This window comes from Toxorhynchites rutilus, chromosome 3, assembly GCF_029784135.1.
Source record: "Toxorhynchites rutilus septentrionalis strain SRP chromosome 3, ASM2978413v1, whole genome shotgun sequence".
NCBI lineage: Eukaryota > Metazoa > Arthropoda > Insecta > Diptera > Culicidae > Toxorhynchites > Toxorhynchites rutilus.
In genome coordinates this window covers 183,374,180-183,518,358 of record NC_073746.1, presented here as the reverse complement: position 1 = coordinate 183,518,358, position 144,179 = coordinate 183,374,180, and the positions used below count along the sequence as shown (strand labels likewise).

At 44.9% G+C, this 144,179-nt stretch overlaps 3 protein-coding genes and 1 long non-coding RNA gene across 6 annotated transcripts; 3 read left to right on the top strand and 1 right to left on the bottom strand.

The window, feature by feature from the left end:
- The first annotated feature begins 59,173 nt into the window (after nt 1–59,173).
- Nucleotides 59,174–62,224, top strand: LOC129773714 (uncharacterized). The gene has a single exon (XM_055777358.1). It carries the CDS (start codon nt 59,174–59,176, stop codon nt 62,222–62,224), a length of 3,051 nt encoding a protein of 1,016 aa, XP_055633333.1.
- A 12,735-nt stretch (nt 62,225–74,959) lies between these two features.
- Nucleotides 74,960–80,110, bottom strand: LOC129773713 (uncharacterized). The gene has a single exon (XM_055777357.1). It carries the CDS (start codon nt 80,108–80,110, stop codon nt 74,960–74,962), a length of 5,151 nt encoding a protein of 1,716 aa, XP_055633332.1.
- A 935-nt stretch (nt 80,111–81,045) lies between these two features.
- Nucleotides 81,046–82,023, top strand: LOC129779930 (uncharacterized). Of its 2 annotated transcripts, none has more exons than XR_008743803.1 (3): nt 81,046–81,225; nt 81,286–81,404; nt 81,477–82,023. It is a non-coding gene; the product is annotated as an uncharacterized LOC129779930 (long non-coding RNA). The 2 variants fall into 2 exon arrangements; XR_008743804.1 differs by having other exon boundaries at nt 81,452–82,023.
- Nucleotides 82,024–92,195: 10,172 nt separating this feature from the next.
- LOC129776864 (ubiquitin-conjugating enzyme E2 R2) lies at nt 92,196–127,459 on the top strand. 2 transcript variants are annotated; one of them, XM_055782754.1, is made up of 6 exons: nt 92,196–92,746; nt 93,224–93,466; nt 108,450–108,536; nt 108,604–108,836; nt 108,902–109,016; nt 126,939–127,459. In XM_055782754.1, the coding sequence occupies exons 2-6, from the start codon at nt 93,290–93,292 to the stop codon at nt 127,050–127,052; spliced, it is 726 nt and encodes a 241-aa protein (XP_055638729.1). In that variant the 5' UTR covers nt 92,196–92,746; nt 93,224–93,289; the 3' UTR covers nt 127,053–127,459. The 2 variants fall into 2 exon arrangements, with proteins under 2 accessions (XP_055638729.1, XP_055638730.1); XM_055782755.1 differs by lacking the exon at nt 92,196–92,746 and having other exon boundaries at nt 93,205–93,466.
- Nucleotides 127,460–144,179: the final 16,720 nt, after the last annotated feature.

Sequence of the window (144,179 nt, the reverse complement as noted above, 5' to 3'; positions counted from 1 at the left end):
ATGGGATTGCCTCTGTTCAGTCCGGTAGCTGAAAATAAATGGGATTGCCACTGGCATTGTCCGGTGGCAGAGAAGAAATGGGATTTAGAGAGAAGATCATAGTATTTGAGGGAGCGAGTGAGAGAAACTGTTTTCTTATCACATTGCAATTGCTATTAAATTAATTTCCGAGCGGGCACCGGCTAATAAACCACTGTTCAGTCCGATGGCAGAAAAGAAATGGGATTGCCTCTGTTCAGTCCGGTTGCAGAAAATAAATGGGATTGCTAGTGTTCAGTACGGTGGCAGAAAATAAATGGGATTGCCACTGTTCTGTCCGGTGGCAGAAAATAAGTGGGATTCTCCGGTGGTCCGGTGGCAGAGAAGAAATGGGATTGAAATGCAACTAACTTAATTTCCGAGCGGGCACCGGCTAATAAACCACTGTTCAGTCCGATGGCAGAAAAGAAATGGGATTGCCTCTGTTCAGTCCGGTGGCAGAAAATAAATGGGATTCTCCGGTGGTCCGGTGGAAGAGAAGAAATGGGATTGAAAGAGAAAATATAGTTATCTAAACGACCTATCAACCCCGTTTTGATTGGCACGGTTTCCCCAACATAGCCATCAAAACCAAGCTACCTGGAGAATGCAATGCGATGCGATGCGATGCTCTGTTCAGTCCGGTGGCAGAAAATAAATGGGATTGTTCAGTCCGGTGGCAGAGAAGAAATGGGATTGAAAGAGAAAATATAGTTATCTAAACGCTCTATCAACCCCGTTTTGATTGGCACGGTTTCCCCAACATAGCCATCAAAACCAAGCTGCCTGGGGAATGCGATTTGATGCGATACGATGCGATGCGATGCGATGCGATGCGATGCGATGCGATGCGATGCGATGCGATGCGATGCGATGCGATGCGATGCGATGCGATGCGATGCGATGCGATGCGATGCGATGCGATGCGATGCGATGCGATGCTCTGTTCAGTCCGGTGGCAGAAAATAAATGGGATTGCCACTGTTCAGTACGATGCTCTGTTCAGTCCGGTGGCAGAAAATAAATGGGATTGCCACTGTTCAGTACGGTGGCAGAAAATAAATGGGATTGCCACTGTTCAGTCCGGTGGCAGAGAAGAAATGGGATTGAAAGAGAAAATATAGTTATCTAAACGCCCTATCAACCCCGTTTTGATTGGCACGGTTTCCCCAACATAGCCATCAAAACCAAGCTACCTGGAGAATCTGTTCAGTCCGGTGGCAGAAAATAAATGGGATTGTTCAGTCCGGTGGCAGAGAAGAAATGGGATTGAAAGAGAAAATATAGTTATCTAAACGCTCTATCAACCCCGTTTTGATTGGCACGGTTTCCCCAACATAGCCATCAAAACCAAGCTGCCTGGGGAATGCGATGCGATGCGATGCGATGCGATGCGATGCGATGCGAAGCGATGCGAAGCGATGCGACGCGATGCGATGCGATGCGATGCGATAGTATTTAGGGGAGCGAGTGAGAGGTCAGTGCCACTGTTCAGTACGGTGGCAGAAAATAAATGTGATTGCCACTGTTCAGTCCGGTGGCTGAGAAGAAATGGGATTGAGAGTGAAGAACATAGTATTTAGGCGAGCGAGCGAGAGAAACTATTTTCCTATCACATAGAAATGGGATTGCCTCTGTTCAGTCCGGTTGCAGAAAATAAATGGGATTGCCAGTGTTCAGTACGGTGGCAGAAAATAAATGGGATTGCCACTGTTCAGTCCGGTGGCAGAAAATAAGTGGGATTCTCCGGTGGTCCGGTGGCAGAGAAGAAATGGGATTGAAATGCAACTAACTTAATTTCCGCGATGCGATGCGATGCGATGCGATGCGATGCGATGCGATGCGATGCGATGCGATGCGATGCGATGCGATGCGATGCGATGCGATGCGATGCGATGCGATGCGATGCGATGCGATGCGATGCGATGCGATGCGATGCGATGCGATGCGATGGGATGCGATGCGATGCGATGCGATGCGATGCGATGCGATGCGATGCGATGCGATGCGATGCGATGCGATGCGATGCGATGCGATGCGATGCGATGCTCTGTTCAGTCCGGTGGCAGAAAATAAATGGGATTGCCACTGTTCAGTACGGTGGCAGAAAATAAATGGGATTGCCACTGTTCAGTCCGGTGGCAGAGAAGAAATGGGATTGAAAGAGAAAATATAGTTATCTAAACGCCCTATCAACCCCGTTTTGATTGGCACGGTTTCCCCAACATAGCCATCAAAACCAAGCTACCTGGAGAATCTGTTCAGTCCGGTGGCAGAAAATAAATGGGATTGTTCAGTCCGGTGGCAGAGAAGAAATGGGATTGAAAGAGAAAATATAGTTATCTAAACGCTCTATCAACCCCGTTTTGATTGGCACGGTTTCCCCAACATAGCCATCAAAACCAAGCTGCCTGGGGAATGCGATGCGATGCGATGCGATGCGATGCGATGCGATGCGATGCGAAGCGATGCGATGCGATGCGATGCGATGTGATGCGATGCGATGCGATGCGATGCGATGCGATGCGATGGGACGCGATGCGATGCGATGCGACGCGATGCGATGCGATGCGATGCGATAGTATTTAGGGGAGCGAGTGAGAGGTCAGTGCCACTGTTCAGTACGGTGGCAGAAAATAAATGTGATTCCCACTGTTCAGTCCGGTGGCTGAGAAGAAATGGGATTGAGAGTGAAGAACATAGTATTTAGGCGAGCGAGCGAGAGAAACTATTTTCCTATCACATAGAAATGGGATTGCCTCTGTTCAGTCCGGTAGCTGAAAATAAATGGGATTGCCACTGGCATTGTCCGGTGGCAGAGAAGAAATGGGATTTAGAGAGAAGATCATAGTATTTGAGGGAGCGAGTGAGAGAAACTGTTTTCTTATCACATTGCAATTGCTATTAAATTAATTTCCGAGCGGGCACCGGCTAATAAACCACTGTTCAGTCCGATGGCAGAAAAGAAATGGGATTGCCTCTGTTCAGTCCGGTTGCAGAAAATAAATGGGATTGCCAGTGTTCAGTACGGTGGCAGAAAATAAATGGGATTGCCACTGTTCAGTCCGGTGGCAGAAAATAAGTGGGATTCTCCGGTGGTCCGGTGGCAGAGAAGAAATGGGATTGAAATGCAACTAACTTAATTTCCGAGCGGGCACCGGCTAATAAACCACTGTTCAGTCCGATGGCAGAAAAGAAATGGGATTGCCTCTGTTCAGTCCGGTGGCAGAAAATAAATGGGATTCTCCGGTGGTCCGGTGGCAGAGAAGATATGGGATTGAAAGAGAAAATATAGTTATCTAAACGCCCTATCAACCCCGTTTTGATTGGCACGGTTTCCCCAACATAGCCATCAAAACCAAGCTGCCTGGGGAATGCGATGCGATGCGATGCGATTCGATGCGATGCGATTCGATGCGATGCGATGCGATGCGATGCGATGCGATGCGATGCGATGCGATGCGATGCGATGCGATGCGATGCGATGCGATGCGATGCGATGCTATGCGATGCTCTGTTCAGTCCGGTGGCAGAAAATGAATGGGATTGCCACTGTTCAGTCCGGTGGTAGAGAAGAAATGGGATTTCCACTGTTCAGTCCGATGGCAGAAAAGAAATGGGATTGCCTCTGTTCAGTCCGGTGGCAGAAAATAAATGGGATTGCCACTGTTCAGTCCGGTGGCAGAGAAGAAATGGGATTGAAAGAGAAAATATAGTTATCTAAACGCCCTTACAACCCCGTTTTGATTGGCACGGTTTCCCCAACATAGCCATCAAAACCAAGCTGCCTGGGGAATGCGATGCGATGCGATGCGATGCGAAGCGATGCGATGCGATGCGATGCGATGCGATGCGATGCGATGCGATGCGATGCGATGCGATGCGATGCGATGCGATGCGATGCGATGCGATGCGATGGGATGCGATGCGATGCGATGCGATGCGATGCGATGCGATGCGATGCGATGCGATGCGATGCGATGCGATGCGATGCGATGCGATGCGATGCGATGCGATGCGATGCGATGCGATGCGATGCGATGCGATGCTATGCGATGCTCTGTTCAGTCCGGTGGCAGAAAATAAATGGGATTGCCACTGTTCAGTACGGTGGCAGAAAATAAATGGGATTGCCACTGTTCAGTCCGGTGGCAGAGAAGAAATGGGATTGAAAGAGAAAATATAGTTATCTAAACGCCCTATCAACCCCGTTTTGATTGGCACGGTTTCCCCAACATAGCCATCAAAACCAAGCTGCCTGGGGAATGCGATGCGATGCGATGCGATGCGATGCGATGCGATGCGATGCGATGCGATGCGATGCGATGCGATGCGATGCGATGCGATGCGATGCGATGCGATGCGATGCGATGCGATGCGATGCGATGCGATGCGATGCGATGCGATGCGATGCGATGCGATGCGATGCGATGCGATGCGATGCTATGCGATGCTCTGTTCAGTCCGGTGGCAGAAAATGAATGGGATTGCCACTGTTCAGTCCGGTGGCAGAGAAGAAATGGGATTGAAAGAGAAAATATAGTTATCTAAACGCCCTTACAACCCCGTTTTGATTGGCACGGTTTCCCCAACATAGCCATCAAAACCAAGCTGCCTGGGGAATGCGAAGCGATGCGATGCGATGCGAAGCGATGCGATGCGATGCGATGCGATGCGATGCGATGCGATGCGACGCGATGCGATGCGATGCGATGCGATGCGATGCGATGCGATGGGATGCGATGCGATGCGATGCGATGCGATGCGATGCGATGCGATGCGATGCGATGCGATGCGATGTGATGCTCTGTTCAGTCCGGTGGCAGAAAATAAATGGGATTGCCACTGTTCAGTACGGTGGCAGAAAATAAATGGGATTGCCACTGTTCAGTCCGGTGGCAGAGAAGAAATGGGATTGAAAGAGAAAATATAGTTATCTAAACGCCCTATCAACCCCGTTTTGATTGGCACGGTTTCCCCAACATAGCCATCAAAACCAAGCTACCTGGAGAATGCAATGCGATGCGATGCGATGCTCTGTTCAGTCCGGTGGCAGAAAATAAATGGGATTGCCACTGTTCAGTCCGGTGGCAGAGAAGAAATGGGATTGAAAGAGAAAATATAGTTATCTAAACGCCCTATCAACCCCGTTTTGATTGGCACGGTTTCCCCAACATAGCCATCAAAACCAAGCTGCCTGGGGAATGCGATGCGATGCGATGCGATGCGATGCGATGCGATGCGATGCGATGCGATGCGATGCGATGCGATGCGATGCGATGCGATGCGATGCGATGCGATGCGATGCGATGCGATGCGATGCGATGCGATGCGATGCGATGCGATGCGATGGGATGCGATGCGATGCGATGCGATGCGATGCGATGCGATGCGATGCGATGCGATGCGATGCGATGCGATGCGATGCGATGCGATGCGATGCGATGCGATGCGATGCGATGCGATGCGATGCGATGCGATGCGATGCGATGCGATGCGATGCGATGCGATGCGATGCGATGCGATGCGATGCGATGCGATGCGATGCGATGCGATGCGATGCGATGCGATGCGATGCGATGCGATGCGATGCGATGCGATGCGATGCGATGCGATGCGATGCGATGCGATGCGATGCGATGCGATGCGATGCGATGCGATGCGATGCGATGCGATGCGATGCGATGGGATGCGATGCGATGCGATGCGATGCGATGTGATGCTCTGTTCAGTCCGGTGGCAGAAAATAAATGGGATTGCCACTGTTCAGTACGGTGGCAGAAAATAAATGGGATTGCCACTGTTCAGTCCGGTGGCAGAGAAGAAATGGGATTGAAAGAGAAAATATAGTTATCTAAACGCCCTATCAACCCCGTTTTGATTGGCACGGTTTCCCCAACATAGCCATCAAAACCAAGCTGCCTGGGGAATGCGATGCGATGCGATGCGATGCGATGCGATGCGATGCGATGCGATGCGATGCGATGTGATGCGATGCGATGCGATGCGATGCGATGCGATGCGATGCGATGCGATGCGATGCGATGCGATGCGATGCGATGCGATGCTATGCGATGCTCTGTTCAGTCCGGTGGCAGAAAATGAATGGGATTGCCACTGTTCAGTCCGGTGGTAGAGAAGAAATGGGATTTCCACTGTTCAGTCCGATGGCAGAAAAGAAATGGGATTGCCTCTGTTCAGTCCGGTGGCAGAAAATAAATGGGATTGCCACTGTTCAGTCCGGTGGCAGAGAAGAAATGGGATTGAAAGAGAAAATATAGTTATCTAAACGCCCTAACAACCCCGTTTTGATTGGCACGGTTTCCCCAACATAGCCATCAAAACCAAGCTGCCTGGGGAATGCGATGCGATGCGATGCGATGCGATGCGATGCGATGCGATGCGATGCGATGCGATGCGTTGCGATGCGATGCGATGCGATGCTCTGTTCAGTCCGGTGGCAGAAAATGAATGGGATTGCCACTGTTCAGTCCGGTGGTAGAGAAGAAATGGGATTTCCACTGTTCAGTCCGATGGCAGAAAAGAAATGGGATTGCCTCTGTTCAGTCCGGTGGCAGAAAATAAATGGGATTGCCACTGTTCAGTCCGGTGGCAGAGAAGAAATGGGATTGAAAGAGAAAATATAGTTATCTAAACGCCCTTACAACCCCGTTTTGATTGGCACGGTTTCCCCAACATAGCCATCAAAACCAAGCTGCCTGGGGAATGCGATGCGATGCGATGCGATGCGAAGCGATGCGATGCGATGCGATGCGATGCGATGCGATGCGATGCGATGCGATGCGATGCGATGCGATGCGATGCGATGCGATGCGATGCGATGGGATGCGATGCGATGCGATGCGATGCGATGCGATGCGATGCGATGCGATGCGATGCGATGCGATGCGATGCGATGCGATGTGATGCTCTGTTCAGTCCGGTGGCAGAAAATAAATGGGATTGCCACTGTTCAGTACGGTGGCAGAAAATAAATGGGATTGCCACTGTTCAGTCCGGTGGCAGAGAAGAAATGGGATTGAAAGAGAAAATATAGTTATCTAAACGCCCTATCAACCCCGTTTTGATTGGCACGGTTTCCCCAACATAGCCATCAAAACCAAGCTGCCTGGGGAATGCGATGCGATGCGATGCGATGCGATGCGATGCGATGCGATGCGATGCGTTGCGATGCGATGCGATGCGATGCGATGCGATGCGATGCGATGCGATGCGATGCGATGCGATGCGATGCGATGCGTTGTGATGCGATGCGATGCGATGCGATGCGATGCGATGCGATGCGATGCGATGCGATGCGATGCGATGCGATGCGATGCGATGCGATGCGATGCGATGCGATGCGATGCGATGCGATGCGATGCGATGCGATGCTATGCGATGCTCTGTTCAGTCCGGTGGGATTCTCCGGTGGTCCGGTGGCAGAGAAGAAATGGGATTGAAATGCAACTAACTTAATTTCCGAGCGGGCACCGGCTAATAAACCACTGTTCAGTCCGATGGCAGAAAAGAAATGGGATTGCCTCTGTTCAGTCCGGTGGCAGAAAATAAATGGGATTCTCCGGTGGTCCGGTGGCAGAGAAGATATGGGATTGAAAGAGAAAATATAGTTATCTAAACGCCCTATCAACCCCGTTTTGATTGGCACGGTTTCCCCAACATAGCCATCAAAACCAAGCTGCCTGGGGAATGCGATGCGATGCGATGCGATTCGATGCGATGCGATTCGATGCGATGCGATGCGATGCGATGCGATGCGATGCGATGCGATGCGATGCGATGCGATGCGATGCGATGCGATGCGATGCGATGCGATGCTATGCGATGCTCTGTTCAGTCCGGTGGCAGAAAATGAATGGGATTGCCACTGTTCAGTCCGGTGGTAGAGAAGAAATGGGATTTCCACTGTTCAGTCCGATGGCAGAAAAGAAATGGGATTGCCTCTGTTCAGTCCGGTGGCAGAAAATAAATGGGATTGCCACTGTTCAGTCCGGTGGCAGAGAAGAAATGGGATTGAAAGAGAAAATATAGTTATCTAAACGCCCTTACAACCCCGTTTTGATTGGCACGGTTTCCCCAACATAGCCATCAAAACCAAGCTGCCTGGGGAATGCGATGCGATGCGATGCGAAGCGATGCGATGCGATGCGATGCGATGCGATGCGATGCGATGCGATGCGATGCGATGCGATGCGATGCGATGCGATGCGATGCGATGGGATGCGATGCGATGCGATGCGATGCGATGCGATGCGATGCGATGCGATGCGATGCGATGCGATGCGATGCGATGCGATGTGATGCTCTGTTCAGTCCGGTGGCAGAAAATAAATGGGATTGCCACTGTTCAGTACGGTGGCAGAAAATAAATGGGATTGCCACTGTTCAGTCCGGTGGCAGAGAAGAAATGGGATTGAAAGAGAAAATATAGTTATCTAAACGCCCTATCAACCCCGTTTTGATTGGCACGGTTTCCCCAACATAGCCATCAAAACCAAGCTGCCTGGGGAATGCGATGCGATGCGATGCGATGCGATGCGATGCGATGCGATGCGATGCGATGCGATGCGTTGCGATGCGATGCGATGCGATGCGATGCGATGCGATGCGATGCGATGCGATGCTCTGTTCAGTCCGGTGGCAGAAAATAAATGGGATTGCCACTGTTCAGTACGGTGGCAGAAAATAAATGGGATTGCCACTGTTCAGTCCGTTGGCAGAGAAGAAATGGGATTGAAAGAGAATAGCCATCAAAACCAAGCTACCTGGAGAATGCAATGCGATGCGATGCGATGCTCTGTTCAGTCCGGTGGCAGAAAATAAATGGGATTGTTCAGTCCGGTGGCAGAGAAGAAATGGGATTGAAAGAGAAAATATAGTTATCTAAACGCTCTATCAACCCCGTTTTGATTGGCACGGTTTCCCCAACATAGCCATCAAAACCAAGCTGCCTGGGGAATGCGATGCGATGCGATGCGATGCGATGCGATGCGAAGCGATGCGATGCGATGCGATGCGATGCGATGCGATGGGATGCGATGCGATGCGATGCGATGCGATGCGATGCGATGCGATGCGATGCGATGCGATGCGATGCGATGTGATGCTCTGTTCAGTCCGGTGGCAGAAAATAAATGGGATTGCCACTGTTCAGTACGGTGGCAGAAAATAAATGGGATTGCCACTGTTCAGTCCGGTGGCAGAGAAGAAATGGGATTGAAAGAGAAAATATAGTTATCTAAACGCCCTATCAACCCCGTTTTGATTGGCACGGTTTCCCCAACATAGCCATCAAAACCAAGCTGCCTGGGGAATGCGATGCGATGCGATGCGATGCGATGCGATGCGATGCGATGCGTTGCGATGCGATGCGATGCGATGCGATGCGATGCGATGCGATGCGATGCGATGCGATGTGATGCGATGCGATGCGATGCGTTGTGATGCGATGCGATGCGATGCGATGCGATGCGATGCGATGCGATGCGATGCGATGCGATGCGATGCGATGCGATGCGATGCGATGCGATGCGATGCGATGCGATGCGATGCGATGCTATGCGATGCTCTGTTCAGTCCGGTGGCAGAAAATGAATGGGATTGCCACTGTTCAGTCCGGTGGCAGAGAAGAAATGGGATTGAAAGAGAAAATATAGTTATCTAAACGCCCTTACAACCCCGTTTTGATTGGCACGGTTTCCCCAACATAGCCATCAAAACCAAGCTGCCTGGGGAATGCGATGCGATGCGATGCGATGCGATGCGATGCGATGCGATGCGTTGCGATGCGATGCGATGCGATGCGATGCGATGCGATGCGATGCGATGCGATGCGATGCGATGCGATGCGATGCTATGCGATGCTCTGTTCAGTCCGGTGGCAGAAAATGAATGGGATTGCCACTGTTCAGTCCGGTGGCAGAGAAGAAATGGGATTGAAAGAGAAAATATAGTTATCTAAACGCCCTTACAACCCCGTTTTGATTGGCACGGTTTCCCCAACATAGCCATCAAAACCAAGCTGCCTGGGGAATGCGAAGCGATGCGATGCGATGCGAAGCGATGCGATGCGATGCGATGCGATGCGATGCGATGCGATGCGATGCGATGCGATGCGATGCGATGCGATGCGATGCGATGGGATGCGATGCGATGCGATGCGATGCGATGCGATGCGATGCGATGGGATGCGATGCGATGCGATGCGATGCGATGCGATGCGATGCGATGCGATGCGATGCGATGTGATGCTCTGTTCAGTCCGGTGGCAGAAAATAAATGGGATTGCCACTGTTCAGTACGGTGGCAGAAAATAAATGGGATTGCCACTGTTCAGTCCGGTGGCAGAGAAGAAATGGGATTGAAAGAGAAAATATAGTTATCTAAACGCCCTATCAACCCCGTTTTGATTGGCACGGTTTCCCCAACATAGCCATCAAAACCAAGCTACCTGGAGAATGCAATGCGATGCGATGCGATGCTCTGTTCAGTCCGGTGGCAGAAAATAAATGGGATTGCCACTGTTCAGTCCGGTGGCAGAGAAGAAATGGGATTGAAAGAGAAAATATAGTTATCTAAACGCCCTATCAACCCCGTTTTGATTGGCACGGTTTCCCCAACATAGCCATCAAAACCAAGCTGCCTGGGGAATGCGATGCGATGCGATGCGATGCGATGCGATGCGATGCGATGCGATGCGATGCGATGCGATGCGATGCGATGCGATGCGATGCGATGCGATGCGATGCGATGCGATGCGATGCGATGCGATGCGATGCGATGCGATGCGATGCGATGCGATGCGATGCGATGCGATGCGATGCGATGCGATGCGATGCGATGCGATGCGATGCGATGCGATGCGATGCGATGCGATGCGATGCGATGCGATGCGATGCGATGCGATGCGATGCGATGCGATGCGATGCGATGCGATGCGATGCGATGCGATGCGATGCGATGCGATGCGATGGGATGCGATGCGATGCGATGCGATGCGATGCGATGCGATGCTCTGTTCAGTCCGGTGGCAGAAAATAAATGGGATTGCCACTGTTCAGTACGGTGGCAGAAAATAAATGGGATTGCCACTGTTCAGTCCGGTGGCAGAGAAGAAATGGGATTGAAAGAGAATAGCCATCAAAACCAAGCTACCTGGAGAATGCAATGCGATGCGATGCGATGCTCTGTTCAGTCCGGTGGCAGAAAATAAATGGGATTGTTCAGTCCGGTGGCAGAGAAGAAATGGGATTGAAAGAGAAAATATAGTTATCTAAACGCTCTATCAACCCCGTTTTGATTGGCACGGTTTCCCCAACATAGCCATCAAAACCAAGCTGCCTGGGGAATGCGATGCGATGCGATGCGATGCGATGCGATGCGAAGCGATGCGATGCGATGCGATGCGATGTGATGCGATGCGATGCGATGCGATGGGACGCGATGCGATGCGATGCGACGCGATGCGATGCGATAGTATTTAGGGGAGCGAGTGAGAGGTCAGTGCCACTGTTCAGTACGGTGGCAGAAAATAAATGTGATTGCCACTGTTCAGTCCGGTGGCTGAGAAGAAATGGGATTGAGAGTGAAGAACATAGTATTTAGGCGAGCGAGCGAGAGAAACTATTTTCCTATCACATAGAAATGGGATTGCCTCTGTTCAGTCCGGTAGCTGAAAATAAATGGGATTGCCACTGGCATTGTCCGGTGGCAGAGAAGAAATGGGATTTAGAGAGAAGATCATAGTATTTGAGGGAGCGAGTGAGAGAAACTGTTTTCTTATCACATTGCAATTGCTATTAAATTAATTTCCGAGCGGGCACCGGCTAATAAACCACTGTTCAGTCCGATGGCAGAAAAGAAATGGGATTGCCTCTGTTCAGTCCGGTTGCAGAAAATAAATGGGATTGCCAGTGTTCAGTACGGTGGCAGAAAATAAATGGGATTGCCACTGTTCTGTCCGGTGGCAGAAAATAAGTGGGATTCTCCGGTGGTCCGGTGGCAGAGAAGAAATGGGATTGAAATGCAACTAACTTAATTTCCGAGCGGGCACCGGCTAATAAACCACTGTTCAGTCCGATGGCAGAAAAGAAATGGGATTGCCTCTGTTCAGTCCGGTGGCAGAAAATAAATGGGATTCTCCGGTCCGGTGGTCCGGTGGAAGAGAAGAAATGGGATTGAAAGAGAAAATATAGTTATCTAAACGACCTATCAACCCCGTTTTGATTGGCACGGTTTCCCCAACATAGCCATCAAAACCAAGCTACCTGGAGAATGCAATGCGATGCGATGCGATGCTCTGTTCAGTCCGGTGGCAGAAAATAAATGGGATTGTTCAGTCCGGTGGCAGAGAAGAAATGGGATTGAAAGAGAAAATATAGTTATCTAAACGCTCTATCAACCCCGTTTTGATTGGCACGGTTTCCCCAACATAGCCATCAAAACCAAGCTGCCTGGGGAATGCGATTTGATGCGATACGATGCGATGCGATGCGATGCGATGCGATGCGATGCGATGCGATGGGATGCGATGCGATGCGATGCGATGCGATGCGATGCGATGCGATGCGATGGGATGCGATGCGATGCGATGCGATGCGATGCGATGCGATGCGATGCGATGCTCTGTTCAGTCCGGTGGCAGAAAATAAATGGGATTGCCACTGTTCAGTACGGTGGCAGAAAATAAATGGGATTGCCACTGTTCAGTCCGGTGGCAGAGAAGAAATGGGATTGAAAGAGAATAGCCATCAAAACCAAGCTACCAGGAGAATGCAATGCGATGCGATGCGATGCTCTGTTCAGTCCGGTGGCAGAAAATAAATGGGATTGTTCAGTCCGGTGGCAGAGAAGAAATGGGATTGAAAGAGAAAATATAGTTATCTAAACGCTCTATCAACCCCGTTTTGATTGGCACGGTTTCCCCAACATAGCCATCAAAACCAAGCTGCCTGGGGAATGCGATGCGATGCGATGCGATGCGATGCGAAGCGATGCGATGCGATGCGATGCGATGTGATGCGATGCGATGCGATGCGATGCGATGCGATGCGATGCGATGGGACGCGATGCGATGCGATGCGACGCGATGCGATGCGATGCGATGCGATAGTATTTAGGGGAGCGAGTGAGAGGTCAGTGCCACTGTTCAGTACGGTGGCAGAAAATAAATGTGATTGCCACTGTTCAGTCCGGTGGCTGAGAAGAAATGGGATTGAGAGTGAAGAACATAGTATTTAGGCGAGCGAGCGAGAGAAACTATTTTCCTATCACATAGAAATGGGATTGCCTCTGTTCAGTCCGGTAGCTGAAAATAAATGGGATTGCCACTGGCATTGTCCGGTGGCAGAGAAGAAATGGGATTTAGAGAGAAGATCATAGTATTTGAGGGAGCGAGTGAGAGAAACTGTTTTCTTATCACATTGCAATTGCTATTAAATTAATTTCCGAGCGGGCACCGGCTAATAAACCACTGTTCAGTCCGATGGCAGAAAAGAAATGGGATTGCCTCTGTTCAGTCCGGTTGCAGAAAATAAATGGGATTGCTAGTGTTCAGTACGGTGGCAGAAAATAAATGGGATTGCCACTGTTCTGTCCGGTGGCAGAAAATAAGTGGGATTCTCCGGTGGTCCGGTGGCAGAGAAGAAATGGGATTGAAATGCAACTAACTTAATTTCCGAGCGGGCACCGGCTAATAAACCACTGTTCAGTCCGATGGCAGAAAAGAAATGGGATTGCCTCTGTTCAGTCCGGTGGCAGAAAATAAATGGGATTCTCCGGTGGTCCGGTGGAAGAGAAGAAATGGGATTGAAAGAGAAAATATAGTTATCTAAACGACCTATCAACCCCGTTTTGATTGGCACGGTTTCCCCAACATAGCCATCAAAACCAAGCTACCTGGAGAATGCAATGCGATGCGATGCGATGCTCTGTTCAGTCCGGTGGCAGAAAATAAATGGGATTGTTCAGTCCGGTGGCAGAGAAGAAATGGGATTGAAAGAGAAAATATAGTTATCTAAACGCTCTATCAACCCCGTTTTGATTGGCACGGTTTCCCCAACATAGCCATCAAAACCAAGCTGCCTGGGGAATGCGATTTGATGCGATACGATGCGATGCGATGCGATGCGATGCGATGCGATGCGATGCGATGCGATGCGATGCGATGCGATGCGATGCGATGCGATGCGATGCGATGCGATGCGATGCGATGCGATGCGATGCGATGCGATGCGATGCGATGCGATGCGATGCGATGCGATGCGATGCGATGCGATGCGATGCGATGCGATGCGATGCGATGCGATGCGATGCGATGCGATGCGATGCGATGCGATGCGATGCGATGCGATGGGATGCGATGCGATGCGATGCGATGCGATGCGATGCGATGCGATGCGATGCGATGCGATGCGATGCGATGCGATGCGATGCGATGCGATGCGATGCGATGCGATGCGATACGATGCGATGCGATGCGATGCTCTGTTCAGTCCGGTGGCAGAAAATAAATGGGATTGCCACTGTTCAGTACGGTGGCAGAAAATAAATGGGATTGCCACTGTTCAGTCCGGTGGCAGAGAAGAAATGGGATTGAAAGAGAAAATATAGTTATCTAAACGCCCTATCAACCCCGTTTTGATTGGCACGGGGTTGATAGGGCGATGCGATGCGATGCGATGCGATGCGATGCGATGCGATGCGATGCGATGCGATGCGATGCGATGCGATGCGATGCGATGCGATGCGATGCGATGCGATGCGATGCGATGCGATGCGATGCGATGCGATGCGATGCGATGCGATGCGATGCGATGCGATGCGATGCGATGCGATGCGATGCGATGCGATGCGATGCGATGCGATGCGATGCGATGCGATGGGATGCGATGCGATGCGATGCGATGCGATGCGATGCGATGCGATGCGATGCGATGCGATGCGATGCGATGCGATGCGATGCGATGCGATGCGATGGGATGCGATGCGATGCGATGCGATGCGATACGATGCGATGCGATGCGATGCTCTGTTCAGTCCGGTGGCAGAAAATAAATGGGATTGCCTCTGTTCAGTCCGGTGGCAGAAAATAAATGGGATTCTCCGGTGGTCCGGTGGAAGAGAAGAAATGGGATTGAAAGAGAAAATATAGTTATCTAAACGACCTATCAACCCCGTTTTGATTGGCACGGTTTCCCCAACATAGCCATCAAAACCAAGCTACCTGGAGAATGCAATGCGATGCGATGCGATGCTCTGTTCAGTCCGGTGGCAGAAAATAAATGGGATTGTTCAGTCCGGTGGCAGAGAAGAAATGGGATTGAAAGAGAAAATATAGTTATCTAAACGCTCTATCAACCCCGTTTTGATTGGCACGGTTTCCCCAACATAGCCATCAAAACCAAGCTGCCTGGGGAATGCGATTTGATGCGATACGATGCGATGCGATGCGATGCGATGCGATGCGATGCGATGCGATGGGATGCGATGCGATGCGATGCGATGCGATGCGATGCGATGCGATGCGATGGGATGCGATGCGATGCGATGCGATGCGATGCGATGCGATGCGATGCGATGCTCTGTTCAGTCCGGTGGCAGAAAATAAATGGGATTGCCACTGTTCAGTACGGTGGCAGAAAATAAATGGGATTGCCACTGTTCAGTCCGGTGGCAGAGAAGAAATGGGATTGAAAGAGAATAGCCATCAAAACCAAGCTACCTGGAGAATGCAATGCGATGCGATGCGATGCTCTGTTCAGTCCGGTGGCAGAAAATAAATGGGATTGTTCAGTCCGGTGGCAGAGAAGAAATGGGATTGAAAGAGAAAATATAGTTATCTAAACGCTCTATCAACCCCGTTTTGATTGGCACGGTTTCCCCAACATAGCCATCAAAACCAAGCTGCCTGGGGAATGCGATGCGATGCGATGCGATGCGATGCGAAGCGATGCGATGCGATGCGATGCGATGTGATGCGATGCGATGCGATGCGATGCGATGCGATGCGATGCGATGGGACGCGATGCGATGCGATGCGACGCGATGCGATGCGATGCGATGCGATAGTATTTAGGGGAGCGAGTGAGAGGTCAGTGCCACTGTTCAGTACGGTGGCAGAAAATAAATGTGATTGCCACTGTTCAGTCCGGTGGCTGAGAAGAAATGGGATTGAGAGTGAAGAACATAGTATTTAGGCGAGCGAGCGACAGAAACTATTTTCCTATCACATAGAAATGGGATTGCCTCTGTTCAGTCCGGTAGCTGAAAATAAATGGGATTGCCACTGGCATTGTCCGGTGGCAGAGAAGAAATGGAATTTAGAGAGAAGATCATAGTATTTGAGGGAGCGAGTGAGAGAAACTGTTTTCTTATCACATTGCAATTGCTATTAAATTAATTTCCGAGCGGGCACCGGCTAATAAACCACTGTTCAGTCCGATGGCAGAAAAGAAATGGGATTGCCTCTGTTCAGTCCGGTTGCAGAAAATAAATGGGATTGCTAGTGTTCAGTACGGTGGCAGAAAATAAATGGGATTGCCACTGTTCTGTCCGGTGGCAGAAAATAAGTGGGATTCTCCGGTGGTCCGGTGGCAGAGAAGAAATGGGATTGAAATGCAACTAACTTAATTTCCGAGCGGGCACCGGCTAATAAACCACTGTTCAGTCCGATGGCAGAAAAGAAATGGGATTGCCTCTGTTCAGTCCGGTGGCAGAAAATAAATGGGATTCTCCGGTGGTCCGGTGGAAGAGAAGAAATGGGATTGAAAGAGAAAATATAGTTATCTAAACGACCTATCAACCCCGTTTTGATTGGCACGGTTTCCCCAACATAGCCATCAAAACCAAGCTACCTGGAGAATGCAATGCGATGCGATGCGATGCTCTGTTCAGTCCGGTGGCAGAAAATAAATGGGATTGTTCAGTCCGGTGGCAGAGAAGAAATGGGATTGAAAGAGAAAATATAGTTATCTAAACGCTCTATCAACCCCGTTTTGATTGGCACGGTTTCCCCAACATAGCCATCAAAACCAAGCTGCCTGGGGAATGCGATTTGATGCGATGCGATGCGATGCGATGCGATGCGATGCGATGCGATGCGATGCGATGCGATGCGATGCGATGCGATGCGATGCGATGCGATGCGATGCGATGCGATGCGATGCGATGCGATGCGATGCGATGCGATGCGATGCGATGCGATGCGATGCGATGCGATGCGATGCGATGCGATGCGATGCGATGCGATGCGATGCGATGCGATGCGATGCGATGCGATGCGATGCGATGCGATGCGATGCGATGGGATGCGATGCGATGCGATGCGATGCGATGCGATGCGATGCGATGCGATGCGATGCGATGCGATGCGATGCGATGCGATGCGATACGATGCGATGCGATGCGATGCTCTGTTCAGTCCGGTGGCAGAAAATAAATGGGATTGCCACTGTTCAGTACGGTGGCAGAAAATAAATGGGATTGCCACTGTTCAGTCCGGTGGCAGAGAAGAAATGGGATTGAAAGAGAAAATATAGTTATCTAAACGCCCTATCAACCCCGTTTTGATTGGCACGGGGTTGATAGGGCGATGCGATGCGATGCGATGCGATGCGATGCGATGCGATGCGATGCGATGCGATGCGATGCGATGCGATGCGATGCGATGCGATGCGATGCGATGCGATGCGATGCGATGCGATGCGATGCGATGCGATGCGATGCGATGCGATGCGATGCGATGCGATGCGATGCGATGCGATGCGATGGGATGCGATGCGATGCGATGCGATGCGATGCGATGCGATGCGATGCGATGCGATGCGATGCGATGCGATGCGATGCGATGGGATGCGATGCGATGCGATGCGATGCGATGCGATGCGATGCGATGCGATGCGATGCGATGCGATGCGATGCGATGCGATGCGATGCGATGCGATGCGATGCGATGCGATGCGATGCGATGCGATGCGATGCGATGCGATGCGATGCTCTGTTCAGTCCGGTGGCAGAAAATAAATGGGATTGCCACTGTTCAGTACGATGCTCTGTTCAGTCCGGTGGCAGAAAATAAATGGGATTGCCACTGTTCAGTACGGTGGCAGAAAATAAATGGGATTGCCACTGTTCAGTCCGGTGGCAGAGAAGAAATGGGATTGAAAGAGAAAATATAGTTATCTAAACGCCCTATCAACCCCGTTTTGATTGGCACGGTTTCCCCAACATAGCCATCAAAACCAAGCTACCTGGAGAATCTGTTCAGTCCGGTGGCAGAAAATAAATGGGATTGTTCAGTCCGGTGGCAGAGAAGAAATGGGATTGAAAGAGAAAATATAGTTATCTAAACGCTCTATCAACCCCGTTTTGATTGGCACGGTTTCCCCAACATAGCCATCAAAACCAAGCTGCCTGGGGAATGCGATGCGATGCGATGCGATGCGATGCGATGCGATGCGATGCGAAGCGATGCGATGCGATGCGATGCGATGTGATGCGATGCGATGCGATGCGATGCGATGCGATGCGATGGGACGCGATGCGATGCGATGCGACGCGATGCGATGCGATGCGATGCGATAGTATTTAGGGGAGCGAGTGAGAGGTCAGTGCCACTGTTCAGTACGGTGGCAGAAAATAAATGTGATTCCCACTGTTCAGTCCGGTGGCTGAGAAGAAATGGGATTGAGAGTGAAGAACATAGTATTTAGGCGAGCGAGCGAGAGAAACTATTTTCCTATCACATAGAAATGGGATTGCCTCTGTTCAGTCCGGTAGCTGAAAATAAATGGGATTGCCACTGGCATTGTCCGGTGGCAGAGAAGAAATGGGATTTAGAGAGAAGATCATAGTATTTGAGGGAGCGAGTGAGAGAAACTGTTTTCTTATCACATTGCAATTGCTATTAAATTAATTTCCGAGCGGGCACCGGCTAATAAACCACTGTTCAGTCCGATGGCAGAAAAGAAATGGGATTGCCTCTGTTCAGTCCGGTTGCAGAAAATAAATGGGATTGCCAGTGTTCAGTACGGTGGCAGAAAATAAATGGGATTGCCACTGTTCAGTCCGGTGGCAGAAAATAAGTGGGATTCTCCGGTGGTCCGGTGGCAGAGAAGAAATGGGATTGAAATGCAACTAACTTAATTTCCGAGCGGGCACCGGCTAATAAACCACTGTTCAGTCCGATGGCAGAAAAGAAATGGGATTGCCTCTGTTCAGTCCGGTGGCAGAAAATAAATGGGATTCTCCGGTGGTCCGGTGGCAGAGAAGATATGGGATTGAAAGAGAAAATATAGTTATCTAAACGCCCTATCAACCCCGTTTTGATTGGCACGGTTTCCCCAACATAGCCATCAAAACCAAGCTGCCTGGGGAATGCGATGCGATGCGATGCGATTCGATGCGATGCGATTCGATGCGATGCGATGCGATGCGATGCGATGCGATGCGATGCGATGCGATGCGATGCGATGCGATGCGATGCGATGCGATGCGATGCGATGCTATGCGATGCTCTGTTCAGTCCGGTGGCAGAAAATGAATGGGATTGCCACTGTTCAGTCCGGTGGTAGAGAAGAAATGGGATTTCCACTGTTCAGTCCGATGGCAGAAAAGAAATGGGATTGCCTCTGTTCAGTCCGGTGGCAGAAAATAAATGGGATTGCCACTGTTCAGTCCGGTGGCAGAGAAGAAATGGGATTGAAAGAGAAAATATAGTTATCTAAACGCCCTTACAACCCCGTTTTGATTGGCACGGTTTCCCCAACATAGCCATCAAAACCAAGCTGCCTGGGGAATGCGATGCGATGCGATGCGATGCGAAGCGATGCGATGCGATGCGATGCGATGCGATGCGATGCGATGCGATGCGATGCGATGCGATGCGATGCGATGCGATGCGATGCGATGCGATGGGATGCGATGCGATGCGATGCGATGCGATGCGATGCGATGCGATGCGATGCGATGCGATGCGATGCGATGCGATGCGATGCGATGCGATGCGATGCGATGCGATGCGATGCGATGCGATGCGATGCGATGCGATGCGATGCGATGCGATGCGATGCGATGCGATGCGATGCGATGCGATGCGATGCGATGCTATGCGATGCTCTGTTCAGTCCGGTGGCAGAAAATGAATGGGATTGCCACTGTTCAGTCCGGTGGCAGAGAAGAAATGGGATTGAAAGAGAAAATATAGTTATCTAAACGCCCTTACAACCCCGTTTTGATTGGCACGGTTTCCCCAACATAGCCATCAAAACCAAGCTGCCTGGGGAATGCGAAGCGATGCGATGCGATGCGAAGCGATGCGATGCGATGCGATGCGATGCGATGCGATGCGACGCGATGCGATGCGATGCGATGCGATGCGATGGGATGCGATGCGATGCGATGCGATGCGATGCGATGCGATGCGATGCGATGCGATGCGATGCGATGCGATGCGATGTGATGCTCTGTTCAGTCCGGTGGCAGAAAATAAATGGGATTGCCACTGTTCAGTACGGTGGCAGAAAATAAATGGGATTGCCACTGTTCAGTCCGGTGGCAGAGAAGAAATGGGATTGAAAGAGAAAATATAGTTATCTAAACGCCCTATCAACCCCGTTTTGATTGGCACGGTTTCCCCAACATAGCCATCAAAACCAAGCTACCTGGAGAATGCAATGCGATGCGATGCGATGCTCTGTTCAGTCCGGTGGCAGAAAATAAATGGGATTGCCACTGTTCAGTCCGGTGGCAGAGAAGAAATGGGATTGAAAGAGAAAATATAGTTATCTAAACGCCCTATCAACCCCGTTTTGATTGGCACGGTTTCCCCAACATAGCCATCAAAACCAAGCTGCCTGGGGAATGCGATGCGATGCGATGCGATGCGATGCGATGCGATGCGATGCGATGCGATGCGATGCGATGCGATGCGATGCGATGCGATGCGATGCGATGCGATGCGATGCGATGCGATGGGATGCGATGCGATGCGATGCGATGCGATGCGATGCGATGCGATGCGATGCGATGCGATGCGATGCGATGCGATGCGATGCGATGCGATGCGATGCGATGCGATGCGATGCGATGCGATGCGATGCGATGCGATGCGATGCGATGCGATGCGATGCGATGCGATGCGATGCGATGCGATGCGATGCGATGCGATGCGATGCGATGCGATGCGATGCGATGCGATGCGATGCGATGCGATGCGATGCGATGCGATGCGATGCGATGCGATGCGATGCGATGCGATGCGATGCGATGCGATGCGATGCGATGCGATGCGATGCGATGCGATGCGATGCGATGCGATGCGATGGGATGCGATGCGATGCGATGCGATGCGATGCGATGTGATGCTCTGTTCAGTCCGGTGGCAGAAAATAAATGGGATTGCCACTGTTCAGTACGGTGGCAGAAAATAAATGGGATTGCCACTGTTCAGTCCGGTGGCAGAGAAGAAATGGGATTGAAAGAGAAAATATAGTTATCTAAACGCCCTATCAACCCCGTTTTGATTGGCACGGTTTCCCCAACATAGCCATCAAAACCAAGCTGCCTGGGGAATGCGATGCGATGCGATGCGATGCGATGCGATGCGATGCGATGCGATGCGATGCGATGCGATGCGATGCGATGCGATGCGATGCGATGCGATGCGATGCGATGCGATGCGATGCGATGCGATGCGATGCGATGCGATGCGATGCGATGCGATGCGATGCGATGCGATGCGATGCGATGCGATGCGATGCGATGCGATGCGATGCGATGCGATGCGATGCGATGCGATGCGATGCTATGCGATGCTCTGTTCAGTCCGGTGGCAGAAAATGAATGGGATTGCCACTGTTCAGTCCGGTGGCAGAGAAGAAATGGGATTGAAAGAGAAAATATAGTTATCTAAACGCCCTTACAACCCCGTTTTGATTGGCACGGTTTCCCCAACATAGCCATCAAAACCAAGCTGCCTGGGGAATGCGAAGCGATGCGATGCGATGCGAAGCGATGCGATGCGATGCGATGCGATGCGATGCGATGCGATGCGATGCGATGCGATGCGATGCGATGGGATGCGATGCGATGCGATGCGATGCGATGCGATGCGATGCGATGCGATGCGATGCGATGCGATGCGATGTGATGCTCTGTTCAGTCCGGTGGCAGAAAATAAATGGGATTGCCACTGTTCAGTACGGTGGCAGAAAATAAATGGGATTGCCACTGTTCAGTCCGGTGGCAGAGAAGAAATGGGATTGAAAGAGAAAATATAGTTATCTAAACGCCCTATCAACCCCGTTTTGATTGGCACGGTTTCCCCAACATAGCCATCAAAACCAAGCTACCTGGAGAATGCAATGCGATGCGATGCGATGCTCTGTTCAGTCCGGTGGCAGAAAATAAATGGGATTGCCACTGTTCAGTCCGGTGGCAGAGAAGAAATGGGATTGAAAGAGAAAATATAGTTATCTAAACGCCCTATCAACCCCGTTTTGATTGGCACGGTTTCCCCAACATAGCCATCAAAACCAAGCTGCCTGGGGAATGCGATGCGATGCGATGCGATGCGATGCGATGCGATGCGATGCGAAGCGATGCGATGCGATGCGATGCGATGTGATGCGATGCGATGCGATGCGATGCGATGCGATGCGATGCGATGGGACGCGATGCGATGCGATGCGACGCGATGCGATGCGATGCGATGCGATAGTATTTAGGGGAGCGAGTGAGAGGTCAGTGCCACTGTTCAGTACGGTGGCAGAAAATAAATGTGATTCCCACTGTTCAGTCCGGTGGCTGAGAAGAAATGGGATTGAGAGTGAAGAACATAGTATTTAGGCGAGCGAGCGAGAGAAACTATTTTCCTATCACATAGAAATGGGATTGCCTCTGTTCAGTCCGGTAGCTGAAAATAAATGGGATTGCCACTGGCATTGTCCGGTGGCAGAGAAGAAATGGGATTTAGAGAGAAGATCATAGTATTTGAGGGAGCGAGTGAGAGAAACTGTTTTCTTATCACATTGCAATTGCTATTAAATTAATTTCCGAGCGGGCACCGGCTAATAAACCACTGTTCAGTCCGATGGCAGAAAAGAAATGGGATTGCCTCTGTTCAGTCCGGTTGCAGAAAATAAATGGGATTGCCAGTGTTCAGTACGGTGGCAGAAAATAAATGGGATTGCCACTGTTCAGTCCGGTGGCAGAAAATAAGTGGGATTCTCCGGTGGTCCGGTGGCAGAGAAGAAATGGGATTGAAATGCAACTAACTTAATTTCCGAGCGGGCACCGGCTAATAAACCACTGTTCAGTCCGATGGCAGAAAAGAAATGGGATTGCCTCTGTTCAGTCCGGTGGCAGAAAATAAATGGGATTCTCCGGTGGTCCGGTGGCAGAGAAGATATGGGATTGAAAGAGAAAATATAGTTATCTAAACGCCCTATCAACCCCGTTTTGATTGGCACGGTTTCCCCAACATAGCCATCAAAACCAAGCTGCCTGGGGAATGCGATGCGATGCGATGCGATTCGATGCGATGCGATTCGATGCGATGCGATGCGATGCGATGCGATGCGATGCGATGCGATGCGATGCGATGCGATGCGATGCGATGCGATGCGATGCTATGCGATGCTCTGTTCAGTCCGGTGGCAGAAAATGAATGGGATTGCCACTGTTCAGTCCGGTGGTAGAGAAGAAATGGGATTTCCACTGTTCAGTCCGATGGCAGAAAAGAAATGGGATTGCCTCTGTTCAGTCCGGTGGCAGAAAATAAATGGGATTGCCACTGTTCAGTCCGGTGGCAGAGAAGAAATGGGATTGAAAGAGAAAATATAGTTATCTAAACGCCCTTACAACCCCGTTTTGATTGGCACGGTTTCCCCAACATAGCCATCAAAACCAAGCTGCCTGGGGAATGCGATGCGATGCGATGCGAAGCGATGCGATGCGATGCGATGCGATGCGATGCGATGCGATGCGATGCGATGCGATGCGATGCGATGCGATGCGATGCGATGCGATGGGATGCGATGCGATGCGATGCGATGCGATGCGATGCGATGCGATGCGATGCGATGCGATGCGATGCGATGCGATGCGATGTGATGCTCTGTTCAGTCCGGTGGCAGAAAATAAATGGGATTGCCACTGTTCAGTACGGTGGCAGAAAATAAATGGGATTGCCACTGTTCAGTCCGGTGGCAGAGAAGAAATGGGAATGAAAGAGAAAATATAGTTATCTAAACGCCCTATCAACCCCGTTTTGATTGGCACGGTTTCCCCAACATAGCCATCAAAACCAAGCTGCCTGGGGAATGCGATGCGATGCGATGCGATGCGATGCGATGCGATGCGATGCGATGCGATGCGATGCGATGCGTTGCGATGCGATGCGATGCGATGCGATGCGATGCGATGCGATGCGATGCGATGCTCTGTTCAGTCCGGTGGCAGAAAATAAATGGGATTGCCACTGTTCAGTACGGTGGCAGAAAATAAATGGGATTGCCACTGTTCAGTCCGTTGGCAGAGAAGAAATGGGATTGAAAGAGAATAGCCATCAAAACCAAGCTACCTGGAGAATGCAATGCGATGCGATGCGATGCTCTGTTCAGTCCGGTGGCAGAAAATAAATGGGATTGTTCAGTCCGGTGGCAGAGAAGAAATGGGATTGAAAGAGAAAATATAGTTATCTAAACGCTCTATCAACCCCGTTTTGATTGGCACGGTTTCCCCAACATAGCCATCAAAACCAAGCTGCCTGGGGAATGCGATGCGATGCGATGCGATGCGATGCGATGCGAAGCGATGTGATGCGATGCGATGCGATGCGATGCGATGGGATGCGATGCGATGCGATGCGATGCGATGCGATGCGATGCGATGCGATGCGATGCGATGCGATGCGATGCGATGTGATGCTCTGTTCAGTCCGGTGGCAGAAAATAAATGGGATTGCCACTGTTCAGTACGGTGGCAGAAAATAAATGGGATTGCCACTGTTCAGTCCGGTGGCAGAGAAGAAATGGGATTGAAAGAGAAAATATAGTTATCTAAACGCCCTATCAACCCCGTTTTGATTGGCACGGTTTCCCCAACATAGCCATCAAAACCAAGCTGCCTGGGGAATGCGATGCGATGCGATGCGATGCGATGCGATGCGATGCGATGCGTTGCGATGCGATGCGATGCGATGCGATGCGATGCGATGCGATGCGATGCGATGCGATGCGATGCGATGCGATGCGATGCGATGCGATGCGATGCGATGCGTTGTGATGCGATGCGATGCGATGCGATGCGATGCGATGCGATGCGATGCGATGCGATGCGATGCGATGCGATGCGATGCGATGCGATGCGATGCGATGCGATGCGATGCGATGCGATGCGATGCTATGCGATGCTCTGTTCAGTCCGGTGGCAGAAAATGAATGGGATTGCCACTGTTCAGTCCGGTGGCAGAGAAGAAATGGGATTGAAAGAGAAAATATAGTTATCTAAACGCCCTTACAACCCCGTTTTGATTGGCACGGTTTCCCCAACATAGCCATCAAAACCAAGCTGCCTGGGGAATGCGAAGCGATGCGATGCGATGCGAAGCGATGCGATGCGATGCGATGCGATGCGATGCGATGCGATGCGATGCGATGCGATGCGATGCGATGCGATGGGATGCGATGCGATGCGATGCGATGCGATGCGATGCGATGCGATGGGATGCGATGCGATGCGATGCGATGCGATGCGATGCGATGCGATGCGATGCGATGCGATGTGATGCTCTGTTCAGTCCGGTGGCAGAAAATAAATGGGATTGCCACTGTTCAGTACGGTGGCAGAAAATAAATGGGATTGCCACTGTTCAGTCCGGTGGCAGAGAAGAAATGGGATTGAAAGAGAAAATATAGTTATCTAAACGCCCTATCAACCCCGTTTTGATTGGCACGGTTTCCCCAACATAGCCATCAAAACCAAGCTACCTGGAGAATGCAATGCGATGCGATGCGATGCTCTGTTCAGTCCGGTGGCAGAAAATAAATGGGATTGCCACTGTTCAGTCCGGTGGCAGAGAAGAAATGGGATTGAAAGAGAAAATATAGTTATCTAAACGCCCTATCAACCCCGTTTTGATTGGCACGGTTTCCCCAACATAGCCATCAAAACCAAGCTGCCTGGGGAATGCGATGCGATGCGATGCGATGCGATGCGATGCGATGCGATGCGATGGGATGCGATGCGATGCGATGCGATGCGATGCGATGCGATGCGATGCGATGCGATGCGATGCGATGCGATGCGATGCGATGCGATGCGATGCGATGCGATGCGATGCGATGCGATGCGATGCGATGCGATGCGATGCGATGCGATGCGATGCGATGCGATGCGATGCGATGCGATGCGATGCGATGCGATGCGATGCGATGCGATGCGATGCGATGCGATGCGATGCGATGCGATGCGATGCGATGCGATGCGATGCGATGCGATGCGATGCGATGCGATGCGATGCGATGCGATGCGATGCGATGCGATGCGATGCGATGGGATGCGATGCGATGCGATGCGATGCGATGCGATGCGATGCTCTGTTCAGTCCGGTGGCAGAAAATAAATGGGATTGCCACTGTTCAGTACGGTGGCAGAAAATAAATGGGATTGCCACTGTTCAGTCCGGTGGCAGAGAAGAAATGGGATTGAAAGAGAATAGCCATCAAAACCAAGCTACCTGGAGAATGCAATGCGATGCGATGCGATGCTCTGTTCAGTCCGGTGGCAGAAAATAAATGGGATTGTTCAGTCCGGTGGCAGAGAAGAAATGGGATTGAAAGAGAAAATATAGTTATCTAAACGCTCTATCAACCCCGTTTTGATTGGCACGGTTTCCCCAACATAGCCATCAAAACCAAGCTGCCTGGGGAATGCGATGCGATGCGATGCGATGCGATGCGAAGCGATGCGATGCGATGCGATGCGATGTGATGCGATGCGATGCGATGCGATGGGACGCGATGCGATGCGATGCGACGCGATGCGATGCGATAGTATTTAGGGGAGCGAGTGAGAGGTCAGTGCCACTGTTCAGTACGGTGGCAGAAAATAAATGTGATTGCCACTGTTCAGTCCGGTGGCTGAGAAGAAATGGGATTGAGAGTGAAGAACATAGTATTTAGGCGAGCGAGCGAGAGAAACTATTTTCCTATCACATAGAAATGGGATTGCCTCTGTTCAGTCCGGTAGCTGAAAATAAATGGGATTGCCACTGGCATTGTCCGGTGGCAGAGAAGAAATGGGATTTAGAGAGAAGATCATAGTATTTGAGGGAGTCCGGTGGCAGAAAATAAATGGGATTCTCCGGTGGTCCGGTGGAAGAGAAGAAATGGGATTGAAAGAGAAAATATAGTTATCTAAACGACCTATCAACCCCGTTTTGATTGGCACGGTTTCCCCAACATAGCCATCAAAACCAAGCTACCTGGAGAATGCAATGCGATGCGATGCGATGCTCTGTTCAGTCCGGTGGCAGAAAATAAATGGGATTGTTCAGTCCGGTGGCAGAGAAGAAATGGGATTGAAAGAGAAAATATAGTTATCTAAACGCTCTATCAACCCCGTTTTGATTGGCACGGTTTCCCCAACATAGCCATCAAAACCAAGCTGCCTGGGGAATGCGATGCGATGCGATGCGATGCGATGCGATGCGAAGCGATGCGATGCGATGCGATGCGATGCGATGCGATGGGATGCGATGCGATGCGATGCGATGCGATGCGATGCGATGCGATGCGATGCGATGCGATGCGATGTGATGCTCTGTTCAGTCCGGTGGCAGAAAATAAATGGGATTGCCACTGTTCAGTACGGTGGCAGAAAATAAATGGGATTGCCACTGTTCAGTCCGGTGGCAGAGAAGAAATGGGATTGAAAGAGAAAATATAGTTATCTAAACGCCCTATCAACCCCGTTTTGATTGGCACGGTTTCCCCAACATAGCCATCAAAACCAAGCTGCCTGGGGAATGCGATGCGATGCGATGCGATGCGATGCGATGCGATGCGATGCGATGCGATGCGTTGCGATGCGATGCGATGCGATGCGATGCGATGCGATGCGATGCGATGCGATGCGATGCGATGCGATGCGATGCGTTGTGATGCGATGCGATGCGATGCGATGCGATGCGATGCGATGCGATGCGATGCGATGCGATGCGATGCGATGCGATGCTATGCGATGCTCTGTTCAGTCCGGTGGCAGAAAATGAATGGGATTGCCACTGTTCAGTCCGGTGGCAGAGAAGAAATGGGATTGAAAGAGAAAATATAGTTATCTAAACGCCCTTACAACCCCGTTTTGATTGGCACGGTTTCCCCAACATAGCCATCAAAACCAAGCTGCCTGGGGAATGCGAAGCGATGCGATGCGATGCGAAGCGATGCGATGCGATGCGATGCGATGCGATGCGATGCGATGCGATGCGATGCGATGCGATGCGATGCGATGCGATGGGATGCGATGCGATGCGATGCGATGCGATGCGATGCGATGCGATGGGATGCGATGCGATGCGATGCGATGCGATGCGATGCGATGCGATGCGATGCGATGCGATGCGATGTGATGCTCTGTTCAGTCCGGTGGCAGAAAATAAATGGGATTGCCACTGTTCAGTACGGTGGCAGAAAATAAATGGGATTGCCACTGTTCAGTCCGGTGGCAGAGAAGAAATGGGATTGAAAGAGAAAATATAGTTATCTAAACGCCCTATCAACCCCGTTTTGATTGGCACGGTTTCCCCAACATAGCCATCAAAACCAAGCTACCTGGAGAATGCAATGCGATGCGATGCGATGCTCTGTTCAGTCCGGTGGCAGAAAATAAATGGGATTGCCACTGTTCAGTCCGGTGGCAGAGAAGAAATGGGATTGAAAGAGAAAATATAGTTATCTAAACGCCCTATCAACCCCGTTTTGATTGGCACGGTTTCCCCAACATAGCCATCAAAACCAAGCTGCCTGGGGAATGCGATGCGATGCGATGCGATGCGATGCGATGCGATGCGATGCGATGCGATGCGATGCGATGCGATGCGATGCGATGCGATGCGATGCGATGCGATGCGATGCGATGCGATGCGATGCGATGCGATGCGATGCGATGCGATGCGATGCGATGCGATGCGATGCGATGCGATGCGATGCGATGCGATGCGATGCGATGCGATGCGATGCGATGCGATGCGATGCGATGCGATGCGATGCGATGCGATGGGATGCGATGCGATGCGATGCGATGCGATGCGATGTGATGCTCTGTTCAGTCCGGTGGCAGAAAATAAATGGGATTGCCACTGTTCAGTACGGTGGCAGAAAATAAATGGGATTGCCACTGTTCAGTCCGGTGGCAGAGAAGAAATGGGATTGAAAGAGAAAATATAGTTATCTAAACGCCCTATCAACCCCGTTTTGATTGGCACGGTTTCCCCAACATAGCCATCAAAACCAAGCTGCCTGGGGAATGCGATGCGATGCGATGCGATGCGATGCGATGCGATGCGATGCGATGCGATGCGATGCGATGCGATGTGATGCGATGCGATGCGATGCGATGCGATGCGATGCGATGCGATGCGATGCGATGCGATGCGATGCGATGCGATGCGATGCGATGCGATGCGATGCTATGCGATGCTCTGTTCAGTCCGGTGGCAGAAAATGAATGGGATTGCCACTGTTCAGTCCGGTGGTAGAGAAGAAATGGGATTTCCACTGTTCAGTCCGATGGCAGAAAAGAAATGGGATTGCCTCTGTTCAGTCCGGTGGCAGAAAATAAATGGGATTGCCACTGTTCAGTCCGGTGGCAGAGAAGAAATGGGATTGAAAGAGAAAATATAGTTATCTAAACGCCCTAACAACCCCGTTTTGATTGGCACGGTTTCCCCAACATAGCCATCAAAACCAAGCTGCCTGGGGAATGCGATGCGATGCGATGCGATGCGATGCGATGCGATGCGATGCGATGCGATGCGATGCGTTGCGATGCGATGCGATGCGATGCTCTGTTCAGTCCGGTGGCAGAAAATGAATGGGATTGCCACTGTTCAGTCCGGTGGTAGAGAAGAAATGGGATTTCCACTGTTCAGTCCGATGGCAGAAAAGAAATGGGATTGCCTCTGTTCAGTCCGGTGGCAGAAAATAAATGGGATTGCCACTGTTCAGTCCGGTGGCAGAGAAGAAATGGGATTGAAAGAGAAAATATAGTTATCTAAACGCCCTTACAACCCCGTTTTGATTGGCACGGTTTCCCCAACATAGCCATCAAAACCAAGCTGCCTGGGGAATGCGATGCGATGCGATGCGATGCGATGCGATGCGATGCGATGCGATGCGATGCGATGCGATGCGATGCGATGCGATGCGATGCGATGCGATGCGATGCGATGCGATGCGATGCGATGCGATGGGATGCGATGCGATGCGATGCGATGCGATGCAATGCGATGCGATGCGATGCGATGCGATGCGATGTGATGCTCTGTTCAGTCCGGTGGCAGAAAATAAATGGGATTGCCACTGTTCAGTACGGTGGCAGAAAATAAATGGGATTGCCACTGTTCAGTCCGGTGGCAGAGAAGAAATGGGATTGAAAGAGAAAATATAGTTATCTAAACGCCCTATCAACCCCGTTTTGATTGGCACGGTTTCCCCAACATAGCCATCAAAACCAAGCTGCCTGGGGAATGCGATGCGATGCGATGCGATGCGATGCGATGCGATGCGATGCGATGCGATGCGTTGCGATGCGATGCGATGCGATGCGATGCGATGCGATGCGATGCGATGCGATGCGATGCGATGCGATGCGATGCGATGCGATGCGTTGTGATGCGATGCGATGCGATGCGATGCGATGCGATGCGATGCGATGCGATGCGATGCGATGCGATGCGATGCGATGCGATGCGATGCGATGCGATGCGATGCGATGCTATGCGATGCTCTGTTCAGTCCGGTGGCAGAAAATGAATGGGATTGCCACTGTTCAGTCCGGTGGCAGAGAAGAAATGGGATTGAAAGAGAAAATATAGTTATCTAAACGCCCTTACAACCCCGTTTTGATTGGCACGGTTTCCCCAACATAGCCATCAAAACCAAGCTGCCTGGGGAATGCGAAGCGATGCGATGCGATGCGAAGCGATGCGATGCGATGCGATGCGATGCGATGCGATGCGATGCGATGCGATGCGATGCGATGCGATGGGATGCGATGCGATGCGATGCGATGCGATGCGATGCGATGCGATGCGATGCGATGCGATGCGATGCGATGTGATGCTCTGTTCAGTCCGGTGGCAGAAAATAAATGGGATTGCCACTGTTCAGTACGGTGGCAGAAAATAAATGGGATTGCCACTGTTCAGTCCGGTGGCAGAGAAGAAATGGGATTGAAAGAGAAAATATAGTTATCTAAACGCCCTATCAACCCCGTTTTGATTGGCACGGTTTCCCCAACATAGCCATCAAAACCAAGCTACCTGGAGAATGCAATGCGATGCGATGCGATGCTCTGTTCAGTCCGGTGGCAGAAAATAAATGGGATTGCCACTGTTCAGTCCGGTGGCAGAGAAGAAATGGGATTGAAAGAGAAAATATAGTTATCTAAACGCCCTATCAACCCCGTTTTGATTGGCACGGTTTCCCCAACATAGCCATCAAAACCAAGCTGCCTGGGGAATGCGATGCGATGCGATGCGATGCGATGCGATGCGATGCGATGCGAAGCGATGCGATGCGATGCGATGCGATGTGATGCGATGCGATGTGATGCGATGCGATGCGATGCGATGCGATGCGATGCGATGCGATGGGACGCGATGCGATGCGATGCGACGCGATGCGATGCGATGCGATGCGATAGTATTTAGGGGAGCGAGTGAGAGGTCAGTGCCACTGTTCAGTACGGTGGCAGAAAATAAATGTGATTCCCACTGTTCAGTCCGGTGGCTGAGAAGAAATGGGATTGAGAGTGAAGAACATAGTATTTAGGCGAGCGAGCGAGAGAAACTATTTTCCTATCACATAGAAATGGGATTGCCTCTGTTCAGTCCGGTAGCTGAAAATAAATGGGATTGCCACTGGCATTGTCCGGTGGCAGAGAAGAAATGGGATTTAGAGAGAAGATCATAGTATTTGAGGGAGCGAGTGAGAGAAACTGTTTTCTTATCACATTGCAATTGCTATTAAATTAATTTCCGAGCGGGCACCGGCTAATAAACCACTGTTCAGTCCGATGGCAGAAAAGAAATGGGATTGCCTCTGTTCAGTCCGGTTGCAGAAAATAAATGGGATTGCCAGTGTTCAGTACGGTGGCAGAAAATAAATGGGATTGCCACTGTTCAGTCCGGTGGCAGAAAATAAGTGGGATTCTCCGGTGGTCCGGTGGCAGAGAAGAAATGGGATTGAAATGCAACTAACTTAATTTCCGAGCGGGCACCGGCTAATAAACCACTGTTCAGTCCGATGGCAGAAAAGAAATGGGATTGCCTCTGTTCAGTCCGGTGGCAGAAAATAAATGGGATTCTCCGGTGGTCCGGTGGCAGAGAAGATATGGGATTGAAAGAGAAAATATAGTTATCTAAACGCCCTATCAACCCCGTTTTGATTGGCACGGTTTCCCCAACATAGCCATCAAAACCAAGCTGCCTGGGGAATGCGATGCGATGCGATGCGATTCGATGCGATGCGATTCGATGCGATGCGATGCGATGCGATGCGATGCGATGCGATGCGATGCGATGCGATGCGATGCGATGCGATGCGATGCGATGCGATGCGATGCTATGCGATGCTCTGTTCAGTCCGGTGGCAGAAAATGAATGGGATTGCCACTGTTCAGTCCGGTGGTAGAGAAGAAATGGGATTTCCACTGTTCAGTCCGATGGCAGAAAAGAAATGGGATTGCCTCTGTTCAGTCCGGTGGCAGAAAATAAATGGGATTGCCACTGTTCAGTCCGGTGGCAGAGAAGAAATGGGATTGAAAGAGAAAATATAGTTATCTAAACGCCCTTACAACCCCGTTTTGATTGGCACGGTTTCCCCAACATAGCCATCAAAACCAAGCTGCCTGGGGAATGCGATGCGATGCGATGCGATGCGAAGCGATGCGATGCGATGCGATGCGATGCGATGCGATGCGATGCGATGCGATGCGATGCGATGCGATGCGATGCGATGGGATGCGATGCGATGCGATGCGATGCGATGCGATGCGATGCGATGCGATGCGATGCGATGCGATGCGATGCGATGCGATGCGATGCGATGCGATGTGATGCTCTGTTCAGTCCGGTGGCAGAAAATAAATGGGATTGCCACTGTTCAGTACGGTGGCAGAAAATAAATGGGATTGCCACTGTTCAGTCCGGTGGCAGAGAAGAAATGGGATTGAAAGAGAAAATATAGTTATCTAAACGCCCTATCAACCCCGTTTTGATTGGCACGGTTTCCCCAACATAGCCATCAAAACCAAGCTGCCTGGGGAATGCGATGCGATGCGATGCGATGCGATGCGATGCGATGCGATGCGATGCGATGCGATGCGTTGCGATGCGATGCGATGCGATGCGATGCGATGCGATGCGATGCGATGCGATGCTCTGTTCAGTCCGGTGGCAGAAAATAAATGGGATTGCCACTGTTCAGTACGGTGGCAGAAAATAAATGGGATTGCCACTGTTCAGTCCGTTGGCAGAGAAGAAATGGGATTGAAAGAGAATAGCCATCAAAACCAAGCTACCTGGAGAATGCAATGCGATGCGATGCGATGCTCTGTTCAGTCCGGTGGCAGAAAATAAATGGGATTGTTCAGTCCGGTGGCAGAGAAGAAATGGGATTGAAAGAGAAAATATAGTTATCTAAACGCTCTATCAACCCCGTTTTGATTGGCACGGTTTCCCCAACATAGCCATCAAAACCAAACTGCCTGGGGAATGCGATGCGATGCGATGCGATGCGATGCGATGCGATGCGAAGCGATGCGATGCGATGCGATGCGATGCGATGCGATGCGATGGGATGCGATGCGATGCGATGCGATGCGATGCGATGCGATGCGATGCGATGCGATGCGATGCGATGCGATGTGATGCTCTGTTCAGTCCGGTGGCAGAAAATAAATGGGATTGCCACTGTTCAGTACGGTGGCAGAAAATAAATGGGATTGCCACTGTTCAGTCCGGTGGCAGAGAAGAAATGGGATTGAAAGAGAAAATATAGTTATCTAAACGCCCTATCAACCCCGTTTTGATTGGCACGGTTTCCCCAACATAGCCATCAAAACCAAGCTGCCTGGGGAATGCGATGCGATGCGATGCGATGCGATGCGATGCGATGCGATGCGTTGCGATGCGATGCGATGCGATGCGATGCGATGCGATGCGATGCGATGCGATGCGATGCGATGCGATGCGATGCGATGCGATGCGATGCGATGCGATGCGTTGTGATGCGATGCGATGCGATGCGATGCGATGCGATGCGATGCGATGCGATGCGATGCGATGCGATGCGATGCGATGCGATGCGATGCGATGCGATGCGATGCGATGCGATGCGATGCGATGCTATGCGATGCTCTGTTCAGTCCGGTGGCAGAAAATGAATGGGATTGCCACTGTTCAGTCCGGTGGCAGAGAAGAAATGGGATTGAAAGAGAAAATATAGTTATCTAAACGCCCTTACAACCCCGTTTTGATTGGCACGGTTTCCCCAACATAGCCATCAAAACCAAGCTGCCTGGGGAATGCGAAGCGATGCGATGCGATGCGAAGCGATGCGATGCGATGCGATGCGATGCGATGCGATGCGATGCGATGCGATGCGATGCGATGCGATGCGATGGGATGCGATGCGATGCGATGCGATGCGATGCGATGCGATGCGATGGGATGCGATGCGATGCGATGCGATGCGATGCGATGCGATGCGATGCGATGCGATGCGATGCGATGTGATGCTCTGTTCAGTCCGGTGGCAGAAAATAAATGGGATTGCCACTGTTCAGTACGGTGGCAGAAAATAAATGGGATTGCCACTGTTCAGTCCGGTGGCAGAGAAGAAATGGGATTGAAAGAGAAAATATAGTTATCTAAACGCCCTATCAACCCCGTTTTGATTGGCACGGTTTCCCCAACATAGCCATCAAAACCAAGCTGCCTGGGGAATGCGATGCGATGCGATGCGATGCGATGCGATGCGATGCGATGCGATGCGATGCGATGGGATGCGATGCGATGCGATGCGATGCGATGCGATGCGATGCGATGCGATGCGATGCGATGCGATGCGATGCGATGCGATGCGATGCGATGCGATGCGATGCGATGCGATGCGATGCGATGCGATGCGATGCGATGCGATGCGATGCGATGCGATGCGATGCGATGCGATGCGATGCGATGCGATGCGATGCGATGCGATGCGATGCGATGCGATGCGATGCGATGCGATGCGATGCGATGCGATGCGATGCGATGCGATGCGATGCGATGCGATGCGATGCGATGCGATGCGATGCGATGCGATGCGATGGGATGCGATGCGATGCGATGCGATGCGATGCGATGCGATGCTCTGTTCAGTCCGGTGGCAGAAAATAAATGGGATTGCCACTGTTCAGTACGGTGGCAGAAAATAAATGGGATTGCCACTGTTCAGTCCGGTGGCAGAGAAGAAATGGGATTGAAAGAGAATAGCCATCAAAACCAAGCTACCTGGAGAATGCAATGCGATGCGATGCGATGCTCTGTTCAGTCCGGTGGCAGAAAATAAATGGGATTGTTCAGTCCGGTGGCAGAGAAGAAATGGGATTGAAAGAGAAAATATAGTTATCTAAACGCTCTATCAACCCCGTTTTGATTGGCACGGTTTCCCCAACATAGCCATCAAAACCAAGCTGCCTGGGGAATGCGATGCGATGCGATGCGATGCGATGCGATGCGAAGCGATGCGATGCGATGCGATGCGATGTGATGCGATGCGATGCGATGCGATGGGACGCGATGCGATGCGATGCGACGCGATGCGATGCGATAGTATTTAGGGGAGCGAGTGAGAGGTCAGTGCCACTGTTCAGTACGGTGGCAGAAAATAAATGTGATTGCCACTGTTCAGTCCGGTGGCTGAGAAGAAATGGGATTGAGAGTGAAGAACATAGTATTTAGGCGAGCGAGCGAGAGAAACTATTTTCCTATCACATAGAAATGGGATTGCCTCTGTTCAGTCCGGTAGCTGAAAATAAATGGGATTGCCACTGGCATTGTCCGGTGGCAGAGAAGAAATGGGATTTAGAGAGAAGATCATAGTATTTGAGGGAGTCCGGTGGCAGAAAATAAATGGGATTCTCCGGTGGTCCGGTGGAAGAGAAGAAATGGGATTGAAAGAGAAAATATAGTTATCTAAACGACCTATCAACCCCGTTTTGATTGGCACGGTTTCCCCAACATAGCCATCAAAACCAAGCTACCTGGAGAATGCAATGCGATGCGATGCGATGCTCTGTTCAGTCCGGTGGCAGAAAATAAATGGGATTGTTCAGTCCGGTGGCAGAGAAGAAATGGGATTGAAAGAGAAAATATAGTTATCTAAACGCTCTATCAACCCCGTTTTGATTGGCACGGTTTCCCCAACATAGCCATCAAAACCAAGCTGCCTGGGGAATGCGATGCGATGCGATGCGATGCGATGCGATGCGAAGCGATGCGATGCGATGCGATGCGATGCGATGCGATGGGATGCGATGCGATGCGATGCGATGCGATGCGATGCGATGCGATGCGATGCGATGCGATGCGATGCGATGTGATGCTCTGTTCAGTCCGGTGGCAGAAAATAAATGGGATTGCCACTGTTCAGTACGGTGGCAGAAAATAAATGGGATTGCCACTGTTCAGTCCGGTGGCAGAGAAGAAATGGGATTGAAAGAGAAAATATAGTTATCTAAACGCCCTATCAACCCCGTTTTGATTGGCACGGTTTCCCCAACATAGCCATCAAAACCAAGCTGCCTGGGGAATGCGATGCGATGCGATGCGATGCGATGCGATGCGATGCGATGCGTTGCGATGCGATGCGATGCGATGCGATGCGATGCGATGCGATGCGATGCGATGCGATGCGATGCGATGCGATGCGATGCGATGCGTTGTGATGCGATGCGATGCGATGCGATGCGATGCGATGCGATGCGATGCGATGCGATGCGATGCGATGCGATGCGATGCGATGCGATGCGATGCTATGCGATGCTCTGTTCAGTCCGGTGGCAGAAAATGAATGGGATTGCCACTGTTCAGTCCGGTGGCAGAGAAGAAATGGGATTGAAAGAGAAAATATAGTTATCTAAACGCCCTTACAACCCCGTTTTGATTGGCACGGTTTCCCCAACATAGCCATCAAAACCAAGCTGCCTGGGGAATGCGAAGCGATGCGATGCGATGCGAAGCGATGCGATGCGATGCGATGCGATGCGATGCGATGCGATGCGATGCGATGCGATGCGATGCGATGCGATGCGATGGGATGCGATGCGATGCGATGCGATGCGATGCGATGCGATGCGATGGGATGCGATAAGATGCGATGCGATGCGATGCGATGCGATGCGATGCGATGCGATGCGATGCGATGTGATGCTCTGTTCAGTCCGGTGGCAGAAAATAAATGGGATTGCCACTGTTCAGTACGGTGGCAGAAAATAAATGGGATTGCCACTGTTCAGTCCGGTGGCAGAGAAGAAATGGGATTGAAAGAGAAAATATAGTTATCTAAACGCCCTATCAACCCCGTTTTGATTGGCACGGTTTCCCCAACATAGCCATCAAAACCAAGCTACCTGGAGAATGCAATGCGATGCGATGCGATGCTCTGTTCAGTCCGGTGGCAGAAAATAAATGGGATTGCCACTGTTCAGTCCGGTGGCAGAGAAGAAATGGGATTGAAAGAGAAAATATAGTTATCTAAACGCCCTATCAACCCCGTTTTGATTGGCACGGTTTCCCCAACATAGCCATCAAAACCAAGCTGCCTGGGGAATGCGATGCGATGCGATGCGATGCGATGCGATGCGATGCGATGCGATGCGATGCGATGCGATGCGATGCGATGCGATGCGATGCGATGCGATGCGATGCGATGCGATGCGATGCGATGCGATGCGATGCGATGCGATGCGATGCGATGCGATGCGATGCGATGCGATGCGATGCGATGCGATGCGATGCGATGCGATGCGATGCGATGCGATGCGATGCGATGCGATGCGATGCGATGCGATGCGATGCGATGCGATGGGATGCGATGCGATGCGATGCGATGCGATGCGATGCTCTGTTCAGTCCGGTGGCAGAAAATAAATGGGATTGCCACTGTTCAGTACGGTGGCAGAAAATAAATGGGATTGCCACTGTTCAGTCCGGTGGCAGAGAAGAAATGGGATTGAAAGAGAATAGCCATCAAAACCAAGCTACCTGGAGAATGCAATGCGATGCGATGCGATGCTCTGTTCAGTCCGGTGGCAGAAAATAAATGGGATTGTTCAGTCCGGTGGCAGAGAAGAAATGGGATTGAAAGAGAAAATATAGTTATCTAAACGCTCTATCAACCCCGTTTTGATTGGCACGGTTTCCCCAACATAGCCATCAAAACCAAGCTGCCTGGGGAATGCGATGCGATGCGATGCGATGCGATGCGATGCGAAGCGATGCGATGCGATGCGATGCGATGTGATGCGATGCGATGCGATGCGATGGGACGCGATGCGATGCGATGCGACGCGATGCGATGCGATAGTATTTAGGGGAGCGAGTGAGAGGTCAGTGCCACTGTTCAGTACGGTGGCAGAAAATAAATGTGATTGCCACTGTTCAGTCCGGTGGCTGAGAAGAAATGGGATTGAGAGTGAAGAACATAGTATTTAGGCGAGCGAGCGAGAGAAACTATTTTCCTATCACATAGAAATGGGATTGCCTCTGTTCAGTCCGGTAGCTGAAAATAAATGGGATTGCCACTGGCATTGTCCGGTGGCAGAGAAGAAATGGGATTTAGAGAGAAGATCATAGTATTTGAGGGAGTCCGGTGGCAGAAAATAAATGGGATTCTCCGGTGGTCCGGTGGAAGAGAAGAAATGGGATTGAAAGAGAAATTATAGTTATCTAAACGACCTATCAACCCCGTTTTGATTGGCACGGTTTCCCCAACATAGCCATCAAAACCAAGCTACCTGGAGAATGCAATGCGATGCGATGCGATGCTCTGTTCAGTCCGGTGGCAGAAAATAAATGGGATTGTTCAGTCCGGTGGCAGAGAAGAAATGGGATTGAAAGAGAAAATATAGTTATCTAAACGCTCTATCAACCCCGTTTTGATTGGCACGGTTTCCCCAACATAGCCATCAAAACCAAGCTGCCTGGGGAATGCGATTTGATGCGATACGTTGATGATGCGTTGCGATGCGATGCGATGCGATGCGATGCGATGCTCTTTTTTTTTTTTTTTTCGATGCGATGTGTTCAGTACGGTGGCAGAAAATAAATGGGATTGCCACTGTTCAGTCCGGTGGCAGAAAATAAGTGGGATTCTCCGGTGGTCCGGTGGCAGAGAAGAAATGGGATTGAAATGCAACTAACTTAATTTCCGAGCGGGCACCGGCTAATAAACCACTGTTCAGTCCGATGGCAGAAAAGAAATGGGATTGCCTCTGTTCAGTCCGGTGGCAGAAAATAAATGGGATTCTCCGGTGGTCCGGTGGCAGTGGCAATCCCATCGATGCGATGCGATGCGATGCGATGCGATGCGATGCGATGCGATGCGATGCGATGCGATGCGATGCGATGCGATGCGATGCGATGCGATGCGATGCGATGCGATGCGATGCGATGCGATGCGATGCGATGCGATGCGATGCGATGGGATGCGATGCGATGCGATGCGATGCGATGCGATGTGATGCTCTGTTCAGTCCGGTGGCAGAAAATAAATGGGATTGCCACTGTTCAGTACGGTGGCAGAAAATAAATGGGATTGCCACTGTTCAGTCCGGTGGCAGAGAAGAAATGGGATTGAAAGAGAAAATATAGTTATCTAAACGCCCTATCAACCCCGTTTTGATTGGCACGGTTTCCCCAACATAGCCATCCAAACCAAGCTGCCTGGGGAATGCGATGCGATGCGATGCGATGCGATGCGATGCGATGCGATGCGATGCGATGCGATGCGATGCGATGCGATGCGATGCGATGCGATGCGATGCGATGCGATGCGATGCGATGCGATGCGATGCGATGCGATGCGATGCGATGCGATGCGATGCGATGCGTTGCGATGCGATGCGATGCGATGCGATGCGATGCGATGCGATGCGATGCGATGCGATGCGATGCGATGCGATGCGATGCGATGCGATGCGATGCGATGCGATGCGATGGGATGCGATGCGATGCGATGCGATGCGATGCGATGTGATGCTCTGTTCAGTCCGGTGGCAGAAAATAAATGGGATTGCCACTGTTCAGTACGGTGGCAGAAAATAAATGGGATTGCCACTGTTCAGTCCGGTGGCAGAGAAGAAATGGGATTGAAAGAGAAAATATAGTTATCTAAACGCCCTATCAACCCCGTTTTGATTGGCACGGTTTCCCCAACATAGCCATCAAAACCAAGCTGCCTGGGGAATGCGATGCGATGCGATGCGATGCGATGCGATGCGATGCGATGCGATGCGATGCGATGCGATGCGATGCGATGCGATGCGATGCGATGGGATGCGATGCGATGCGATGCGATGCGATGCGATGCGATGCGATGCGATGCGATGCGATGCGATGCGATGCGATGCGATGCGATGCGATGCGATGCGATGCGATGCGATGCGATGCGATGCGATGCGATGCGATGCGATGCGATGCGATGCGATGCGATGGGATGCGATGCGATGCGATGCGATGCGATGCGATGCGATGCGATGCTCTGTTCAGTCCGGTGGCAGAAAATAAATGGGATTGCCACTGTTCAGTCCGGTGGCAGAGAAGAAATGGGATTGAAAGAGAATAGCCATCAAAACCAAGCTACCTGGAGAATGCAATGCGATGCGATGCGATGCTCTGTTCAGTCCGGTGGCAGAAAATAAATGGGATTGTTCAGTCCGGTGGCAGAGAAGAAATGGGATTGAAAGAGAAAATATAGTTATCTAAACGCTCTATCAACCCCGTTTTGATTGGCACGGTTTCCCCAACATAGCCATCAAAACCAAGCTGCCTGGGGAATGCGAGGCGATGCGATGCGATGCGATGCGATGCGAAGCGATGCGATGCGATGCGATGCGATGTGATGCGATGCGATGCGATGCGATGGGACGCGATGCGATGCGATGCGACGCGATGCGATGCGATAGTATTTAGGGGAGCGAGTGAGAGGTCAGTGCCACTGTTCAGTACGGTGGCAGAAAATAAATGTGATTGCCACTGTTCAGTCCGGTGGCTGAGAAGAAATGGGATTGAGAGTGAAGAACATAGTATTTAGGCGAGCGAGCGAGAGAAACTATTTTCCTATCACATAGAAATGGGATTGCCTCTGTTCAGTCCGGTAGCTGAAAATAAATGGGATTGCCACTGGCATTGTCCGGTGGCAGAGAAGAAATGGGATTTAGAGAGAAGATCATAGTATTTGAGGGAGCGAGTGAGAGAAACTGTTTTCTTATCACATTGCAATTGCTATTAAATTAATTTCCGAGCGGGCACCGGCTAATAAACCACTGTTCAGTCCGATGGCAGAAAAGAAATGGGATTGCCTCTGTTCAGTCCGGTTGCAGAAAATAAATGGGATTGCCAGTGTTCAGTACGGTGGCAGAAAATAAATGGGATTGCCACTGTTCTGTCCGGTGGCAGAAAATAAGTGGGATTCTCCGGTGGTCCGGTGGCAGAGAAGAAATGGGATTGAAATGCAACTAACTTAATTTCCGAGCGGGCACCGGCTAATAAACCACTGTTCAGTCCGATGGCAGAAAAGAAATGGGATTGCCTCTGTTCAGTCCGGTGGCAGAAAATAAATGGGATTCTCCGGTGGTCCGGTGGAAGAGAAGAAATGGGATTGAAAGAGAAAATATAGTTATCTAAACGACCTATCAACCCCGTTTTGATTGGCACGGTTTCCCCAACATAGCCATCAAAACCAAGCTACCTGGAGAATGCAATGCGATGCGATGCGATGCTCTGTTCAGTCCGGTGGCAGAAAATAAATGGGATTGTTCAGTCCGGTGGCAGAGAAGAAATGGGATTGAAAGAGAAAATATAGTTATCTAAACGCTCTATCAACCCCGTTTTGATTGGCACGGTTTCCCCAACATAGCCATCAAAACCAAGCTGCCTGGGGAATGCGATTTGATGCGATACGATGCGATGCGATGCGATGCGATGCGATGCGATGCGATGCGATGGGATGCGATGCGATGCGATGCGATGCGATGCGATGCGATGCGATGCGATGGGATGCGATGCGATGCGATGCGATGCGATGCGATGCGATGCTATGCGATGCTCTGTTCAGTCCGGTGGCAGAAAATAAATGGGATTGCCACTGTTCAGTACGGTGGCAGAAAATAAATGGGATTGCCACTGTTCAGTCCGGTGGCAGAGAAGAAATGGGATTGAAAGAGAATAGCCATCAAAACCAAGCTACCTGGAGAATGCAATGCGATGCGATGCGATGCTCTGTTCAGTCCGGTGGCAGAAAATAAATGGGATTGTTCAGTCCGGTGGCAGAGAAGAAATGGGATTGAAAGAGAAAATATAGTTATCTAAACGCTCTATCAACCCCGTTTTGATTGGCACGGTTTCCCCAACATAGCCATCAAAACCAAGCTGCCTGGGGAATGCGATGCGATGCGATGCGATGCGATGCGATGCGAAGCGATGCGATGCGATGCGATGCGATGTGATGCGATGCGATGCGATGCGATGGGACGCGATGCGATGCGATGCGACGCGATGCGATGCGATAGTATTTAGGGGAGCGAGTGAGAGGTCAGTGCCACTGTTCAGTACGGTGGCAGAAAATAAATGTGATTGCCACTGTTCAGTCCGGTGGCTGAGAAGAAATGGGATTGAGAGTGAAGAACATAGTATTTAGGCGAGCGAGCGAGAGAAACTATTTTCCTATCACATAGAAATGGGATTGCCTCTGTTCAGTCCGGTAGCTGAAAATAAATGGGATTGCCACTGGCATTGTCCGGTGGCAGAGAAGAAATGGGATTTAGAGAGAAGATCATAGTATTTGAGGGAGCGAGTGAGAGAAACTGTTTTCTTATCACATTGCAATTGCTATTAAATTAATTTCCGAGCGGGCACCGGCTAATAAACCACTGTTCAGTCCGATGGCAGAAAAGAAATGGGATTGCCTCTGTTCAGTCCGGTTGCAGAAAATAAATGGGATTGCTAGTGTTCAGTACGGTGGCAGAAAATAAATGGGATTGCCACTGTTCTGTCCGGTGGCAGAAAATAAGTGGGATTCTCCGGTGGTCCGGTGGCAGAGAAGAAATGGGATTGAAATGCAACTAACTTAATTTCCGAGCGGGCACCGGCTAATAAACCACTGTTCAGTCCGATGGCAGAAAAGAAATGGGATTGCCTCTGTTCAGTCCGGTGGCAGAAAATAAATGGGATTCTCCGGTGGTCCGGTGGAAGAGAAGAAATGGGATTGAAAGAGAAAATATAGTTATCTAAACGACCTATCAACCCCGTTTTGATTGGCACGGTTTCCCCAACATAGCCATCAAAACCAAGCTACCTGGAGAATGCAATGCGATGCGATGCGATGCTCTGTTCAGTCCGGTGGCAGAAAATAAATGGGATTGTTCAGTCCGGTGGCAGAGAAGAAATGGGATTGAAAGAGAAAATATAGTTATCTAAACGCTCTATCAACCCCGTTTTGATTGGCACGGTTTCCCCAACATAGCCATCAAAACCAAGCTGCCTGGGGAATGCGATTTGATGCGATACGATGCGATGCGATGCGATGCGATGCGATGCGATGCGATGCGATGGGATGTGATGCGATGCGATGCGATGCGATGCGATGCGATGCGACGCGATACGATGCGATGCGATGCGATGCGACGCGATGCGATGCGATGCGATGCGATAGTATTTAGGGGAGCGAGTGAGAGGTCAGTGCCACTGTTCAGTACGGTGGCAGAAAATAAATGTGATTGCCACTGTTCAGTCCGGTGGCTGAGAAGAAATGGGATTGAGAGCCACTGTTCAGTCCGGTGGCAGAAAATAAGTGGGATTCTCCGGTGGTCCGGTGGCAGAGAAGAAATGGGATTGAAATGCAACTAACTTAATTTCCGCGATGCGATGCGATGCGATGCGATGCGATGCGATGCGATGCGATGCGATGCGATGCGATGCGATGCGATGCGATGCGATGCGATGCGATGCGATGCGATGCAATGCGATGCGATGCGATGCGATGCGATGCGATGCGATGCGATGCGATGCGATGCGATGCGATGCGATGCGATGCGATGCGATGCGATGCGATGCGATGCGATGCGATGCGATGCGATGCGATGCGATGCGATGCGATGCGATGCGATGCTCTGTTCAGTCCGGTGGCAGAAAATAAATGGGATTGCCACTGTTCAGTACGGTGGCAGAAAATAAATGGGATTGCCACTGTTCAGTCCGGTGGCAGAGAAGAAATGGGATTGAAAGAGAAAATATAGTTATCTAAACGCCCTATCAATAAAATAAATGGGAAAAATAAATGGGATTGCCACTGGCATTGTCCGGTGGCAGAGAAGAAATGGGATTTAGAGAGAAGATCATAGTATTTGAGGGAGCGAGTGAGAGAAACTGTTTTCTTATCACATTGCAATTGCTATTAAATTAATTTCCGAGCGTGCACCGGCTAATAAACCACTGTTCAGTCCGATGGCAGAAAAGAAATGGGATTGCCTCTGTTCAGTCCGGTTGCAGAAAATAAATGGGATTGCCAGTGTTCAGTACGGTGGCAGAAAATAAATGGGATTGCCACTGTTCAGTCCGGTGGCAGAAAATAAGTGGAATTCTCCGGTGGTCCGGTGGCAGAGAAGAAATGGGATTGAAATGCAACTAACTTAATTTCCGCGTTCAGTCAACCCCGTTTTGATTGGCACGGTTTCCCCAACATAGCCATCAAAACCAAGCTACCTGGAGAATCTGTTCAGTCCGGTGGCAGAAAATAAATGGGATTGTTCAGTCCGGTGGCAGAGAAGAAATGGGATTGAAAGAGAAAATATAGTTATCTAAACGCTCTATCAACCCCGTTTTGATTGGCACGGTTTCCCCAACATAGCCATCAAAACCAAGCTGCCTGGGGAATGCGATGCGATGCGATGCGATGCGATGCGATGCGATGCGATGCGATGCGATGCGAAGCGATGCGATGCGATGCGATGCGATGTGATGCGATGCGATGCGATGCGATGCGATGCGATGCGATGGGACGCGATGCGATGCGATGCGACGCGATGCGATGCGATGCGATGCGATAGTATTTAGGGGAGCGAGTGAGAGGTCAGTGCCACTGTTCAGTACGGTGGCAGAAAATAAATGTGATTTCCACTGTTCAGTCCGGTGGCTGAGAAGAAATGGGATTGAGAGTGAAGAACATAGTATTTAGGCGAGCGAGCGAGAGAAACTATTTTCCTATCACATAGAAATGGGATTGCCTCTGTTCAGTCCGGTAGCTGAAAATAAATGGGATTGCCACTGGCATTGTCCGGTGGCAGAGAAGAAATGGGATTTAGAGAGAAGATCATAGTATTTGAGGGAGCGAGTGAGAGAAACTGTTTTCTTATCACATTGCAATTGCTATTAAATTAATTTCCGAGCGGGCACCGGCTAATAAACCACTGTTCAGTCCGATGGCAGAAAAGAAATGGGATTGCCTCTGTTCAGTCCGGTTGCAGAAAATAAATGGGATTGCCAGTGTTCAGTACGGTGGCAGAAAATAAATGGGATTGCCACTGTTCTGTCCGGTGGCAGAAAATAAGTGGGATTCTCCGGTGGTCCGGTGGCAGAGAAGAAATGGGATTGAAATGCAACTAACTTAATTTCCGAGCGGGCACCGGCTAATGCGATGCGATGCGATGCGATGCGATGCGATGCGATGCGATGCGATGCGATGCGATGCGATGCGATGCGATGCGATGCGATGCGATGCGATGCGATGCGATGCGATGCGATGCGATGCGATGCGATGCGATGCTATGCGATGCTCTGTTCAGTCCGGTGGCAGAAAATGAATGGGATTGCCACTGTTCAGTCCGGTGGTAGAGAAGAAATGGGATTTCCACTGTTCAGTCCGATGGCAGAGAAGAAATGGGATTGAAAGAGAAAATATAGTTATCTAAACGCTCTATCAACCCCGTTTTGATTGGCACGGTTTCCCCAACATAGCCATCAAAACCAAGCTGCCTGGGGAATGCGATGCGATGCGATGCGATGCGATGCGATGCGAAGCGATGCGATGCGATGCGATGCGATGTGATGCGATGCGATGCGATGCGATGCGATGCGATGCGATGCGATGTGATGCGATGGGACGCGATGCGATGCGATGCGATGCGATGCGATGCGATGCGATGCGATGCGATGCGATGCGATGCGATGCGATGCGATGCGATGCGATGCGATGCGATGCGTTGCGATGCGATGCGATGCGATGCGATGCGATGCGATGCGATGCGATGCGATGCGATGCGATGCGATGCGATGCGATGCGATGCGATGCGATGCGATGCGATGCGATGCGATGCGATGCGATGCGATGCGATGCGATGCGATGCGATGCTATGCGATGCTCTGTTCAGTCCGGTGGCAGAAAATGAATGGGATTGCCACTGTTCAGTCCGGTGGTAGAGAAGAAATGGGATTTCCACTGTTCAGTCCGATGGCAGAGAAGAAATGGGATTGAAAGAGAAAATATAGTTATCTAAACGCTCTATCAACCCCGTTTTGATTGGCACGGTTTCCCCAACATAGCCATCAAAACCAAGCTGCCTGGGGAATGCGATGCGATGCGATGCGATGCGAAGCGATGCGATGCGATGCGATGCGATGTGATGCGATGCGATGCGATGCGATGCGATGCGATGCGATGCGATGGGACGCGATGCGATGCGATGCGACGCGATGCGATGCGATGCGATGCGATAGTATTTAGGGGAGCGAGTGAGAGGTCAGTGCCACTGTTCAGTACGGTGGCAGAAAATAAATGTGATTGCCACTGTTCAGTCCGGTGGCTGAGAAGAAATGGGATTGAGAGTGAAGAACATAGTATTTAGGCGAGCGAGCGAGAGAAACTATTTTCCTATCACATAGAAATGGGATTGCCTCTGTTCAGTCCGGTAGCTGAAAATAAATGGGATTGCCACTGGCATTGTCCGGTGGCAGAGAAGAAATGGGATTTAGAGAGAAGATCATAGTATTTGAGGGAGCGAGTGAGAGAAACTGTTTTCTTATCACATTGCAATTGCTATTAAATTAATTTCCGAGCGGGCACCGGCTAATAAACCACTGTTCAGTCCGATGGCAGAAAAGAAATGGGATTGCCTCTGTTCAGTCCGGTTGCAGAAAATAAATGGGATTGCCAGTGTTCAGTACGGTGGCAGAAAATAAATGGGATTGCCACTGTTCAGTCCGGTGGCAGAAAATAAGTGGGATTCTCCGGTGGTCCGGTGGCAGAGAAGAAATGGGATTGAAATGCAACTAACTTAATTTCCGCGATGCGATGCGATGCGATGCGATGCGATGCGATGCGATGCGATGCGATGCGATGCGATGCGATGCGATGCGATGCGATGCGATGCGATGCGATGCGATGCGATGCGATGGGATGCGATGCGATGCGATGCGATGCGATGCGATGCGATGCGATGCGATGCGATGCGATGCGATGCGATGCTCTGTTCAGTCCGGTGGCAGAAAATAAATGGGATTGCCACTGTTCAGTACGGTGGCAGAAAATAAATGGGATTGCCACTGTTCAGTCCGGTGGCAGAGAAGAAATGGGATTGAAAGAGAAAATATAGTTATCTAAACGCCCTATCAACCCCGTTTTGATTGGCACGGTTTCCCCAACATAGCCATCAAAACCAAGCTACCTGGAGAATCTGTTCAGTCCGGTGGCAGAAAATAAATGGGATTGTTCAGTCCGGTGGCAGAGAAGAAATGGGATTGAAAGAGAAAATATAGTTATCTAAACGCTCTATCAACCCCGTTTTGATTGGCACGGTTTCCCCAACATAGCCATCAAAACCAAGCTGCCTGGGGAATGCGATGCGATGCGATGCGATGCGATGCGATGCGATGCGATGCGATGCGATGCGATGCGATGCGATGCGATGTGATGCGATGCGATGCGATGCGATGCGATGCGATGCGATGCGATGGGACGCGATGCGATGCGATGCGACGCGATGCGATGCGATGCGATGCGATAGTATTTAGGGGAGCGAGTGAGAGGTCAGTGCCACTGTTCAGTACGGTGGCAGAAAATAAATGTGATTGCCACTGTTCAGTCCGGTGGCTGAGAAGAAATGGGATTGAGAGTGAAGAACATAGTATTTAGGCGAGCGAGCGAGAGAAACTATTTTCCTATCACATAGAAATGGGATTGCCTCTGTTCAGTCCGGTAGCTGAAAATAAATGGGATTGCCACTGGCATTGTCCGGTGGCAGAGAAGAAATGGGATTTAGAGAGAAGATCATAGTATTTGAGGGAGCGAGTGAGAGAAACTGTTTTCTTATCACATTGCAATTGCTATTAAATTAATTTCCGAGCGGGCACCGGCTAATAAACCACTGTTCAGTCCGATGGCAGAAAAGAAATGGGATTGCCTCTGTTCAGTCCGGTTGCAGAAAATAAATGGGATTGCCAGTGTTCAGTACGGTGGCAGAAAATAAATGGGATTGCCACTGTTCAGTCCGGTGGCAGAAAATAAGTGGGATTCTCCGGTGGTCCGGTGGCAGAGAAGAAATGGGATTGAAATGCAACTAACTTAATTTCCGCGATGCGATGCGATGCGATGCGATGCGATGCGATGCGATGCGATGCGATGCGATGCGATGCGATGCGATGCGATGCGATGCGATGGGATGCGATGCGATGCGATGCGATGCGATGCGATGCGATGCGATGCGATGCGATGCGATGCGATGCGATGCGATGCTCTGTTCAGTCCGGTGGCAGAAAATAAATGGGATTGCCACTGTTCAGTACGGTGGCAGAAAATAAATGGGATTGCCACTGTTCAGTCCGGTGGCAGAGAAGAAATGGGATTGAAAGAGAAAATATAGTTATCTAAACGCCCTATCAACCCCGTTTTGATTGGCACGGTTTCCCCAACATAGCCATCAAAACCAAGCTACCTGGAGAATCTGTTCAGTCCGGTGGCAGAAAATAAATGGGATTGTTCAGTCCGGTGGCAGAGAAGAAATGGGATTGAAAGAGAAAATATAGTTATCTAAACGCTCTATCAACCCCGTTTTGATTGGCACGGTTTCCCCAACATAGCCATCAAAACCAAGCTGCCTGGGGAATGCGATGCGATGCGATGCGATGCGATGCGATGCGATGGGACGCGATGCGATGCGATGCGACGCGATGCGATGCGATAGTATTTAGGGGAGCGAGTGAGAGGTCAGTGCCACTGTTCAGTACGGTGGCAGAAAATAAATGTGATTGCCACTGTTCAGTCCGGTGGCTGAGAAGAAATGGGATTGAGAGTGAAGAACATAGTATTTAGGCGAGCGAGCGAGAGAAACTATTTTCCTATCACATAGAAATGGGATTGCCTCTGTTCAGTCCGGTAGCTGAAAATAAATGGGATTGCCACTGGCATTGTCCGGTGGCAGAGAAGAAATGGGATTTAGAGAGAAGATCATAGTATTTGAGGGAGCGAGTGAGAGAAACTGTTTTCTTATCACATTGCAATTGCTATTAAATTAATTTCCGAGCGGGCACCGGCTAATAAACCACTGTTCAGTCCGATGGCAGAAAAGAAATGGGATTGCCTCTGTTCAGTCCGGTTGCAGAAAATAAATGGGATTGCCAGTGTTCAGTACGGTGGCAGAAAATAAATGGGATTGCCACTGTTCAGTCCGGTGGCAGAAAATAAGTGGGATTCTCCGGTGGTCCGGTGGCAGAGAAGAAATGGGATTGAAATGCAACTAACTTAATTTCCGCGATGCGATGCGATGCGATGCGATGCGATGCGATGCGATGCGATGCGATGCGATGCGATGCGATGCGATGCGATGCGATGCGATGCGATGCGATGCGATGCGATGCGATGCGATGGGAAGCGATGCGATGCGATGCGATGCGATGCGATGCGATGCGATGCGATGCGATGCGATGCGATGCGATGCGATGCTCTGTTCAGTCCGGTGGCAGAAAATAAATGGGATTGCCACTGTTCAGTACGGTGGCAGAAAATAAATGGGATTGCCACTGTTCAGTCCGGTGGCAGAGAAGAAATGGGATTGAAAGAGAAAATATAGTTATCTAAACGCCCTATCAACCCCGTTTTGATTGGCACGGTTTCCCCAACATAGCCATCAAAACCAAGCTACCTGGAGAATCTGTTCAGTCCGGTGGCAGAAAATAAATGGGATTGTTCAGTCCGGTGGCAGAGAAGAAATGGGATTGAAAGAGAAAATATAGTTATCTAAACGCTCTATCAACCCCGTTTTGATTGGCACGGTTTCCCCAACATAGCCATCAAAACCAAGCTGCCTGGGGAATGCGATGCGATGCGATGCGATGCGATGCGATGCGATGCGATGCGAAGCGATGCGATGCGATGCGATGCGATGTGATGCGATGCGATGCGATGCGATGCGATGCGATGCGATGCGATGGGACGCGATGCGATGCGATGCGACGCGATGCGATGCGATGCGATGCGATAGTATTTAGGGGAGCGAGTGAGAGGTCAGTGCCACTGTTCAGTACGGTGGCAGAAAATAAATGTGATTGCCACTGTTCAGTCCGGTGGCTGAGAAGAAATGGGATTGAGAGTGAAGAACATAGTATTTAGGCGAGCGAGCGAGAGAAACTATTTTCCTATCACATAGAAATGGGATTGCCTCTGTTCAGTCCGGTAGCTGAAAATAAATGGGATTGCCACTGGCATTGTCCGGTGGCAGAGAAGAAATGGGATTTAGAGAGAAGATCATAGTATTTGAGGGAGCGAGTGAGAGAAACTGTTTTCTTATCACATTGCAATTGCTATTAAATTAATTTCCGAGCGGGCACCAGCTAATAAACCACTGTTCAGTCCGATGGCAGAAAAGAAATGGGATTGCCTCTGTTCAGTCCGGTTGCAGAAAATAAATGGGATTGCCAGTGTTCAGTACGGTGGCAGAAAATAAATGGGATTGCCACTGTTCAGTCCGGTGGCAGAAAATAAGTGGGATTCTCCGGTGGTCCGGTGGCAGAGAAGAAATGGGATTGAAATGCAACTAACTTAATTTCCGCGATGCGATGCGATGCGATGCGATGCGATGCGATGCGATGCGATGCGATGCGATGCGATGCGATGCGATGCGATGCGATGGGATGCGATGCGATGCGATGCGATGCGATGCGATGCGATGCGATGCGATGCGATGCGATGCGATGCGATGCGATGCTCTGTTCAGTCCGGTGGCAGAAAATAAATGGGATTGCCACTGTTCAGTACGGTGGCAGAAAATAAATGGGATTGCCACTGTTCAGTCCGGTGGCAGAGAAGAAATGGGATTGAAAGAGAAAATATAGTTATCTAAACGCCCTATCAACCCCGTTTTGATTGGCACGGTTTCCCCAACATAGCCATCAAAACCAAGCTACCTGGAGAATCTGTTCAGTCCGGTGGCAGAAAATAAATGGGATTGTTCAGTCCGGTGGCAGAGAAGAAATGGGATTGAAAGAGAAAATATAGTTATCTAAACGCTCTATCAACCCCGTTTTGATTGGCACGGTTTCCCCAACATAGCCATCAAAACCAAGCTGCCTGGGGAATGCGATGCGATGCGATGCGATGCGATGCGATGCGATGCGAAGCGATGCGATGCGATGCGATGCGATGTGATGCGATGCGATGCGATGCGATGCGATGCGATGCGATGCGATGCGATGCGATGCGATGCGATGGGACGCGATGCGATGCGATGCGACGCGATGCGATGCGATGCGATGCGATAGTATTTAGGGGAGCGAGTGAGAGGTCAGTGCCACTGTTCAGTACGGTGGCAGAAAATAAATGTGATTGCCACTGTTCAGTCCGGTGGCTGAGAAGAAATGGGATTGAGAGTGAAGAACATAGTATTTAGGCGAGCGAGCGATAGAAACTATTTTCCTATCACATAGAAATGGGATTGCCTCTGTTCAGAGAAGAAATGGGATTGAAAGAGAAAATATAGTTATCTAAACGCTCTATCAACCCCGTTTTGATTGGCACGGTTTCCCCAACATAGCCATCAAAACCAAGCTGCCTGGGGAATGCGATGCGATGCGATGCGATGCGATGTGATGCGATGCGATGCGATGCGATGCGATGCGATGCGATGCGATGCGATGCGATGGGACGCGATGCGATGCGATGCGACGCGATGCGATGCGATGCGATGCGATAGTATTTAGGGGAGCGAGTGAGAGGTCAGTGCCACTGTTCAGTACGGTGGCAGAAAATAAATGTGATTGCCACTGTTCAGTCCGGTGGCTGAGAAGAAATGGGATTGAGAGTGAAGAACATAGTATTTAGGCGAGCGAGCGATAGAAACTATTTTCCTATCACATAGAAATGGGATTGCCTCTGTTCAGTCCGGTAGCTGAAAATAAATGGGATTGCCACTGGCATTGTCCGGTGGCAGAGAAGAAATGGGATTTAGAGAGAAGATCATAGTATTTGAGGGAGCGAGTGAGAGAAACTGTTTTCTTATCACATTGCAATTGCTATTAAATTAATTTCCGAGCGGGCACCGGCTAATAAACCACTGTTCAGTCCGATGGCAGAAAAGAAATGGGATTGCCTCTGTTCAGTCCGGTTGCAGAAAATAAATGGGATTGCCAGTGTTCAGTACGGTGGCAGAAAATAAATGGGATTGCCACTGTTCAGTCCGGTGGCAGAAAATAAGTGGGATTCTCCGGTGGTCCGGTGGCAGAGAAGAAATGGGATTGAAATGCAACTAACTTAATTTCCGAGCGGGCACCGGCTAATAAACCACTGTTCAGTCCGATGGCAGAAAAGAAATGGGATTGCCTCTGTTCAGTCCGGTGGCAGAAAATAAATGGGATTCTCCGGTGGTCCGGTGGCAGAGAAGAAATGGGATTGAAAGAGAAAATATAGTTATCTAAACGCCCTATCAACCCCGTTTTGATTGGCACGGTTTCCCCAACATAGCCATCAAAACCAAGCTGCCTGGGGAATGCGATGCGATGCGATGCGATTCGATGCGATGCGATTCGATGCGATGCGATGCGATGCGATGCGATGCGATGCGATGCGATGCGATGCGATGCGTTGCGATGCGATGCGATGCGATGCGATGCGATGCGATGCGATGCGATGCGATGCGATGCGATGCGATGCGATGCGATGCGATGCGATGCGATGCGATGCGATGCGATGCGATGCGATGCGATGCTATGCGATGCTCTGTTCAGTCCGGTGGCAGAAAATGAATGGGATTGCCACTGTTCAGTCCGGTGGTAGAGAAGAAATGGGATTTCCACTGTTCAGTCCGATGGCAGAAAAGAAATGGGATTGCCTCTGTTCAGTCCGGTGGCAGAAAATAAATGGGATTGCCACTGTTCAGTCCGGTGGCAGAGAAGAAATGGGATTGAAAGAGAAAATATAGTTATCTAAACGCCCTTACAACCCCGTTTTGATTGGCACGGTTTCCCCAACATAGCCATCAAAACCAAGCTGCCTGGGGAATGCGATGCGATGCGATGCGATGCGATGCGAAGCGATGCGATGCGATGCGATGCGATGCGATGCGATGCGATGCGATGCGATGCGATGCGATGCGATGCGATGGGATGCGATGCGATGCGATGCGATGCGATGCGATGCGATGCGATGCGATGCGATGTGATGCTCTGTTCAGTCCGGTGGCAGAAAATAAATGGGATTGCCACTGTTCAGTACGGTGGCAGAAAATAAATGGGATTGCCACTGTTCAGTCCGGTGGCAGAGAAGAAATGGGATTGAAAGAGAAAATATAGTTATCTAAACGCCCTATCAACCCCGTTTTGATTGGCACGGTTTCCCCAACATAGCCATCAAAACCAAGCTACCTGGAGAATGCAATGCGATGCGATGCGATGCTCTGTTCAGTCCGGTGGCAGAAAATAAATGGGATTGCCACTGTTCAGTCCGGTGGCAGAGAAGAAATGGGATTGAAAGAGAAAATATAGTTATCTAAACGCTCTATCAACCCCGTTTTGATTGGCACGGTTTCCCCAACATAGCCATCAAAACCAAGCTGCCTGGGGAATGCGATGCGATGCGATGCGATGCGATGCGATGCGATGCGATGCGATGCGAAGCGATGCGATGCGATGCGATGCGATGTGATGCGATGCGATGCGATGCGATGCGATGCGATGCGATGCGATGCGATGCGATGCGATGCGATGCGATGCGATGCGAAGCGATGCGATGCGATGCGATGCGATGCGATGCGATGCGATGCGATGCGATGCGATGCGATGCGATGCGATGCGATGCGATGCGATGCGATGCGATGCGATGCGATGCGATGCGATGCGATGCGATGCGATGCGATGCGATGCGATGCGATGCGATGCGATGCGATGCGATGCGATGCGATGCGATGCGATGGGATGCGATGCGATGCGATGCGATGCGATGCGATGCGATGCGATGCGATGCGATGCGATGCGATGCGATGCGATGCGATGCTCTGTTCAGTCCGGTGGCAGAAAATAAATGGGATTGCCACTGTTCAGTACGGTGGCAGAAAATAAATGGGATTGCCACTGTTCAGTCCGGTGGGGCACTATCAACCCCGGTTTGATTGGCACGGTTTCCCCAACATAGCCATCAAAACCAAGCTGCATGGGGAATGCGATGCGATGCGATGCCTATCACATTGCAAATGCAACTAAATTAATTTCCGAGCGGGCACCGGCTAATAAACCACTGTTCAGTCCGATGACAGAAAAGAAATGGGATTGCCTCTGTTTAGTCCGGTGGCAGAAAATAAATGGGATTGCCTCTGTTCAGTCCGCTGGCAGAAAATAAATGGGATTCTCCGGTGATCCGGTGGCAGAGAAGAAATGGGATTGAAAGAGAAAATATAGTTATCTAAACGCCCTATCAACCCCGTTTTGATTGGCACGGTTTCCCCAACATAGCCATCAAACCAAGCTGCCTGGGGAATGCGATGCGATGCGATGCGATGCGATGCGATGGCTAATAAGCCACTGTTCAGTCCGATGGCAGAAAATAAATGGGATTGCCACTGTTCAGTCCGGTGGCAGAGAAGAAATGGGATTGAGAGAGAAGAACATAGTATTTAGACGAGCGAGCGAGAGAAACTATTTTCCTATCACATTGCAATGTGATAGGAAAAAAACGATGCGATGCGATGCGATGCGATGCGATGCGATGCGATGCGACGCGATGCGATGCGATGCTCTGTTCAGTCCGGTGGCAGAAAATAAATGGGATTGCCACTGTTCAGTCCGGTGGCAGAGAAGAAATGGGATTGAAAGAGAAAATATAGTTATCTAAACGCCCTATCAACCCCGTTTTGATTGGCACGGTTTCCCCAACATAGCCATCAAAACCAAACTGCCTGGGGAATGCGATGCGATGTGATGCGATGCGATGCGATGCGATGCGATGCGATGCGATGCGATGCTCTGTTCAGTCCGGTGGCAGAAAATAAATGGGATTGAGATAGAAGAACATAGTATTTAGGCAAGCGAGCGAGAGAAACTATTTTCCTATCACATTGCAAATGCAACTAAATTAATTGCCGAGCGGGCACCGGCTAATAAACCACTGTTCAGTCCGGTGGCAGAAAAGAAATGGGATTGCCACTGTTCAGTCCGGTGGCAGAGAAGAAATGGGATTGAAAGAGAAAATATAGTTATCTAAACGCCCTATCAACCCCGTTTTCATTGGTACGGTTTCCCCAACATAGCCAGCAAAACCAAGCTGCCTGGGGGATGCGATGCGATGCGATGCACTGTTCAGTCCGGTGGCAGAAAATAAATGGGATTGCCACTGTTCAGTCCGGTGGCAGAGAAGAAATGGGATTGAGAGAGAAGAACATAGTATTTAGGCGAGCGAGCGAGAGAAACTATTTTCCTATCACATTGCAAATGCAACTAAATTAATTTCCGAGCGGGCACCGGCTAATAAACCACTGTTCAGTCCGATGGCAGAAAAGAAATGGGATTGCCTCTGTTTAGTCCGGTGGCAGGAAATAAATGGAATTGCCACTGTTCAGTCCGGTGGCAGAGAAGAAATGGGATTGATAGAGAAAATATAGTTATCTACACGCCCTATCAACCCCGTTTTGATTGGCACGGTTTCTCCAACATAGCCATCAAAACCAAACTGCCTGGGGAATGCGATGCGATGTGATGCGATGCGATGCGATGCGATGCGATGCGATGCGATGCGATGCGATGCGATGCGATGCGATGCTCTGTTCAGTCCGGTGGCAGAAAATAAATGGGATTGAGATAGAAGAACATAGTATTTAGGCAAGCGAGCGAGAGAAACTATTTTCCTATCACATTGCAAATGCAACTAAATTAATTTCCGAGCGGGCACCGGCTAATAAACCACTGTTCAGTCCGGTGGCAGAAAAGAAATGGGATTGCCTCTGTTTAGTCCGGTGGCAGAAAATAAATGGGATTGCCACTGTTCAGTCCGGTGGCAGAGAAGAAATGGGATTGAAAGAGAAAATATAGTTATCTAAACGCCCTATCAACCCCGTTTTCATTGGTACGGTTTCCCCAACATAGCCAGCAAAACCAAGCTGCCTGGGGGATGCGATGCGATGCGATGCACTGTTCAGTCCGGTGGCAGAAAATAAATGGGATTGCCACTGTTCAGTCCGGTGGCAGAGAAAAAATGGGATTGAGAGAGAAGAACATAGTATTTAGGCGAGCGAGCGAGAGAAACTATTTTCCTATCACATTGCAAATGCAACTAAATTAATTTCCGAGCGGGCACCGGCTAATAAACCACTGTTCAGTCCGATGGCAGAAAAGAAATGGGATTGCCTCTGTTTAGTCCGGTGGCAGGAAATAAATGGAATTGCCACTGTTCAGTCCGGTGGCAGAGAAGAAATGGGATTGATAGAGAAAATATAGTTATCTACACGCCCTATCAACCCCGTTTTGATTGGCACGGTTTCCCCAACATAGCCATCAAAACCAAACTGCCTGGGGAATGCGATTGTTTGTTATTACTAGACGAAACTGGAAGAACCCCTCGCATCGTTGTATCGTTTTCCTGTAGGAGTCTACTGTGTACTAAATAAACAACAGCAGGCAGGCAATCAAACATGGGCGAAATGGGTGAAACAGATAGAGGGGAAGAATAGAGGTGGTATATGAGAGTGGTATTATTGCGAAGGCTTTTTGGTAGATCAGATTTGTCATATATCCCGACCACCGAAGGCAAAAGGTTGCCATTATCTATGTATTGAGTCCAAAAAATTAAGTATAGTCAAATATTGTATTTAGTTTAATAAATGTGAAATTGTAGTGTTCTTTGTTAATATAAAGTGATGTTTACAAATAGTGTGTGTTTTTCAATGAAGTTGATGGAAAACCTTGGTTGCCACTTAAACTCACCAAACTAAATTCGGAGCCAGTTCCCCCATCATATATTTTGGTCCTTCGAACCGGATCATAAGGATAGGAAGAAAACATTATCATTGATAAGGATTATTGCAACCAAGGGAACACATCTCATTGCCTTCAACTTGGAATTTCAAAGAGCAGGTCGCCATTGGAAGAATCATCGCTCATTTACTCCACTACAATACCAACAATGGTGAAAACACAAAGGCCTATTCACCTTTCCATCGCGAAGATTCATAATCGGGCGATCTGCAATGGTTTGTCCAGGTAAAACCACAGATATATGTCCAGCCGTTGTTGGGCTATCTGTTTCCTACACCCACTATTTACTTTTGCATGTTGGAACACATAATTTGGAAGTAAACAAAGACCACATCATCACTACTACAACGACATTGCTGAGGATCAACATTAGACATAGACATCATCCATATATGGACAAACTGGTTTATGAGCACTGAGAATATCTGAGCACACACACCACCAAACCTCAACATTAAACATCCCGTTTCAACACAATCCAGGCAAGGTTTCCTGGTTAGTCCAGGTAAATTACACAATAGTCTATGTCCAGCCGTTGCTGGGAAACTACACATATCTACACATTTTCTATTGTTATTCATAACCCTACCATAACGAACCTCGAGCTGAGCTGCCGGCGCATCATAGCAGACGTAAACAAAACATACTCAACGTCACTATCCCTGGAACCAAAATAAACAATCCGATAAACACACTGCAACTTATCACCTTCTTTCGTCATATCATTATTGATTACCGGAATTGTTCACCGAGCCACAACAAGAATTCATCTGCACCGTTAATATTTCTCCAGGTAAAATATTATAAACAGTATATGTCCAGTCGAAGCTGGAGTTTGTTTGGTTCTACACATTTCACCTTTTCCTCATCGAACGCTTGTAGTGGTGCAACACGCAACATTTGTTTTCATTTTGTGGTACATTGTAATACGAGGGGCCCACATATCTCGTTATTACAAACACCACTATTAAGGAGCAACAGCTTGTGAACACGAGAATTAACCGGCACACTGTTATTGGCAATTCAGTAGCATCAATTTTTTGTCAGGTCAGTTTGAACAGTATATGTCCAGCCGGAGCTGGATTCTACTTTTGGTACTACATAAGCTGTTTCATTTATATACATAACTACAAACGAGTATTCAAAATGCCACCAACAACAAGGAGTAATTCTCTGAAGGCGCTGCAAACGAGGTTGAAGTCCCTGCAAGAGATGTTCAAAGATATCTGCCGTTTTTTGGACACTCTGGATGAGGAAACGATTGCGACTCGAGTTACAGTGCGGCTGGAAAAACTTGAGGAATTGTGGGAAAAGGTTAATGAGGCCATAATAGACATCGACATGCACGACGACTATACCGCAGAAGATGATACCTATTCTAAACAACGTTCCGATTTTAGTAATAGATATTATGAGGCGAAATCCATGTTGCTAGAGAAGGTTAAGGACTTAGAGTGTGGGTCTGGTATGAATGCGACTACCCAAGGGCTGGACGTGACACAACAATCGACTATTGAACATGTTCGTCTCCCACAAATCAAATTGCAAACGTTTGACGGCAATATTGATGAGTGGTTAAGTTTCAGAGACCTATATCTGTCGTTAATACACCACAAGACCGATTTACCAGAAGTTGAGAAATTCCACTACTTGAAAGGTTGTTTAGCAGGAGAGGCAAAGGCTCTTGTAGATCCGCTCGCAATCACTAGGGGGAACTATCAGGTAGCATGGGAAACACTGATGAAAAGATACAACGATAGCAAACTGTTGAAACGGAGACAAATTCAGGCATTGTTTAGAATGCCAACTCTAGTGAAAGAATCTGGCGCAGAATTACAAGCATTACTAGAACATTTTGAGCGTGCTATTCATACCTTAGATCAATTTGTAGAACCAGCAGAGTATAAAGATTTGTTGCTGTTGGATATATTAGGTTCCAGATTGGACCCAGCTACAAGAAGAGGCTGGGAGGAATATTCTGCATCCAAAGACCAAGATACCATCAAGGACATGGTTGATTTCTTGCAGCGACGGATTCGGGTACTTGACTCATTACCACTAAAGGGAACAGGAGCCCGGGTTGAGGTAGCACAACCGCCGAGAAGAAGACAACCACTTGCGCTAACGAATTATAATGCAGTGCAAACAGCTGGGCTTCGTTGTGTAGCTTGTTCAGATATGCATCTTCTGTATCAGTGTCCGCAGTTTAGACGCATGACGATATCGACTCGTGATAGGCTTCTCCGCAGTCATTCATTGTGTCGTAACTGTTTCAAAAGAGGTCACCAGGCAGTCGATTGTTTATCCCGTTTCGTTTGTCGTATTTGTAAGGGAAAGCACCACACGTTAGTTTGTTTTCGCGAAGAGAACTCTCAATGCAATAACGCAGCTGAAGGTTCACCGGTAAAATCAAGAGAATCTTCGCGATCCTCCAGTCCCAAGGAAGTGTCGGCTGTACTCGCTGCATCGACATCCAACACAGCATCGTATTGTGCGTCCTCGGTATTATTGGCTACCGCTATCGTTTTGCTGGAAGATGATAATGGTACCGTAGTTCCAGCCAGAGCACTGCTAGATTCAGGGTCAGAGTGCAATTTTATGACTGAAGGACTGAATCAGCGTTTGAAATGCAAGCGAAGACAGGCTGACGTGGCTGTCAGTGGCATTGGTCAAGAAACCACTCAGGTAAAACACACAGTATCTGCGACAGTCCGTTCACGATTTGGGAATTACACATGCAAAATGGATTTTCTTTTGCTCCCAAGAGTTACAGCAAATCTTCCGACGAAAAATGTGGTTTTGATGACCTGGAAAATTCCGAAAGTCTTAGATTTGGCCGATCCAGCATTTACGGAATCTAAGTCAGTAGACATCATTTTGGGCATTCAACACTTCTTCACATTCTTCAAAAATGGAAATGAAATCCACTTGGGTGCAGAATTACCCTCGTTAACCCGATCAGTTTTTGGCTGGGTGGTAACGGGGACCGTTGGGAAACAGAATGCTAGTCCACGAATTACCTGTAACTCGGCTACGTCCATAGACTTAGATGCATTGATGAATCGGTTTTGGGCCTGTGAGGAAGTTGAAAATTCTACTAATTACTCCCCCGAGGAACAGCGTTGTGAGGATCTGTATAAAAAATCGGTTAAAAGGGAGAGGAATGGCAGGTATACAGTCTCTTTACCTAAAATTGAAGACGTGCTGGAAAGGATGGGCGAGTCAAGGGACATTGCATTCCGTCGGCTCCAAGGCTTGGAGCGAAGGTTACAGAATGATCCTGCTATGCGTCTACAATACAACGATTTTATGGAGAAATATTTGCGATTGGGACACATGCGGAAAATGGATATGGATAACGTTGATAAGGTTAAACTGTATTTTCTGCCCCATCATCCAGTAATCAAAGCAACTAGTACTACGACCAAGTTACGGGTAGTATTCGATGCGTCGTGTAAAACAGGAACAGGGATATCCTTGAACGATTCGCTGATGGTGGGCCCAGTTATACAGGAGGATTTGAGGAATTTAATTATACGATGCCGAACTCGTCAGATTATGCTGGTAGCAGATGTAGAGAAAATGTTCCGTCAAATTAACATGAATACCACAGACGTGCCGCTCCAAAGTATTTTATGGCGAACGGATCCATCGCAAGAGGTTGACGTTTATGAATTAACCACTGTAACTTATGGTACTAAGCCAGCTCCTTTTCTGGCCACGAGAACCCTGAAACAATTAGCTGAGGATGAAAGAAGTGAATTTTCCCTAGCAGCTGATTCGTTGATCCAAGACGTCTACATGGATGACATAATAGCAGGTGTTGACAACGTAAATATGGGAAGTGAATTGCGAAACCAGCTCGATTCCTTATTGCAGAAAGGTGGATTCAGGTTGAGGAAGTGGGCTTCCAATTGCCCACAGGTTTTAGAAGGTGTGCCTCCGGAAAACCTAGCATTATCCACTACCGAGGTTCAACTTGACCCTGATCCAGCTGTGAAAACACTGGGACTGATTTGGATACCTGGAACAGACATCCTAAAAGTCCAATTTAAAATTCCTCCAGTTGATATCAGGGAAGAACTGTCTAAACGGAAGATATTGTCCATGATCGCCAGGCTTTTCGATCCTTTAGGGTTGATTGGAGCTGTTATTACAACGGCAAAAATTTTCATGCAGCGACTATGGAAGATCTAAATGGGAACAAATACGACTGGGATGATCCGTTGCCTTCAAGATTGATAGGAGAATGGCAAGAATTTCAAAGACAGCTACCAATTCTCAATGAAATTTCGATCGACCGATGTGTTATAATACCGCAATCAATTTCGACAGAATTGCATATTTTTTCGGACGCCTCTGAAAAAGCATATGGGGCATGTGCATATGTGAGGAGTTGTGATTCATCAGGAACTGTTCGAGTGATTCTTCTAGCATCTAAATCCAAGGTGGCACCATTGAAGTGCCAATCATTGCCAAGGCTGGAATTATGTGGGGCACTGTGTGTGTGTTGCAGTGGCTTAAAACAGTGCCGACTTCATGGGTAACGTTTGTCGCCAATCGAGTAGCGAAGATACAGGCGATTACAGAAAACCGACTATGGCAACATATTCCTGGAGCTGATAACCCCGCAGATTTGATTTCCCGGGGAATAACACCAAACCAGCTGATGAACAGATTTTGGTGGGAAGGACCATCTTGGCTAAAGCAAACGCAAGGTTCCTGGCCTTATCAAACATCCTTGTTGCAGACACGAGAAGCTGAGATAGAAATTCGCCAAACTACGACACATAATGCAGTTCAACAAGGAGAGCCCTTCAGTAGCTGGTATATCAAACATTTTTCGGACTTCTGTCGTCTATTGAGAAGTACAGCATATTGGTTGCGTTTATTTGCGGTGTTACGGCATAAGGTTGATAAAAAGAATGTAGATATCCCACTTACTGCTAGGGAACTAAAGGACGCTGAGTTCATTTTGATCCGTCACATACAACGAGAGGAGTTTGAGCACGAATGGAAGGCTCTCAATAAAATGGAACCAGTTTCCCGAAGTTCACCACTTCGCTGGTATAATCCTCGAATTTCAAAAGAAAATGTAATCTGTGTTGGAGGACGATTGGAAAACTCATCGGAAAACCAAGAAACCAAACATCCCGTAGTTCTACCATCAAAACATGCATTAACTAGAATGATTTTTGAACATTTTCACAAACAATTGCTTCATGCTGGACCTCAACTGCTGTTAGCATCGGTACGTCTCAAGTATTGGCCGTTGGGAGGTCGTAATTTAGCCCGTATTGTGGTTCATCAATGTCAACGTTGTTTTCGAGTTAAACCCACTACAATACAACAGTTCATGGGAGAGCTTCCAGCGGCCAGAGTTAATATAGCACGACCATTTTTGAGAAGTGGTGTCGATTATTTTGGACCAGTTTATGTTCGTCCAGGACCTCGGCGTACAGCAGTCAAGGCTTACGTATGTCTATTTGTATGTCTCTGCACAAAGGCCGTGCACTTAGAACTTGTCACTGATCTATCCACTGATCGATTCCTGCAAGCGCTACGAAGGTTTTTCGCGAGAAGAGGTCACAGCTCAGATATTTATTCAGATAATGGAACCAATTTCATAGGAGCCCGCAATCAACTCCAAAATCTATTCAAGCTTCTGAAAAGTAAGGAGCATAACCATCAAATATCGAGGGAATGTGTCATGAAAGGAGTACGATGGCAATTTAATCCACCTAGTGCCCCTCATTTTGGAGGGCTTTGGGAGGCTGCTGTTCGTTCTGCAAAATATCACCTTTTAAGAATTCTGGGTACGAATATTGTTAGCCTCGAGGATATGAACACGTTACTGGTGCAGGTTGAAGCTTGCCTTAATTCTCGACCAATAACAGCTTTGTCAGATGACCCGAATAATTTTGAACCACTGACGCCAGGAGACTTTTTGATTGGCTCCTCACTGCAGCAACTTCCCGATCCAGATTATACAATGGTTCCTATGAATAGACTTAAACATTGGCAAGCAATTCAAAAAAATTTGCAGGATTTCTGGAAGAGATGGCGAACTGAGTACCTAGCACAATTGCAGGGAAGAAATAAGAGATGGAAACCACCAGTCCCAATAGGCATTGGACAGTTGGTAGTCATCAAAGATGAGAACATCCCTCCAATGAAATGGAAAATGGGTCGTATAGATCAGGTCCACCCAGGAGTTGATGGAGTTATTCGAGTCGTAACATTGAAGACAGCTTCAGGAATGCTGAAAAGACCTGTAGAGAAAATTTGCGTTTTGCCGTTTCTGAATAATGATGTACTTGCTCAATCCACATCAAAATAAAATTAATGTTGTAGGATGTCACCCACATGTTGTTCGCGAGGAATGTTTTTCGTTTGATTTCAGAAATTCGTAGAATTCCAGGGTGGGGGAGGATGTTTGTTATTACTAGACGAAACTGGAAGAACCCCTCGCATCGTTGTATCGTTTTCCTGTAGGAGTCTACTGTGTACTAAATAAACAACAGCAGGCAGGCAATCAAACATGGGCGAAATGGGTGAAACAGATAGAGGGGAAGAATAGAGGTGGTATATGAGAGTGGTATTATTGCGAAGGCTTTTTGGTAGATCAGATTTGTCATATATCCCGACCACCGAAGGCAAAAGGTTGCCATTATCTATGTATTGAGTCCAAAAAATAAAGTGTAGTCAAATATTGTATTTAGTTTAATAAATGTGAAATTGTAGTGTTCTTTGTTAATATAAAGTGATGTTTTCAAATAGTGTGTGTTTTTCAATGAAGTTGATGGAAAACCTTGGTTGCCACTTAAACTCACCAAACTAAATTCGGAGCCAGTTCCCCCATCATATAGCGATGACTAATAAACCACTGTTCAGTCCGATAGCAGAAAAGAAATGGGATTGCCTCTGTTCAGTCCGGTGGCAGAAAATAAATGGGATTCTCCGGTGATCCGGTAGCAGAGAAGAAATGGGATTGAAAGAGAAAATATAGTTATCTAAACACCCTATCAACCCCGTTTTGATTGGCACGGTTTCCCCAACATAGCCATCAAAACCAAGCTGCCTGGGGAATGCGATGCGATGCGATGCGATGCTATGCGATGCTCTGTTCAGTCCGGTGGCAGAAAATAAATGGGATTGCCTCTGTTCAGTCCGGTGGCAGAAAATGAATGGGATTGCCACTGTTCAGTCCGGTGGCAGAGAAGAAATGGGATTGAGAGAGAAGAACATAGTATTTAGGCGAGCGAGCGAGAGAAACTATTTTCCTATCACATTGCAAATGCAACTAAATTAATTTCCGAGCGGGCACCGGCTAATAAACCACTGTTCAGTCCGATGGCAGAAAAGAAAAGGGATTGCCTCTGTTTAGTCCGGTGGCAGAAAATAAATGGAATTGCCACTGTTCAGTCCGGTGGCAGAGAAGAAATGGGATTGAAAGAGAAAAAAATTTAGTTATCTACACGCCCTATCAACCCCGTTTTGATTGGCACGGTTTCCCCAACATAGCCATCAAAACCAAGCTGCCTGGGGAATGCGATGCGATGCGATGACTAATAAACCACTGTTCAGTCCGATGGCAGAAAAGAAAAGGGATTGCCTCTGTTTAGTCCAGTGGCAGAAAATAAATGGAATTGCCACTGTTCAGTCCGGTGGCAGAGAAGAAATGGGATTGAAAGAGAAAATATAGTTATCTAAACGCCCTATTAACCCCGTTTTGATTGGCACGGTTTCCCCAACATAGCCATCAAAACCAAGCCGCCTGGGGAATGCGATGCGATGCGATGCGATGCGATGCTCTGTTCAGTCCGGTGGCAGAAAATAAATGGGATTGCCACTGTTCAGTCCAGTGGCAGAGAAGAAATGGGATCTTTGTTTTTAAGAGGCTTTAAACTTTGCAGTTCATTCGCCTCTAGCCCAGTGAAGAGCCACAATAAGACCAGCCCAGAGGGGACTGGCGAAAAGGGAAACCAAAAACAAGATAACATCCATCAGATCTGTCCGCTCGATTTTCGAATCAAGAAGAAGGTAGGAAGGGATCCTATGCTTCATAAGATATTTAATATAAGCTGTAAAGGGAAGTAAGTATTTAATGATCCGAGGACCAAAGTGGTAACGAAGCACAAGTGACCCAGCGAAAGGCGTGTTCCAAAAACAAAAAAACAAAAAGGCCCTTCTCAGGAGGATAGGAAGGAAAGGAGTGGTAAGGATTTGGGTGGGATTCAAAGGAATGGATTAGGGAGGAGTGACATGGGTAGGAAAAGGGGAAGTAGTGGGATAGGTATGGCTTTTGAAATTGTAAATTAGTTAGTTGGCATTTGTTAGTAATTTATTCATTTTTTTATATGTATATATATTTTATTTAATTTAATTTTATTTTATACATGTATACACATACACATATTTATATGTATTTAAAAAGTATTGAGTGTCAGGAATCGCCATCAATCCCACTGAGTGAAATGGAGGACAACTCCCGGCCTTTAGAGAAAATATAATATTAGACTAGGAACCGCCACTCACCCTACCATCTCCAAAAATAAGGTGAACGTCGGTTTCCGGTCCTACGATTATGAAAGTTATTTAAAGAAATAATCCGATTAAATATAATATGAATAAGTGAAAGCCTGGAGACCGCCCTCCGTCCCATCCCTCCTTAAATAAGGCGGAAGGTGGCTCCAGGTCTTTCGATTTATGAATTATTTTATGAAAAGTATGGTAAATAGTATCAAGAGATCGAAGGCTGGAGCCGCCGTCCATCCCACCTCCTTCAAAAATAAGGTGGACGGCAACTCCGGGCCGTTCGGTTTAACTAAAATAATATTGATTGATATAAAAATGCTGCAGGTCAAAGGTTAAATTTATGTAATAGAAGGAATTATTTATTTGTTTTTATTATTACCCTTTGGAGGGCTGGAAACTTTCCTGGTGTGTGTGTTATTTGTGTTAGTGTTATTTTCATTTGGAGTGGAGTGGTATAGAGTGTTAGCATGTGATTGTTGATTGTTGTTATGTGGGTGTTTATTGTTGGTGTGTGTGTGTGTGTTGTTTCTTTCATTTATTTGATTTGTTTGTTCGTTCCTTGTCCGTTTCCGTTGAACTTCTTTGGTTTGCTTGTTTTCCTCATCAGAAGACTTATGTTCTTCAGAAGATATTCCTTTGTTCGAGAAGATATTCCACAATCCGAAGAAAGATAGCGTTTGTGACGCCACCGATCGCGCCTTTTTCTTGTAGGAGTGCAAGGGAGCACCGCTAACAGCGGTTAAAACGACGCGGATGAATGAAGATGCTCTGCTGTTTTCTCTGATGAACTGTGAATATAGGAAGAAATCGTTAGAATCGTAAAAATTAATTGTATTGAAATTTAATTTGTGGAATTAGCCTTGATACAGGCTGATTTATCGCATTTGGAAATATAGAGTATAAAAGCAAAAAACTTTATTTAAAAACAGGAAGTGGGTTATATCTATGGTATAACCGCAAGGGTGACGTAGGACTATCGTTGATTTAGAGATCATTTGTATGAAGTTGAATCTGAATTCATTCTGAATGAATGAATATTTGGAGAACTTCGAAAACGAGAGCGTTACGTTGGAGGCACAAGGTTTTATGCATCCAATATTGGATACGGAAATATCCTACTGATGGGGAAGAATAATCTTCAGAAGCTATCCTGTTGATTGCGATTGATTGAAAAATCACAAAACCTAATGTATTTGGTCACAGTGTTACATGGATAGAAAACATTAAAATAAACTCTTTCATATGAATGTAATTCTAAATTCCCAGAGGAACTGGCACATTATTTTCAGTAACGATTAGATATTTCCACATTTTCCTCGATACTGGAAGCCCACCAGTGGTTAATGCTAACTCGATAACCATCTGTTAATAGCACTTGATTGAAACATATTTGGTCACAGTGTTACATGGATAGAAAACATTCAAATAAACTCTTTCACATGAATGTATTTATAAATTCCTAGAGGAACTAGCAGATTATTTTCCGGATCTTTCTCGATGCTGAACGGCATCCAAACGGAAAGAATTCCGTGCGTGTATGTGTGTGTAGCGGCTGCTTCGATGGTCACCTTCTCTTCTCCTGAAGGATCGGCTTCTCAGTGCTCCTCACAGTTTCAAACAAGCCGTCCAGCACCCTCAGCAACGATGTTGTCTTGTCGATGTCCTCACGAAAAATGAATGCGTCTCACCACCAGAATATCGCTTAAGTATGCTTTTTGTGCGTGATTGAATCGAGAGAAGGCGTGGTTTACGATGGCAATTTGGAAGGCAAACTAAAGGGGAATGAACTCTCTGAGCTCGGAACTTTCGGCGACTGAGAAATAATCGATTGCGGGCGCATACAATATTGGATACGGAAATATCCTACTGACGGAGAAGAATAATCTTCAGAAGCTATCCTGTTAATTGCGATTGATTGAAAAATCACAAAACCAAATGTATTTGGTCAGTGTTACATGGATAGAAAACATTAAAATAAACTCTTTCAGATGAATGTAATTTTAAATTCCCAGAGGAACTGGCAGATTATTTTCAGTAACGATTGGATATTTCCACATTTTCCTCGATACTGGAAGCCCACCAGTGGTTTATGCTAACTCGATAAACATCTGTTAATAGCACTTAATTGAAACATATTTGGTCACAGTGTTACATGGATAGAAAACATTCAAATAAACTCTTTCACATGAATGTATTTTTAAAATCCCAGAGGAACTGGCAGATTATTTTCCGGATCTTTCTCGATGCTGAATGGCATCCAAACGGAAAGAATTCCGCGCGTGTATGTGTGTGTGTAGCGGCTGCTTCGAGATCTTCCCGGGAAACCGTTTGTGGCATCACTCTTCTCCTGATGGATTCCCTAAGCCTAAGAGCCTAAGGTGCACAAACAGGCTCTTGGTGACACCGTTCATCCGCGCTTTCATGATAAATGAAGAGCTTCACCACAACAGCGACAACATGCTCCAATCGCTGTTCAATAAGGAACTGAGTGGATTTCCGAGCGGCGCTCGCTTATATACCGATTGGTGATTTCAATAGCCTGTTTTGAAAGCAAATTTAAGACTATTGAAACATGTTTTTGGATCAGAAAGTAACAAGTATAGAACGCGTATACATGTTATCTTTCGAATGAAGTGTTTATAATACCATTTCGTTCAGTTGTTTAGGAGCTATTAACTCTTAAAATCTCGGTCTCCGGCGTAACGCTTTCGTTTTCGAAACTTTGATTTTACACCCCGGAATAGAGATGAAAGACGTAGTCCTACGTCCATAAATGGGATTGCCACTGTTCAGTCCGGTGGCAGAGAAGAAATGGGATTGAAAGAGAAAATATAGTTATCTAAACGCCCTATCAACCCCGTTTTGATTGGCACGGTTTCCCCAACATAGCCATCAAAACCAAGCTGCCTGGGGAATGCGATGCGATGCGATGCGATGCGATGCGATGTGATGCGATGCGATGCGATGCGATGCGATGCGATGCGATGCGATGCGATGCGATGCGATGCGATGCGATGCGATGCGATGTGATGCGATGCGATGCGATGCGATGCGATGCGATGCGATGCGATGCGATGCGATGCTCTGTTAGTCCGGTGGCAGAAAATAAATGGGATTGCCACTGTTCAGTCCGGTGGCAGAGAAGAAATGGGATTGAAAGAGAAGAACATAGTATTCAGGGTAGCGAGTGAGAGAAACTGTGCTCCTATCACATTGCAATTGCTATTAAATTACTGTTCACTGTTCAGTCCGATGGCAGAAAAGAAATGGGATTGCCTCTGTTCAGTCCGATGGCAGAAAATAAATGGGATTGCCACTGTTCAGTCCGGTGGCAGAGAAGAAATGAGATTGAGAGAGAAGAAACGCGAGCGAGCGAGAGAAACTATTTTCCTATCACATTGCAAATGCAACTAAATTAATTTCCAAGCGGGCACCGGCTAATAAACCACTGTTCAGTCCGATGGCAGAAAAGAAATGGGATTGCCTCTGTTCAGTCCGACGGCAGAAAATAAATGGGATTGCCACTGTTCAGTCCGGTGGCAGAGAAGAAATGGGATTGAAAGAGAAGAACATAGTATTCAGGGGAGCGAGTGAGAGAAACTGTGCTCTTATCACATTGCAATTGCTATTAAATTACTGTTCACTGTTCAGTCCGATGGCAGAAAAGAAATGGGATTGCCTCTGTTCAGTCCGATGGCAGAAAATAAATGGGATTGCCACTGTTCAGTCCGGCGGCAGAGAAGAAATGAGATTGAGAGAGAAGAACATAGTATTTAGGCGAGCGAGCGAGAGAAACTATTTTCCTATCACATTGCAAATGCAACTAAATTAATTTCCAAGCGGGCACCGGCTAATAAACCACTGTACAGTCCGATGGCAGAAAAGAAATGGGATTGCCTCTGTTCAGTCCGACGGCAGAAAATAAATGGGATTGCCACTGTTCAGTCCGGTGGCAGAGAAGAAATGGGATTGAAAGAGAAAATATAGTTATCTAAACGCCCTATCAACCCCGTTTTGATTGGCACGGTTTCCCCAACATAGCCATCAAAACCAAGCTGCCTGGGGAATGCGATGCGATGCGATGCGATGCGATGCGATGCGATGCGATGCGATGCGATGTTCAGTCCGGTGGCAGAAAATAAATGGGATTGCCACTGTTCAGTCCGGTGGTAGAGAAGAAATGGGATTGAGAGAGAAGAACATAGTGTTTAGGCGAGCGAGCGAGAGAAACTATTTTCCTATCACATTGCAAATGCAACTAAATTAATTTCCGAGCGGGCACCGGCTAATAAACCACTGTTCAGTCCGATGGCAAAAAAGAAATGGGATTGCCTCTGTTCAGTCCGGTGGCAGAAAATAAATGGGATTGCCACTGTTCAGTCCGGTGGCAGAAAAGAAATGGGATTGCCTCTGTTCAGTCCGGTGGCAGAAAATAAATGGGATTGCCACTGTTCAGTCCGGTGGCAGAGAAGAAATGGGATTGAAAGAGAAGAACATAGTATTCAGGGGAGCGAGTGAGAGAAACTGTGCTCCTATCACATTGCAATTGCTATTAAATTACTGTTCACTGTTCAGTCCGATGGCAGAAAAGAAATGGGATTGCCTCTGTTCAGTCCGATGGCAGAAAATAAATGGGATTGCCACTGTTCAGTCCGGTGGCAGAGAAGAAATGAGATTGAGAGAGAAGAACATAGTATTTAGGCGAGCGAGCGAGAGAAACTATTTTCCTATCACATTACAAATGCAACTAAATTAATTTCCAAGCGGGCACCGGCTAATAAACCACTGTACAGTCCGATGGCAGAAAAGAAATGGGATTGCCTCTGTTCAGTCCGACGGCAGAAAATAAATGGGATTGCCACTGTTCAGTCCGGTGGCAGAGAAGAAATGGGATTGAAAGAGAAAATATAGTTATCTAAACGCCCTATCAACCCCGTTTTGATTGGCACGGTTTCCCCAACATAGCCATCAAAACCAAGCTGCCTGGGGAATGCGATGCGATGCGATGCGATACGATGCGATGCGATGCGATGCGATGCGATGCTCTGTTCAGTCCGGTGGCAGAAAATAAATGGGATTGCCACTGTTCAGTCCGGTGGCAGAGAAGAAATGGGATTGAGAGAGAAGAACATAGTTTTTAGGCGAGCGAGCGAGAGAAACTATTTTCCTATCACATTGCAAATGCAACTAAATTAATTTCCGAGCGGGCACCGGCTAATAAACCACTGTTCAGTCCGATGGCAGAAAAGAAATGGGATTGCCTCTGTTCAGTCCGGTGGCAGAAAATAAATGGGATTGCCACTGTTCAGTCCGGTGGTAGAAAGAAATGGGATTGAAAGAGAAAATATAGTTATCTAAACGCCCTATCAACCCCGTTTTGATTGGCACAGTTTCCCCAACATAGCCATCAAAACCAAGCTGCCTGGGGAATGCGATGCGATGCGATACAAATGGGATTGCCACTGTTCAGTCCGGTGGCAGAGAAGAAATGGGATTGAAAGAGAAAATATAGTTATCTAAACGCCCTATCAACCCCGTTTTGATTGGCACGGTTTCCCCAACATAGCCATCAAAACCAAGCTGCCTGGGGAATGCGATGCGATGCGATGTGATGCGATGCGATGCGATGCGATGTGATGCGATGCGATGCGATGCGATGCGATGCTCTGTTAGTCCGGTGGCAGAAAATAAATGGGATTGCCACTGTTCAGTCCGGTGGCAGAGAAGAAATGGGATTGAGAGAGAAGAACACAGTGTTTAGGCGAGCGAGCGAGAGAAACTATTTTCCTATCACATTGCAAATGCAACTAAATTAATTTCCGAGCGGGCACCGGCTAATAAACCACTGTTCAGTCCGATGGCAGAAAAGAAATGGGATTGCCTCTGATCAGTCCGGTGGCAGAAAATAAATGGGATTGCCACTGTTCAGTCCGGTGGCAGAAAAGAAATGGAATTGCCTCTGTTCAGTCCGGTGGCAGAAAATAAATGGGATTGCCACTGTTCAGTCCGGTGGCAGAGAAGAAATGGGATTGAAAGAGAAGAACATAGTATTCAGGGGAGCGAGTGAGAGAAACTGTTCTCCTATCACATTGCAATTGCTATTAAATTACTGTTCACTGTTCAGTCCGATGGCAGAAAAGAAATGGGATTACCTCTGTTCAGTCCGATGGCAGAAAATAAATGGGATTGCCACTGTTCAGTCCGGTGGCAGAGAAGAAATGAGATTGAGAGAGAAGAACGTAGTATTTAGGCGAGCGAGCGAGAGAAACTATTTTCCTATCACATTGCAAATGCAACTAAATTAATTTCCGAGCGGGCACCGGCTAATAAACCACTGTTCAGTCCGATGGCAGAAAAGAAATGGGATTGCCTCTGTTCAGTCCGGTGGCAGAAAATAAATGGGATTCTCCGGTGGTCCGGTGGCAGAGAAGAAATGGGATTTAAAGAGAAAATATAGTTATCTAAACGCCCTATCAACCCCGTTTTGATTGGCACGGTTTCCCCAACATAGCCACCAAATCCAAGCTGCCTGGGGAATGCGATGCGATGCGATGCGATGCTCTGTTCAGTCCGGTGGCAGAAAATAACTGGGATTGCCACTGTTCAGTCCGGTGGCAGAGAATCTACTAAATTCTTTTCTTTGAAAATGTAACATTCCTTCGGTTTATGCCCAGGGAAGTATACCAAATGTGCACAAAGGTTGCATACTACCAATCCAAAACTTCAGGCTCAAGGTTCTCCGGTTTGGGTGTGGGGATGTTTCGAATATCATTCAGTAATTTACCAAGTATTGCGTCTTGTCGTCCGTACAGCATACGGAGAGATGAAATGATTTTTCCTACGTTTGATGGGTGCAATAGAAAATTGCTAACCGCTTTTCTTGCTTCTACCTTGCTTGCTAACAACTAGAGCGGTCGCAACAATAGCGAATAGAACCACCGCCGGAGAAAAAATCCTCCTTTGTTTCGGCGATAACTCGCGAGGGCGAGGCTCGCACAATACACACTGCATGCAACACTATATTTTTTTATCATGACCAGCACTTTTTGCACTCGCGTAGTGGCTTTTCTTTTTCCTCGTCGCCACTAAAATGTACAAGGTTCGGACTAAGGGCGATTACACATTATCCGGTTTCCGCCGGACCGGTTAGAATCCCAAATGGCAAATTTCGATCGTACCAACCTCTTCACGGCGCCGTGATACAGCCGTCCACTGCGACTGTAATGTCCGGTGACCGGATAAGCATTATACGCGATGACAGTAGTATTGTGTTGACGTCTGGTACAGACACCGGTTTGGGAAAGTAAATCATTCTCTATGAGAATATCAGACCTTAAGACAGTTAAATTGTTCAAATTTTTAATGAAAATTTTTACTTTATATTATGTGATCAGTTAAAACTCGTAATACTGATTCTTACTTAACCATTTTTGTATAATTTTCTTGATATTGTCATTAAAACTCATCATTGTAATATAAAATTATTGACAAACACAATTCTTGTTCAGGGGGTTTTCATCACTTACAAAAGAACGTGTAACGTGTAACTCATTAAGAACATATTTCATAAGAAAATGTTAATTTTCATTCATAATTTTAATTTTTAAATATGTGTTTAGCGATAGCAGAGCGGGAGCAGCGGAGCGGGAACAACGAAGCGGGAACAACGGAGTGGTCACCAGGTAAGTAACCCTTTTTCCACTTTCTGCGGACACCAAGGCGGCAATGGTAGGAAATAGTAGCACTACGCGATAACTATCCGGTAAGTAAATTCACTTAATTACTTTCTAATTCACTTTATTAAAAATAATCAAAATAATTCAAAGGCTGACGTCTTCAGCCGTCAGAGAGGTAAAGGAGGAGGATGAGTCGTCTCGAAGGCCTTTTTATATTGAGTTCAACGGAAGCGTTATGGTCTCCATGACGTTTAGTATGGCCTCCGTCAGACTTGTCATTTGACATGTTCATCGATTTCGATGAACAAGGGATTGTATTCGATGTGCGAGGAAAGCTAACGTACAGATGTTGCAGTTATCTTCTCCGGGCATCGAACATGCTGGCCCCTTCAGAAACGCGCTTTCTGACGGTATTCGTAGACATAAGAACGCTGGTTGGTTGCCTCGTAGTAGTTGGTAACGTAGTCGATTTTATGCTGCGGGTGTTGATAGTCATACGTCATCCGAAAAGCAATTGATGATGGCTGATCCAGACATAATATGTGTCTGGTGTAATGTTATTGCAGGTTTGTCTCGACGGTCGTACTGCTAGATGTTGTTGTATCAGTTTCCGAACATTTTTGAAAATCTCCTGCTGTCGTAGTCGCAGTTGATGGCAAAGGAAGCAGGCAAATTTTAGAAACGGGTCTCTTGTACTGCCCGTCTGAAGTTTGCACTGTCACCGTGTGATCTCATCCGCTCCAGGGTGTAGATCCGTGATTCGTGCTGTAGGCCAGTGCGTGGGTGGAGAATTTTCGTCACGAAGTATCACCAGCCTACCCTTTTCAATAACAACCGGAGGCTTTAGCCATTTTGTGCGCGGTTGCAGCGATGATAAGTACTCAGAGCTCCATCGTTTCCACACGTCCTGCACGATTTTTTGAACCTGTTGCCAACGGTGGAGTCGGTTGAACGGAATGGATGATAAATCCACGTCCGGAACTGCTTTCAAGGGCGATCCAAGTAGGAAGTGTCCCGGTGTGAGCGGCTGGAGGTCAGACGGATCGTCGCTGATAGGAATGATGGGTCTGGAGTTGAGGCAACCTTCGATTTGGATTAATAACGTCTCCATGTCGTCGTAGTCTAGCTTGTGTTGCCCCAGGACTCGAAAAAGATGCTTCTTAGCTGATGAAATGGCAGATTCCCATAAACCGCCAAAATGGGAGGCCTTCGGCGGATTAGAGTGCCATTTGATGTTGTTGCTGGTGCATTCGATGGCAAATGCTTGTTTGTAGTTGCTGCTGCGTAGGAAATTTCGCAGTTCATTGGAGGCGCCAACAAAGTTACGACCGTTGTCGCTGTATATTTCCGAACAAAATCCTCGGCGGGAAGTGAATCGTCGAAATGCTTGCATAAACTTTGCTGTAGTTAGATCCACCACTAATTCGATATGCACAGCTTTAGTGCAAAAGCACACAAAAACTGCTACATAAGCCTTCCTTGCTGCTGATCGTCGGTTAACTGGTCGAAGAAGTAATGGTCCCCAGTAGTCAACTCCTGTTACTGCGAATGGCCGGGATGCTGTTACACGAGTTCGAGGTAAATCGCCCATAAACTGTTCCAGTTTCTTTGGTTGAGCTCTGAAGCAAGCGACGCAGGTGTGGACTACCCTTCTCGCCAAGCTCCTGGCCCCTATGATCCAGTAGCGGTTGCGCAGAAGGGTGAGAAGAAGTTGTGGATGTGCATGGAGGTTTCGTTCGTGAAATTGTTTCACCAGGAGAAACGAAAACGGATGGTTTGCTGGCAACAGAATTTGATGCTTGCTGTCAAATGACTGTTGTGCATTGCTCAGTCGACCTCCAATACGAATGACGCCTTCGTCGGACATGAACGGGCTGAACCAACGGAGTCTTGATTTGGTGGAAAGTGGTCGTTTCTCACTTAGTTGTGCCCACTCGAGCGAAAAAGTTTGCTGCTGTATTAGAGCGATGAGAATGCCTTCTGATGCCTTGATCTCTTCTGCTTGGAGGAATGATTCGTTCTTGATGAATGTTTTTCTGGTTTCACGGCGACAGTTTCGAAGAAAGCGCCTACAGTAGGAAGTGATCCGTAGCATGCGTTGATAGCTGGAAAATGTTGCAACAAATTCGTCGATGAATGATGGGTTGTGATGTACGTTGAGAGCTGCTACTTGTACCCTTCTAGTTTCTCGAAGAGTGGTATGAGTTTGGGGAGTGCTGTGTTGTTCGATTGGCCACTGATCAGGTTCCATTTGTAACCAAACCGGCCCACTCCACCACAAAGTGCTACCCAGAAGTGCTTCAGCGGTGGCTCCGCGAGAAAGAATATCCGCAGGGTTTACTTGACCTGCAACATGGTTCCAGCTGCAGTTCTCGGTGGCCAATTGTATCTTCGATACTCTGTTCGCCACAAAGGTCGTCCAGGTTGATGGATTACATTTCAACCAACTGAGTACAGTGGTGGAATCGACCCAGAAAAAAGTCTGCATTTCAAGTTGCAAAGCAACGATTACCTTCTGATGAATTTCTGCTGCTATAAGCGCTCCACACAGCTCAAGTCGTGGAATGCTCTGCTGTTTGAGCGGGGCGACCTTCGACCTGGATGTGAGTAAGGCAATTTTGACCTTGCCGTCTGGATTCGTTGATCGAATGTACGCACATGCGCCATACGCTCTTTCAGATGCATCTGAAAATATATGCAATTGCACATTCCTGGGTGCTGGGCAGCAGATGTGACGATCAATGCGTAGTTCGTTCAGCAGAGGCAGCTGATGTTTATATGATCGCCAACGTTCGTGAAGGGATAATGGGAGCTCCTTGTCCCAACCCCAGGGCTTACCGTTGTCTTGAAGCATCCAAAGAGACTGCATAAACAGTTTAGCAGTTGTTACCACTGGGCCCACAAGCCCCAGCGGGTCAAATAATCGAGCGATATAGGATAAAGCAGTTCGTTTCGTAGGTGGTTCATCGTTATGTTCTTCTGGGAGTTGAACCTTGTACCGTAGACGGTCCGTTAGAGGTTCCCAGTGCAGACCAAGTGTTTTGAGGCACTGATCGCGATCAAATTCCAATGTTGGTTGCATAGCTAAATTCTCTGCGGGAACATCAGCAACTGCGTTGGGTTCGTTGGATGCCCACTTCCGTAATTGGAATCCACCTCTACTTAGTAGTGTGTCCAACTGTTTCCGGAGGTTGACGGTATCTTCTATGGAATTTGCTCCGGAGATTAAATCGTCGACGTAGAAGTCGTTAGTCAGAACCTCGGCAGCCTCGGGAAATCCATTTCGCTCGTCATCTGCCAGTTGTTTCAACACCCGTGTGGCAAGAAAGGGGGCACAGGCTGTGCCGTATGTCACGGTATTGAGTTCAAATGTCTCCAAGGGGGCATCCGGTACTTTTCTCCAAACAATACGCTGTAGGGATGTGTCGCGGGCATCAACTAAAATTTGGCGGTACATTTGCTTGGCGTCTGCAACAATCATAACGGGATGCACACGTGAGCGCATTAGTATCGCACGTAGATCCTGTTGTAGGATTGGTCCAACCATCAGGGCGTCGTTTAACGATGGTCCATTTGTCGTCCTGCAAGAGGCATCGAAGACGACGCGCACTTTCGTCGTGGTGCTTTCTTCCCTGATTATTGCATGATGTGGGAGATGGTAAACTCGTTCGAGGGGGAGATGGTAGTCCTGGATGCGTTCCATATGATGCAGTGCAAGATACTCATCCATAAATGCACAGTACTGCCCTTGCAGGTTCTCGTTGGCAGTTAGCTTACTTTTGAGCAGTCGAAATCGTCGAATGGCTGTACGACGGTTGTCACCTAGGTTGTTGAGAATTGTTTCCTTCACCGGTAAGCGAACGATATAACGGCCTTCAGTGTTCCGAGTGACCGTTTTCTGGAAATGCTCCTCACATGCGGCTTCCTCAATAGAGTGGCATGGCATCTTGGAGTCTTCCTCAATACACCAAAATCTTTCCACGAGCTGGTGTAAATCTGCGACTGTGGCGATGTTAACCACTATGGGAGATGACGATTGAGTGGGTGCGCTTCTTCCAGTGACTACCCATCCGAATACTGAACTGACGAGGGCGGGAAGGTTGTGCCCGAGGTCGATTCTGTCGCTCGTGTTGAAAAGATCGAAAAATAGCTGAGCTCCCAGAACGATATCGATGGGACTGGTTTTGTAAAAAGCAGGATCCGCTAACTGGACTTTTGGAGGAATCTTCCAGGTTGACACATCGAAAGATGATGACGGCAAATCGATGGTCACCTTTGGCATGACTAGAAGTTCTACAGAGGCACTGTAATCACTAACTCTTGAACGGATGTTGGTAAAAACTATGCTGCGCGCCCTTGCAGCAGATTGGCCAATGCCGGAGATCGGTAGATGAACTTTTCGGCGCCGTGCCTTGATCAGCTGAGAGAACGATTCTGTTACGAAAGAGCATTCGCTGCCAGGGTCGAGCAGAGCTTTGGCTGGATGTTCTCGCCCGTTGTCATCGACAACAAGTATGACTGCAGTAGCGAGCAAGACTAATTTTGGTCGCTCTTCAGCAGAAGCGTGACTGGCTATTTCCGTGATCGCTGCCGAAACCGATGGCGATGATTGTTGATCGTTTGCGGGCTGAGTAGATTTGTCCTTGGGCGGAGATGATTCCGAGCTCGCCTTGAATGAACTGGATCCTGACTGAGAGCAGAGTTGTGTGTGGTGATGACCTCTGCATTTTCGGCATGTGCTCGAAGACGAACAGTCTCTTGCATGATGGCCCTTACGCAGGCAGTTCCTACACAGCTGATGCCGGCGAACCTCCTTTTCCTTATCGTCGAGTGACATTTTGAAAAACGTAGCGCACATGTACAATGGATGATTGTCGGAGCACACTAAGCACTTTCTAACATTGGTCTGGGCTGCTCCGTGGCTGGCGACTGGCCGTGAAACCGGTTTCTTTGTATGATTTGCTGTTGAAGATTCTGGGGATTTACCGATCGTTTGCAGAACGGTAACGCGACGTTGGATAAAGACTGTGAGATCCTGAAACGTGACAACGTCCTTAGTGGAGCAATACTCTTCCCAATCTCTCCGTGTAGTCGCGTCGAGTCGAATGCTCAACATTCGAATGAGCATAAGATCCCAATATTCCGTCTTCTCACCGAGCTTCTTGAGTATTTTCACGGTGGCTTCGAAGTTTTCTACCAAAGAGTGAAGTTCAGTCGCTGATTCCCGTTTAATCGATGGAAATTCAAAGAGCGAGTCTATGTACGATTGTTTCAGCCTGGTGGTGTTCTGATAGTGGTCTAGCAGGAGATTCCAAGCTACCATGTAGTTGTTGGCCGAAATCGCGATCGTCTGTACCAATTTCAGAGCTTCCCCGGTGAGCGAAGAACGCAGATAATAAAACTTTTGTATGTTTGAAAGCTCGTGAGATGAATGAACCAGAGAGATGAACAGGTCGTGGAAATTAAGCCAGCGGTCGAGGGCACCATCAAACACAGGTAGTTTAATATCTGGCAGACGCACGTGGGACGTAGAGAAGGTTTGCAGATGTGATTGAGTACTCGGAGACGGAGGCGTAGATGCTACTTTATTCACCGATAGAAGGAACCCTTTTGCTTTGAAGTATGCGGTCTCGAAGGCGATACGGTCCTTCAGATGAGCCTCAATGTGACTATCATCCAGCGTCTCTAGCTCTCCTTGGACTGTGTTAAAATCATTCCAAATCGTTATGAGGTGTTCTAACCTCACGGGGACTTCGTGGCAATCGGTGTCTTCCTTAAATCCCTCTACAAAATGCACGGCGAGTTCGAACGATGTGATAAGGCTCTTCTGCCTTGCTTTCAGGGTCTTGATGCGACGCTCGGTGGACATTCTGACGAAAAACGACGACGATGATGATAGTAATCTGCAAAGCACAAGACCGCGTAGCCCGAGGGGGAAAGGTTATGGTGATTGGAATTATAATTACCTTGTAAAGGCAATGTAAGTGCCTTGTATTGTATAAAATTCAAGCGATGTAACGAGAAGCCGCAGAGCGATGGACTACAGTGACCAGGTTCCAGTAGGAAGTCGAGAAGCGATGACGAAGTGGTAGTTCCTTACCAGTATAGACACGTGGTTCGAATCACAGAGCAGGATACCGATGATGTCCAAACCAGATATAGATGGATAACCGGAGTTCGACGGATATCCGGTTCGAAGGACCAATAGCGATAGCAGAGCGGGAGCAGCGGAGCGGGAACAACGAAGCGGGAACAACGGAGTGGTCACCAGGTAAGTAACCCTTTTTCCACTTTCTGCGGACACCAAGGCGGCAATGGTAGGAGATAGTAGCACTACGCGATAACTATCCGGTAAGTAAATTCACTTCATTACTTTCTAATTCACTTTATTAAAAATAATCAAAATAATTCAAAGGATGACGTCTTCAGCCGTCAGAGAGGTAAAGGAGGAGGATGAGTCGTCTCGAAGGCCTTTTTATATTGAGTTCAACGGAAGCGTTATGGTCTCCATGACGTTTAGTATGGCCTCCGTCAGACTTGTCATTTGACATGTTCATCGATTTCGATGAACAAGGGATTGTATTCGATGTGCGAGGAAAGCTAACGTACAGATGTTGCAGTTATCTTCTCCGGGCATCGAACAGTGTTAACTGCACCCGAAAATCAATTATTACTATCATTTCCCAAAAGCGGAGCACGAAGCTCCACGCGAATTGACAGTTGTTTTTCATGTCTGTTAGTATTAGTACAATTCAGGCAATTTTTCGCCCCATATATTAGTATGTGTGTGTCGTTTGACGTTTGTTTGTTGATTTTGAAATCAAGCAGAATTTGCAATTGGTATGGACACTGAAATTTTTATTTCGCTTCTTTATTTAGCTGCAGTGGAAAATTTCAGTGATAAAAGTTTCTGCTCAAAGCGAAGCAATGATCACAGGCGCACGAGGTCGTCATGGAGTGTTTTGCCATGGATTGTGTTCAACGGTGTATAGTGTCTTCTGACAATTTAATCGAGCTCTTAAATTAACTTCTGTTTTTGTTTAGCTCACAGCAACTTTCCTCATTTGAAATTGCTACCGAAAGAGTTCGAGGATGTGAAACAAATGTTCAACTGATTCATCAAGGGATAGATTTTGAGTGACTTCATCCAGCTGAATGTGAAGGTGAGTTTTTGTTAATTTGAACACACCAAAATAGTTCTCTCATCTAGTGTTCCCATTTGGTATACCATACAGTTCGACCTGACCTGGAACACGATCGACGATAAGGTGGCCGCGACTCGGCTCGAAAAACTTAAACCCGAACTGTCCGATCTGTGCTCGGTGATCAAGATGTTCCCCTGCCCGACGCTGAAGCATCGGCTCTGTCAGAACGAAATCACCCAGCTGTTGGCATATCTGATTCGGTCATTCTTCGTCCAGGATCCGCGTATTAATAGCCGTGCATTGATGCTCGATGAATTGCGGCTGAGTGTGTTCTGAACAAGGATCTGCGGAAGCAGCAATGAGATAGTATTTGAAGAAAAAGTATGATGTAATTTGAATCGCAAAGATAATGCAATGGTGAAATAAAAAAAAACACTCTAGAATGATTTTTTGCAAATTTCAAGATAATTACAGGAAGAAAACACATAATACATATAAATAAGTAGTTCCCCTAGCTTGTTACGGAATGTTATTATTATTGGTTCATAAGATTGTACACTTTTATCTAACCGTGTTCTCGAGGCTGTTGAAAAAATATGTGGCAACAGAGCGTGTGGAATAAATCATACACAGTAACTGGACAAAAGTTAGTTTTTGTAATACTGTTGATGACGGCCAATTTTTTTGTCCAATAAGTTTTTCATGTTCATTGCAAATTTACATTGCCGTCGTTGTGGAAACCGTTGTAGAACCATATGCGCCTAAGATGAAAATTTGTGCTCTGCGAATTACGGAAAAGGTTTGCGAACGTATTCTGAAATGGGTCGTATGTACTTTCCAAGGGTCGCAAATTTGAGCAGGCTCGTAGTTGCCGCAGCAGCTGTGGTTCCAAGATATTCCATATGCAATCTTGTTCATAACCCATCCCAAAATCACCCTCAAAAGGCACATCATGAGAGGGTGAATGCCCTAATCAGCTGCTCATAAACAATAGTAGGAATTCAATAAACACGGGCTCGACCAGCTCGGTGCAGTTATACCACAGGCAACAAGAACAATTGGGCTGTCAAACCACTGTATAAACAAATGCATGTATGTGTATGTGAAAGATGTACGGTTTTGTGTAGCGCGAGGTCTCTTCACATTGTTATCCGGTTATCCGTCCAAACCCAGCGGCGCTTTTTGAAACCGGTCCGGCTGAAACCGGATAATGTGTAATCGCCCTAAGTTCTAAAAAAGAGTTCATTGAACGTCAAGTTGTTCGATGAATACATATAAAAGGTCGATAAATCGATTGCAAGGTGGCAGCATTTGAGGTCGATTGTTGACATTTCATCGACCCGATCTTGGCAGGCAAAACGGAATGTGGGGACGTTTGTAGTAAAGAGGGGCTTCATAGCGTTGTGCACATACCCACCCGTGTTGCTCGAAGTCCCTTCAGCACGTGCGAGTTTGCCCAATTCGTTAACTACCACTGAGTTTATACGATTGGGATGCTCAGCTTTATATGGATTCCCCGGCTGTAGGAACCTGTGATGGTATTCTTGACAACCATCAGATCCGCACACTGAGGCTTTACACGGCCATTTATCGTGTGGATACAATCATATTTTACACAAATGTGCTTTCCTTTTCAACGATCTACTAAATTATTTTCTTTGAAAATGTAACATTCCTTCGGTTTATGCCCAGGGAAGTATACCAAATGTGCATAAAGGTTGCATACTACCAATCCAAAACTTCAGGCTCAAGGTTCTCCGGTTTGGGTGTGGGGATGTTTCGAATATCATTCAGTAATTTACCAAGTATTGCGTCTTGTCGTCCGTACAGCATACGGAGAGATGAAATGATTTTTCCTACGTTTGATGGGTGCAATAGAAAATTGCTAACCGCTTTTCTTGCTTCACCCTTCAAACAACGCTTTAGTCTCAAAAGATTTTCAACGTTCGTGTATCCACACATTTGTGACGACTTCTCAAAACTACTCCAGAACAATGGCCATTCTGCCGGATTTCCCCCGAACGATCGAAGATCTTTTGGAACCACCTGACGGGCAGCTAATTGGTGAGCAGTTGTTCCTCTGAATGTCTCTGACGATTGTTGCTGCACCGTAAAGTCTATTAGGGGATTGATGGTTACTCCAGGATGGTTAATCATCGAACCCGATGATACTGGTTGCGAAACAAATACATATCCTGGAATTCTATTTTGTTCACAGTTCGCTTCCGAATATACCGCAACTGCATGTGGTGTTAACGTTGCTTGTTGTGGTTGAAACGGAATTGATGGTAGTGCTACAGTATATTATAAGTTCGATGGAACCTGGACGTTTGGTGGCAATAATGTTAACGACAGAGTGGTTGATGTCGTTGGTGCAATGAAGAACATATTGTAGGCATTCGTTGTAGTTGATGGATTCATCTCAAATGGCGTTGTTATCGGTCTACCTTGGTTCCATTGCATCACGGTTGCTAATATTGGTGGCTGACTGGAAAAATGTGGTTGTGTAGACATTTGTTGCGATGTTGCGGATGCCAAAAGCTTCACATGTGAAATCAGAGAACTGTTAGGCACACTAGCTGTAGATGTTTGTTGCACTGTGCTGCTTCTATCCGCTGGGGTAGTCATCGCTGTGGGTATATGGATACCTCCGAGCCCAGTAGAAATACATCCAGTATTGGCGCTCAGGGCGCTCATTCTTCATCCAGCTGATTGTGGAGAAGATTATACCACTCCTTGATGAATTCTTTCTCGAAAGCAATCTTCGCTGTAATAGTTTTATCCTTCCTTTCTTTATCCAAGTGTCATTTCCTGCATCTCCCTGTCCTGCTTCTCCTTTCGTCTTGCAATCGTTCCTGTAGTTGCTTTTCCCCTACCAAACGCTGCATGCCTAGCTGCAATCGGGCCTCACGAGAACTAGCGGATTTTGAATCTCCCGAGCCGGGGTGTAGAGCAGTACAAGCCTTGCACACGAAACTTCGATCATCGTTTTCGATGCCATCGTTGACACCGACACACATGAAATGGTACCAATCGCATTGGATCAATTTTCTATCGGCATTGTCCAGTAGATTACAGATAAAACATTGGTGATTAGATGAGTCAGCCAAATCTGCTGGGTTTGTTAGCGACATGGTTATGCGCTACTTCCAATGTCTATTTTCAGCGATTAAAAAATAAATTTTAAAAGTTTGTGTTTGTTACATAGACGGTGAAATCGTCCAGATTTCCTCAGTTTATAGTGAATGAGGTGGTTTATAGCGTTGTGCACAGTCGTTATTACATGGAAACTCTCACTATTTTATAAATGGGACAGTGTACCGTTTGTTACAATAATGTTGTTTTTTTTATTAAATAGGGTAAATGATCTTGGTTTGTCCGATTTGGGGTGTTTTTACGCATCTAGTAAATGCAAATCGATTTTTCTTCCATAAAGTGTTGAAATTATTCATTTTTTTATGTTCTTTAACTATTTTCCTTAAAGAGGAATTATGATCATGGTTTGACCACCTCTGATCATGGTTTGCCCAAAAAATGATCATGGTTTGTCCGGTTTTAGAAATCACCATTTTTGAATGAAAACATTCGAATTCACAAGTAGATGTTGCATTTATCATTGCTTGGGTTTACTGTCATCATATTGATCCATTCATAATTTAGGCTTTCTTCATAATATTACCTTCTCTTGGGCATTTTAAAAGTGTTACCCTCAACAGACTCAACACAGAGAAACTTTATTTCTGCTATCCGCGAAGGACACAATAAACAAACTGCAGCGCGCCAAGCGGTTGCCATAGAAATCATGTGGACAAAATAACATCATTGAATTGGACAATTCATGATCAGAATTGAGTTCATCAAACTGCGTTAACTTAATGGTTTAGCTATGTAAATCTGATACAAATGGTGTGCAAGCATGATGCTCACAATATTTGTAGGTGTTATAATCCAGAAAAGGTCTGAATACGTGCGAAATAATCATCTGGTGATCGATGAAAAGTTAGCTCGAATGAGGGGCGCATTGACACAAATAGAAGGTGTTTTTAATAATCCTTTAAAATATGTGATTCCATAAAAATATTCTATAAAACTACTGTAAATAATGGAAAAGACAATTTTATTTATATGTTTTGAAACATTCTAATACCTTATTTGACACAGGAGCGCTGAATTAGAGCATTCAAAAAAGTGGACAAACCATGATCATATTTTCGACTGGACAAACCAAAATCATTTACCTTATTATGTTTTCTTTAAATATTGTCACTTTTTTGTATAATTGTTTAATAGGGAATCATTTTTGTTAAGTAGGGTGTACTCGTGCAACCGTTTTCAATTTCGGATACTTAACAGATTTGAATTTAAACAAACGAAATTGTTGTGTGTTATATTTTGTAAATCGGGCGAAAATAGTGGCAAGTCGGAACGGCATGCAGCAAGGATTGCGAGAGAGAGTTAGCGACAGTGGATTGATAAAATGGGCGCTATACCACTAAAAATGAAATAAAAAGGCTCAAGGAAGAATCCGCCATCAGAAGCGGAGTCTTTTTGGATTCAGGCGTGGTATGTAACGGATGTTTGTCCAAGAGTACGGTCGAATAGTTCGGAGATGGTTTCCTCGACGACACACACCATTAGGCCTAGTGGACCACCACTACGCCTAACCGTAAAGGACCAGCGTGAAGGATCACCCTCTGGCCAGGTTGGCCATAACCATAAAGGAGGGCTCCTCTTGGCAGTGTCACTCCGGTATCGTCCTGGGCCTGTCGATTGCCGTCAAAGAGGAAGAATCCAGCCACGGTCAGCCAAATGTCTTCAAATTGCATTAAACGTCGAGACCTACTATCATCTCGAAAACAAATTTTTGTTCAAAATTTGGTTCTCTTTTTTCGGTATCGTCCGAACAAACATTTTGCAGGAAGTCTCATATGAAAATTTGATATGAAAATATCCATTGGCACTCTAAACCATACATTTTACCTTGTATTTCGAAAAAACGAAAATCCCAGAGAGTCGATTTTTGAACAAAAAATAAATAATTTCGAGATTACAGTAGATCTCGACGTTTCATACAATTTGAAGAGATCCAGAGAGACGATTTTTAACAACAAAAAATGGGTGGGTTATATCTAAGATATAATCGCAAGGTTGACGTGTAACTGCCGTTGGCAGCAAATGGTTATCAGCATTTTGCTTAATCATCAAACGGTATGCGTAGAAATTCAGTGAGCAGAAGATAAGAAAGCATATCTTCCAACGCAGTGTTGAATAACCGAGCCAAAGCGTTGTGTTCGTACCTGCTTTTGTAGTCCGTGTTAGAAAAATACATTCCGGAGGGCGAAAACCATGCGGGTACAGAAGTACCTCCGGCATACATGAATCAACAACTTCAACTTTTATTTTTTATGCTATAGAAGCTTTAAACTAGAAAGTTCATTCGTCTCTAGTATCTGAAATGACGATTTTCCCAGGCTCCTCAGTTTAGAAGTAGGTGTTAGGGAAATATATTCCGATCTGCACATCGACAAGCGGGTACAAAAATACTCACAGCTTGCGGCCCAATAAAAACGTGGTCGTTAGGGCGTTTAGATATCGCTTGACATTTAACAATTATTCAATTGTTTATCTCACGAAAATTAACATTTTATTCATTGTGATAGATGCGTAGAAATATTTCCAATCATTTCATGCAAACACCTTTCCGATCTATTAAGAAATGTTCGGGTTATAAGCATTCGAAAACTTTCATTTTTTCCTGCATGTTCTGTAGTTAGGTTTTCATTTGACCCCCATATATTCCGGTTAAACGTAGTCCCATGTCAAAAAAAATTACAAGTGTTCGAATTGGGGAGGATTCAGAAAAACCAGTGCGTACACGATTTCAGAGCTCTTGGTTAACTGAAACAAAGAATCAATAGATTCTTAATTAGAAAAAAAAAATGGTTAGATCGGGAAGGCGAAAAAAAGGTGTCTAGCCAAAATGCAGCAGTTTGAAAAACAACTGGTTCCAAATTTCTAGACTAGTATACCCCCTTACCATCCCCGTGATAACGCACCATATTTTATATTCCATTCTCTCGAGCAGCATAATATCAAATGCACTGGTAAAATAGATTTATGTTCCCCACTGACAGCAGTTATGGTTCGCATCGACAGCTGAGATGTGGGCTTTTTTCCAAGCACAGTAACTTAGATAGGCAGTGCCACTAGACTGTGTTTATTGTGTTTATTGTTCAATTGATAAATAAGAAGTTCTCGAAGTAGGTACACTTGAAAAAAAAAAAAAAATTGAAAAGATGTGAATGTATTAATAAAAATAATCATTTTACGTGTCTACGTGGACATTACCTATACCCCCTCTCCCCTCACCGTGGACAAGCATGGACATTTTCATATTGTATCGAATGTATGCGAAATTGTATTTTTATTATTTTGGGCCTATACTATACAATAGATTAACGTAGATCTTTCAAACGACCACTTCACAAATCGGAAATTTTCCGGTTACGATAAGTTTTATTTAATAAGTTTTATAGATATGGCTGAAATAAACAAATTGAGTTATCACAGTTCACAGTTGAGCTAGTTTGTCAAGCTAATTATCATTACCAAACTTATAAAATTTATTTCGCAGTTGCGCAATATATTCTTTGTTGATATTTTTAGAAATAAACTTCAAAACCTCAAGCTAAGTTTAATGAAATGCGCTATACACTGCGTTTCACGATTTTTTGGGTTTCCAGAGATATCTCGCGTAACTTTTGAAAAGGTCCAATGTAACATTTTCGCCAACTCGAGAAAAACGTAGTTGAAGACCCGAACATTATTTCGCGAATTGTCTTAAAAGCTATCAATCTTTACCAATGTTTTCACCACTAGCTGTCAAGAATAACTCCGTAAAACCAATCGTAACTATTGTTCCGTGATTTGAGATTAAGGTTGAAGCCTCGGAGCGAAAAATGTTACATTGGACGTTTTGACTACCCGCGTTTGCACATTGGACATATTACGTTGCACTATAAAAAATTGAAACTAACTAATAAACAACAATCCAAATATCAGCATTTCGTTCTAAAGACTGATTATTATTGTTATCACTCGTTGAATTGCACTGAAATCGATAACAACACCTGTAAGAAACAAATTCCAAAACGACCGAAGTACAACTGCGAGTTGTATTGACTGCTTTGTTACTTCGGACGTTTCGGCCGTCGGAGGAAAGTGGCGTCCGAAGTAACAGCCGGGTGCTTAAAATTCGAATCTGTACATTGGATATTTTTTGTATCGGTGACAAAAAGATGAAGAAGATAGATACCTGAACGATTGTTTTTGTAATACATTCAATGATTGAAAACTAATAGCGTGCATCCATTAACTCGATTTGTTTACATTTGTTACATAGGACCTTTTCAAAAGTTACGCGAGATATGTAAGAAGTCGGTTGAATCGAAGTATATAGTGTAGGATATAACAACTATCTTCATTTAAAAGACTGGCCATTCGAACTTTATTGTTGTGTTCAAATAATAAAAAAAATTAAATTCCAGTGATTCAGAACTATACTGAACTCTGGAAATTCAGAAAAAATAAGTGGTTCTTTAGTTGTGAAACGCAGTGTATAACAATACCAATTAGAATAAACTTTGTTCAGAAGTAAACTATGAATTTCAGTTTCCTCCGATATGGGGCTGTCCACATACCACGTGGACAGAAAAAGCGCGATTTTATACTCCCCCCTCCCCTCCGTGGACAAGCGTGGACATTTTCATACTCCTCCCCCTGTTGTCCACGTGAACATTTTTCCTTATTTTTTTGAATAATTTAAGAAATGACATGATTACGCATAAAATAAATTTTAATTCTATTTAAGTTTATTTTGTTTCAAATTTTACTAGCTGTACCCTGGCACGCTTTGTTGGGGCACATTGAAGTTTTTTTACAGAGAGATTAGTAGCAAAACAAAGCAATACTTGTAATACTTTGTTTTTCAATTATCTGCGAGGTTATAAAGCCTATCTCGTTTGCCAACACGGAAAGTACAAAAGTTGCACAATTCGCATCCGAATATAAATTACACAATTCTGAAAACATTTCTTGAGCAATACCAATCGAATAAAAATGAACGGATTTGAAATCATTATCAGATACAATTTAAGTTCACGATTTTTAAACACTGAAAATGTGTTGCTATCACGAATATTCATTATATTCACAATATTCAATGCTAGAAGGTTCACAGCTTTGTTTCAGAGGTGTACTCATTCCATCTGGAAATCATAATGCTTCCTGTGAAGTTGGCAGTAGCAACAACAATTATTGAAGTGGATTGTGTATTTCGTCATAATCCATCAGTGCCGAATTTTTCGAGTTTTTGTAGCGCACAAAAAACGAATAGAACAATTTTATATACATAGATTATTTTTTTTATCAATTAAAAAGAATTTCAAGAAAAGATAAAGCGTTTTTGGTTTGCTTTCAAATCTTCTATAGATTTTGAAAATGTATTCCCAATAACAATTCAATCAACCTGATTATTTCGCTTCCATTTGATTCAAAGAAAGTTTCAGTAAAAATATTTACTACAGAGGTATTCTCTATCGATTGAAAAATTCTCCTTTAATTTTGAGTTTAGAATATTTCATAAAATAATGAACACACAGCAAATCGATAGTCAAATCTGCCCATCGCAAGCTTGAAAATGTTTTATTCAAGGTCCAGTTGTTGCTTTGACGAATGCATTATTTTATAACAGAGTTACAACGTTTCAAAAATCACTCAAAACATTCGATGCCGCATTTTGCTCCTCCATTTTTTTGTCGAGTGTAGTTCTTTGCCCACTGCGGAATACGATCGGTCACAGGAAATGTCGGTTCATTTACACACTTTTAGTCGCCAGCGTAATACGAAACCTTTTCCGCAATAGTTCGGTGAATTTTCGGAGAGAATCAATAGCTTATTAAAAATATTTTCAATATTTATATTTTTTCGGCTGCTTATTGACCATTCTGCATTGAGTGTCTGAACAGCATTCTACGCAAATTTTTTTTATCTTTCGAATGAACAGTATAATTGTTCTAAGTAGCGTGCTTTCTAAATGAGAGTCAGTTCAAGACATAAAATTAGGCCCAAGAGTTCAACAATATCCTCTATCACCTCCTAAAACATTCCGAATCAGCTACCTAATTGCATGTATATTTTTATCAGAACACTGGCTGGATAAAGGATAATCTCATGTAAATGTAAATATTCATTCCTAGAAATTAATGAAATGAAAATACTATGGAAAAACGATTTTACACGCAATTCTGTATGAAAAATTATACAGACATTATTATCCTAAGACTAACTGTTCTCTAGATATTACAAAATGTATAGAAAATTATATTTGATTAAAAATCATTCACGTATGTCATCAAATCTCAACCATTATGGAATCGTTTAATTTTTATAGTTTTGGTCTAGAAGGATCTATACATACCCCGTAATTATAAAAGTACGATCATAGGAAATAGCTTGGTCATTCACGTGAGATACCTTTATCATACAGATTTCACTTAAGAGGATCAATGATATGATAAACAATATATGAACGTTTACCTGGGCAGCACTCTCAGGCAGCTCAATTCGTTTATTGATAAATACAGAGAAATTCTTAAATATGTGTTTTTTAATTTAATTTTGAATGTATACGTGGTTGTTTAAAAAGAAATTTTCCTGTTTACGTTGACTCAGTCTATACCCCCTCCCCCCTCTCCGTGGGCAAACGTGGACATTTTCTTACCCCCTACCCACCCTAAAGTTGTCCACGTAGTATGTGGACGGCCCCTATGATTGTGAAGACATTTGAAGAATTCACCCGGCATCCCTGGTACAATGCGATACCTAGCAAAATGTAAACGCGCCCGAACATTCGTTCCTCAATTCGCGTTGACGGCGGAATGGTGTCGACATCTCGATGCGACATTAGTTTGTATGAGGCCAACTATTCTCTATCAGATTAGTCGATCCTGAGGCAGTTTTAAATTGCTAAAATTTGTATGAAATTTTTTTCTTTGCGTTATATACCTTCTAGAATCACGTTGTTCTGACCCTAATTTAAACTATTTTCTATGAATTTTCAGATATTCTCTCCAAAACTTACCATTACAATATAAAATTATCTTTAGACACAATTTTTGTATGATATTTTTTCACTACTTGCAAGCAAAAGTGATTTTAAATTTGATTTGTAAAAAATAATATTCATTCATAATTTTATTTTTAAAAGTGTGTTCATTTCTTCTGCAAACCCATATTGTCATGCCTACTCCCCCATTTCGTAATACAAAGCTCAATGCCGTCAACACGGATCCGCGATGACAAATGTCCAGCGCCGACATCTGGTGGCAACATCCATTTGGGGACACGAATTGATCTCTATCAGATTGACAGACTTGAAAACAATTTTAAATTGTTATAACTTGAATGAAAATTTTTAATTCATGTTATTTGATTTCCTTAAACACATATTACTGAGCTTAGATTAGCTATTTTCATATACGTTTCGTGATATTTTCATTAAAACGCATAATTATTAAATGAAATAACTATCAAACCCAACATTCGAGCAGAACTTTTTCACCGCTTGCAAAAAATGTGTTACTCTATTATATAGAGTACACATTTAACAATGAAAAGGTAATTTTCATTCACAATTTTAATTTGAAAAGTGTGTTCATTCCACCTGTAAATCCATTATCATTTTCGCTTCACAAATCGAACACACGAAGCTCAATGCTGACAGCGCGGACTCATCGTCGACAAAAGATCACCTTCTGTATATTTGCCTCGTTCATAAGTATTCGTCTGTTCGAGAAGGAATGTCTTTGTTGTCAAAATAAAAAATTAAGTTTCGTCGTAGCAGCGTAACCACTCGCGTATTCTGCTCAGAGGAGATAAATTTTTCGTCAGGTTCGAAGTGATTGTGAAAGTTACAATTATCGTGTGTATACGTTACGAAAATATTTGCGAAGCTTGAAAACTGTATCGATTATATTTGTGGACAAATAAAAACGAGAAACTACGGTCAAGGATACACGGATTATTTTGTTTTGTTCGCTGTTATATGAGGCTCTCTCAGTGAGGGGAAATCTAGCCAAGTGCCAAACTATAAGCTGCTTTTGTCACAATCGTCAAACGGATGTGTTATGAGTTGTGAAAGTTTATGAAATTGTAATTTTCCAAATTTATTGAAAGAGAGAGAAAAACATTCATTGTGAAGATTATTCGTGCAAATTGCTCACAATCATCAACGACGGACGGACCTGTTAACCTGGAACTCGCTTGCATTTGTGGACTTAAATTGTTCGTAGCAGCAGCAGGTAAGATGTCCGCCATTGTTTTTGTTCCCAGCGGCGCTAAAATCGTTGAACATTTTCGTAGAAAATCGGTTTGTCATCAGCTGAAACCTCATATATAATTGGAGGTTGCAAATCATGATTGCGTTCTATAACAAGTACTTCTCTTTTTACTCTTGGAACACAATCAGCTGTTTGGTGACCAATGATCGAACGAAAACCTGTCCTAGACTTGGACCTGAAAAATCAACAATTGTTGATACCCAATGCTTATTCATTCGATACCGTCTAAACAATTATCGCGTTTTAATGCATCGTCATTGATTTATTGGCGACTACGATTGATCTTGAGGCGCAGCTAGAGCCGGTGTCAGGGCGCACATTTTGTTTTTTTTCTCAAAAATAGGTCAATATCACGCATTTCATTCACTAACAAAAATGACTAAATATTTTTTTTTGTTTTACAGTCTATTGAAGGTTGTTTTCACTTTTTTTTTTCAGACGCTTTGCATTGTTGAATCTTCGGTACCCCTACCAATCGGTTGAGTGTGGGAGGAAAAGATAAACATGTCTTCACAACCGTCCAGTTCCGCAGTTCGTGCTCTATCACTTGAGTACAAAAGCCTCCAGGAGGAACCGGTCGAAGGCTTTCGCGTCAAACTGTTAAATGAAGACAATCTGTTCGAATGGGAGGTTGCAATCTTTGGTCCGCCAGATACGCTTTACCAGGGTGGATATTTTAAGGTAAATGAATCGAATATTTGAATCGTATCGTTTGTTTTTGTAATGTATTTTTTTCCTCATATGCCTCTGCTTTTGTATAGTGTTCGTCACTTTGACGGATCTATCTGTGCACTGTAACTAAATTTTGCTTCTTCTAGCTTTCGGTAGCAAACTATAACATCGATGGCCTTGACGGTGTTGCTGTAACCATTCATGTTTCCTGTTACTTTGTCTCGTCATGGGGCTATTTTCTGTTGCGTGTTCACCTTCGCGTTTATTGTTGTCTCCTTTGTGAATGTGTTGCCAAAATGTTTAGCTTTCAAATGCCCTGTCTTCCTATTTCTGATGTTCGTCGCAAGGTTTTATAAGGGCTAATGATTTGATTTATTTATTTATAGTGGTTTTTACCATCCTGTGGTCATTCACCTCTGAAAATGTTGAATGTAAAATTTGTTTCACTAATTCGGTTAATTTAACTAATTTTAGTATTTTATCTTCCCTATTGAAACATAGTATTTCACAGATATTGTTATCTAATCTCAGTTGGTTTCTAATATTTTGGTATTCTAAACATTCCACGAGAAGGCTTTCTACAGCTAGTCATGTTCCACAGTAGTTGCGCTCTCCTTCTTATTAAGATCCCATGCGTCAACCATGTATGCCCAATTCTCAGTCTTGTCAAAACAATCTGCTTCTTTCGGTCCTTTCTGTCCCTCCATGCTGCTGTCGATGGTTTGATTTTTCGTAATTCAATATCTAGTTCTAGACACCATTTGCCTCCCAAGTTTATCCCAGCAATTTCCTGTTCGACGAAATACGATCTACAGAAGGAATCTTTGCAACGGCGATTTCACCTACTCTTCCTCTGTTAGCTAACTCGTCAGCTACGGTGTTTTCGGGAATGTTAGTGTGTCCAGCGCTTGATGCTGAACCATCAAGCGTGGCAAGAACCAGCTTAATAAGTTTTGTTGGGAAACCATGTTCCAGAATTATCTGCCATAGCTCCTTTCGTTTAACTGAATCGTACGCAGCCCTGAAGTCTACAAACAGATGGTGAGTCCGCAGGTGTACCCCCGAAATCTATCGAGAATTTGACGCAGCGTGAACTGTGGATCGTCCCTTTCGAAATTCACATTGGTATTCGCCAACAAAGGATTCCTGAAACGGCCTAAGTCTATGGAACAGGATGCGGGAGAGAATTTTATACGCTGAGTAGAGGAGAGTTATCCCTCGATAATTGCTACAGTCGAGACGGTGACCCTTTTTATAAATCGTCCTTCCAAGCAGTCCGTAGGTAGTTCTTCATCGGTCCATATCCGCTCGATAACCCGGAAAACCCTCAACTGTTTAAGAATCTTTTTATTAGATATCCTGTCGTACGCCTTGCTGACGTCAAGTGTTACCAATTCACTATGTTTACCTTTGGATTTAGCTTCGTCGATAGACAGATAGATAGAGATCCAGTCCTCTGCATTTTTTTAGGATCCTCCAAAAGTACACCATCCACATAAATAGTTGGAGAAGATCTCGATTTTTTTGCATTCAACCTGTTAACATTTCGCCAGATCCAATTAACTGGTGTTTGAGGATTGAATGTTTGAACAAAAGTGTCCCATGATTTGCGTTTTGCCTGCTGAATAATCTTCCTGGAGCGGTTACGAGCTTTTTGAAAGAATCTCATTGTTTCGGCCTTTCTTGGGTGATTGTCTTCTAGTTTTCGAACTTTTCTCAGCGTTTTCCGACGTGGTTTCACCGCTTTTTCAACTTCTGGATTCTACCAACTAACTGATTTCTTTCCTATACTGGCACTTTTTCCATGTCTGTGATTAGGTCGGTTTTTTGATACACAAAATCTTCAAAACTGTCTTAGTTCGCGAGGTTGAATAGCCACTGCCTTCTTTTGCATTGATGTGGATCCGCTTCACCTATTAACGAGATCTCGATTGGGAAATGGAAATGGTCACTAGCTGACCCGGCAAACTTCGTTCCGCCCAATATTTGTTTTTTGTTATCAATACCTTCAAACATTCACGTTTTCCTACTATGAGCAAGTCCATGGGTCCAATCGCAGAACTGTTCATTGATTGATCTTCTAATCGATCCCGTTTAATGTACCTTTTACTATAAAATTACTAGTATTTCTAACAAAATTGATTATTATAACATCAGATCATTTTCAGACACAATTCTCGTTCAAGATTTTTCAACCACTCACAAATAATATGTTTCTCCGTTACATGGAATAAATGTGTTATACAGAAAATATGATAGAATAAAGACAGCCCTAAATCGGACAATTCATTCCTCGAGTTCTGCTCTTATCACACACATTCGGCGATACTTTTTGATTGGTATATATAGAAGAAGCTATAGGAGTGCGTTTCATCACATTAAAATCCATTTCCAGTTTTGAACAAAGATCAGTTTCGCTAGCGCAAACATCAAATGGACTAACAGCACTTGTCACTATATAATTGTAGAACAGATGGGAATTTAATTTTCCGAATTTTCCCTTTTTCGTTCAGAGTTTTCCGAAAATTTTCAATTGTCATGTTTGGTTGGAATATTTTTGGTTGAAATATGTGTGATATTTTTTTGGGACCCCCTCTCCATTCCAGAGGAGGAAGGGGTGTCATACCATCATAGTAACATACCTCCCCCCGCCTCAGAAAAAGGTGGGAGGAGCGTTGAACCACTTTAGAAATGTTTCTTCCCCCTAAAACATTCGCATGACAAATTTGGCTCCATTTGTTTGATCAGTTTTCGGATTATGCAGAAATTTGTCTTTCATTTATATGGCAGCTCCCCCTTAGAGAGGTGGTTGGAGTGTCTAACCACCGTAAAAATATTTATTGCACCCTAAAACCTCTGTTGCCACAGCAGCCGAGAAAACAATAACCTTGACGAAAGATCCTTTTCGATCAGAGGAGGCCGACACAAATTTCGCAAAAGCACGTCAACTCCGAGAGCAATCTTTCAAACGGTATGCTGGGAAAAGACCTGCGAAACACTTTTGTTAATTGTTAGAACCATAACCGACATTCGATAGATGCTAATAAGATAGAGAGGAGTAATTCGGAGCATATCTACTATATCCACTGAATTGTAAGTTATTAGCAGTACTTAACATTAAACAACATTAGTATTATACAATGTTAAATTATAGTTTTGAAGCTCATCGAAAATAAAGCTGTCAGAAATCAGTGTCCTGCTCACGATTACTTCCTCGATTCGCAACATTCTTCAAAAAATTCAACATGGATAAGCGTTCGCAGTCCTCCAAAGGAATGAACTACAAAATCTCCCATTCGTGCATGTGCTGTGATCGTCAGGTTTCGGCCAATGGTTTTGTATGCTGCTCTAAGTGTAACAGGATATAGCACATCTCTTGTGCAGGTGTAAGCAGTTTAGTAGAGAACCGCGATTAGGCGTGCGCGAAATGCCTCCACAATCCCACGGAATCGGTCTCAGTGTCAACCACCTCATCCACCCGCAAGGCTAGAGTCGAGCTCCAATTACAGCGACTTACGGAGCAGCACGAGCTAGATAGAAAGGCTCTGGAATTGGAAAAGCAATATTTGGCAGCCAAATACCAGTTACTGGAGCAATCTTTGCTTGAAGAGGAAGATGAACTTCGCAGTATCCGAAGTCGAACAGCAACGAGTCGGTGGAACGAATGCAGAAAGGAGCATATAGGTCCCAAATCGATACACAATTGGAAGAGGTAGCTCCGCAAGGGACGACAACAGAAATCAAAACTGTTTCCGATGTTGTCAGTGATCAAGGTGGTGGAGGTGCAGTATGGGGAAAAAGAGTGCAGGGAGTATACTCGCCACCCAAAACTCATCCGAGGAAGTATACGAAAAAGGATTGTTTCTGTGAATCGGTGAACATGGAGGAACTTCTAAATCAGCTCCGAGAAAACCAGCTGGGATCACGGACCATTTTCAAGCAAATATCTGAATAACAAAATCTAGTGGAATTATGCAGATTACAAATCGCTACGCAGTTAGGGTCATCATCACCAGGTGTTAAGTCGGAAAGTAATCCATACCATTCCAAGGGTGCTAATTCTAAAACCGAAACAATACGGAATGAGACTGGAAACCCACCGTCTCTAAAGAACATTCCTTTGAACTTAGAGAGGAACTTTTCCATGAATCCGTTATTGCAACAACAATGCAGAACTGACGCGAAATACAGCGCACCGAGGCCGCAAAAGAATACCACACTTAATCGACGAAACAATCGCGCATTTAAGCAGCTGGAAAACTACGCAGCTCGGCAGAAGCAGAACCTCCCGCCGGTAATTGTATCCCTTCAGCCACTAAACGTTCTGACTACAGTATGTGAACGTGATCATCTTCGAAACTGGGGGGAGTCCCCTCTTAAATCGGAATTCCCGCAGAAGTGTCACGCAAGAGAAATTCAACGAATATTTCCACCCTCTGTGGAAGTTCCAATCGAAGCCTCGCAAGGTACGCATGGAAAGACATCTCGTCAACCACTCGAAGTCCATCACCATGAATCTGATGGCGAAAAAATTCGAAGAATTCCGAGTCCAGTACAACCGCCAGCTTCAGGAGGTATATTGATTCGAGAACCAACACCACAACAATTGGCAGCTAGACAAGCTCTCCCACGTGAATTGCCTACATTTTCCGGGAATCCAGCAGATTGGCCAGTATTCATCAGTAACTACAAGTACACTACCGAAGCATGTGTTTACAGTGACGGCGAAAACATGATTCGCCTTCAGCGCTGCCTAAAAGGTGCTGCATGGGAGTCAGTGCGGAGCAGATTGATTTTACCAGCGTCAGTTCCACAAGTAATCGAAGCGCTGAGAATGCGTTATGGCCGTGCGGAATTGCTAATCGAATGACTCGATAAAACCAAGTCAGCACCATCGCCACGATCTGATCGGCTGGAAACGCTAATCGAATTTGGAATGATAGTCCAAGCTCTCTGCGATCATATCATAGCTGCAGAACTTCCGGAACATTTGGCGAATCCAACATAGTTAAAAGACTTAGTCACTAAGCTTCCGACTGATTACAAAATGCAGTGGGCGAGTTACCGCAGACATCAGGATGTTGTGAACTTGAGAACGTTTGGCGATTTCATGGAGGAGATTGTACACGATGCTTGTAGTGTCTCATCAGTGCAAATTCACGAGCCAGCCACTAAGTTAGACCGTTCGAAGATGCATGATAGGCACCTAGTGCATTCCGAGATTGCAGGAAATGACCCGGTAAACGAATGCAGTCCTGCTACTTCAGAAGATGACACGACGAAACCAACCAAATGTGCTATATGCCAAAGGGAAGGTCACCGTGTAAGATATTGCAAAGTTTTTCTAACACTTTCAGTTGCTGAACGTTGGAAAAAGCTTCAAGATCTAAAATTGTGCCGAACATGTCTTTCGCGACATGGCCGTCGAGCATGCCGTAATATTCAATGGTGCGAAGTCGATGGGTGTCAAGCCATCATCGTCTTCTCCATTCATTTACGAACTAGAGACAACAATGCATGGAAAGCCTAACAACGTGCAACACCACATCCCCAAATCCATTACACTTTTCCTATTTTTCCGCATTTTCCTGTAACCCTACATTGTGGAAGCCTGTTGAAGTTTTGCGTTTTTATTAGACGAAGGCTTCGAAAAGTTTGACGGCTGAATCGGGAATTACAGGATGTGTTTAACCCCTGTGTCTGAAGTAGATTAGTAATGTCACCCCTGAAGAACCGAACTCCGAATGTGTTAAATTCGAAATCTTCGACGCAGAAAAGAGTAAACTGTTCAAGATAAGAAATGTTGGTATCATTGAATCGTTGATTTTGCCAATGCAGGAAGCATCGATAGAAAACTGATCAAGTGTCACAAGCATCTAAAGGGCCTGATGATTAGAAGTTATCGGAACGCTATTCGGTAGCTTTTAATAGGAGTAGACAACCTGATCGTTCCACTCAAGGTTTAGGAAGGAGCAGAAGGAAGTCCGACTGCGACAAAAACACGGCTAGCCTGGTGTATATAGGACGGTCAGGGAAACACAATATTAACCACAAAATTACCACGTTTGCGAATAAGGAAGAGAGTCGGAGTTCACCAAGGCAATCAAGAAATATGTTTCATACAAAGAAACTGGAGTCAAATCAGTTACCAGCCTGGCGTCAGAAGTGTATAAACGGGCTTTGTGCATCATGAAACAGACAACTGCACGCGTGAAGGATTGGTACGAATCGGGCCTATTGTGGAAGTTTGACAAATTCAAGTTTCCTGAAAGTTATCCGATGGCATATAAACGGCTGCAATGTTTGGAGAGACGTCTGGCGAAGGACCTAACATTGAGAGAGAACATCTAACGAAAAATTAAAGAGTATCAGGCTCAGAATCAGGAATACAGGCTCGTCTTACCGCATTTTGAAAACGATGGGTTTGACAATACTTACTCACCATAACGAAGACAACCAAGTGGTTTAGTTCAGTGAAAAACCTGGAAAATGGAGATCTTATTCTAATTGTTGAAGACTCAAGACGTAACGGATGGACGCGTATTAGAATTGTTGACAGCCAATGATCAAAAGGATCGGTCGACCAAGCGATTGTTCAAACCACCAACGATGTATTAGATGCTCCTGTCTCCAAGCTAGCGCTCCTAGATGTGACAGATATAGATGGAACCGAATACAAATCCGTGTTCCACCGGGGGAAGAATGTTGCCACAGCAGCCGAGAAAACAACAACCTTGACGAAAGATTCTTTTCGATCAGAGGAGGCCGACACAAATTTCGCAAAAGCACGTCAACTCCGAGAGCAATCTTTCAAACGGTATGCTGGGAAAAGACCTGCGAAACACTTTTGTTAATTGTTAGAACCATAACCGACATTCGATAGATGCTAATAAGATAGAGAGGAGTAATTCGGAGCATATCTACTATATCCACTGAATTGTAAGTTATTAGCAGTACTTAACATTAAACAACATTAGTATTATACAATGTTAAATGATAGTTTTTTTTAATTCGTTTATTTTTACAGGCTCAGTTACTTAAGTTTAAAGGAGCCGAATTCTTAAATATAATTTTAAAACTATATATATAAACAATTTTCTTACATCTATGGTTAGTAAGGTGGAAAACCGATTACTCGCGGTGTACTCGAGTTTAGGAGGGTGACATATTTTTAGGAGAAGGATGGGATATAAGGAAATTGTAACAATGTTGATGAACACTCAATTTATAAATCTATTCGTATATCTATAGTGTATTTACATTTCAACTTATTCTACTATTTATAGCAAGGGGACGAATTACCCGCAAAGGAAGGAAAGGAGGGTATAAGGATGTAGGGGCAATCACACACGAAGATCTATAGCTTTAAGGAAAACATATATATGGGACATGTAATCAAGGTCTAACCGAGCCAACACATCTCTCACCGGCACATTGGGCTGTCTTCCTCGGGCCCGAAGGGAGTTTTTTAAATTCGATCTGGCGACCAGATACACCTCGCACGACCAAACAATGTGCTCGATGTCGTGATAACCTTGGCCACAAACGCAGAGATTGCTGCTGGCAAGATTGAAACGGAAGAGTAGTGCATCTAACGAACAGTGATTGGACATGAGTCGGGAGAAGGTGTGAATAAAGTCCCGACTCAAGTCTAGACTTTTGAACCACGGTTTGAGGCTAACCTTAGGGATAATCGAGTGAAACCACCGGCCCAATTCATCTTCATTCCAACTTGCGTTGCCAGTTAGCGATGGTATTTTTGCGGACTAAAGAATAAAATTAATTGAAGGCGATTTGACGCTGATAAATATCGCCTTCAATTGCACCTACCTTTGCTAATGAGTCAGCCCTCTCATTACCCGGAATGGAGCAATGTGAAGGGACCCAGATAAAGGTAATGACATAACAGCGTCTGGATAAAGCACTCAAAATTTCTCGTATTCTCTCAAGGAAGTACGGTGAGTGCTTTTCCGGCCTCACTGAACGGATAGCTTCGACAGAGCTAAGACTATCCGTTACAATGTAATAGTGTTCAACAGGTCGTGAGGCGACGCTGTCCAGCGCCCAATGAATTGCTGCCAATTCAGCAATATACACTGAGCAAGGATTCTGAAGACTGTGTGAGGTGCTAAAAAATTCGTTGAACACTCCAAATCCTGTGGACTCGTTTATAGTGGACCCATCAGTAAAGTACATATTATCGCAATTGATACCCCCATACTTTTCATCGAAGATCGTTGGAGCGATCCTCGATCGTTGGTAATCTGAATATCCATGGATATCTTGCTTCATGGACAGATCAAAATGCACAGAGGAATTGATGTAGTCAGGGAAACAAACACGGTTGGGAATATACGAAGAAGGATCAACCTGCATGGAGATGAATTCATGATATGAACTCATGAACCCGGAGTGAAAATTTAGCTCGATCAGCTGCTCAAAATTTCCGATCACCAATGGGTTCATGACCTTACACCGGATGAAGAACCGAAGAGATAATAAATTGAAGCGATCTTTTAGTGGGAGTAGGCCTGCCAAAACCTCGAGACTCATGGTATGCGTTGAGGGCATACATCCCAACGCGATACGGAGACAAAGATACTGAATTCGCTCGAGTTGAATGAGGTGTGTTTTGGCAGCTGATTGAAAACAGAAACTGCCATACTCCATCACTGAGAGAATAGTTGTTCGATACAACATTATAAGATCTTCTGGGTGGGCTCCCCACCAGGTGCCGGTAATTGTACGGAGAAAGTTTATTCTTTGTTGGCATTTTTTACTCAGATACCTAATATGGGCCCCCCCCAAGTACATTTGGAGTCGAACCAGACCCCAAGATACTTGAATGACATAGCATGAGTGATCGGTTTACCCAAAAGTTGAAGCTTTGGTTTTGCTGGTCTATGCTTCCTAGAAAAAACCACCATCTCTGTTTTCTCCGTGGAGAATTCGATCCCTAGCCCAATGGCCCAGGTTGAAAAATTGTTCAAAATATCTTGTAAGGGTCCTTGCAGGTCGGATTCGTTTGGTCCTACGACAGACACCACTCCATCATCTGCAAGTTGTCTTAGTCTGCAATTTTGTGTAAGGCAATTGTCGATGTCGCTTACATAGAAGTTGTACAAAAGGGGGCTTAAACATGAGCCCTGGAGGAGGCCCATGTAAGAGACCCGACTTACTGCCGAATCTCCGTGAGAAAAGTTCAAATGTTTCTCACAAAGCAAGTTATATAACATATTATTCAATAGAGGCGGCAGACCCCGAGAGTGTAATTTGTCCGACAAAACCTCTATTGAAACAGAATCGAAGGCCCCCTTTATGTCCAAGAATACTGAAGCCATTTGTTTTTTTTTCGGCGTAAGCCATTTGAATTTCTGAAGAAAGCAACGCAAGACAATCATTCGTCCCCTTGCCCCTGCGGAACCCATATTGTGTATCTGAGAGTAGGCCATTCGTTTCAACCCATCGATCAAGGCGAAACAAGATCATTTTCTCCAACAATTTCCGTATACAAGACAGCATTGCTATTGGGCGGTACGAATTGAAGTCGGACGCGGGTTTTCCGGGTTTTTGAATAGCTATAACTCGTACTTGTCTCCAATCATCTGGAACAATATTATTCTCCAGAAACCGATTGAATAAATTCAACAAGCGATGTTTCGCCACATCAGGGAGGTTTTTCAGCAAGTTGAACTTAATTCTATCCGATCCCGGAGCAGAATTGTTACATGAAAGGAGAGCAAGAGAGAATTCTACCATCGAAAACTCAGAATCAAGATCGCACCTATCTTGTGGTATATCTCGAACAATTTTCTGCACGGGAGCGGAATCGGGACAAACCTTCCGTGCAAAATTAAAAATCCATCGATGTGAATATTCTTCGCTTTCATTCGTTGAAGAGCGATTTCCCATATTTCGAGCCACTTTCCATAATTTTTTCATTGACGTTTCTCGTGACAAACCTCCCACGAAATTTCGCCAATAAGCACGTTTTTTCCCTTTGATCAAGTTTTTAAATTGATTTTCAAGGTCCAAATACGTCTGAAAATTTTCAGGGGTTCCACGTTTCCGAAAAGCTTTAAATGTATTCGATTTTTCTACATAAAGCTTGGAACATTGGCTATCCCACCATAGATTGGGAGGCCTTCGGGAAATGATGGAACCTGGGATGGGTTTCGTTTGAGCGCGAACCGCGCTGTCATAGATCAAACGAGAAAGGAAGTTATACTCCTCCAATGGAGGTAAACCATCTCTGGAATTGATGGCTAGAGCAATCGCGTCCGCATATTTTTTCCAGTCAATGTGTCTTGTGAGGTCATATGCCATGTTTATAGATTCAGAAGAATTCAACCCAATGGTGATGGAAATTTTGATTGGCAAGTGATCACTACCGTTGGGGTTCTGGATTACATTCCACTTGCAATCTAACGATAGTGAATTCGAGCAAAGCGAGAGGTCAAGAGCACTTGGGTTAGCAGGAGGTTTAGGCACACGTGTTGTTTCCCCAGTGTTCAAAACGGTCATATTGAAGCTGTTACAAAGGTCATATATCAACAATGAACGATTGTCGTCGTACTGTTCCCCCCAGGCAGTTCCGTGAGAGTTGAAGTCTCCCAAGATCAATCGTGGCTCAGGAAGGAGTGAGCACATGTCATCAAGTTGTTTGCGGCTAACCGCAGCTCTCGGAGGCCAATACAAGCTGACAATACAGAGGTCTTTGCCTCTGATGTTTGCATGACAAGCAACAGCTTCGATCCCTCCAATAGGTGGAAGGTCAATTCTAAAAAATGAGTGGCACTTATTGATCCCCAAAAGCACCCCTCCGTATCTATCATCACGGTCCAAGCGTATAATATTAAAATCGTGGAAAGAGATATCATCTCGCAAAGAAAGCCAAGTTTCGGACAGAGCAAAAACATCACAATTGTAGTTATGAATTAAAATTTTGAATGTATCCAATTTAGGGGTAAGACTACGACAATTCCACTGTAAAACAGTGATATCTCCGACCTCTCTATTTGAATTAGACATCAAGAGAGATAATCATTGCAAGGAGGGGCCATGTATGCATCAATTGTTGCAAAATTGTCTTTAATACTGGAAGCATTGAGATGACAAGGGTTCTGATGGAGTCAGAAACATTAAAACACTTGAAGATTTGGTCCAAAAGGTCAGACAACTTTATAAATCCCGATTGGGAAGTTGAACTGGACGGAATAACAGGGACAGTTGGGGTTTTTGATGTCCCCTCGAGTGCTGGGACATTCGAAGGTGAATTATTCCCACGGAAACCAGGAGGAACCTGATTTTGCTTGTCCGCTGCACTCGATTTTTTAGGCATGCTAACAGGGGGTATCACCGGAGGGGCTTGTCCTTGAACTTTGGGAGTGGTCACATTTTTGCGCCGGGGATTCCCTTGGAAAATGAACGGTGTGCCCCCGTTAGCTGTGTCCGCTTCTATTTCGTCAACGGGCAACGTGGCGAAGACATTTTGTGTGTTGATTGGTTGTTGTTGTTGGGCCAGTGGAGAAGCGCCCTTTAAAATATCCGCAAAAGTGCGTTTCGAGCGTTCCTTCAAAGAGCGCTTCTGTTTCTCCCAGCGACTCTTGTAATTTTCACAAACTGAGAGCTCGTGTGGGGATCCCCCGCAATATGGACATTTATGCTCAGTCGCACTGCAGGATTTCCCCTCATGTTGCTCTCCGCAAGTGGCACAGCGCTCCTTGTTGGCACAATAATCCGAAGTGTGACCAACTGACTTGCATTTGTTGCAAGTCATGGGCTTTGGCACGAAGAGTCGCACAGGTAGTCTCAATTTGTCCACCATAACGTAGTCAGGGAGGGCGGCACCAGCAAAGGTGACTCGAAACGAGTCGGACGGCGTAAATTTAGTTTGGTCCCCATCATGGGAAAGTTTCCCGAGTTGGCGACAGTCCAAGATTTTCACTTCCATTGAGGGGAGCTTCTTGAACTTGCCTTTTCCTTCTGCTTTTATTTGTTCGCTCGTCAGACCCGTTTCAGTTATCACCCCCTCAATTTCTACGTTATGGGAGGGTATAAATGTTCGATATTCGAGAGTGAAATGTTGATCAGCAACAATCTCGTTTGCGTGTTTCCGTTCATTCACGACAACTCGCAATTTGTTCGGTCTAACCCTGCGAATTTCAGATACAGAAGTGTATCTGGCCAGATCTTTCATGATCTGAATCACGTTAAGGTTTTTTCCTTTCGGTTTTGGCCGGAGGAAAACAACCCAAGGGCCAGTTCCAGGTGCATCTTCTGGATAAACTCTGACACGTGGAGCGGAGACAACAGAGGGGGAAGACGAGGACGAGGACGAGGATGAGGATGAGGATGAGGACGAGGACGAGGATTGGGTTGGATCGGAAGCATCAGAAGGGGGAAGCGAAATCGGTGATGGGAGAGGGGGAGTGGAAGTAACAGTGGGTTGAGAAGGGAGGCTTGCAATTTTCTTAGAGGGGGGCTTGGTAGGATGAGCGGATTCGTCCCCAGAAGAATTATCTTCCTTATGAGGGACTCGTTCATGTTTTTTCCCAGATCTTATATGAGATTCATTATCGGAGATCTCCATCTCTGGAGATCCTCCACTATTCTCTATTTTACAAAAATTTCTGTCTTATTTCTAAATTATTATTGATTTTAACAATAATCTTAAAAAAAAATAGCAAAAAAAAAAAATTATGATAATATCAAACAATGAACAAATGAATTGAATAATAATATTAATAATAAATATGTGTACCTTAATATATAAGTTGTTCCAATAATGCGCTCTACTGCCCTAACCAGGGAGAGACAGAGGCTACGCGCTACGGAGACAACACAATAGCGCAAGAATAGCTTACGCAGCCACGTGATAATGAATCCCGTTTGCGACAGTCACGCGATGGCGATCCCGTTATGCCGAATCAGTTCAACAGCCGCAATCCGGCTCGCTGCAAGAGCGCTGCTTCCTTTGTTCCTTTCGTCCACTTCACTAAAGGTCAGGTCGAAAGCGGACAGCAATGACCTTCACTCGTACCAATAGCACAATAGCAAAAGTGGCAACGCACAATACCGACACTGAACTTTACTCGTCAAGAGTTGGATAGCGAATGAAATGATAGTTTTGAAGCTCATCAAAAATAAAGCTGTCAGAAATAAGTGTCCTGCTCACGATTACTTCCTCGATTCGCAACAACCTCAATGTGCTTAATTTGGTTTCATTTGCTTGATTAATTCCCGAGTAATGTAGAAATTTGTATGGCAGCCCCCCCCCCCCCTAAGAGAGGGGGAGGAGTATCTAATCACCGTAAGAACATTCATGGCCCCTGAAACCTCCACCTGCCAAATTTGGTTTCATTTGCTTGATTAATTCCCGAGAAATGCAGAAATGTACCACCCTTAGAGAGCGAGGTGGAGAGTCTAACTACCATAGAAACATTCAGTGCACCCTAAAACCTCAATATGCTTAATTTGGTTTCATTTGCTTGATGATTTCCCGAGTAATGTAGAAATTTGTGTTTAATTGGTATGGCAGCCCCCTTTAAGAGAGGGGGGAGGAGTATCTAATCACCGTAAAAACATTGATTGCACCCTAAAAACATTTGCTTGATTAATTCCCGAGTAATGTAGAAATTTGTGTTTAGTTTTAGCGAATTCGTTTTTGTTCAGTTTCAACCCTAGTGCCGCACTAACTGCTGTCAAAACGTTTTTTATTCACTCAGTTTCGCACTCAGTGTCGCACTAGTTCGCCCCAAAAGCTGTTAGTTTCGCACTGAGATGTTTCACGGGTTGGCACTCGGGTTCACCAATACAACTATACTGAACTGTCAAGTTCCGAGTATTGTTTTGGAAAATCTGAAAATAAAGACTATGAAAATGGAAAACCTGCTGCTTTTGCTGAAAATGAAAAACCTGCTGCTTTTGGAAAAAATAGAAAACCTGCTGCTTTTGCTTTTGTATTTTTGGAATCGTAATCCAATTCGGATTCTGATTTTGAAGAGTATATTCGAGTAGACAGCATTAAGCTACGTGTTCTTTCATTGGGAGGCGGAAATAATGATGGATATTCAGGTGGAATAAACCTGCTTTCAAAATCATGATCTAATGATGATTTTATATTATAATAGTAATTATTTGTGGATCAAACAGGAAATGCATTGACAAATGGTTAAGTGAGTGTTAGAACTACATGTGTTAGGGAATCAAACAATATGAAGTAAAAATTTTCATTCAATCTTTGATATTTTTACACTGCACTTGGTCCTTCTGATCTGATAGAGAATAATTTACCTCCCAAGCACGAATATCGTCACCAGATGTCGACACTGTACATTTGTCGTAGCAAATGTAAACAAATCAAACTATATAACGCACACCAACAAACCACCGCATTCGTGAAACTGAAAACGTTTTTTTATTACAGAGTCAGTTTGGCACTGACTCAGTTTTAAAAACGAATTCGCTATTTGTATGGCATTCTTGAGTCAGGAGTTCTACTGACATATTTACGGCCTCATGGCAACTCACAACGCATTTTACTATATTTTTGGTTTGATGCAATTTGACTTCTATCTGTGTTCTATCCATCATATAAACACGTTGGAAGGGAACTGGCCTTTCCTTGGAACGATCAAAAGTACGCTCAACTTTCCGCAGTTTCCTTCTATCAGGAATTCTTCTATTGTTCCTATCATTCCCCACAGGGGGCGCGGCCATGGTCATGGCCGCCGCCATGGCCCTCAGGCCAAATGACGCTTATAGTAGGTTCCTCCGGCACTACACGGTTATATTCAACAAAACGGCGAATTAATATACACGATTTTATGCGATTGTCAAAATAGTGCTACACTTGTTGCACCAAAATGAAAATCCCTTGTGTCATAAACACTAATAATTTTCCAATTAAAAAAAAATCGATCGATCGATCAAAAAAAAATCGATGAAAATTACATTGTACTAATGAAAGCAAAATCATTCAAATTTCCAGGCTCACATGAAGTTTCCTCCGGATTATCCTTATTCTCCGCCATCTATACGGTTTTTAACAAAAGTTTGGCATCCAAATGTGTATGAGGTAATTTGCAATAGTATATTGTCGAATTTACATGACAGAATTCTAATCATTATTCATTGTTTCATAGAACGGTGATCTATGTATCTCCATTCTGCACCCCCCAGTCGACGATCCACAAAGTGGTGAACTTCCCTGCGAGCGATGGAATCCCACACAAAATGTTAGGACAATACTACTCTCCGTGATTTCGCTATTGAACGAGCCGAATACCTACTCTCCGGCGAATGTGGATGCCTCGGTTATGTACAGGAGATGGCGAGACTCTCAGGGCAAAGACAATGAATACCCAAACATTATTAAGTATGCTCCCTGCAGTGCGTTCACTATGGCTCAGACTAGTTCATTTTATACTTGTGCTTCAACAGGAAACAAGCGCAAGCTGCAAAGGTGGAAGCGGAAAAGGAAGGCATCATTGTACCCACAACGCTAGAAGAATACTGCATCAAATCGAAGACGAAACCGAGTGGTCAAGAACCTCAGGTTAGTGGAATGGCTTCAACATGATCGGAATGTTGTTTATTTAAATATTGGTTATTATTTAGATTGATAAATATAGTGCTACTACGATCCTCATAGAAGAATTACTGTTAACAATGTGCCTTACAAAACACAAATGCTTCGCCTGTTCAGACCTATGGAGAAGACATTACACTTCGTCAAAATGACTCATACCGATTCTGAATTTGCTTATGGTACTTTCTCGTCACTTCATTAATTGGAAAACGATGTGAAACTAAAAGACTAAAAGAGTTTCAAAATACATCAAAAGTCTACATCAATCCCGCTAGATCGTACCAAGTTTTTGAAGATTTACAATATTCTTTATTATAGAGACTTTCAGCCGTAGGCTGGTTCATCTGGTCTTACAATAACTTTTCGTTCTTTCTGTCGGTTTATGGTCGTTTCATTCGAAACGTTTTGTACGGGACTGGAGGGAATGATTCTGTGATTATAATTCCCCAAAGAGTGAAACGCGGGAACTTGGCGTAGGAAATACGGTTTCGCGGATTAGAGCATCTCACTGTTTAGATCAGGGATTCTGAAAGTGGTCGATATTGACACCTTTTTATAAGAGGAGAGGAATGATATACCAGCCTTATATGAAAAGGGCTAACCCAGACGATGAGTGGGGCTCTCACCCACTAAAACCAAGCCCTCTGTTCGTAGCCTCATTCCCCTCGGGACCACATCTAGGCGATTTTTTTTGGGGACGGCTGTGCGTATGCACTTGTTCTATCTGCAACGCTGAATAACGTTGATTATACCCTTTTTTTCCTCTATTTATCTCACTCACTTTTCGTTGTTCTCCGCTACGCTTGTGCATTACACAAGCATACGTTAACCGTTAAAGTTGGAAGGTGCCCTCCTTGACGCTCGCTTCGTTGAAACTCCCCTCGCAGGACCCCAGCTATTCCGCGATCAGGTGTTGCTAGCGCACGCACCTTGCCAGTAACCGTTTACCCATCGAGATGTGCACTGATTAGGAATTGCCCTCCAACTTAACGCGCAATCCGTCAAAGCCACCCTCGTAGGTATTTTATTCCCAACTGTTGCAACCGCAACGGAAGAGAAACAATTTTCCGGTTTTTTAAACGTTTATTTCAATACGCAATACAATGGCGATGGCGATGACGACGACGTTAAAAAATCCCTACCGTAGGTATAAATCAATACATTAAAATGGTTCTATTGTACATAGTAGTTTTAGGAATAGAAGTAGTTTTAAATTGTACATATTAATTTTAAGGTTTTTTACACTATCATAAGTTTTTCTGTGTTGCAGCTAGATTTAGATTTAGAGAACTTACGTTTAGTGTCTCGTTTGTTTAGTTCGTTGGAGGTGGGGTTATTTTTAAGAATCTTCTCTCGATTTGCAGCTGTAAATTTAGTTTTAGCATTAGACATAGCACAATCGATTTACTAGCTTACTTACAATAATATAGGATATACAATTAAGAATAATTAGGCTTAACGCTTTTATAACAATCAATTTAGGACTTTCTTTCACTTCTGACTATTTGTTTTTGAATCATTGAATCATTGTTGTGTTTTCTTTTGATTCTCGGTGAAACACAGTAGCGCGCCGAAAGTGGGAACGTTTTATTTCTCTCAATGTGTTTGGGAGCAGGTGCGTCGCAACCGCACGTTGCGACACCAACGGTACGCCGATTAAGGTGAAGGTGGAAGCTAGCCATTGTAGTAGTATAGGTAAACCCTCGTGTAAAAATGGGGTAATAGTGTTTGTGAGAGAAGAGCAAAGCGCACGTAAATAGATCAATTCACTTATCAGACTGTGTGGCGCTTCATTGACACGAGTCTTTGAATACATTTGAAAAAAAAAACAAATAACAATTCAATACTAAAGTAAAATGTATGAACGATATGTTCCGATGAACAATTGCAAATATAAATATATATAGAAGGTGCATTTGCATATGATTCTGATTATACGCGAGCGTAACATGAGCAAATTTATAACACATGCGAATTGGGGCACTTTTGGTATTAACAAGTTCTTCCGCATAGTAACTCGATGTTTATAATTCCTTAATATTTTCCTTCGTTGATCGTATTGTTTCCACATATTCACGTTGGAAAGCCTTAACCCTTCACTTCGGTGGCCGAGGCATGTAGATTGAATTTAATACTTTTTCGTTTACTGTTTTTGAAAGCATAGGCAGCCGTGGCAGTGTTCCGAGCTCTGCAATACAATTTTCTTACCCAATGTTTAAGTTGCTAAAACTTACATTATAGACCCATTAAACGTAAAAATAATAATTGTATTGATATCAACACAATTTTATTCTATTGATTTTCATGACATGGGACGCTATGACTCCGGAATAACATTTTATTGAGTGGTTTTTATAGCTGTTTCGATGATGGCATCAGTGTCGAAAAAATAACGATGCTTCCACTAATACAAACAAAACCATTGCAGAAGATTGAAAAACAAAAATTTAACTTTCAGGGCACTTGCTCGAGTTTTCCGACGTTCTTCACTATACGGTGCGAAAGCAGATGAAAATTTTATATCTTGTGAGTAATCGATTAGAGTTTGGTTGATATTACTTGATGGGAAGTGTGCGAAAACGAACATTTTCTTCACACTGTTTCGCAAAATTATTGATTTTCGGGCGAAGGGTGAGGGAGGGAGATGAAAGAAATGAGCGCCATTGTGGCAGCCATTTATGGCTAGCTTCCACCTTCACCTTAAATAATGCCCGCCAACATGACGCGCACTCCGTAACAGGTACTCCCGTGGAGTACCAGTTGTCCATCTTCCACCGTCAGGCATTGTCTGCACGCTGGTCAGCCTTCTACTTCCGCTGTAGCTCGGACATGATGTGTACGATTACGCTGTTCACTGCATTCCAGGTGTCCTCATCGCGACACATTACCTCCACGATATTCCCAGCATGAAGGTCAGCCAGCCCCTCATGCCTTGCGGTGAATCTGGGGCATACAAAAAACGGCGTGCCTCGGAGTTCCTTCCACATCTCCACACTCCGGGAAAAGAGGCGATCTTGCGTGTCCAAACCGGTGCAGATACTGCCTAAAGCCGCCGTAACCAGACTGTGTTAAGAAGAAATTCACTCCACTTTTGCTGCCACCTAGCCGTCGACTCCGCCCTCATTAGGTTCCGGAATTCTCTGGTTCGTCTTCTCCTATAGCACTCGCTGTCCTCCGCCAAGATGATGTCGATGAGGCCAATCTGGCTATGACGCAGATCGCTTCTGATGATATGGTTCGCGACTCGCGACTCGCATCGCCATGAGCCGGTACTTACTATTCAGCCTCTTCGTGTTTCGCTGAGTTTCTAACGTCGCGATCCAGGCTGGACCCCTGTGTCGTAGTGTCGAGGAGAAGACACTAGCCAAAAGATGCCTCTTGCTGCTGCTTGAGCCAGAATTGTTGGGCATGATTCTCCTCAGTGCATTGATTGCTTTCGCTGCCTTTTTACAAGCATAGTCGACGTGACTGTTGAAGTTCAGTCGATCATCGATCTGCACCCCCAGGTATTTGAAATTTCGCTTCGAAGTTATCGAGTGCTTTCCAATGGTGATTTCTGTCCGTTGCACCGCCCTGCGGTTACTGACAACCAGCATTTCCGTCTCGTGGTGTGCTATCTGTAGTTTCACACTTTGCATCCAGCATCCGATCATGTCTGTCAACTCGGTTGCAAGCATTTCGAACCCGTCCACGGATTCTCCTGTCACGAGGAGAACGATGTCTTCCGCGAAGCCAGTGATCTCCACACCTCTAGGAAGATTCAGCTTTAGGACGCCATCATACATACTGTTCAAGAGCGTTTCATAGATTGAACTAGTTCATTGTTCGACACCAGTCTAGGTTCAATGTTATCGAATTCATCCTTTCTATATGGCGTGGGTGGCCCGGTCGTTGGGACCCTTCCAAGATGATTTTTAGTTTTTCGGGACACATTTCGGAGGGTGTCGTTGAGACAGATCATCGAAGCAAGAAATAGTGCGCGTGTTCTTTTTCTAACCCCTCTCCGTCTCCGTAATGATCGTTGTGTGCGAAGTTAAATGAAGATTTTTAGGAAGAATAGCAGATATCATACAAAGGGCACATACCTTCAGAACGCTCCGAAAGTGAAGTTGTGAAGTGCATGAATCGATTGGAAACCACACTTTTAACCCCCAGTGTGAAACATTTTTACAGGCTTCCAGATTCGAATTGATTCAATTCGCGTGTTTGTGTTTTTTTATGACATTGCAATAAAATGTGTTTGTAGTATTACTATCACTAGCAAGGGAGCTACATACAGCAGGGTAACTCGCTGTCATATGCGAAAGGTTGTTTTTTCTCTCTCTCTCTCTCTCTCTCTCTCTCTCTCTCTTGCACTCGTCATTTCTTCATTTCTTTAATTATTTCTCTAAATTTTCAATAATTTAATTCCTTAAATTTCTTCCGGCCGTTGCGCCCGGAGTTCGTTAAGAGTATGCGCTATGAATAACGACATATATTTTCCCTGTCTTATTCGTTTAACGGGAGTTCTCTAGGTTACCTTCTCAGGTTTCCCAAAGATAACTTCCCGTTGACGCGATTTTATTATTGTAAAAAGTACATGCTATAAACAATAGAATATCCAATCCAATTAAGTAGTAGTATAAGTAGCATGTCCGAAAAAGAACCTGAAATTATTGAGAACCAGAGCAGAGGGTCCAAGACCCCTAAGGAGGATGGTTGTAATAGCTGTCATCCGTGATTATTAAGCAAAAAATTAAATGGATAAACTCCTAATCACATCACTCACCACAGTGAATCTCGATTCTTACCTTTCCCACTAACAACTGTCCCTTCCATGATAATCGCAAGGGAATCACGCTATAGAGGCGACCCTTTTGGTCGCGAACATCATACTAACATTCTCTCCCTTACCCTGGACGTGACCGGCGTCGTTATTTACTATTTGAAGTTCAAATCATCGAAACTTGCACAATGAGATTGGTTTTCTACTCCTAAGCGCTATTCATATATGTTATTTTTGCAATTTCGCTGGTTCAGGTCAATCGCGGCAACTACAAAGTATACAGTTTACTCAAGTTCAAGCTGATATGCAGCGCGAAGTACTGCTTTCTCATATCAAAGAAATCATATTGATATAAATAAAAATATATAAAATTATTTGTGTTCGAATGCCGCAATCGATCGTCGTTCTCAATTGTGGGGAAGGTGTAATTACGAGGAGGAATCCATTCCTTCTTTAAGCGTTAATAATTCTGCTTCGGATCCCAATTTTATTTCGTTTGTGCAGCCGAACTGAAAGGAGAATTTAGCGAAAATCAAGATATCGATGATAATTCGATACCGAAGGGTGCCATTAACTATGGATTTTTGACAGTGAAGAATACGAAATATTTGATATGGTGTAGTGAATATTTTACCATATCAAAGAAATCATATTGATGGAAGCAGTGTTATAAAATAATGTGAATACCGCAATCAATCGTCGTTTCCAATTGTTGGGAAAGGGCATTTATTTTGCTGAGTAATTACATTTACCGTCAAATCCCTACTAACAGGATTCGAATTTACATAGTCTTAGGAATCACACAGAACAATAATCAAAAATTGTATCACTTGAGAGAAAAGTTTGTTCACACAAACTGGAAATTAATGTAAGTAAAGATAAATTTTTGACTTGACGTGACTGGAAATCCATTTAGTTGTAATTGGAAAGTGACGGGAAGATGGTCTCGCTCGCTCGCTTAAACACTATGCTCTTCTCTCTCAATTCCATTTCGTTTCTGCAGCCGAAGCATTTAGCGAAAATAGAGGAATCGATGATAGTTCGATGCCGATGTGTTCCACTGACTATGGATATGATAGTACGTTATAAAATTATTTGTTTACAAATATCGCAATCGATCGTGGTTCCTAATTGTTGGGAACGGGGTATTATTTTTGCTATGTAGTTCCGAGGAGAAATTCATTCCTTCTCAAACTTTAATAATTCTGCTTCAGATCAACGATGATTCCTAGCTTTGCGCTATCGCCACTACGAGTATCCAACGAGGTTTTATCGAGGTGCGATTATTGCTACTTGAAAAACGATGATTCCAATGGTCGCGGCTTGATGAGGGGGTTTTATTTGTGTTGGGTACTTCCGAGGATGAATCGATTCCTCCTTTGGACGTTAATAATTCTTTTCCTGCTAAACGAAGTGGTATGATCATCGCTTTATTCAAATGATGAAATGTCTCAGAGTTAAGCCAACGTTAGTCCTACGTGCACCTTGCGGTTTTATCAAAGACTAGCTGACCCGGCAAACTTCGTCCCGCCCAAAATTTGTTTTTTTGTTATTAATATCTTCAAACATTCATGTTTTCTTACTATGAGCAAGTTCACCGGTCCAATCGCAGAACTGTTCATTGATTGACCTTCTAATCAACGCCGTTGAATTTTGAGAGAGAGGGGGTGGAGGGGGTAAAACCTCCACATGCCAAACTTGGTTTCATTTGCTTGATTAATTCTCGGATTATGCAGAACTTTGTGTTTCATTTGTATGGCAGCCCCACCTAAGAGAGGGGGAGGAGTATCTAACCACCATAGAATCATTTATAGCTCCCTGAAACCTCCAAATGCAAAATTTGGTTCCATTTGCTTGATTAATTCTCGAGTAATGTAGAAATTTGAGTTTCATTTGTACGGCAGCCCCACCTAAGAGAGGGGAGGAGTATCTAACCACCATAGAATCATTTATTGCACCCTGAAACCTCCACATGCAAAATTTGGTTCCATTTACTTGATTGATTCTCGAGTAAGGCAGAAATTTGAGTTTCATTTATACGGCAGCTCCACCTAAGAGAGGGGAGGAGTATCTAACCACCATAGAATCATTTATTGCACCCTAAACCCTCCACATGCCAAATTTGGTTTAATTTCCTTGATTAATTCTCGAGTAATGCAGAAATTTGAGTTTCATTTGAAACCCCCCCACTTCTAGTTTTTCACTAGATGTTCCGTTCAGAGGGGTAGCAAAATAGAAACTGGATTGGTCAGAGAGAGCGCTGTGCTTTGACTTTCAGCGAGATCACAACTAAGTGGCTTTCCAAGCTGTCATCTGTGTTTAAATATGGATTTTTGTGATTTCAATAGTCTGTTTTCAAAACAAAACTTCAAAACTAATTCTTCGGGTCATGATGAGATCATCATACCACTTCCTTACCACCTTGCACCTCCAACGTTACGCTCTCGAAACATTGAACTAACACCTCAGTACAGAAATGTAAGAATGCATCAGAAATATCTCTGTACTCTCCAGTAGAATCCCGATTATCCGCGAGCGGATGATCCGCGGTGCGGATTATTCGCGTTTTTACATTTTTTGGCCATCTTATTAATTTTAATGATTTCTGTATTGATAGAACATAGTTTTCATGCTCAGCTATCTGCGTTGGCGTTGAGCTTGCCCGACTGTTTCGCGAAAAATCGGGTCTCTACTGTAATTATCAATAATATTAGAGAAAATTAATATTTGTTCGTCATCATTGATAAAATATGTTTTTTTCGGAACAAAACCATTTTCTGTATCATGAACTATTGAAATTGTGTCAAACTATCACGGGAGAGGTCTATATTCTTTATCCTGAACTGCGAGCGACGCGACACAGTAGAGTCACTCGCTCTATGCTCAAAACCCCGTTACGTGAAAATAGATATGCACCATATCAATCTTTCTCAGTTAAGATGATCACCGTAGAGTAATCGAAAAGTAATGTAGACACAGGAGAACCATTTTAAGACTTTCTTCTCACTGCAACGTGGCAACGTGTTTACTTCTCTTCGAGACCTTTCCAAGGCATTCACATTGTTGCGTACCTGTGGTATGTTTCAATGTTAATCAAACTCTGATGAAGTGAAACAAAACCAAACATTGCTTTGATTTAAACGTAGGACTACGTCTAACAGAACTAAATGAGGGTCGAAATAAAAATCTGAACACTTTACTTGTAGGAAATAATGAAAGATTCCGAACGCTTATAACTTGACAATTTCTCAATAGATCACAAAGATGTTTGCATCGATCGATTGGCAATATTTCTACGCGTCTGTCACTTTAAGGAAAATTATATTTTTCTCGAGATACACAATTGAATAATTTTAAAATGTCAAGCATTAAACGCGCCGTTTTGATTGGTCTAATTTGTGCCGAAATTGGCAACTAGAGTAACAGCGGAACACAACTTAAATACATCAATATTTCTGCGAAAACAAATATAGCTCTCCTCCGTGCATTTAATCCTCAATACACTGGAATCCTGGATAGAAGCGAAACATTGCATCGTAAGTCCCACCCCTTTTTGATTCTATGGCCAGTCAAATCGAATAAATATCGCAGTTCCTTTCCTTACTGATCATTTCATTTTCTAACCGCGAAGCAGAGTTCACACACTGAGACCATCGTTCCAGCAGCAACACCAATATCATCATCATCATCTGCAGCACCACGAATATTGTCAGCAGCGGGCAGTACGAGTGACCCATCGCTATCGTGACCACCGAACCTTTCATTGAAGAGTTATTACTATATAAGTTAATGCAACGGTTCAATGTATCTTGAAGTGATATCTGAATTAATAAAAAGAAAACTGATTTTTGTTTGCTGGTTGAGAGCTTGTGTGAATTTAGGAGTGTTTTTCGGCCTAATGGTGGTTTAAGATTTTCAGATCGATAATTCAATTTCCACGAATTCGTGCATTGTTTCCGGTTTAGGAGTAGTGTCAAAATACAATACATTGCAAGCTGCAATTTACCAATAGTGAGAACTATGTTCATCGGTTGAAAACTGATGGTCAATCGTGCTCCGCCAAATATGCAATTCCCCAAATTCAACATAATGTCAACGTGAAATTGTACGCCAACAATAAGACAGACCCTCGCGCACACCACGGCGACTCAATTGGTACACACACAACCAATCGAAAGCGTCACAGGCATAGAACAAGCGTCGCTCGCACCTGTCAGTGTGGTGCTACGTTACAGTGATCTATTGAGAAATTGTCAAGTTATAAGCGTTCGGAATCTTTCATTATTTCCTACAAGTAAAGTGTTCAGATTTTTATTTCGACCCTCATTTAGCTTCATACTTTCGGTTGGTTATTTATCTTCCAATCACTGCATCACTCTCTTCAATGACTCCTTTCTTGACGTTTTATCATTGATTCGTCTTCTTTACCCGATATCATTGTTTATTTTGCTTTAATAGTTCACAATTGGATTTCATTTGCCCAACACACGCTCTATTTGTCTTTTTAAAAAAATAATTGTAAGTTCGGGGTTAACATGAATGGGAAACGAATATCAAAATCTCATCACAATATGTGTGATTAGGACTAACGCTGCCATCTACTAAGTTTTTTTTTTTTATCCAAAATATATATTTTATTAAGGCTCATATGGCGTCAGCCTAACGGGGCCGGGAGTTCAATATTTTGACAATGTTTGCTTAGACTATGTTAGTAATATGTAACCGATTACTCGCGGTTGACTCGAGGTTAGTATTACAAGTGTTCTCATAATTGGTATGTCGCAGTCTTCGATGCTCTGTACGTGTGCCCGACACGGGATACTTCCTATTGGGATGCAGCTGACCATTAATCAGCAACGCCCCCCTAGTATGTACCCCATATCTAGCGTGGTGCGTCTTTCTCGACTCGAGGAATCCAGGATAGAATGGTCACTAGCCGGCGCAATCATCAGCTCGTGTAGAGTTATCATGAGCGGTACAACCTTTGGCTCTTGTTGAATCATCAGTGGACTGCACAACCTTTGGCCCGTGTATCTGTAAAGAGTGTGTGTATGTATTGCCGCGACTAAGTAAAAGTTTATAGATCGGATAGGAGGGATATGAAACAGGGACACAACGAAGGAAACATCATTAAACGTTGACATTGGCGTTTCTGAGGAACAGGTATAGATGAAGCAGAAGATCAAGATCACGGCTACCTAAGATATCCCGGACGGGGATATCCGATTGTCTGCCTTGTGCTCTCAGTGCTCTAGAGAGCTGAGAGCGAGCAGCATGGAAACGGATACACGACCAGACAACATGCTCGATGTCGTGGTAGCCATCGCCACAATCACAAAGATTGTTTGCTGCGAGCCCAATCCGATAGAGATGCGCGTTTAGGTTGTAGTGATTGGACATAAGCCGAGATATCACGCGAATGAAATCACGACCTACATTCAATCCCTTGAACCATGCACTCGTCGAGACCTTAGGGATAATCGTGTGTAACCAACGACCGAACTCATCACCACTCCACATGCGCTGCCAACTTACGAGCGTATACTGACGAGGAATGTGGAAAAATTCATTATAAGCAATTTGCCTTTCAAAAAGTGTGCCTTCTAAAGCGCCCACCTTAGCTAGCGAGTCCGCTTTCTCATTCCCCGGAATCGAGCAATGAGAGGGAACCCATGCTAAGGTAATCGTGAATAATTTTTCGACCAAAACACTCAATAGTTGTCTTATTCTTGTTGAGAAATAAGATGAGCGCTTATCAACTTTCATTGAGCGGATTGCTTCATTGAGCGGATTCTATTGAGCTGAGACTGTCTGAAAAAATAAAATAGTGGTCGATGGGCAATGTTTCAATGATCCCTAATGCGTAATATATCGCACCCAGTTCAGCGACATACACGGAACAAGGATCTTTGAGTTTGAAAGAGGCACTGGAATTTTTATTGAAGATGCCAAAGCCAGTGGACCCGTTTATGAATGAACCGTCAGTAAAGAACATTTTATCAGATCTAACTTTCCCATATTCTGCCGAAAATATCGGCGGAATAGAATCGGTAGGTGATCTGGGATTCCATGGATTTTTGTCGCATGGACAGATAAAAAATGACAGAGAAATTGCAGAAGTATGGGAAGCAAACTTGGTTGGAGATGCCTGGTGAAGGGTGCACGTCGTGTGCACCCTTCACCAGAGAATATGAATCCTGGCAGCTGATCGGAAGCAAAAACTGCCATATTCTAACACTGATAATATCGTTGTTTTGTACAACTGAATGAGGTCTCCTGGATGGGCACCCCACCATGTTCCGGTAATTGTTTGGAGAAAATTGATTCTTTGCTGGCATTTCTGTTTCAAATACGCAATGTGTCTCCCCCAAGTACACTTAGAATCAAAATATACACTCAGGTATTTGAAAAACATAGAGTGTTGGATCGTTTTGCCGGATAGGTGAAGCTGGAATTGGGCGGGTTCGTGCTTCCTAGAAAAAACGACCATTTCAGTTTCTCCGTAGAGAATTCGATACCCAGCTTGAGGGCCCACGTGAACAGATTGTTCAGGGTATCTTGCAACGACTTTTGCAGAACGACGGGATTAGTACCCGTGATGGAAATAACTCCATCGTCTGCAAGTTGTCTCAGCGTGCAGTCTCTAGTTAGACAATCATCCATATCATTGACGTAAAAACTGTACAAGAGGGGGCTTAGGCAGGAGCCTTGTGGTAGGCCCATAAAACTGTAACGAGAAGATTTCGAGCTGCCATGAGAGAAAATCATGTGCTTTTCTGACAGTAAATTGTACAGGAAATTGTTAAGAATTGGTGAAAGTCCACGATTATGAAGCTTCTCTGAGAGAATTTCCATGGAAACTGAATCTACTAAGTTGCTGCAAACACTTTGAATTTTCTGCAGCTGACATCAAACACGAAGGTTCGATTTTTCCTTTGATATATATTTATCAACATTACTAGCAAACAGCAAATTTTAAGGTAAATCATAAGCCTCTCAGATTCCTCTGGCCGTTAAATCGGTATTATCATGCTAACAATGAGAAATATTTTGCCTCTACCTCTCGTTTGCGTTTGCGCGTGGAAAATGACTCCCATGGGAATTGCAGCCGGGAAATAAGTATACAAATATGAGCAACGGAGTCCTCTCGTTAGTGGTGAAACCAAAACGACGCACAGCAGCACACGACTTGTTGGTGATCTCTAAGGAAAACTAATTGTGTGAGGAAACGTAAAACTCAGGCAAAAAAAAGTTACACAAATTGCATTTTCACGCTTCATATGTCACTGCCGGTAATCGGCCATGTGGACTTGTCTGTTGTCGCAAGGGAAACTCGATACAAGTTTACGACTTCAGCATAACATGAAACGACAGATGATATTTTTTCTCCACCAGCGTTGTCTGTGAATGGAATTGTGGGACATTTCATTAGTTATGAAGAATAAATCACGGCATAAGACAATGCGAGGTGGTAGATCAATCACGGTTTGAATTCCGTTCTTGCACTTTTAACATTCCGTTTGTCTTATTCTTGCCTATGTATGGGTTATTTCCTAGTTCGGTTCCTATAATTCCTATAATAAAAGCTACATTTAACAAGTTCAAAAATTTTATGTGTACTTATTTATAAGCGTTGAACACGTCAAAGATTTGGATACGAGTTTATTGTTCATAATAATCGCCCAGAATTTTTCTATTGGGCGAAGTTCTGGCGAGTTTGGCGAATTTGCCTCCTTTGGCACAAAAACAACATCGTTGGCTTCCTACCACTCCATTATCGGTTTCGCATAATGGCACGATGCCAGATCCGGCCAAAACAGAGAGTCACCGGAGGAAGGGCGGCAGGCGCTTCTGGAGGAATTTTTTATACATTTGCCCGTTGATGGTGTTGGTCGTTATGTACGGTTTGCTGAATTTGACATTCACAGTTCGCCTGCCACACCAAGTGCATCTTGGCAAATTGGTCGACCTTCTTCTTTCGGAACTTCCCCGGAACCTTCAGTTACTTGCCGCCGAAAAACTTCAGGCCGGGGATCTGCTTGGCATCCGCTATGAAGTACGTCTCGTCTTCTATTACGATGCGGTACGGCTTCCTGGCACGGGATTTGGCTACCGTATTCTGTTTATCGGTTCGGTTTGGCGCCTTCCTTACTTTGAAGATATGATGTTATGCCCGCTTCATTGTCTGCTGGTCAAACCAGACGGAAGAATTGATCTTCTTGGCCTCGTCCCGAATCGAAAGGTTCGGATTACAATTGAAGTAATCCCTCACCTTCCTTGCCTTCAAGGGGTCAGTCGTCTTCGCTTTTCTACCTCTGCCTGCTCACCGCTGGGTCGTCTGGGTCTCCTTGAACGAATTTACTACGCGGGACATGGTCGAATGGTCGGTTTCCAATTATTTCAACTAATCCAGCTGGACTGGCCTGGATTTTCTACGACGGTTCGCGTAATTTTTTGACGAAGCACTTCTTGCTTGGAAACCACCTCGATAATCACTTGACAGATTGTGACGAAATTTTGCATATGTAAACATTGCACTCTAAACTAGTTTTACCCAAAATTTTCATAATTTTTTACCCATACAATAAAATTCATACACGAAAGAAAATGTTGCATTTTTTCGAGTACAATCTTTATGTGGTTAACAATTGGTCTTAGTTCCGGCGTGTTAGCCGGATTCAACTCCTTGAGAACAAGTGTAACACCTTTTTCGTTGTACCACTGTATAATGACAGTGTTGGCAGCTTCCCAGGCTCGGCGAGACAATGCCCTTCATGCTGCTCCAGAACAGACCGTAGTCTCTTCCGTAGGTGCTCCTTCTGAAAAATTTGATGATCCCAAATGTTTTTTTTTTTTTTATTATCTGTATTATAGTGATTTTCAACTCATTAGGCTGGTTCGTCACTTTTACTTCCATTTTTGGAAGAATGTCGGGAGTGAGAATTGAACTCGTGACCTTTAGCGTGAGAGGCATGGATGTTACCACTACGCCAGATCGCCTCCATCCCAAATGTAACAAAAGTTATTCTTTTAATTCCACAACCACAATTCAGCATCCATATTGTTTACCAAACAAGGAAGTTTTTGGGAATTTTCGACTTCTCGATTTTGCATCCTTCCATGGCATTCTTGCGGTCAATTGATGTATAAAATTCCTGCCCAGCAATTTGATCGTAAACTGCTAGACATAGCATAATCACGCAATCATATTTTGTTAACAAATTTTCGTACAGTTTCCTGGAGCTTCCTTTTTTACCTCCAAATTCTGCTTTTTATTCTTGTCCGGCACAAACGGGGTCTTAAAACTTTTTAATCCGGCTCTCTTTTTTGGATGTAGGACTACGAGCCGGTTGTCTTTTTCGCCACTTTGTCGCTGACAGCAACTTCCGGGTCTTCAGGCGTTGGTCAGGCTTTCCCAGAATCCTTTTAGAACGTCACACAGCGTGGAATTCGGAAATGATCTTTTTCTGACAACCTATGCATAGTGTAACTCTATTCGCTTGATTCAGGGAAATTAAAAAAAACTCAAAAAATGCCTTTATGACGTTTTTAATGTGTTCGGATTTCATTGTGTTTAACCTTTGTTGATACGTTGGGCTCTGGATTATTCTTGCTGCGCTTTCCATTCCACATCAAGAGTATTTGCACAATACAAAGAGAAAATAGTCAAAATTTCAACTAAACAACATCCGTAAACAAATCATGTCAATCAAATCAATTTACCACGTGTCTACGTGGGTCTAAAATTTCTCAAAATCTGTTCACGTGAAGTGAAGTAGGTATTTCTAGTTCCGATTGGATATGCTGTTCGTTCAGTCAGCTCGAATGCCAGTTCCTTGACATCTCGCATTGTGGTGGCATAGAATCGATTCTCCAGCTGCAGCAAATGCTCCTCCAGTTCTTGTTTCTGAGTAGTGGTAAAAACTGGATCAATGGATCCGAGCTTCATCGTCGTTGGTTTATTACCTTTGATTTGTTGGTGGTTCTAGGAATTTCGAAAGTGACTGATGCTGTCCTGATGGACATGCCGCTATCCACTGCTGCTTTAGCCATATACAGCTTATCCAACGTCCATTGCATCCGCGACTATTTCCTTAGGAACTTTCGTGGCATTTGTTTGTAAAGAGACGAGCAAAAAGATGGTATTTTATTTGATATGAAAATCATTCAATATCACAGCGTGTGGCGCTTTTACCCCGTTGAAAATGGTCCGTCTTCCCCCCAGAGCACCTTTTGCATTATTGTGCACTTTACACGCATTTTATATGATATTTTACATACCTTTTCACGCAGGCAGAGCCGGAACAATCTACTGAAGGACTGGGTTACTGGCCCGTTAACAGCGATCGATTCGTTGGACCCAATTTTCCACTAAAGGGTGCCCCACGCTGTAGAAAATTACTCATTGGGTATTTTCTCTTGAAAAAATTTGGGTAGAAATAGTTTAGAGTGTATTGTTACACTGTATCTACCTCAAGGAGTGTCTACAAAGGCGTCTGCTTCCTCTGTTGAAGCAACACGAGGGCCCTAAGATTATCTGGCCTTACTTAGCTTTCATTTCGGAAGAATGTTGGGAGTGAGCATTGAACTCGTGACCTTTAGCGTGAGAGGTACGGATGTTACTACTACTCCAGATCGTCTCCGCGGATTGGACGATTACTACGGCCGAAAATTGGAGCCCGCGTTCTTAAAGTTGCAACCACCGATTCCGGTAGTAATTTTTAATGATTTTTAGGCGTTGCTCGTTCGTGTACTTCACAACGATGAAAATGTTTAGTTTAACTAACGTTTTGACATTCACAGATCATTAAAATGTTTTAATGGTTCGTTCACACGAAGACACAGAACTGTCAAGTCGCTAATGGATGACCCTTTACAAAAGACTGAAAATTTAGAAGTGGGTTTTATCTGTGATATGACCGCAGGGTACACGTAGGACTACCGATGGCTTAGCAATCAATAAGTAACATGCATATAGCTCTTAGACATTTCAACTTTAGAATAAAGTGATTATCATATCACTTCGTTTGGCCGGAAAAGAATTATTAACAGGCGGAATCGATTCCACCTCGGAAATACCCAGCGCAAACAATACCTCCTCTCCAAGCCCCGACAGTTGGAATCATTGATTGACAGCGCCGCTTGGGTAGACTGTACACTTCGTAATTGTTTTCCGTGATTCACATGAACTAGCGAAATTGCACAAAGAATACACCGAACGACGCTTGGGAGTAGCAAATCATTCACATTTTGCATGTTTCGATGAATCGAGCTTCAAATAGTCAATAACGCCGGCCACGTCCTTACAGTCACCAGGGGAAGGGAAGGAATGTTAGTGTGATATCCGCCGCCCGAAGGCCAGAAAGGTCGCCTCTATAGCGTGGTTCCCTAGCGAATATCATGGAAGGGATTTTTTTAGTGGGGAGAGATAACAATCAGGATTCCCTGTGGTGAGGGATATGATTAGGAGTTTATCCATTTCTTTCTTTGCATAATAACCATGGATAACAGCTATTACAACCATCCTGGTTTGCGGCTTTGGACCCTCTGCTCTTGTACTCAATAGCAGGCAGAGTGCGATAATAGAAATTCTGCTTTCACCGAAACATGCGACTCCGTTCAGTCCGACAGTAGAAATGAAATGGGATTTGAAGAGAAGAACATAGTGTTTGGCGAGCTAGCGAGACTAAAGGGTGTGTCACATCAAATTGCATCACGGAAAAAACGCTGTAGAAATTTAATTTTTAGGAATTATATCTTCAGCTTTCGCTTATAATCAGATAAGAGTGTATAGATCACGTTGGCCATGCTTCACTGTCAATTTTTCGTAAATTTGGAAAAATGTCGTCGAACGAAAAAGAGCGCCGTGAATTAATCCTGCGCACTCATTTCGAGAATCCGGAGTTGTCACATCGGGACATCGGTAAGATGCTGGGAATCGTCCAATCCACGTTCAGCAGAGTACTAAAACGATACTTCGAGAACCTAACCATCGACCGGAAGGTGAAGAACGGCAAAAATGGATGCTCCGTCAGTGAAAAAGATCAAAGGCGCGTAGTTAAGCAGTTTATACGTGATCCGAGAAGTTCGGTCCGGGATGTCGCCAACAAGCTGAATTTGTTAAGTTCATTCGTCCAGCGGACCAAGCAGCGGGAGGGCCTGCGTACATACAAGGTTCAGAAGGCTCCTAACCGCGACGAAAGGCAAAACATGGTGGGGAAGACGCGAGCCCGGAAGCTGTACACCGAAATGCTGACGAAGCCGCATTGCCGAAATGCATTTCGGAGCGGGCACCAGTTTATATACAGATTTGTGATTTCATTAGCCTGTTTTCAAAGCAATGTTTAAGCTATTGAAACAAGTTTTCGAGTCAATTAATAAACATAAAACTCTTAGCCATTTTATGGAAAGGAAAAAAGGAATCGATTTCTCCTCGAAAATACCCAGCACAAAAACACCTCCCTCCCCTCCAATTAGAATCATCGATCGACTGTGGCATTCGTCAACAAATGATATCAAAACTCCTGCTTTCATCAAACAATATGGTTTCTTTGATATGGTGGAATATTCTCTACACCATATCAAAATTTTTATTTCCTCCTCTATCGAATTCATAGCCAATGTCACCATTTGTAAACAATCTGTATCGAACTGTCACCTACACTCCGTTTTTCGGTAAACGCTCCGTTCGGTCGGTCTGCAGAAAATAAATGGAATTGGGAGAGAAGAGCATAGTGTTTAAGCGACTGAACGAGTCCATGTTCCCGTCTCTTTCCAATCACAATTCAATGAATTTCCGGGCGGGCGCCAGTTTATATAAGGATTTATGTGATTTCAATAGCCTATATAGCTGTTTTCAGAGCATTTTTCAAGCTATTGAACCAATTTTTCGAGTCTATAATAAACAATCATATAAATACTAGACATTTAATCTTCCGAATGAAGTGATTTTTATACCAGTGCAGTTCATAAACTTTTAAAACCTGTCACGCTTTCGTTTTCGAAACATACACCCCGGTACAGAAATAAAAGACGTAGTTTGTTTTTATGGTTAACTATAATGATTCCCTTGTCAATCTTAGACTATATTCGTCAGGAAGAGTAATTTTTTTTTCTTGTTACAGCTCGACATGACAGACTTCTACGACGATGATTACGATTTGGACACCGAAGATGACGATCAAGGGTCGATAGATTCTTTCGCCGATGGTGACGATAGCGGCAACGGTGAGTCTTAACAGACCAACTGAAGAGTAGTGTAATTGCATAATATATTTGTAAACGACTATTATCACTAATTGGCGAAGGTAAACAGGAGAATGAAAAAAAACACACAATAAAAAATACGAAACGCGAAAGTAAGCTGTCAGAAAAAAAAAGTTTCAACTAGTTATGCCCGCATATGATCATTGAAACAATATACCTATAACATTTGACACGATCGACGTTTAAGAAATGAAACAGTAAAATGAATGTATGTGAGTCGCTCCAGAGAACGAATTGAAGGAATTCGTCATAAACAGAGGTAGTCCAGAAAATCATACAGAAGCAAAGTTGAACTGTTCCAGTAGCGTTACTCTGTCTCCTTTTCCGCGTTTCGAAAGCGATAAACATTTTACTGTAAATAAACGTAGTTGAGATTGAATGAACGAGTGATTCCCTCCCGGGGAAACATAAGCATATGTGTATTGTATATTTAAATTTGGTTTTGGCTTTCAGAGAAACTTTCACGAAAGGTAAGTTTCCACTGGAACTCTGATCACAACTATAGTCGATGTAAGAAGAAAATAGTGCTCATGAGAACATGATATACACCAACAGTTTTAAACCAGAAATTCAAAAATAAATAAAGCAACCGCATGCGGTTGCCATTGTTGGTGGCATCAATGACCATCTATAATCAATAAGACGAAATCTTCGAATCGCGTACTGTTTAAGATGCTCCTACTCCTATCTCTACTCTTTGTCTATTTGTTCCAGAATCTTTTTTTTTTTAGTATTCTGTAAATTATATCTTTTAAGTGCATTGTATATCATGTTTTGTTTTCATACTCATTTTGTTTACCTTCTTGAATATAGCAGCGAATTTTCGAAGCAATATAGTAGTAATAGCATGTTCATGGAAACTATGGAAGGATTAGTTTCTGGCTAGAAAGATATCTACGAAATTGAAGTAACTGATTATCTCGATTTTTTGTCTCATAGAAAGTAATGCTAAAGTAAGAAATCGTAGAGTTATTAAGAGAAACATATTCAAGCGGTACTTCAATTCGTTTAAGATTTAGTTTGTTTTTGTAAGCAATGCAGCTTAGAATATTGTCTTATATAAATTGAAAATACAAGGAATTATTTTATTTTTGCATACAAAATAGCAAGCATTTAGATTGTTTCAATCCGAACATCCGCATAAAATGGGACTGGTGAAGAGAATTTTTCGAGGATATCATTAAATGTGTAAGCTGGGGATATTTCGTATAATACCGGTTCGAACATTACAGAGGGTCATAGCGGGTTAGGTGGAATCCGTGACTGAGGATTGTTCCTGATCACGTAATTTACACATCGGAGTCGAAAGAATTTACACAAAAGTTTCATTCATACACATAAATACGAGAAAAAAAATAAAAATTATATTCCAAGACCTCGACCGCATTATTGACGTAGGACTACGGAATTATTTCATTCAGTGTGAAATTTTTAGTGAATTTTATGCAGTGAATTACTCACAAATACGACGAATACTTACCGACAGTATACTACGCGTCCATGAATCCCGAAACCGCCCGTTGAAATATTATTTTTAGGCATTTGAATATATAGATTGAATAGGGTGATCATGAATCCCAGTACATGCTTGGTTGTGTCATTTCCAGGGAAAGGGATTTCTGTCTCCTTCGACTATCAGCCGGCCGGAGCGAGACTCGCATGATAATCGCTGTTCAAATCTCTGTTACACTTGCGCCTCTTCTGCTTTGCATCTGCGCTCCAGTGCAAGCTCTGCACAAAGCATGCTTTAGCATATTCTTCTGAGAATACATTCTGAAGCAAACGATTTTGCTCGTGTCCTAACTGCACGGTAGCAGAGCAGTAACTAACTGGCTGCCATAGCAAAATCACAATTTCATCTGTCCTCAAAGCCATCCATCCCGGACTGACAGATCCACGACGTCAGCTAAGTCTTCGATTTTCGGCTACTTCCACTTGGTACGGCCTTGGTACGGGAGATGTATCGTAGCCAGCTGCTCCAAAACAAATTCACCAGGTTCGTCGTCAGCCTCCAGTTGGTTCGAAAAGATTCAGGACATTCTGAGATATGTTTCTGAGGTTGAGCAAATGCTCGCAAGCTCAATAGAAAACAAAAATGATTCGGCGTGAAAGCTTCTTGAGTTTCTGCCTCCAGCGGTTCGAATGACAACGATCTAGAGTTGATTATCCCTTCCGCCGCGATCATCAAGGTGAGAAGAGTTACGTGGTCCGGGTTTCTGCTGACATTCAGAGACAAGGAGGCGACCTACCGGTTCTTCAAACACCTCGCACAGAGGCTTTGTGCCGCGGGTCGCTATGTGCAGGAACAAGGAAGGAGGCATCTTGACGAACGAACGCGAGGTGATCGAATGGTGGAGGCAGCACTACGATGAACACCTAAACAGCGCGCAGACAGGGACCAAAACGGCGTTGAGGAGGACTACACCGGTGCAGTGAACAACGACGATGTACCACCCCTGACGATAGGTGATATTAAGGATCGTCTGCGAAGAATAATTTTCTCGATGACAGACGGTGGGCGAGATCGTTTACATATAGAATAAAGATGAGAGACCCGAGTACGCTTCCTTGAGGAACTCCAGATGTAACATCGAACGGTGCAGAGACTTCGTGATCCACTTGTACGAAAGCTAACCGCCCAGTAAGATAGGACCTTAACCAATCATCTATCCAACTTGGGAAGCCCAGAACTAAAAGTTTGTCGACTACAAGGGTATGCGGAACCACGGCAAAAGCCTTCGAGAAGTCACGTAGATTGAATCTACTTGACAACGGGATTCTACTGCAGGGAATAGTATGTTACAATATTCCATCAGGTTGGTCGTTGTTGAACGACGCTCGACGAAACCATGCTGAAACTCGCTGATTAGAGGTTTAGCAGCATTGTTCAGAAAACGATGGACGACTGTTTCGAAAACTTTGCCCAGACAACAAAGTATCGATATTCCACGGTAGTCAACGAGATTTATGCTTCCTGCTTTGTGGATTGGGACCACCTTGCACTTTTCCACATCGACGGAAACGTACACTCGGCTAATGAGCGATTTAAAAATTAACACTATAGGTGCAACCTGCACACCTCTTGACAATGAACGGCGCCAATCCATCCACACCGGGTCCTTTGGAGGCGTCAAGATCGTTCAGCGCTTCAAAAACGTCTCTGGCAGAAAAACGAAAATGTGGTAGGTGCACATCATGTAAAGCTGTAAGACGACTTGTTTTCGAGTTGGATACAGGAGAGGTGATGCTGAAAACACTTGAAGAATTCAGCAAACAGAATTGCAGCTTCCTTGGCTGTGCTTGCTCTGCGTCCTTCGTATTCTACATTGCATAGAATGCGTTTCGATGATTTTTGAGATCTAACAAAAGCCCAAAATGATGACGGGTTCCGCTTCAAACCTGTTTAAAGTCTATCTACGTACGCTGCATATGTTGTCCTCAGGAGAACATTTTTTTTTTTTATCCCTTTTTGTTTATTATTTTAGGCTCATTAGTATTTTAACTGTAACAGAGCCGAATTTGAATCGTGTACATGTCACATATTTATCATATCTATAATTAGCACATTACACAATTGCCATTTTTCGGCGTTAGAGTTTTTCTCTTCTATACCATTGCATATGGTACACATTCACACAGTAGCCATTTAGGCGTAAGAGTTTTCTATCTGTTCTTCCATTATCCAGTTAGACCGGACAGCGGAGACAGTTGATTGATCATTGTTGAGTTATTTATAGAACAGCAGTCCGATGTTTCTTGCAAAGCAGAGCAGTTGTATGGATGAATCGATCTTATTTCGACCGTGGATCGATTTCCATCACTGATGATTGTTGCGTGGACGTAGTTATTCTGTAACAACACAAAGATGGTCAATGAGGGCCCTGAGTTTTGAACTCATGATCGATCGCTTACTAAACGAACGCGCAACCAATGTGGCTACGGAGACCCCCTAAGGAGAACATTATATTCACTTTCGATTAGTCGTACGGCGTTGCTATTTTCTTCAGATCTGGCTCTAAAGAATCGGTTGCGGGACTTACGAAGCTTGTTGCGGAAGTAACGGAGCTCTGGCGTCCACCAAGGTTTACGAGTAACAATGGAAGTATATTTTTTGCGGCGTGGCACAAGTTTAGCGAAAATGTTATGTAGCGTAGCATAAAAAGCAGCCACAGTTTCATCCACTGAAGTACAGCTCAAGCGTTGTGCCCAGTCAATTGTCGAAAGTTCATTTCTCAGTAAGCTGACGTCGCATCTCCTAAAGTCAAAGTCCGTGGCTTCCGCCAGAGCGTCACTGTAACTTTGCACAGTAAACTGAGTGTCGAGTCTTAGAATGAACGGCTTGTGGTGCTCATCTAATCTTAAGAGTGGAAGTGAGAGGCTAAAATTCTCGACATAATCAGGAATGTTGACGTACGCTAAGTCGAACATTCTTCCATTCACGTTTCGTAGTCCATTCGTCTGAACAAGACCAATAGCGGATATTGATTCGATCAGCAAAATCTCTTGCTCTGTTGATGCGTTCACGGGTAGATATCCGTTTATATCATCGTCAAATTTCCAATGAAGGTCTGGTAAGTTGTAGTCGCCTAATGCTAGAACAATATCAGCGTTTGTTGCGTTGTCGTATACGTCCTGGATTGCATTTGTGTGCAAAATATATTCGTCTGCACATGACGATGGCCTGAGGTATATTCCGACAACATAGAGTGAGCGGTTTGCTAACTTGATACGGATAATTGTTTGTTCGAGCTGATCACAATTGTCCGCAGGGATTGCGCTGCATTGATGGATCATCTTGACGGCAAAAAGCACTCCGCCACCTCTTGATAATTCGTTTGTAGAATCACTTCGATCGCATCTGAAAATATGGTAGTCTGATGACGCTATCAACGCTATCAACGATGTCAGGTCCAAGCCATGTTTCTGTCAGCACAAGAATGTCGTAATCGCAGCTGGAAAGCATTAGTCGAAGCTCGTTCGTTTTGGTGCGCAGTCCCCTGACATTTTTATAATACACCAACAGAAAGCGATTGGTTGACGTATTATTTGTGTTGAAAATTAGAGCTGATTCAATAGGCAATGCGCCATTCGTTTCAACATGTCCAGGGCAACTGGAATCCGAAAAAACTTCAGGCCGGAGAGTGGAAGAACAATTCAAGTACTTGCCTGCGAGTGGATCTAGGAAAACCCTTTCCCTTTCCACGAAAACAGGGCTGGGATGACTCTGATGACATCGTACGACTGGGTTACGTGTTGTGCGATTGCTATCGGTGGGTGGCGCGATTGTTTCGGGTGGGTGGGGTCTTCCTTACGGCTTTTGTACGGCTTTCGCAGGTGCATAAAAGTAACGAACCAGCCAAAATTTGTTGAAAGTCACTATAATAGAGAGAAGAAAAAGAAAGAAGATGAGCCCAGCAAGCCCGGTGGTTGAACCAGGACTTGGTAAGAATCGGTGCAGTCAGGGGTTGGAGAACTGTAACCATGGATCGGGTTTATTGGCGAAAAGTTGTGAATCAGATCTAATCTCTGAATTGTAAATAAATAAATAAATAAATAAATAAGGCGACCTACATGAACCTGACGAGTCTTTGCCATGAAACACCCATGTGGAGAGCCGAAGCTGGATTGAATATCCACTTAAGAACAGCGTTGGTGAACACGGCGGATAGCTGTTGATTTATATCCAAAATCTGCTGCTGTAGTCTACGATTGGCGTCGAGAAAGTTGGTCACTTCTCTGATCCCCACGAGTGATCCTCGCTGTACTTAGAATAGTCGTTTCACCATCTTACATGCTTTGATGGACAGGGAGCCTCTAAATGGCCGGCTCGTACGGTGAGGCATGTAAATAGCGCCACCCATCGTTTGGTGACCAATCTAGCTGAACGTTCGAATGTACGGACTGAATCTCGCATCAGATAGTGATGCTTCAAGTCGGCACAGCTGTTCCGCATTACACACTCTGCACTGCAGGTTCGCTACAGATTTCGTACCAGTGTTCGAAGACAGGGAACGTGGAATCACTGACGGACCTCGTTAATGCCAGTTTCATTGTTCGCGTGCAGCTAGTATCGATTGTACCACTCTATGACCAACTTGGTGAGGCGATGTTCTTTCGGGAGGATGATTGGAACTATAGTATCGTACGGAATGAAGATTGTCCCAATGAACAATGAGCTCCACATGCTTCGATGATCGACGATAGCATGAAGAGACAACTGCCCTACAGTTTGAACAGTCGGACGAGACGCCACTGAGAGACAGTTGCTCCGGTTGAGTTTTGATTCGCCTTCTGGAGTTGAATAATCTCTGCCGGAAAATCAGCTAACTGCACCGATTGCCAGAGTGTTCAGTTTTGCAGATTTCTCAAAAATCGTTTCCAATAGATTATTTCTTCATGCTATTCCGTTAGATGAACGTAACACGTGCACGTTCGGTTTCGGTTTCCTCGGGTTTTACTTGATGTGGCCAAGCCTACTACTCTGATGTCCATAGAAACCGGGCCTGGTTTCGTCATCCGTAACGTTGGTCTTCGAGGGGACGTAACGCCACTCCTGCATGCGTTAGCAATTGCTGACGATCTTCGTCGCTCCATCTTCAGTATTCCCGACCAATCGAAGAACTGCACCTGAACTCGGAAGCCAGTTGGGAATCGCGAACCTGCCTCGCTGATGCACTTGATCTTTCTACACTGTCGAAATTTCGCTGGTAATCATTGACATACTGTCAGCGCACAATCGCCTATGATTATAATCATAGCGCCACAGCATAGCAATAAACTTCGATACATCTAGGTACGATGATTGAAACACATTATATGAAAATATAATTCAGTAAAAAAGTTGGTTTTTTAAAATTGCTCAAAAATTTTGTTTTGAACTATACTTTTTCGTTCAATATGATTATGAAGACACTTTTCGTACCGTGAAATATATTCGAAACAGTCACCTGGCATCCCTGGTTATGAAGTTCAATGTTTACATTTGATGTGTTGTTATGATACCCATTTGAAAATTTGTAAAAAGAATTTACTGAATTAAATTTGATGGATGCAGTTGGAAACATACATTGCTTATGTAATTCTAGTTTGGCCGTAAAACAATTTCTGAAGATAAAAGTGGAACAAAGGTATACCGATGCCTTAAAGCAACAAGGTGAACAAACACATCAAAACAAACTAGAGGACGACTCGAACGTTCGAGTCAGATGAGCTACTCGCCTGTTTTCAGTCGAGCTCGGCTTCTGGAATAGGAAAATAAACGAAACGATCGCTCGTCTTCTCGTCTTCTGGAATAGGGCCCATAATCATTGATCTAAGAATCAACTATGTGACAGTTTGGAATTATCTAAAAAAAAGGTCGCCTAAGTAATGTGTGCCCCATGAATCAATGTAAAAGAGATTGATTAATTCAAAAACTGATAATAAAACCGCTGAATGTCATTTCACTTGGAATTACGTAAGTTCTCTACTGTTCGATTTCATAAATCAGATGCGTTTGTATACAATAGATACATTCTGTCGGTCTACGATTAACTCCATAAAGGTAATAACTTAACGATAAATGTACCCGGGAATGAGTTGTTAAGTAAACAAAAATACACAATCATCTGGAAGCTGGAACGTGGAGCGCAGCAGTCCGAAGCAAACATACCGCCCAGCAACACAACGCTTCATAAAGCTAGTAATTCAAGCAACATCAAAGAGCTCAGCATAAAACTTCAAATCTTCGTTCTTTCACTAGCAAGCGATGAAATTGAAATGTACATTCGAACATCTGAGAACATATACTGGAGAACTGAAAGCTGCCGACAGGAATAGTTCATGGAAATGATATTTAACCAGCGGTAACGGAGAAAATCATTGGTTTAGTCTACGTAAAAATAGACCTCAATTGATTTTTATTACTCAGCACTTGGGAGAGATTCATGTTTTGCGGCTTTGGGAGTGAGTTTCATTGGGCACTTGTTTCGAGAAGAGAGGGATCAATCAAATGATGCGGCGAATTCCGCAGGACTGATCCAAACATTCAGTTCGTTTTATCCATTATTTTAAACAAATGTTTGGTTCATTTCCTATGGAACGGTCGATATTGTGATAAACAGTTGATTACGGTAATATAATTAATCGATATACACAACATAGCTAAGAGCAGTTTTAGTTTTTCGATATTGACGGTATCGTTTGCCTAGTACTATTTGTCAATTTTATTCTATGGCATCGATTTAATTGGCTACTTCAGGTGATTTTATAAGTTTTTGGTTTTTAATTTACTTTAAGAAAAGCACAGGAAAACTTGATTCGTACATCTTTAAAGATGAAGATTAGGGCGGCAATGGAAGTATGGAAAAAACATTTTGTTTATTGGCCCCAAGAAATGTCCTGTGCAAAGTTTTAGCTCAATCGGACATGAATTAGGGGTGCCTCAAAGCGCTCCAAGTTTGAATTTTTTGTCCTCAAAAATCTTCCAAGTGGTACACGAAATTTGGAAAATCGAAAATAAAATACTCTTCAACCCTTCAGGCCATTAACGAGTACCAAGTATTCAGCAGTAATACTTTCAACGCAGTTCGACCTTCGTCCTCTTTTGATATATCGACCGATGTTGTTATGCTTCATTAAGTTTCTACTTAACAGTCGTCGTCTCGCCTTTCCATCGTCCGAAGCAAAGAGCAATGAAGTTGTATGTGTCGTGAGGTAGCAGATCGAGACAGCAGTCGGTCTCGAACATGTATTCGTCAAGAGCGTTGATTACGATATGTCAACGGTAGGATCAATGAATCAGATAGGCCAACAAGGATCAGCTTCTGTTGGGACCAATGCTAGGTCATATGGAGCAGTTCATAATCGGTGACAAATTCTATCTCGGCAATGACGTTCGAACTAGTAAGAAAGTGACCCGTTACCATTTCCGGAAAATTCAACAGTTGTTGATTTGAACGATTTCTGAGTTCATCATACAGCTCCAACGCATTCTCATGATTACGTTGCAGGATTAGTTCGTGGCCGTAGTTTAGAGTTCAAATTTCCGGATGAAACTTCTCGCTGAGGCGGTTCTGACCTTCGAGGGTGGCCCGCACTATTGCACGATGTTTGCTACTCTGTACCAAGCGTCAATGATCCAAACTACAGGAAAGCCGACTCAAGTCAGTTCTAACGTATGCAATAAAAATGAACCAAATTCGAATGGCGATGAATAAAAATTACAAAATATAATCCAATGGAACAAATAAATCAATGCCTTCTTCAAAAATGCTTCGGCGCCCTTTTCAGTTGCAGCAGCCATGGCGAAAACAGTCAAGCAACTACGATCGATACTTTGTTCGCATTGTGAACTTCATTTCGAAGCAAAGAAGTTGAACATCATGAAGCACTTCGTGTTCGCCGGATATAGCTGATCCTGAATTTACATCATCCTCTCCCTTCCGTGAAGAAGTGTAGTGCAGCAGAAGCTGAAAAGGAAGATCGAGAGCAAGGTGATCTCACCGTTCCGCACTTTGTGCCGGGAGATCTGAGCAACCGGCCAAACGGTGAAGAAGTATCTGGCCAAAATGGACATTCTCATGCGGAAGCGTCAGTAGCGGCCGGGAATCATCCTGATTATAACCACATCGTTCGGCGAAACGCGATGTTGTTATAATGGATGGCGAGGCCTACTTAACCCTGGACGGCAACGACTGGGATGGGGCCGGGTACTTTTTCTGCGGCTGGCGATCAGCGAGAAGAAAACATCCAAGCTACTGTTCCTTCCTTCGGGGCTTAAGGTGAACGGGGAGATATACAGGACGAAGCACCGGTCGAAAGTCGCCGCCTTTGTCAAGAGTATCGCGCGAAGGAGGATGTGGTCTTTTGGCCGCGCCTGGTCGCTTTCCATTTATTACTGCTCACTCTCGGTCAGACGAACCTCGACAAGACCTCTAGTCCCTAGTCTAGCCACGGGGCTGTCTGAGGGTTCCAACACCTCTTTTCCTGGCTAGCTCGAGCGTGGGATTCGGAGATCCCCAGGTCGGCTAACTTGGACTTTTTTCGGAAACACAAAATTAAAACCAACTATTCTTTTTCAATTCACTATCTCTTTTTTTTTATTTCTAGTCACTTACAAGTTTGTGTGTGTCGTGTGTCGTGTGTGATGGCCGGCCGGCTGGTCCTCTGGTCCTCGCTGGTCGTCTGGTTGATGATTCTGGGGGCTTGCGGGGCTGGATCCAGCGTGGTTGGCTGGTTCTATGCGGTTGTCCGCAATGGCGGTCAAGACATAAGCCTTTAAAAATGGGTCCTGATCCCTTTTGGGTGAGGCCAAATGAGCATGTTTTTAGGTGTTTTTAGCTGGACGATCGCAGTGGAATAGAACTAGGAAAATCTCCTAGTTCTTTTCCTAGGCTATTTATTGCCCCCTCTCAACATCCAGCCTGCCAGTCCACCCTCTCGATAATATATTTTCCCATAATGTAGGTCTGTATTTGTTTCTGTGTATCCTCCTGTCTGTCTCCCTAACTGTTATAAAAGATTGTCAGTGTCCTCTATGCGCGATTCTGGTGAAGTCATAGGGCAAACTGCCCAAAACGGTAACACATTATGCTAATAATGCTAATAATCAGTTGTCATCAATGTCACTAAGTGGGTTAGGGGATGGTATATAAAAACCATTTTTTGTTTTGTTTACAAACAAAACACAGCATACCTTTAAGATGGCTGCAAAGGTATTTTGACATATTGTCCCACCTTAGGATATAGTTTAAAGTGCCTTAGTTCTAACAGCGTGCACTCGGCATGTATGTTGAAATGAAGACTGAATACCTGAAAAAATCAGATACAGTCAACTCTCCCTAACTCGATGTTCTGTATCTCGATATTTTCCGTAACTCGATGGATTTCATGGCACCTTTACATTTTACAAGCATTCTTCTTTCCATAACTCGATACCTCCCTAACTCGATGCCTCCCTTACTCGATGGGTTTTGATTAATTTTCCATGGATTTTCACCTAACTCAATTGATTTTCGCGTAAATGTTTTTGTGCGTTATTACCTTTGATATCAATTACTTTCGAAAGTGCAGACGGAGTGTTCGTGTCATTAAGCAATTTCTTTTCAAGTATGGAAAACCACGAAAAACCTTTCAAGCGAACAATTAAACACTAACCATTGCGCAACGTTTGAGCATCATCGTGCAAGTCGAAAAGTATGGACGGAATGGGTCTGAAGCTGCAAATAATTTCAGTATTGCACAAAGTACGGTATCAACACTATTCAAACTAAAGTAAAAATGGAAACGAAATGGAAAATTGAATCTAGACCAAAAGCATATAAGGTTGGTCGGAATCGAAAAGCTGGAGCGGTCAATGGATTTTTGTCTTATCAAGCCAGAGAGAATAATTTACCTCTCTCAGGTTCTATTCTCCGGGATATGGCTTGCCAATTTGTCCAGAAACTGGGAATTCCCAACTTCAAAGCACAACCAACATGGACGGAAGCGATAAACTACCGTTGCTGTCAGGAAGGTTCAGATGATTGTGTCGAGATTACATCTTCGAACGTTAAATCAAACCTGTAGAATACGTCCGGAATATTAAAAGCAACTGAAAATGTTCCTGTGAAACTATTCAAACATTTCTTTGTGATTGAACAGTTCCTGCGTGATCGTTACAATTTAGTTTGAAATCCTCATGCAGGTCGGACTCGATTATATATGATTCGATTATATAAAATTTAGGACTCGGTTATATACAGTTTAAAAAAAAAGGTTTTTTTATAATTCAAATATGAATAATTTCAAGAAAAAAATGACCCTTTCAACATTAATGTGAAATTTAAGTGGCTTTTATAAGTACAGTGGGTTAAAAATCGCGATTTTTGAAGATTTTGATTGAATTTTCATCAGGAATTGTTTGTATCGATATTGCAGTGAAATTAGGAGAGATAGAAGTTTGGCGCCAAAGAACAAATTGTAAAGGGGTTTGAGGGCTTTAATTTGATTGATAGAAACAATCTAGTTTAGTATGAATTTTTGGGATGAAACGAATAATTACGAATTTAAAAAAAGCTGTTAAATTTTCCAAAAAAAAATTTATTTAAAAAAATTTTTTATTTTAATCCACTAATTTAGATGTTCCACTACTACAGTGGTAGACATTCGTTTAGCCGCACCCTATTTTTCCTCAATATTTTTAAAAATAAATCAAATCTTTGTACAGTTTTGTTCATAAAAGACTATTATTGTTTATTTTCATCGAATTCATTCTAAGAAAAAATATATATTCACTTTTTGTTCTCTAAGTAATTCAAATATGTGGAAACGGGGTGGACATTCGTTTAGCCGCATCCTAAAATTCCAACAAAAGAAAAGTTGTGCGGCAAATTTCGAGTCCAATCGGTAGCTTATATTTAGTATGTCCACCTCCATTTCGGATCAATTTGAAAACTCGATTTGTCATCGAGTCAGACAGCTTTTAAAGTGTTACCATATTGATTATAGCCCGACACTCCTGAATTACTGCTTTGAGACTGGAAATGTTGTCAAATTGTCATCCGTTTGCATAGACCATCTAGGCCAAGATTCTCCATAGGTTCTCTATGGGATTGCAATCGACTGCAAACAGGTCATTCAAGAAGCGAAATATCCTTCTTCGATTGCTTGGAAACGTGGATCACAAAAATCATTATCCTGCTGAAAAAACGATATCCTCGTTAGCGTTATTCTCAATATGGCCAATCAAAACGTTCTCCAGTAATTGAGGATACTTTTCGGAGTTCATTCGGGTGAAAATGAAACAAACGGGAAGCTTTCTGTGATAGGAAACGGCTCCACACACTGTCAAACTTCCGCCCCCAAAGTTTCGCTTCGATCTCACGACATGCCATTGACTTAAATTGTACCAATAGCAACTGTAACAGTCCGGACCATCCAAATTGAACTTTTTTCGCCGGAAAATACAACATATCTCCATTCTAGTTTCCATTCCATGTATTGCCGGGCGAAAATGAGATGGTTCTGCTTCTGGGTGGCGGTCAGTTTCTGCTTCCCTTGAGGTTTCTTCCACATGATGTTTGGTGACTCATTCAAGATGCGCGCAATATGCCTCTTCGTTACTGGAAAAACCGATTCTGCCTTAATGTATGAGCAGAACATCCTTTCCTGGTTGCTTCATGTCTTATTCGTGTCATCGACGCAAAGTAACTTTGGTGTTCCCATTTGTTGGTCGTTATATCCCATATTTCTGGCATTATTTAAAGAAATTCCGTACCACTTCCTCAGATAGACCAATTTTTGTTACGATCGAGCGATTAGGAAACTTCTGTTCACTGAATATCTTTATTATTTTCCGCCCCTCTACCGTCAATAGAATACCTTTCGCCATTCCTTTAAATTCCACGTAAATCACTAATCCGACCAACTTCTTACGTTGCACATCTAATATTTACCTTGTAAATTGAACGTTCCCAAGTATTTTTTCAAAAAATACGGATAAAGGCTTGGTGATTATGCGAAAACCTGATTGTTATGCCTTGCGGTTAAACATATGTCTCGGGAAAAAACGACGTTTGGGTGTTTATATCCACCGATGCCGCCTTGTGTGTGTGTGATTGTGTCCTTTCAATAAAATTGAATTAAATATACAACCACTGCAGCAAATAAGTAGCCCGATAAAAAGAACATTCCCAGTTGTTTTGTAAGTGTTTCGAGTATTTTCCAAGTGCGGCTAAACGAATGTCTAACACTGTATATCCTGTACTAAATTTTTTCAACTTTCAAATGAAAGCAACAGAATCGGCTTACGTAGCGAACTTTTTAATGTAGAGTCAGTTTGAGGCAACAGAGTCCGAAAAAGTTCTATAACTCTGTCATCGTTGAAATTCGAAAATATGCGTAGAAGGATTTTTTTCGAGAAATGTAACCGTCTATCACTTCCTGAGAGATTCTAGAAAAAAAAAATTTTTATATGAGAAAGGTGTTTTTTCACTTTAAGGGAATGAATCAAAAATTCAAATTCATACCATAATTGGGACACTTACCCTAATTTATGACAATTTATGACAAAAAAAAATTATGAAAAAATGTTCTGTATCTCGATTGAGAGATTCAAAAACCGGAGGGATATGTAAAAAACATTGGCCGTTTGACATTTCTTCGGTCCACAAAATTACAGCAACAGTTGAAAAATTTCATACCACTTACTGGTCATTGGCAGCATTTGCAGTGAAATACTGAGGGTTCAAAGATATTGGGCGTTTAATTAACTTTGCATAGTTAAAATGTACAAAAAATAGATATTTTTTTAAAAGGGTTTCTTTTCTTATTTTTTTACGAAAATTCCGAACTCAAAAACTATAATATCTAAAAAAATTTGGTCGAGAAATGGAATGTAGGAAATTGTTTAAATTTTCATAAGAAAAATTTTAAGAAATTTTCTAAAAAATTAACATTGAAAAAAATAATGTTAGAAATTGAAATTCATTTTTTTCAAAAACGATTTTTATTTCTGTTTCTAAAAAATATTTAAATACCCCATACAAGAACCAACAAGTCATCCGTATATCGAAAGATGTATGTATTACAGGTAAAAAGCTAATACTAATGTTATTCAAAGTCAAGATAGCTATATAGAGTACAGGCAAACCATTTTTGTGCGGGAGATAGGGACCGCACAACAAAAATCGCATAAAAAATCGTGCAAAACTTCACCAGTAGCTTTAAAAATTCATGTTCGGTACACAATTCGAAAAAACAAAATTCTGTGCGGTAGATAGGGACCGCATAAAAAAAGTTTCCCCCAAGAAAACAATTCAAATCCACGCCGTTCACCATTCGATTTCCTTTAATTTCTCTGCTTTGCGATGAGACAGTTTATTTTTTCGGTAGCGCGTGGCTGTATTGTGCTTTTATCTGCATGTCGAAATTTGTTTCTGTTGGAAATTATGTCATACGCAACTTAGAGCATTTGATGGAAGAATGGGAATGATTTGAAAAGTGAATAACTTAGACGCAAATATCCTTTTTTTCACACTAAAATGCATATAAACAATCGAGAAAAAAACTAAATGGACGATAACTTCGTCAAATATGCTTCTTTTCATATACCGCACAGAAAAAATCACACAAAAAAACCACACAAAAACTGGCGTTCCTGTACTCGATAAAGTTTAAGATCTAATTAAAATATGAACTATTGTGGAAGACGTCAACTTCATGAAAAGGTTATTGTAAGAAAAAACTCTTTCTCTGTAGCAGTGCCCTTTCTCCGATATATAGTTGACTTGTTGGTTATTGTATAGGCTATTTAAATTTTTTTATGAATCTTTCAAAAAATACGTTTTTTAAAAAAATTAATTAAAATTTTTTGAATACATTTTTTTTCATTGCAATTCAAAAATGGCATTTTTATGACAATTTAAATTATTTCCTGCATTTTATTCTTCGACCAAAATTTTGTAGATATTAGAAATAAATTTCTATGAAAAATTAAGAGAAAATTCCTTGGTCCTTTATAAAAAGTTAACTAGTGGAACGATTTGGCTGAAATCGGCATGTAAAAATTTTTGAAATAGTGACTTTTGTTGAAAAACAATCAATTTTTTATACGAATTGCCGCCATTTTGGCAATTTGTCGAATTCTCAAAAACCGTCAGTGGTAGCAATTTAGATAAGGCATTTTTACATTTTCACATGCCAATTTCAGCCAGATCGGTCCACTAGATTCTGAGAAAAACGTATCACCAGTTTTAGAAAGAGCATACACGCTCCCAGCTGCCAACAGCATGATAATCATTGTATTGACATTGAAAAAATGAAAAAATCATCTTCGGATATACCTTAATCAATCACCAAAATGTCTCAACCAGGGCCCGAAATCTTCGAAGATGAAAAATGAAGATCGACTCTCCTCTTTGTAGCTTCGCTTCTGCTAGGACTATATCGGCATTCGTCAACAGAAGTGTCAACAGAAAGTGAATTAACTAGAAAATGAACTGACGAGCGTTGCAAGCGAGGATGACTGATGAATCATTCTAGTCAATGCTTATTCTAATTGACGTAACTGATGAATACAAATCTGCCTCTTCATTCAACTGACTTCAATCCATACTTCTACTTCCCCTGACACGATTCTCTTTACCCGCGTACACAATCTTATTTTTACGTCTATATAAAGTGAAACGAAAACTTGATTTCTGATGCAAAAAAAAGTAGTTCCACAATTAATGGACGGTTTATTGTTTACCCACCATGAACTGAAACCAACGAACTCGCGTTGGTATTAGTAAGTAACGTGCAGTTTTAAAGAAAATTTTAGTTTACTTTGTCTCCGAGCTCAATTTTGTGAAAAAAATTATAGGAGGTTGTGTCCAAGATACGACCGCATTGTTGACGTAGAACTACGCTGCTATTTTATATAAGTCGTTCGTTTATACCTTCGGATATTATTCAATAATGCTGTGAAATTTTAGAAAAAACTGCATAGTAGAATACTCTCTGAAATGGTTTTTTCATTGTAGAATCAGTTGACGATAATTGATTGATGATTCATTCTTGCCCTCGCAGAACAACATACTAGCTTATCTTATGTCGCAATTTATTTCATGTCAATGTATTGAAAATTTACCTCGAACGCTATTCCGGTGGCCTTTTTCGCAATTGACATAGACTCGGCTACAGTCGATTATATACATATTGCACCAGCACCATCTCATAACTACATCAATATATCTTTGACACCACATGGAAACAACAACAATCACAACACTTGCAAGTATCAAATATCATGCTACATGTTATTTATTATTGCCTCAGTGGAATCGCACCTCTAGGCATCGTGCGTATAACGTAAACTTGAAACTACTAGGAATATAAACACTTCTCATCATTTTGCGCTATTCTCAAAAGAAACGCTACGGTTAATATTACTGGCCTCGAAAAAAGTTGCATTACTTTCTCTTGCTCGAGATAAGCACAGCTGTCACCCTTAGTGGAGGAAGTTTTGCTACTGGCCTGCTTGGAAAAAGACTGAATTATGCCACACAGCTTGTACTCTGCTGTAACACATCATTGGTTTTTTGCAGGGTTCGAGCCTGCCTTCCTTTTCTTCTTGCTCATCACACGCGAAGCGTCTA

Bases quoted from the DNA above. Each gene is read 5' to 3' on its own strand.
- LOC129773714 (XM_055777358.1), top strand. From the start codon at position 59,174: ATGCCACCAACAACAAGGAGTAATTCTCTGAAGGCGCTGCAAACGAGG.
- LOC129773713 (XM_055777357.1), bottom strand. From the start codon at position 80,110: ATGTCCACCGAGCGTCGCATCAAGACCCTGAAAGCAAGGCAGAAGAGC.
- LOC129776864 (XM_055782754.1), top strand. From the start codon at position 93,290: ATGTCTTCACAACCGTCCAGTTCCGCAGTTCGTGCTCTATCACTTGAG. The intron at 108,537-108,603 runs GTAATTTGCAAT...ATTGTTTCATAG, and splicing joins GGCATCCAAATGTGTATGAG to AACGGTGATCTATGTATCTC. The intron at 108,837-108,901 runs GTATGCTCCCTG...GTGCTTCAACAG, and splicing joins GAATACCCAAACATTATTAA to GAAACAAGCGCAAGCTGCAA.